This window comes from Atractosteus spatula, chromosome 28 (genome assembly GCF_055471065.1).
Source record: "Atractosteus spatula isolate fAtrSpa1 chromosome 28, fAtrSpa1.hap1, whole genome shotgun sequence".
Taxonomy (NCBI): Eukaryota; Metazoa; Chordata; class Actinopteri; order Semionotiformes; family Lepisosteidae; genus Atractosteus; species Atractosteus spatula.
The window spans coordinates 5,764,571-5,905,858 of NC_142733.1; the positions used below are offsets into that span (position 1 = coordinate 5,764,571).

General features: G+C 45.6%; 5 protein-coding genes across 17 annotated transcripts in view; 4 read left to right on the plus strand and 1 right to left on the minus strand.

Annotated features, from left to right (window-relative positions):
* Window positions 1-536: 536 nt before the first annotated feature.
* use1 (unconventional SNARE in the ER 1 homolog (S. cerevisiae)) lies at window positions 537-7,743 on the minus strand. Its single transcript, XM_088907372.1, has 8 exons — window positions 7,611-7,743; window positions 6,795-6,844; window positions 6,026-6,104; window positions 5,639-5,791; window positions 5,087-5,102; window positions 4,834-4,864; window positions 4,298-4,460; window positions 537-1,930 (listed from the first exon to the last, which is right to left on the minus strand). The coding sequence occupies exons 1-8, from the start codon at window positions 7,710-7,712 to the stop codon at window positions 1,748-1,750; spliced, it is 777 nt and encodes a 258-aa protein (XP_088763498.1). The 5' UTR covers window positions 7,713-7,743; the 3' UTR covers window positions 537-1,747.
* Window positions 7,744-8,791: 1,048 nt separating this feature from the next.
* On the plus strand, window positions 8,792-90,458 carry LOC148813841 (unconventional myosin-IXb-like). Of its 13 annotated transcripts, XM_088907366.1 has the most exons (44): window positions 8,792-9,130; window positions 32,906-33,802; window positions 49,761-49,855; window positions 52,925-52,987; window positions 54,604-54,703; window positions 55,014-55,114; window positions 55,876-56,005; window positions 56,507-56,596; window positions 57,138-57,254; window positions 57,402-57,536; window positions 58,076-58,197; window positions 58,664-58,805; window positions 58,980-59,175; window positions 60,238-60,313; window positions 60,986-61,078; window positions 62,857-62,970; window positions 64,390-64,429; window positions 64,871-64,993; window positions 65,441-65,521; window positions 66,040-66,150; window positions 66,448-66,570; window positions 66,948-67,097; window positions 67,440-67,597; window positions 68,257-69,063; window positions 69,524-69,614; window positions 70,749-70,907; window positions 73,163-73,287; window positions 75,103-75,236; window positions 76,711-76,901; window positions 77,166-77,273; window positions 77,688-77,861; window positions 78,204-78,248; window positions 78,453-78,564; window positions 79,541-79,614; window positions 80,267-80,456; window positions 80,624-80,752; window positions 81,143-81,248; window positions 81,501-81,632; window positions 82,139-82,262; window positions 82,788-82,835; window positions 85,527-85,642; window positions 86,637-86,764; window positions 86,888-87,007; window positions 87,573-90,458. In XM_088907366.1, the coding sequence occupies exons 2-43, from the start codon at window positions 32,966-32,968 to the stop codon at window positions 86,974-86,976; spliced, it is 6,279 nt and encodes a 2,092-aa protein (XP_088763492.1). In that variant the 5' UTR covers window positions 8,792-9,130; window positions 32,906-32,965; the 3' UTR covers window positions 86,977-87,007; window positions 87,573-90,458. The 13 variants fall into 13 exon arrangements, with proteins under 13 accessions (XP_088763492.1, XP_088763495.1, XP_088763484.1 ...); XM_088907369.1 differs by lacking the exon at window positions 86,888-87,007 and having other exon boundaries at window positions 86,637-86,776; XM_088907358.1 differs by lacking the exon at window positions 86,888-87,007.
* A 4,210-nt stretch (window positions 90,459-94,668) lies between these two features.
* Window positions 94,669-113,523, plus strand: LOC148813842 (solute carrier family 71 member 1-like). The gene is made up of 12 exons (XM_088907374.1): window positions 94,669-94,906; window positions 99,405-99,500; window positions 102,227-102,289; window positions 103,034-103,161; window positions 103,696-103,810; window positions 104,353-104,571; window positions 105,404-105,517; window positions 106,662-106,733; window positions 107,222-107,334; window positions 107,710-107,807; window positions 108,837-109,003; window positions 109,444-113,523. Exons 1-12 carry the CDS (start codon window positions 94,823-94,825, stop codon window positions 109,654-109,656), a joined length of 1,482 nt encoding a protein of 493 aa, XP_088763500.1. The 5' UTR covers window positions 94,669-94,822; the 3' UTR covers window positions 109,657-113,523.
* A 5,349-nt stretch (window positions 113,524-118,872) lies between these two features.
* Window positions 118,873-130,614, plus strand: LOC148813843 (vascular cell adhesion protein 1-like). Its single transcript, XM_088907693.1, has 10 exons — window positions 118,873-119,042; window positions 120,113-120,388; window positions 120,719-121,024; window positions 121,953-122,237; window positions 124,791-125,066; window positions 127,317-127,397; window positions 127,568-127,645; window positions 127,763-127,843; window positions 128,593-128,673; window positions 129,963-130,614. The coding sequence occupies exons 1-10, from the start codon at window positions 118,973-118,975 to the stop codon at window positions 130,106-130,108; spliced, it is 1,680 nt and encodes a 559-aa protein (XP_088763819.1). The 5' UTR covers window positions 118,873-118,972; the 3' UTR covers window positions 130,109-130,614.
* An 8,285-nt stretch (window positions 130,615-138,899) lies between these two features.
* s1pr4 (sphingosine-1-phosphate receptor 4) overlaps window positions 138,900-141,288 on the plus strand; it is a 4,621-nt gene continuing 2,232 nt past the window's right edge. Inside the window, exons 1-2 of the mRNA XM_088907375.1 lie at window positions 138,900-138,983; window positions 140,134-141,288. The exon at window positions 140,134-141,288 is cut by the window's right edge and continues 2,232 nt beyond it. Of these exons, the coding sequence (XP_088763501.1) occupies window positions 140,271-141,288 (1,018 nt within the window). The 5' untranslated portion in view covers window positions 138,900-138,983; window positions 140,134-140,270. The remainder of the gene's footprint in view (window positions 138,984-140,133) is intronic.

Genomic DNA, 141,288 nt, shown 5'->3' on the forward strand with positions numbered 1-141,288 from the left:
AACAGATGAAGACATGCTAACAGGGTCATTAACACCTAAATGTATTTCAATTTTTCCCCGTACACATTGCAGAGCAATGTCAACCCATCACATACCATGAGAGCAGCTCAGTGGAAAATCAAGACTGCGATGTCAGCCCTGCCTTGCAGTTAGGAGAGGTCGAAATAGAGAGAAATACCTTTCATATCTTCTTGACAGTGCGATATGAATATAATTGGGTGAATAATGTTAAGAGCTGTCTTATCACCTTGATTTTGACCCAATTTCATGCTTGTCCACATCCTATTACACTGAAATTACTTCAAGTTGTTTGAAATTCACAGTATCTGACAACCAGAAAGATGTTTGACTACTTGAGTAAACAGGATTTTAAAAAGAAGGACACGGTTGCTGAGACATTGACAAAGAAAACTATGCTCTAGCTGTTAATAAAGAGCTGTCCAATTAAAAAAAAAAGATCTTCAAACTTCAAAAATCAAGTGATTACTTTGAAATGTATAAAGTATAGCCAGACAGAGAAAAGAAAACATATGAAAGAATGTTAACCATTTAATATGATGTAACACTTTTTAAATTACAATATGCTTCTTCATACATATAGTCCTATTATTTACAATATATTATGCTGCAATAAACAAAAGACAGCTGTATACTCTGTAAACTGGGGAAGAACAATTTCATAGTGGACAGACCTGTACATCACAGCTAGATCTTTTTTGTTATTAATACAGAAGTTGAGTAATCAAAACAGGAGCGATTCATAACGGTTATGAATACAAAAAAGCAAATGTAAATTCAATCATTTTCAGCTCAAAGTGTCTGAATGCAAAAGGGAATAAGCGCTTTCAATCTCACCCCATATTTAAAAGCTTGGTTTTGATATTCTGTATAATAAAGCAGTTTCTGCTTCATAAACATGATGGTCTGTGCCTTGGTGGGATAGGTAATGATGTGTGACATGTAAATGCACTGAAATCCTGCAAAAGAAGCAAGACATTTCTTTGAAACAAAGAAATTAGCGTCTCAAAAAGCCTCTTCAGTTAGTTGTCATTTTAAACCCTTTTTACCACTGCAACAATCTCACATTTGTTTGGACACATTCAACATAAAACAATAAAAATAAAAACAAGACCAATAAACCAGCTCCTGTAATGATTTAAAACTATTGGGGCTCCTCCATCAGGCATTAGTGTGGAATTAGCCATATAAAATACCTTCAGCAGCAGTAGCAGTTAGACCAGCACAACTGGGCAAGCTTATCCACGAATAAAGTTTGCACGTCCTATACAAGAGATCTGACCAGGTTTTCAGCCTCTGAAAAACTCTATTATATGTCACTTTTTATGCTAGTACCCTCATTCGAAACATTCTGACAATGAGGCCAGGTAGTTTCATTACCGCAAAGTTCCCAGCTCCCAATTCATGCTGATGTCAGGGTCACATGACTGAGGGGTGTCTGCCACCAGCCACGCCCCTGTCCTACCACTTTTCCCAGCCTTTGCTGGAGGTTGACCCCGGGATTTCTGGGTGCTCCTGCTTCTGTATTGTTGGGAAAAAAACAGGATGAAGAAAATTACTGACATTGTTTGCTGTTTACTAACCAGCAATGGATCAAGTTTAAGGCTCTCTGTTGTTTTTGTTCCAGTCGGGCTTAAGGCCATACTGCACCTCATGTTCAGGATCCCTCTCCATACCCAAATACCTCTCTACATAATCCATACTAGAGGATCATTTGATACAGGGGTCATCACCTAAGTTTAGGGAAGATTCTTATGAACAGAATCATGCTGATGAAAGTGAAACAGACGACAATCAGCATCAGCCAGAGGAACCAGTTGACCGATTTCTTGGTGTGTTGCTCTAGCCGCTCAGACTCGGTCTTCAGCTTCTCAAAATTCAGGTCTGCCATTCTCATGGACTGTGTGAGCGTCTGGAGGAGGAGAGAGAAAGGAAAGGAGACCGTCTTGGTCAGCACCGCCCACCTGGCTTCGGGAAAGTCATCGATGAACGAAAACTGTTTTGCAGATTCCTCCATCTTTCACCAGACTGAATTATACAGACAGCATTACTACCTAACGAACAGCATGGCAGTAAAATCAGGTGAGACAACCGCTATCTGCACCTGTTGTCTATCTCCATACCCTGTCCATTTCCAGTTAATTAGATGTCCAGTTATAGAGAGATTTTTCTAACTAACTGCACAGCCATTCTGTATATTAACATCACAACCTTTGTAAGCCAGATCGATGAATGTGAATGCTTTTCTCCTTTTGTTAAAGCATTTTGTAAAATCAATCGCTTAAGAACTGTAATGGAGGTTTCAGTAACTGAATTCTTAAAGACTGCATTTAATTAGGGGAAAAATAAAAGAGTACAAGGAAACAGCTTGTTCATAGGCACAACATTACATCTGGCGTATGGTACTTGATACTAGGAATCAAACTGTATTTACAACCATCTTGTAAGGCAGGGGTATCAAACTCAGTTCCTGCAGGGCCCAGGGTCATCTGGTTTTCTCTCTCACTTACAGGGGAAGTTTAATTAATTAGCTGGATAAGTGTAACACTTCTAAGCTGGTTTAAAAAAAGTTAATTACAGGTGACAGGTAATGAGCATCATGTGTAATGAACTGCAGACCAATTTAAGAAAAATCTTATGGAAATCTAATATATAAAATAACGAGGTTAATAGTTTAATTGACTACTGAGGCTGGACGAAAAGCCAGAAGACACCAGACTTCGCAACTACTCAGTACGAGAGCCCTGTGAGGAGAGAGCTGGGAGGCCCACATTTAAACTAGTGGCAACGCAACACAGCCCAACAATGATCTGGACTCTTTCTGCGCCCCTCTTCCTTTCACTAGACAAAAGACGCAATGAAACCCCGTCACGCAGGCAGGAAGATTCTTTCTGGACGCTGCTAGAATGCCGCCTTTAGCCCTCGGTCCCAGCTTCCCTGTTTTTCTTGTGCTCGGCTGCGTGTTGTGGTGGAGCCCCGCAGGTCGAAATGGGACCAGCCTGACGCAAGCCGCCGGCTCCTCCCGGGCGGTCCGTTTCCACCTGCCGTTCCAGCCGGGCGCGGCCCGGGGCAAGAGGGTACCGGGTCCCCCGCGAGGTCACGCTCCCAGCCCGGGGCGGCACTGGGATGACCAGACCAGCGGCTGCCCCACTCCCGCCCAGCGCTTGCCTTTAACTGCTGCCGGATAACCTCTCGGGGGTTCATGGGGCTCAAACCAGGGTAGCCCAACCGCGGCATGTCCGTGGAATTCGCATCCCAGCTCAGCTCATCAGGAACTGAACTGGACCGACTTACGAACTGCAGCGCTTAGCTCTTTAGGTGCGGCTGCTTTAAAATGACCCTCTGGGCACACAGCCCCTCCCTTCAGGAACAGGGCTGGATCACCCCGTGTCAAACAGTATTGCTTTCTGGCCAGTTTACAGACCCATCTGGAAATTCACTCATACTTGAATTCACCTTGGGTCTACACCAACACTAACAAATACTCAGGACACACCAACACTGTGAACAAAAAAAAAAAAAGCAGGATATTTCCTATTTAGTAATACATCAATGAGGGAGCAATATAGTTATATCATCATAAAATGCTGAAGTTGAAAGTATACAATTAACCTCTTTTTGGACACTCTAGAAGCAAGATTTCCCAAGATGGGCTGTCTGGGGAGCTTTATTTTATTAAGGTGCAGCACAAACCATGCTCCACATGCCCCAATTTTAAGACCTCATCCCCTTTAACTCTTCCGACCTGCTCACTGAACACAGCTTCTCTGTAAAAAGCAGGAACACCAAACATCAACCACAACTTTTCACATTAAAAGATAACACTACAGTGCTACGAAAATCGCCTTGACCTTGCCGGATCATTGATTTTGCTCCTGATTTTATCTGAAAGGATAACAGCCCCTCTGTCCTTATGGCTTCACTTGGCTTCTTCACTACCAAGTTAACAGAAGAACCTTTTCTGACTTGGTTGTGAAACACTGCCACCTTCTGGAGCAATGTGGTAACTGGCCTTTTTCTCCACCAGCTGAAAATTCAGACAAAGAAGACCTGCATGAAAACAGCTGCAGCAGGTCTGTTTAGGTGATGGTCCTTGAATCGAACAACGAGGTCAGATGTCAATCCAAGCCCTAATTGAGGTTTTCCAGTAGATGCCACATCTGTCAGTTTTAAAACTGACAGTCCAGGAGGATGAAGATTTCTGGCATGGTAACAACTGACTGCAAGTGTGAACCATCCAGGTCCCCCCCTGCCCCCCCTCAGAGCAAGCCCGCCGCACCTGGTTGTCCTGCTTGATGATGTTCTGCGTCGCCAGCGTGTTGTTCTTCAGGTTGCGTGCCAGGCTCAGCATCTCCTCGGCCAGCTTCTCCTGGAGGCTGTGATGGTGCTGGAGGACGGCGTCCAGCACGGCGTCCGACTGCTTCTCGTCCAGCGGCAGACCCCTGGGAGAGCGCCGAGGTCACACGGGTCAGCTTCAGCGTGGGCAGGGGTTTGCTCCTGCAATCCACTGCTCATGCCTTCGAACCCTTTCACTCCCTCACTTCATCACCCAAGTGTGAAAAGCATGAGAGACAGCGCACAGACAACCCACCGCATTCCAGTATACCGTTAAAACCTTAAACATTGTTTTGGGGGATTTTTTTAAATTAACTTTCTCCAAAAGGTAAAAAGGCTGAGCACTTGTAGCTTTGAATATTTCCTCAGTTCTAAGTATTGAGTATATATGGAAAACGTCAGGGCACTTCATGGAAAGAGACATTCCCAGAAACATCCATCCTTTCAATTAAATAAAATACAAATACAAATAAAACTGACCTTCTTTGCCTCATTTCTGCTTCTGTCCTTCCTGAAAAAGAAGGACAACAGCTATTTCCTTGTAGTAATGCTGAAACCACAGCAACAAAGCCCACATTCTTGAATATACAATTAAATAAAACATACCAACGCGTCCCTGCTAGACGTGGATGAGAAACGTATTTGCAACCGCGTGGTCAGACTTTCCCCAACCAGAGCTTTTGAATTCTATATAAAAGACAACTTTAGTAGTGAATAAAGAAAGTACATTTACCTGCATTTGGTGATACCTGGGGGAACAAAAGGAACAAGAGTAAAGATTTGGGAACCTCGCTAACAAAACAATCCATCTAATTCCTGTCCTTGATTTTACTGGATTTACCGCTGTGATCAATTTTAAACACTTAAAGCCATGAAGTAATGGTTGAATGCAACTTTCATCTAGTGATGGAACCCAACTGATAAAAGCTGGTAAGAAAATACATTCATAAAACAAAAGAGGAAAATTAATTTATAATTTACCTGAGTAAAGAAAAAAATGCAAAAGTAAAGCTGATCAGATCAGATCAATTACTGGCAGCAGTTAGAATTGGTCATTAAACGTTCAGCTGGAACAGATACCAGCAAATACAAGGGACTCCAGGATGGAGAAACAGATCCAAGCAGTAAGATTTAAGTTAATCCAAGCTGGTTTTCCTGAGGCTTTTCAAATGTCTGCCCAGCAGGTGTCCCTATAGTGCAACCTTGCAGGTCAGCTGTGATCAGTCTCTCCAGCTGACAGTGGCTACACATTAAAAAAAAAACAATACTTTTCATAGTATCTTACAGTTCCAAGCAACTCATTCCTCATTTCTCCAGTGCAACGAGCCTTTGTCTGCAGGTGAACAGTTTTACTGGCTGAGGTCCTCTCATTCGCAGTGGTGGGATTGCGACCAGGCGCCAAGAACTGATTGGCTAAGGCCTTCTCCGTTGGAGAAGTCTGCAGAAACAAAGGTATGCAGACATGTGTAATTCACAAGTCCAGTAGGGTTCCACACAGTGGGTCACATTATTTAGAGCAATTTAATCAAGATCAACATGAGGTATAATTCATCATATATAAAACAATTTCCTATTTTAACATTACCAACCAAATATTTGGTATACGTATCGAAGAAAGCTTTTGTTAGAACTCCAACCATCGGGTTACCATCCTAAGGAGATCGCTTCTTACCAGTTTTTCAGCCTCTAATAATCCTTTGAGAAAATCCACCTTCCGGCTGTAGTCTGTCATTACCTCTGGGACAGGTTTACTGCACAAAGCGAAAAGAACTGTTACAAACTGATCAACACTCTATTATTAGAATATTAACCTAAATCCTCAACAATTATATTCTTGCATAACAATAATGATAAATGTCTTGTTTTCAAATGAACCGGAATATGAGCTTGGTCATCTTTTTAAAAATGTCATATTGTGTGTTCCAGTCTTTTGTGGGTTAAATGCTGTGGTCATCCCGATCCATACAAGCTGACACTCCGTGCGGGATAACAAGAAGCTGCTTCACAACAGATTAGTCGCTTCATACTCAAGACTCTTAAAACGCTTTTCTGAGCACAAGAAAGCTCTTTCCTCTGAACTTCTAAATCATTTCAGTTTCCTAGAATATAGGATCCATAGAAGGGCTGCAACAGACCTGAGACTAAAAATGCAAGACCGCTACCTTTACAGACTTGTAATGAGCAAAGACACCAGAAGAGAAGTAGAAACTACGTGCCAATTCACTGAAACTGACAGCAGAACTAGCTTTATTTTTACACAAAGGGTTGTGGGACCCTAGAACAAGCTACGAAGTCATGCTTTCAAGAACCAGCCTGAAAAGGCCCTCATGTTGCTCAGCTGTTAGTAACCAGATGAGCTAGTGAAGCTGAAGGATCTCGCCTCATCGGCAGCCACTCTGAAGAGTGCAGAATCACAAAAACGATTAAAAAGTCATTTCTACCTTGTGCTCTTCTTCAGCGCAGTCAGCATTTCTTCAAGTGCTCCCACATACTGAAAAAGAAGCAGAACACTGCAGGTCCGAATGTACCTTTGAAATCACGATTCCAGACTCCTTTGTCTATCTATGCCCGCTTTTTTTTTTACTGTAACGAGGGCAGAGAGGACGGCTTAGGCACAGACTGAGAGCGTTCAGGCGATAAGACACATTCTGCATGACCAGAACGGGGAGGCTTAAGAGACACTGAAACATGAGGTTAAAGCCAACGCCATCAATCAGCCTGAATCAACCGGGAAATGACTGACAAAATCTGCACATCACATTTCCCAGTACGTCTCGTCAGTCAGGAGTCTCTGAAACAGGTGAGCAGTCCTGGGACCCAATTTTGACGTCTTATCTACCGTTAGATGAACCCTCTAAAGTTTATAGATACCAGGGCAAGTTAAATTCCCAAATGCATGAGAGAACATGTTAATACTGCGGGTTACAAAAACACTGCCGGAAAAGGGGCTTAAAAGGGAGACATCCCGCAGCTACAGGTTTGAAAGCATGCATTTCATCTTGCTGCCACGTATCAAAGCTATCTCCAGGACACAGGTCATTCAATTCCCAAAACGCGCAGTAATGATCTACAAAATACAGTGTTTACTCAGTCCAGAGTAATTTCCACACAAGTCGCATGTATCTATCCAACCAATGATTTTAATCAGTTCTGACACATTTGGGGGTTTCAGTATTCGAGTTATGACGTGGCTATCGGGTTTACGTCTAAGCACCTTATTTAAAAAAAAAAGCAGGCTTAAAAAAAATTCCCCTCACCTTTTCTAACCTCCACTCCGTATCCCCCCGCTTCTCGGCAGCTATAGACTCACAGCGAGAAAGAAGCCGAATAAAGTTGATTTCTAGGCGAGAAGACGCCATGATTACAGCAGCACCGGAAGTCGCCTGTCTCTGACGCAGCTACTCTGACGCAATAAGTGGGTTCGACACCGGAAAGGATTCCTAAAAGGTGAAGCTGCTTTTCTTCAGTCTGGGTGCGCGAAGTTTAATGCTTCTTGTTATTCTCCTCGGAGATTCGTTCACATTGGCTGTGTGAAACATGTAATTGAAATGTCGCTATAAACGTTGATATTAAAGTGTCAAACAGCGAATAATATGTTAAACATGTTATGGATACAGAAACAAATATCCCAAACGAAGAGGCAAAATATCTAACTAAATATCTAGTTAATGATCTTTAATTTTGCCATGTGTATTTAAACTCAGCAGCCTAACTTCAAAGGTATAAAATGTCATAAACAGCAGTCTTGGGGGTAATTTTTTTCTGTTTTGCACGCGTGCCTACAAACACTTCATGCAAGAAGGAAGAGTTTAATTAAAAGAGCAGATTGTACGCACTCGGAGTCATCATTACAATGCAGTTGACTGCCCTACCTTCATACAAGTGCTGTGTAACGTCTCACCCGACGGACTGCTTGTCCGCCAGCGGCGCTACTGACCAGCCCCGTCCATGCTGAGCTGAGACCTGGAAAGATCAGGGTGGAAGATGTTTTAGAAAATCAGCTGAACGGCACACATTTAGAAGAAACGTATATGACATTCTTATGATACTTAGCAAGCAATAAAATTAATAGGAATAGTAGCAGTAAAAAATGTTATACATTCATGGCATACATACCTATAAAAAAACAGACACAGGTTTGATTTAGACTTGGAATACTGAGTTAAAATGGATTACTAGACTAGTACATTTAAAATAAATACGATTAAAATTACAGCACAGTTAGGTTCAGTAACAACGAAACACGTGGATAGTTCATGAAACTTAACTAAACAAATAAAACAACACGTTCTTGTTAATTGCGTTTAGGAGGCAGGCTAGAGGCTGAAGGCGGCAAAGTTCTCCTCCACCCAGCAGAGGGCGGTAATGAGCGACAATGGGCGGGCAACAAGAATTAAAAAAAAAGTATTTTATAAAATTAGCCAGTGGGTTTTTTTTTCTCACACACTCCCAGTCGGTTGCAAAAGGGAGAGAGAAAGAAGTTTGGAGGAAGTTGTCTTTGTCGCGAAGTCTGGAACGGGATGTATATGTCGATAACTTTATAAAGACGTTTAACGACTAATCCGCCTCCTTTTCCGAGCCACACGGTTGCTTCTGTGGGATGTGCTTTCTATAATGGTTTCAGAGAAGGAGCAGGGAAAACTTTGTTGCTCGCCGCGGTGATGTTGCTGGGCACCTTTTGATGTGCGCTCTGTTGAAACGAGACGGAACTTCTCTGTTAGCTCCTCGCAGCTTTGTAACGAGTGGGACGCCTCCAATACAAGAGTAATGAAACTAGGTAAGTTTGTAAAACGGCGCGTCTGTCTCGCCTTGAACACGCTCAAAGTCGGTTTTTCTCCCCTTCTGTTGGTGTCCGGGTGAATGAAATGGCAGGTGTTCACTGTCGCGTATTTAAGTGTATGTGTTAAAAAAATTTTTTGGGGGAAGGGGAATGCTCTCGTTGTTCTCTGTCCAACTTTCTTTTGACTTTTGTTGTGTGTTAAAAACGGATTTGAAATAAGTTTACATGCCGGAACAAATCCCCCCCCCTTTTTTTTTACAAAACCACACGCTTCTCTTGTGTGCTTTTTGGTTCTTTTCTTTTGTAAAAACCTGCTGATCGCTTTTAAAAGACACGTCTGTTCGTGTGTGTGTGTGTGTGTTTTTCCATGCCCTCCCGAGGCTCTGTTGTTTGGATGGATTTCGTGTGGCGGTCTGGGAAGGAGAAAGGGTTTGATTCAGGGGCCAATCCGTTTGAAAATGGACGAGCGCTGGGGCTCACAGCGACCCAGTAATGTCTTTTCGTTTTTGTTCCAGCTTTCATTGCCGAATTGAATCGGAAAAGCCGTGAACGTTTTCAGTACGTATTTCGGTCACGTCACTAACCCCCCGGGCAGAAGGAAGGCAGCAGGAGCTGCGGAGAAAACTTGCCCGGGTTCGTGTCCGTACAAACCGAACTGACTGGGGGATATTTGCTAATGATACCATATTTGGACTAGAGTTAAAAAGATCATGCTGGGGGTGAAAAAGTCGCGATGAGAGCTGCTACAGTCAGACGGAAAAAAAACCCCGTGTCTAACTCCCAGACGCCCGTAGCCAGTCTGAATCCAGCAGTCAGTCATTATACCCCAAGCACTGACGAGTCCCCCACATTGGGCGGGCAGGAGTCCTGAAAAGATTCAAACTTTTATATACACGTATAATTTTCTTTGCTTTTTTTTCTGGTAGCTACAGACTAACGCTTTGCGGGCTGGGCTATCGATGCGCAGAATGTATAAGAGCACGCCCTGTCCTACTTGAAAGACGGCGCTACACCGGGCGGTAACAAAATAGCTCACAAATTGACTTGCTTTTGATCATATTGCCATTGTAGAGTAGTTTAAACTTAACTATCACGTTACGCTTAAATGGGCGCATAATGGTTACTAATGCAGTCCTAAGATTGTTCTGCCTTCTTAGGATAATGCGTTTTACCGGAGAATCGCTTTTAGTTTGCATTGGGGCTGTACAGTGAGCAAACTTCACCAAAATATCCAAGGGTGAGTCACCTTTTTGGGGGGAAACCCAATCGCCACACATGGTCTCCGTTTTTTTTGAGGTGTCAGAAGTTGAGAGTGTACAGCCTCCACCCCAGCAATTTCTGCTACAAATGAAGACCAGCCCCTGGTGCTCGAAGGGCTACTGAGGGGTTTTTCTTAAATGACTAGTTGGCTTTGAGGTCGCCATGGTTAGTTAGTCTAGTATTATATTGCAGGAAGGGAAGTAGCCATTGTAACTGCAGGCATATTTTTACACAAGATCGATACTGCACATCTAGCTAGTTGCTGTGTCTTGAAGTTTATCTACAGTTTTGGGTGTTTTGAAAGGAAATAATTGCTCCCGTCCAATGTCCTCGCTGCAACGCGTCTTTTGTTTTATACCACGAAAAAGTAACCACCTACAGTCTATCTTTTAGACGCTAATATTATATATGACGTCTTTGATGAAGTCGCTGAGTACATCCTGTTTTTTTTATTCATCTGTCAGTCCTTTTCAGAAAGCCTCTCTACACAAGACTTAACAGAAGGTCTGGTTCATAAGGATTTAGTGCTTTTTGTTTTCTGGGCAGGAAGAGGCCATATGGTCATTAAGTTGAGCTCACGCCCTAATTTTGTAGCTGTCTTAAATGTCTTTTAAACTCTGCAGGGAGTGAGATGAGTGAATACAGTGACGAAGTGGCTGTTTCTTTCATAGGGAAGTACCTGCAAGGGGCTCTGCACATCCAGCCCAGTGGAACTAATTGAGAAAGATACTGTTACACTGAGAAAGACGAAGGCAAGGTTTTGCCCTTATTGGACAGGGATGCAATTCTAAAAGGGAGCCTTATATAAACAGGCTCTTGTTACATGTCCAGTTTTGTGCGAGGTTGGATTGTGATTTGCTAACTGCTGAGACATCCTTCAGGTTTGAGTCCGTGATGAACGCTGGGAACTTCTGAAGTGATTTTTAGAATTAAGGACAGATTCGGGGGAAAAAAGTGGAAAGGCTCATATAGTGACAGTCTCCCTCCCCCACATATATATCCCTGCAGTTTCAGATTTAGCAGTGATCCCTATTCCTGACTGCAGGGCCTTATTTCCAGCCCAGGCAGCAGGGATCACGGGCGAAGTTTCTTTTTCTGAGCAGTTGAAGACGAGCTGTAAGGTGTGTCCCTGGCCCTTACCCATCACGGCCTCCTAATAACCCCCATCTCTGAACTGGTTTCTTCACTCTGCTCTCCTCCCCACTGAGAGCTGGTGTGTGGGGAGTGTACTGGTGCATCTTCCAGGTGGGGGCTGCACACTGGTGGTGGTGAGGGGGGGTCCCCGATAACTGTACAGTAATTTGAGTGGAGTGTCCAGCAGAGCACTATATAAGTGTAAGGATAATTAATATTATATATTGTATAGAACATTATGTATTATATAGTATTATTTTCTAATATGAAGAGCGTGTGAGCTCTTTAGTTTTTGTTCTCTTTGATTTGGATTGGGGTTTTCGACAAGGAAATGCTGAGCTCCTTGAAAAGAGGAACTTGCATGGGTGCCGCAAGTGAGCCAGGGGCTCTGGCCATTCTGCCGTCTCGAAAATGGCCCAACGGGTAAAGACAAATGGGGAAATCCCTTCTTGAGATCGCAGGAAAACCTTAAAAAGCCCGTCCAAGAGGAAGCCCACGTGATCACGGGGAGAACACGCATGCTCCACGTTTTCAGCCCAGGGCCCCGGTGCAGCAGGGAAGCTGTGCTAACCTCTGCTCCAGCCTGCTACCTGTTTTTGTCACCAGTGGATGATTAATTGACATAATGACATAATGGATGATGCACTTCCAGGATCGGTAGTGTTAGTCATGTCGACTAAGAGTACAAAAAGGCTCTGCTCATCTGGAATGTTTTCAGACCTTACTGTCTTGATGGTGGGGGGTGTTTTTATTGGTACTGCTGTGGTAAAGCTGCTTCGCTTCAGATGTCTTTTAAGTTTCACAGCTGCCCAGCTTGCAGCTGGTTTGGGAGTTAGTTCCTGTGCGGCAAATGGCTTCAAAGCTCCGATCTGTTTGTGTCTGGCATTGTGTTGTTCAAAAGCATCGACTTGCAGAAGATTTTGGTTTCTTTTCGACTCATGTTAGGAAGCACAAAGCTTAACGGATCGGGTGGAAGTGGCAGTTGTTTCAAGACACCGGCGCAACTTTAAAAGATTGCAATTGCCAGGGTCCTTTAGCATGTTGGTTTTGTTTTCTGTGTACTCAGTCATGCAGGTTGGATGGGTTCTGTTCTCATGACTTCACAGCACTAAATGAGAAGCTCCAGCACGCAGAGTGTTCGTGGGTTTTTTTTAAAGTGAATCTCAAATATTGCTTAAAACTGCTGTGCTCTTAATGTCTTGTGGCAAGACGTAAAGCTGTGTAGAAGTTTATCAATCCCCCAAGTTATTTCATATTGCAGATATCGGTGTTGTTTTTCCCCAGATCAATAAAGCAGTAACTGTAGGTTGGATATTGGATGTCTTTCCAGAAAATAAAAACTTGGCTGTTTTTTTAGGCCTCTTTGAGGAGAAAGAAGTCTTAAGCTTCTGTTTTTTCCCTGAGGAAGTGAATTGTGAACATGGCAGAGCTGTAAACGCTGTTGCATGCATGTTGGGATGAGATTCTTAGCGCCTGGCCTTTGATTGTGTATTGACAGTCCTGCTAAACTCCTATGCTGCTGTGAGAGGAAGTGGAACAGTGTTGTGAATTTTTAAATCTGAGCTTTTGTCTTCCTGTAACCTGTGGATAACAGCTGTGATCATTTTTGGCTGCGTGTTTGTATACTGCAGTTTTTGCCAAACTAATACTTTTTTTTAACTTTAATGCTCCATCAAATATCAGTTGGAGAGTCTGTAATACCAGTTCTGAATTGGCTTGTGACTTTCTCAGATGTACTCTTTCTGTTTTGGGATGCTTTTGCTTTCAGGTTTGGGGAGTCTTTAAAAGAAATCAATATCCCCCCACCCCCTAGCAATTGGTGGATCTTAGCCTGAAACTGCCTCCTCTGTGAACTAAATCAGTAATTGCCCTTAAAAGAGCGATGACCAAGAATAAGCCGTGGTTTAGGTAATCCAGTGCAGTTATCCCACTCTTAAACCTGCAGTGTTATTGAGTCTATATTAGTTCTTCATTTTTGTTCTACAAAGATGCATTAATGGACCTAATATTATTCAGCAGTGTGACTGGAAAAGGCAATAGGTGATAACCATTGTGAGGACAAGTCAACATGGGAAATGGGTTACATCCCAGAGGAGGGAGTTCAGGGATTCTTACTTATCCTGTTCGTATAAGGTCACTGATATGAGGAGTTCATCCAGCCACATCCTGACTAATCCAAGGGAGTCCATTTCAACCACATGGTGGGGAAGCTGGTTGCTGGCACCCACTATGAACCTGTGGAATGTAGACTTCTCTTTTTTTTTTCCCCCCCAGATTGTGATGTCACAAAAGAGGGTGCTCCTGTACATGGAGGAAATGAGCATGCCTGTTTGGGACTGGCTGTTTCGATCAGTGGGAGATATGGTTTGGTCTGGGACAGATGGATACATATTGGGTTTTCTAGGTCCCTGGAGAGCTTTTCCTTCTCAATTAAGTCATTAAGGACTTGGGAGTGGAACAGGACAGAGGCTCTACAGCTCTGTAGGACTGGGGCTTGTGCACTCCTGGATTACGTCAGTGTGAGTGTGCAGCTGGGGTGCCTGGCCTGCAGAGAGCCTCCCTGTGATTGATTCTCCAATTGTTCTGAAAAGCCATGGGACTGGAGGCTCCTGTGGCGCAGCAATTGAAAGGAATCTGGCAATTATACAGCATTGAACATGCGGGGAGTATTAATTGTGGGTTTCTCAGGGTGTTATTGTGCATTACTTGCAGACTGCTGCAATGAAGTAAGAGTTAAATGTTGCCATTTAGTGGGACGATGCATCTAGACACTGTGTGTTGCAGGTCTGTAAATTGAGGACTTGTTTGAAAAGGTTTAAAGTTAATGTCATTTCTTGGCAAATGTACCGTCATTAATATATGAACTTTCAATTCATTATGTTCGAGTCACAGTGAAAGGTTTTAATGTGCAATCATTTCCTTTGCGGGGTTTGTGTCCCTTTTAAAAAAAAAAACTTTCCATTCTGTAACGCTGCTCCTCCTAATAGCTTGCCTGGCAGGGCACAAGGAAGGCGTCGTATTCATAAAAAATACTGCAAAGGTTTTTAGTTTAGTCCAGTAGTGAAGTAGCAAAGTACAGTCTCTGGCTTTCTCTTTGTCTGGAGACGCAGGGGCTTGAAATGGGCCTCTGTGGGAAAATGCCATCTCTGTAAAATTGGCTTTTGGAAAGGTGTACTCGGTTTGCCCTGTTGGGGGCGCTCTGCAGTGGATAGCTAGCGGAGCAGAGTTACCTGATCCACAAAAACAAATCCATTTAAACCCCCTCTTGATTGGAAGTGGTGCTTGTCTGCTGTATAATGCAAAGTATTTATTCTAATGTGATCTGATCGTAAGTGGTAACAGATCTAATAATAGTTCCCACTATATCATGGTCAATCTCTTGTGTGCTGCGCTGTACGGAAATGTCAATCAGTAACAGGGCTGCGTTTGGATGTTTTTTTCTGCGATGACTGTAGCGGAGGCAGTTAGTACGCGGCAGTCCTGCTGCATTTCTGAAAGCAGCTGGTACCAGTGATGGTGGTCACACGCTTGAAATACACTAGCGTCACTGAAATGGCGTGTGCAGACGGACCTGACATTGGGGGGGGGGGGACGTGTCGAGGTGAAGGCCGCAGACAAGCGAGGGGACTTGGCCTGCCTGCTCTCTCCCAGCCGCAGGTGAAGAATCCGACATGGCTGGCGAGCGCTCTGGGGTTTCCTCATGCTCCGCCCAGAGCAGGAGAGAATCCGGCAGCGCGGCCTCCCAAGTCGGGGCTTGTGTGTTCTGGATAGCTGCCGCTGTCCCTGCCCTCTTCTCTTGCAGCAGTGTCTCCGCTCAGGAGAGAGAGCTTGTGAGATATTTGCTAGCTTTGGCGATGCTGCTCTAGATTCCCTTTCATATACAGTGCTGACCTCGCCTTCATCCTTCTCAAGCTCCTCTGGCCTACCAGCTGGAGCTCAGTTTTTTATTTTAACATTAGGTCTCAAGGTTTATGTGTCAACTTCAAAAGTTCTGTCCTGTTTTCTACTGTTTCAAAAGGGTTAACTTTGCCTAGATGAGTGCAGTAGTCCACAAAGTCATAAAATGAAGTAGCCTTGTTTTTATTTATGAGTTATAACACTTGCTTTTAGCACACTTCTGGCTGCAGAGAGAGGTTTCTATGTGGTAAATTCATGCAGCGCCTGAATAACAGCAAAAAGCATGCGGTATGTTTTTCTTCAAGTAGCAGGGAGGGACTCAAATGTCTGGTGTCCTGGTTCTGTCCTCTAGTGAACGGGTCTCCGGACTGTAATGTGCATCTTATCCAAGGGGACTGTGCAGTGCAGGTTCACAGGAATGTGCCAGGGTGTGTCTTCTGTTGGGATTTGAAATTGTACACCATTAGAGCACGTATAAGACATTTCGAGGTTTTTAAGCCAGACCTAAATGTGGGGGAAAAAAAAACAGGGGAGCTTGGCTGATGTCTCCACCCTTTTGCCTGCACAGCACTGTAAAGCACAGTGAGAACCAGCCAACCCATCTGTTATCAGGAAGTGGATTTTTCAAGGCAACACGGAGCCTTTTCAAAGAAGCACTGAGGGACAGATATCGGACAGGACAGCACTCTGCATAGGATACCAGTCCAGTGTGTGGGCGCATGGGTACAGTGGGACAGTTTAGAAGCAGCCGTTGCCCCGTGCAGTGTGTTGGTCAGGTGGGCAGAAACCGCAAATCCATCCTTTATAAGTTCACCGATGCATATGAACATGCCCTGCAATCAGGAGTTATATTTGTATCCAAAGAGATATTTCCACTTTCTTCTTCGGGCAGTGTTGCCTTCACTGAAACTTCCATATCCTCTTATCTGTTCCTTCAGGAACAAAACAAAAGTGAAGAAATTTACAGTAGACTGGCACCCAGTGTTTAATTGAAGCTTCGGCATTTTTAATTCGCGTTACTGGGTTGTGTGTCATTTCTCTTTTTCAAAAGTGGAATGGTGTGCATTTTAATTTTGTTTTACGAACGTGAAGGGCACTTCCCTGTGGAGTTGCTGAAATCGGATCAATAAAAGCTTGAGCTGGATGTGGCTGTCGCATGGCTGGGTCCACATGACTTGAGTGGGGGCAGGTTTGGGGTGTGGTGGGCCTGATTTCGCAGGAAGTGGCCTGTCTGCCCTCCGTGTGGAGACGGGAGTGAGTCCTTCCAAGCATGTGCTTTTTCTGATGACCCCAGGTCATTGCGAATGACCTCATTCTTACTGCTGCCAATTATTTGTGGTCAACTAAATTCCTGTAGCTTCCCCCCACCCACCACTCCACTCCTCCTCCGTGATCCAGCAAGTTGAGTGCTTTGCTTGGCAGGAAGTTGGTCTGAGGATCGTGGTGCTTGTAGATTATAGCATTATGCGCGTCTGTAGAAAGAACAGCACATGATTCAATTGAGACATTCTGGAAGAGGTGGAATGGCACAGTTTTTCCCAACAGCAACTGGACATTGACTGGGCACTAAAGCTGGGTCAGTCTGTGCTCCTTTGCCCCCCCCCCCCCCCCCTTCTGTGAGAAATCAGCCATATACCACTTCCACTTCAGAATGCTTCCTGTTTATGAGCAAGGGTGAAGGGTGATTGCAGCTTGTGGCGGGTAACCCACTCTCTAAAGTGTATAATGCCCAGTTTAGAGGTGGGGGGGGGGGGGGGAGGGAATCTTAACTGTCAAATCGTCGTGTCCTTCCTTCAGAACAGGACATCGCAGCAAGCAGATTTTTTATAAGGGACTCGTCGTCTCCCGCACAGTTTTGAAGGGATGCGCCGTGGCCGGGAGACGCAGACGATGCCCGAGAGGCGGCGGTCTTTCATGGGAGGGTCCACGAGACCTCATCGGCCGTGGGGCCCTTTTACAAAAAAAACAGGCCTGATCGGTTCGCCTTCAAAAGCAAGAGGTGCCCGCGGCCGTCCCCGCCAGCCCTTCGGGGAGGAAGCTGTAAAAGCGGGCTGTGGGTGTGAACTGTGTGATTCAGGCCGCCGCTCCAGTCCCATCAGACGTACGGCTGTGGCCTTCTGTATTCCAGAGCAGTGGCTCATTCCCCACCGTCTTCCGGTGCTGTTTTTTTTTTTCTTCTCTTTGTTTCAACGCAAGTTCCTTTGACTTATTTTCTGCGACTCTTATTTTAAGCAGTTATGTGATCTTCGCTTTGCTTTTGGCACGGTGGCTCGGCGCTCAGCCTTGCTGCCTTGCGTCAGTTCCGGACTGGTTCCGGGGTGCCTGTCCGTGTGGAGTTTGCATGTTCTCCCCGTTTTTACCTGGGTTTCCTCCAGGTGTTCTGATTTCCTCCCGCAGTCCAAAAATACTGGTAGGTGAATTGGGTTCAGTGAGTGTTGGACTCCAATTCCACCAGTCATTTGGGGTTATTCTTTTAAATTTGGCATCTAGGACAAAGTTCGCCCTAATTTCTTTCCAGACCCATACTACAGTTTGATGGCCGAATCCATTGACAAAACACCGTAGTAGAATGTTCCTTTAGTGCAGTGAAGAGTTTGGCTGGAGTTGCTGCTGTTGGGAAGGGTGCTGGAGGTTAGCCGGGGTGTGGGCGAGACAGCGGTCTGGTACACTCGTTGATTATTCATGGTCTTGCTCACCCTTGGTTGCAAATCATTTCACCTGGTAGGCTGCATGAGAAAGGAGCAGAGGCTGGAAGCAGGCTGTGCGTCTCTCGAGCACACGCGCTCCTCTGCGGTATGACATCGTGGTGAGGGCAGCACACGGTGTGGGCATTTGACGAAGAGCTCTTTCATTATTAGTCAGCTATCAGATGTATCTAAGCAGCCATAACATGTGGTGATGCTCTTAATGATGGAGTTTTAATGTGGCTCAGGGCAGAAACATTATAAATTCTTTATAACCGGAATCCTTTTGCTTATTTTATAGGCATCCTGGAAATAAAATAATCACAACTGAAATAGTCTCAAATTTTTTACCCCTTGCATCAAAATTGTATTTCACAGAATAACAGGAGGATTGCACTACTAGCTAATATTTGTCATCAACCGGAGCCAAGTCTTGGGTTAGTAGCATACACAGATGTCACTGGGCGCTGTGTAAGAAACACATCTGCCACGCGTGCTCTGCCCCAGCTTGCAGATGTGGCCTTGTGGGGTTGGATCTCATTCCTCTCGCAGGGTTTGTACCAGCGTGTGCCCATGCACTGGTCTCCGAGCCCCGCATGCCACATGTCACTGCGCGGGTGGTCAGTGGGGCTGGGGTCTGGTGAGTTGGGCATCTGAGCCACCTCGATGGCGTCTTGTTCCTGCCCTCTGGAGCGTCCCGATGTCAGGGTGGAGCTTGACGATTTCCATCTTGGGGCGGTGCTGTGACTCGTGGTCTCCTAGATCGTGGGTTATATACAAGTCGTTCTAGGCTGCAGTTTGTTGTTGCGTCTTTCCAGGGTAGACGCTGTTGACCAAAAAATGTGATCAAGGTCTGAAATCTGTATTTTTTTTGTCATAACACGGGTGCATTAACGGCGATGTTCGTTGTGCGTTTGACAGTGAAGGCTGAATCCTTGGCGTTGTTCTGTGTAGTATACAGTGCCGTACCGTAGGCCTGACCCCACCCCTAAAGAAGGTGCTCTTCTGTGGAGAGAGCTGAGTGGCTGTGTCCTTCTGTACATAAGTAGAAGAAAGAGAGGCGAGGTAGTGCGTCCTTTGAGTTATTGAAAGACGAGCCCTGCAGCCTGATCTTGTTTCTGTTGTTTCTTGCTGTTCTTACAGTAGGCGCGGTGCTGTGCCTAGTCGCAGCCTTGGGAGTTTGGTGCCTGCAGAGCTCATTCGGACAGTGGCGTTGGCTGACTTTTGCCCGCGTTTTTTTTCCCTTACTTTTCCTGGGTGGGTGGTTTGTGCAAAAAAGTAGAAGAGGAAGCGGACCTTTTAAAAGACGTGCCTGCCCACCCCCACACCCGGTGTGTGACGCGCAGTGCCTTTATGCTTTCGTTAACGAGTCTGTGCTGAAATGAGAGCAATGACTCGCAGAAAACAAATCCTTGTAAAGGAAAACTGGTTTGTTCTCGTGCAATTACTCCATTGCTCAAAACCTCAAAGGGTTTGTGCAGATGCTATTGATATCGGAGGTTTTCAACCACTTTCTGACGACGTCACTCTCAGAAAGGACCTCCAACCTCAGAATAATATTAATTTAAATATTAATTTAAAATGTAATTAGTATAAATCCGCGGCTAAAGACATTTAAAATAGAATTGCACGTTAACTGACCTAACTGACTGTTCACTTTATCCCCTTCTGGGTGCAGCAGAGGAAGGGGTTTTTCCTTTTTTCCCTGTGCAGTCTCGGAGGATCCTCAGGATTTCCAGGCCCCAGGCTAAGAACTGCAGCTCTTGGTCTTTATTGCAACTTTGCGCGTGCTTGAGTACAGCTGTATATTTCATTGAGCGAGCTTCATACGCTGCCCCGGTTTCACCTGCCTTTCTGAATTTGAGCTCAGTGCTTCAGGACCACAGTGGTTCACTCCTGCTTGGACAGGGGATCAAATACAAACATCAGATAAAGCACGATTCATGCAGGTCTCGAAGAATCGAACAACACCGTGTGCAAGACATTGAACGTCTGCTACTTGCATTGGAATTGAGGTTAAGTTTCCTTACAATTTGAACAAAGGGCAGCTATATTTGTTAAATTTGATTAAGTAGTCACATTAATTGAATTGGGGGTTTAAAACCTTCAGAGTGAATCTGAGAAGGAGGTCATCATGCAGGTCTGTATTGAAATATTGCAAATAGAAACAAAAGTGAAAAGGGGAAGAGAAGATGTATGGTGATATGATCAAGAGGCAGAGGTCACCGATGGAGGAAGTGGCAGTCGGCAAGCCTTCTGTCTCTGATTACTGGCTCCTGCTCGGAGTCATATGGGTTCCCTGCTTGTGGGGGGGAAGGCTCAATGAGCACATGGATCTGTCCGGAAGGGCCTGGTCAGATTTGCACTTCAGATTTTGTGTCTTAAGATGGGTGTTGTCTGGCCAGAGCGGGAGGGGGAGGGAGAGGCAGGGATGGAGTGAGAGCTTATCTGTCTGGAGCCGAGGGGCTAGTTTAATGCCACAATGGGATCATGTGTTTGGGAGTGTTTTGAGAGCGGCCCACAGGGGTGCACCAGCACAATGTCCCCTCTGTCTGCCTCCACGCCTCAGCTTCCCCTTTCCTCTTCCCGATTTCTCCGCAGATATGCCGAGCTCTGCGTTTTCCTCCCGTGGCTGCTTGTAAACGCTGAAGCGTCTCGTAGAAGAAAAGACGCGGAAAGGTCAGGGAGAGCATCCCCCTCTCCGCCCGGTGGCCGTGGTGGTGGTCTGAGACCAGGAATTTTGGTTGGGGTAGGGGGGCGTTTCCGTCATCGTTTTCACATCGGAGAAGCTGCGGACGAGGAGCCATGTGGCTCGTTTTAATCGTCTGTTTGCTTGTAGCTCACTGATCTGGGAATCTCGCCTGGCAGCTCTTTGGAGAACCCCAGTTCATTGGTTCAAAAATAAGCCAGGGGAGCCTGGTCCAAGCATGCACAGCCCTCCTGTGTGACAAGGTGTTGCCTGTTCTCAGTCTGGTAATGCATGTCATCTTGGGGCTCTGGTTTTTTCTGCTTGCTCTGAATGAAGTCCTCTGGGTCATTGTTAACCATGTGTAAGACTCTTCACAGTTCCAAACTTAGTATGCATCAAATTTTTAATACATTCCTCTGATTTGTCAGTGTGGTCAACCAACACAAGATACTGAGACCACTGACCAAGTGCACACCTCCAGTCCTGGAGGCCAGAATCTTTCTGCTTTTCTTTCCAGCCGAGTCCTGAATTATCGAATTGAACTCATTTGCTTCCTTGGGAGAAAGTGCCGCCTTTCCTTGTTCTCAAGAAGCAGGAGATTAAAACAGACCTATAAAGACAGGCACGACAGCAGCTCTTGGGGTACAGTAAGGGGTTTTCCAGTTGTGTGCAGCACTGGAAGAAAGCAGCCATGTGTGACACCTGAACAAGGCTCCACAGCCGAAACGTTGTTTTCTTTCTTCTCCTTTCAGCATGGAATAAACCTATTACTTGTTAAGTATAAAGATGACAAGGTGTTCCATGGTGAGGCATCACAAGCTCCAGTTGACATCAGTACAGGTCTATCCCCTTGCCTACACTGTTTGGATGACAATTTTGTTGGGCACTGGGCATGTTCTCCCTTTATCCCGGGGGAACAGAACACTAATTCAGTGCCACTCCATAAAACAGCCTTCTTATTAGCCACACAGCATGCTGGCAACCTGGCCAATATACCAGCAGCAACCTGGCTTCACCCCCCCCCCCCCCCCCCCTTCACACTACTACCACAGGACTCCAGCACATGTGGCAGAGCTCAGTAATCCTGTCCAGATGTCAAATATCCTTTTTCAGATGGTTATAGCTATGAGAGTGCAGCCCTCCTTGACTGAAACGCAAAGGCCAGGCTAGGAAAAGTGCAATATTAACCGAGTGGCTATAAAAGCATGATCTGCTATTCGGCTTTGAGACGCATGACGCCTCAGCACCATCCTGCATAACAGGCCCGCATTTGGCGTTTGTTTCTCGTTAAACTCGTGTTGCACATGTAGGCTGGAACACAGGTTCAAGAGGCTGTGACAGAAACGCACCTCCAAGCACCCTTCCTTCCAGGAAGGTGGGTATAGGACCCAGTTCGCCCAGGGATGAAGGGCTGGGATGCCTTGAGAGACCTAGGCACAGGTATCGCCTACAGACATCACCCACCTCCCTTGTATTACTAAGACACTGGCTGCACATCAGCCTGCGATTGACTCAAGCGTAGCTTGTGAACGGCTTTGAAACCTGCAATCAATCAATAAGCCACGAAGAAACCCCAGAATGTTGCATGTGGAACCATATGGGTTATAACCACAGTTTCCATGGTGCTTGGAAGCAGAGTGCTTTTTCCTGATTTAAATCTGACTTTGGGTCTATTTTGGATTTGATCTAACCACTGATAATTGGCTCTGTCCACATATCATCTGATCCTGAAGCTTCTATGCAAATGTATGAAAACAAGGCAGTTTTCAACGCTCAGCTCACAGCACTCGTATTGAGTGGTATGACTCAAATGTCTTCCTCCATAAACGCTGCCTCTCTGAAGTGCAAATTAATTAACAACTTACAAATCTTGTTTGGGATACAAACAAGTCACACATTGAATAACCTGACTATACACAAAATCAGGGTTAAATGATGAGAAAACGTGATTTTAAATAACTACAACATGTCAGCCCAGGTATAGTTAATTACTTGTTTCTTTGCAGCCTTTTATGCTGTGTATCTGATTGACACTTTTACCTAAAGCAGTTTGTTTGCACACGTTTGTATGGCTGGGTATTTAACAGAAGCCATTTGGGTTCTCTAGGGTACCACAGGAGTGTCCTGCTTGGGATTTGAACCTGCAACCTTTCAGTTCCAGGTCTGCTCCAACCTCGAAGCGGTCACCTTTTGTCCTCTCTGGGCAGTGTTATTAAATGGGGCCATGGGATATGTGGAGGATAATGACTGATTGGGAGTCGACTCCCTTATAAAAAGATTTGCATCCTGCTGGTGCTGACTGGAGTGTTGTTTGAGCCTCTGTGACAACCAGTGTTCTAAAGTGTAGAATAATAATTACTGGAACAAATAAAGAAACAGCTTGGGTCTGTTGGGTTTAGTTGCCATGTTCTGAATAAATGTCCACAAAATTGCAAAAGTTAAAGTGCAAAGAGCAGAGTAGAGTGACTTGTTCATTGAAATATTATGTTTTAAGACTGCACGAATCTAGATCAGTAGATTGTAGTACAAACAGAAGCCATTTAGCTTTATGCGTAGAGTGGAGCACATTAAAGATGCACATGAAAATGAGCTCATTGGATTTGATTGGAAAATGTGCTGGATAAGCTACTGTTGCATTTCATATCAGCTGCTCACTTGCAGTTGACCCTGAGTAACTGGAATTGTTTTGGATGACTGTGCCCAGTGTGGATTAAAGATTGCTAAACAACAAGCTAGGTTTTGTCTTGCCTGAGCCTAGCTGTAAGAATAAAGTTATTATTTATAGTAGAAAACACAAGTTGAGGCTTTGAGAAAAACATTGATGCTCCTTACAACGTAATAAAACCTGATTGTGATCAGAGACATTTGCGCAGCAGTGTAGTTCTCAAGCAGTCCCAGTAAATGTGAAAACGGATACAGATCGAAGAATAAGGTTGTGATAAGATTTCACTATGGAAAAGGCAACTGTGAACCATGAAAAGATATGATCTCCCTGAGCATCTCCAGAGTCCTGCTCGTTCCCTGGACAGTCTGCTTTTATCATAAGATGGGTTACAATAAGCCAAAACGGTGAAGTTAGCAAAGTCCTAGTATTCCCGGTATGTTTGTTTGGCTTCAGTTCGTGGCCGGCCTGCCCTGTGGCTCTCTTACCTTATGGGTTAAGAACAGAAAGGCGTTAGTGATGACTCTCTGAGAACCGGTCGCAGACAGTGAAGGCGTTGGCATCTATTTCAAGAGTCTGCACTCATTTCCAGTCAAAAAAACAAGGGAGAGATGTCTCCTAGTGTAAACCAGAGCATTCCTCCCTGGTCTGCTGGGTGTGTATTGATCTCAGAGGTGCCTAATTAGAAGCACCGTGGTCCCAGGATGGTTATAGCAAGGCCTGGCTCTATACAGCTGTCTGACAAAGGAAGAAGAAAAGCCTTTGCAAGCAGACGGGGGGCGGGGAGAGCTGGACAGTGCTTGGCACGCTCTTTTTTTCCTCTGCATGTCTTGCAAGCAGGGCGTCTAGTTGGCATTCTGTTTTGGTTTCCTTCTTGTGAAAGACCTGCGCTTTGGCTGTTTTAAATGTGGAGTTGTGAAAGGGGAGGTCAGCAAAGGCTGTGTCCTTCCCAGCTGTTTTTTTTTTCTTTGCTGCTGTGAAGAAGGGTAGCCTCAGTGTTGCAGTGGCTGGTTCTCCACCCTGGGCAGTGTCCCCAAGCGAGCAGAGCAGGTTTGGCACAAGGACACCCTATTGGGCAGGTCCAAGGGTGTTCTTTTCTTTGACCCAGCTCGGGAGGATGGAGTCTAGGCTGGGCATCGCTTGCTGGGTGTTCAAGTCAAGTTGAATTGGCGCATTGATCTGCAGAGGTTATTGATGGATCACCATGAGTCAAAACTGAGGTGCACTTTTATTGTAAGGGTTTTGAGAGTCAGGCAGATTGGTCTGAACAAAAGAGCACCCCCCCCACCCCCTTACTTGCCAGTTTGACCGACTCCTCTAGCAGCTGAACATTGGGTTTATCTGCATAGATGTAACTGAAGTGATCCTAGTCCCGTGCTGGGGAGGGTGTTCCACTCCTATCCACAGCTATGCATGTGTGGATGTTTTTTGGGAGGAAGGTATAGATGGCCAGAAGAATCAAACATTAGCTTAGCCTTTTTCTCTGCGGGGGTTAGGATGGTGCTGCAAGCTAAAAGTGTCCTGCAGTCCCTGCGTTTTCACTTGTGCTCTGAGGTGTTGCTCCCTCTTCGGCACCAAATAGTGCCAGGCAGCCCTTCAGCAGCGATTTCCAGATCCCACGGCTGATCGTGGCCGCCGTCTCATTTCCAGGCTCACTGAAGTTGCACGCAGGGGATCTCTTTGAAACAGTGAAGTCACCCAGTGACTGCCGAAATCCTTCCATGGATCTCCGCCGGTCACCTGCCGTGCCATGAGATCGTCTTCCCAGCCGGAATCTGCAGTGGTTTTTCTTGCTGTAAAACAAGGCGCTTGCCTCGGAGCTGGGTAATTGGCTTGCTGTGGTGAAGGCTTTGGGCTTAGTCTTAGTCTTTTAAAAGATTGGATTTTTCACTCTGGGGTGGGACTTGCACAAAGGAAATGATTTGACTGGCTTTTTTTTTTTGTTCTACGGTTTAGTCAGAGAGCCGGTGGTTTGGCATTTCGAGCAAGAGTGGTCAGGTCATGCGTGTCCAGATAACTGTACTTCCTTCTCGTCATTTAATTGCAGGATATTTGGGAGCTGAATGGGCCAAGTGGAGCACAACATCCAGTGTAACGAACCTATTCCAAATCCCTAACTTTAATGTACCGTGAAGTTCTGTGCTGGCACCCTTTCAATTCTGACATCCTGACTACTAACGTGAATAGGCTGGGGTAGTATACTGTCAAATTATATTACTTAACTCATCATTTAATTTTAGATTCTGGAGTGTTTAAACATTGGATTTAAAAGTCATATAATGGGGAATTGCTGCCATACAATTATCCGTCTTTTCAAAACTCTTCCCTGTTTTTATTGGAATTGCAATCAAGCTTAAAGCCAATTTTGAGCAGGAGGTCTGGTGTCCAATCTTGTTTGGTCTTGTGTCGCTGGTGGCTGTTCTGTGCGCGAAGATCCTGGGGTACCAGGCGGACGTCCCTTCCTGGGTATTCCAGCGGTTGTGCCGGGGGACCCCTGGGCGGGCGACCCTTCTGTTCCGATTGCGGAGAGGCTGAAAGGCAGGAACAGCCAGCCAAGCCGAGCACATGGAGGCGTTCCGGCTTGTTTCAGGAAAACCCAGAGGGTCGCAGAGGACTAATATATTCCAGGTTTCCTTAGTGTGCTCTGATGTTTTCTTTGGGGGGCCTGTAGTTACAAACCAGTTATTTTAAGTAAGTTTTTTTTTTGCCTCAGCAAGAATGGCCAAGACCCTCGGAATTCCGAACCCATTATCTTTGTCACTGGAGTGTTGGGTCTTTTGAAGAAATTCCCAGGGCTGAAAATGTCCCAGCCTCCCCCAACTCCTTTTTTTTTGTACATTCAAGAAGTTTAACTTGTTTTGACTTCTCCGGTCCCTCTTCTGGATGTCAGTAGAAAGAGTTAAATGCACAGTGATCTAAACCAGAGCAGCTCACAATTGCATATAATGATTATGGTGATCTCGAGTGGTTTTTTTAGCATTCACTACAAGAAAAATCCTTCTGCTGTATAATATGAACCCAGTGTTTTGCTAGTAACCTGGTTATTTAAGAACTTTGTTTAAGGAATGAGAGTATACATAACGAGGTTAAAAACGAGGAGAGGCCATTTAGCCCTTCGTTTGGCAGTTGGCAGCTAACCGAAAGATCTCATCCAGCCATTTCTTAAAAGGAAGCCAGGTTATCGGTTGAGTTGCCTGTTATAGACCCCTGCAACCCTTCCTGTAAAACAGTTTCTCCACCTCCTCCTGTTTCTCTCCACTGGGAGGATTCATCAAACAATGAATCAAACATCAAACAAATCTTCATCTCATCTCATAGAGCATCAGGCTGTTTATACCAAAGCAGCTGCTTTAAGCAAAGAATGCCGTCTGGCGTTTGCACCAGACTGAGTGCTTCTGCTTGCGTACAGCTTCGCTGATTTTGTCTTCAGTTACAAGTTACTGGATGTTTTGAGAATGAACCTGAATTGTTAGTAACAGTCCCTCTAGGAGAGTGCCCTGGCTTCAGCCTGCCCCTGAGTTTGCAAAGAGGTTGCACGGAGTTGTCAAGCTTTTGGGGGATTCCTAAAATGAGCAGTTATCAGAGAAGGAAGCCATTTTTTTTTCTTGTCTGTGTTTTGAGTTTCTTTTTTGAAGCTGGGAAAGAGCCCAGGCTGTTTCACTGGTTAATGTTGCCCCCACCCCCCTTCCCAAAACACACACAAGCTCGCTGCAAGGATAGCTGGCACTCGAATCACAGCAGCACAGAGTGATGGAACAAGAGTCTTCTTGAACTTGACCTTTTCTGAAGGCAGGTTCCCACGGAACAGTGGCACAACGACATGTTTTTACTTCTTTTTTTGATGCCATGAATCGTTTACTCGGATGAAAGGAAAAGTTGTTTAGGGTGAGACTCATCCTGATCGGTCGACAGAGGAAGATTCCTCACCCGCTGTCTTAATGTGTACAGTCGCGTGCATAATTAATATTGATTTTCACATAAAATTAGGCAGCCTCCAACGCAACAGACCTCATGCTCTAGCTGGAGAAGGTGTGGCGCAGCTGATGAAGGCCAGAGCCGTTTTGGGTTGCGATCTCTTTGCCCGTCAGCAGAGCAGCATGCCTGTTGCATTGTGGGTGTATTGGCCGCCATTACCGCAGCCTTTCCTCCTGTCACTTTGTTGGGGACGGTTGGAGAGCTGCACTGGGAGAAACCAGTGAGCGCCACAGGAGGCAGGTCAGTTACTTTAGCTCCGTTAGCTGCAACGGTGATATGGCACCGTCGGAGGGAATGAGACTCTCCAGAGGTGCGCCTTTGCTTGCGTCAGAAATGCAAGGCTTGGACCATTTACACTGCCGGGGAAAAAGCCGGGGTGGCACTGGCGTCAGGCTGTCGTTTTATCTCCGTGTGAAAGGGTTTGAGACGGCCATGGCTGTTGGGATTACGTGGTGCAACGCCTCCAAGCTCAAGGTCAGTGAAAACCAGCAGCCCGCTGTGCTCGACGAGGGAGTTTCCGTTCCACTGCACCCAGGCCAACTAAGTCCATCCATCTGTTTTCTAACCACTTCATTCAATTCAGGGTTGCAAGGGAGCTGGAGCCTATCCTGGCGAGCAGTGGTCGCAAGGCAGGGTTCACCCTGGACTGGATGCCAGTCCATCACCGGGCAGACACACAGATGCATGCACTCACACCGGGGTCAATTTTCCCAGAAGCCAGTTCACCTAACAGTACATCTTTGCACTGTGGGAGGAAACTGTAGCACCTGCAGGAAGCCCACCCCTGAACCCAGGCAATCTCCACACCAGTGGCCCAGGATCTGAGTCCCAAGGGCCCCACCACTGCGCCACTGTGCTGCCCTCGACCTCGGAGTCTCTGTCTTCAAACCGGCAATGCAGAGTTCTTTCCCTGTCAGGATGTGATTGGCATGTTGGGTTTTCCTCTGCACTGCCCCATTCTAAACGTAATTATCTCCATCTGGCAGAAGCACAGCATGAAGCAGTCAATAAAGCCCCTTCTGTATGAGGAAGGATGGGGTGGGGGTAGAGCTGTTGTTGACTTAGTGCAGGAGCCTCCAGCTCAGTCCCAGGAGATCTAGGCTCTTCTGGTTTTTGTTGCAATCTGAGGAGTCAATTAACATCATTAGGTCATTTACAGTTAATTACTCCACACATTCACCTCGTTAAAGGCGCAGTTGCCTGTAAAACACCTTCAAGCCTGCTTACAAGTATAAACAGCTGCACAGTTAATTAAATAATTAGGCCAACTATGCAACAGAGTTTGGGTGGAAATTTCTCAGCATTTTGGAGTTTTTAAGGGGCTCGTCCAGTCTGAAAAGAAAATCGGTCTTCTCTCTTGGTTCAGGGGGGATTCTCCATTTATTGTTCATCTTTATTTAATTTAACCAGGAAATCTGCCTGAATTTGTGGGGGCAGGGGAGGAAACCAGGCCGAATGAAACGGGGAAGCGAAGGGAGACCTAGTTGTGCGAAAAGAGAAGTGGCTCAGATTCTAGTGGTGGCTTGGAGATGAAAAAGTCCCTTCCTAACGAAACCAAGCAAGACAAGAAAATCCCTGGCAACCCGTCTCTTGACGAAAATTCCTGTGAAAACCAAATGTTTGCTTTATTTATGAAAGGTTTTAGATGTCATCCATCTATACAGTACTCTCGGCTTGTTAGATGAGGTTCCCTTGGGTATAATCTTTGACCACTTGCATTTAAGTCATGAAATAAGATTTACACAACGGAGTTGTCACTTCAGCATCTATGTAAAATTTCCCTGAGTTTCTTTGAAAGCCTATTTTCATATCCCTTTTTGGTGCCTTCTGAGCATTTGCCCTGGCACAGGTTGAGTCCCGTGATCTAAGTTTGAGCCTGGGTCGTGGAAACGTGGCGGTGGGGGGTGTTCATGTGATGCGTTCTGTTCAGTGGTATTGCTGCTCTGAAAGACATCTCTTGATTTTATTAGCCTAATCTAAGGTGGATGCTGCATGTTGGTGGTGGTGGAGGAGGGGTAGCTTGTTCCATACTCCTGCAACTCTTAGTGTAGAGATGGCTTTCCTGCTCTTGGATATAAATGCACTTGCATGTAGCTTCCGCTCGTGGGCTCTTGTTCATGTTATCTGTTGATGCCGGAGGAGCTGACAGTCCGTGCCCTTGAGGAATTTGATTACTTAGGTCTCGAGTCATGCTGTTGTCCATTCGGGATTCCCTTGCAGTCTCCTGCACCCGGGCGGGCATGAGGTGCTGTTGGTGAGGGACCAGCCCCTTTTCCAATGGGCAGTGAACCTCCTGTATGGCCCTGTGTTGCCTGCGATGTATTAAGACTAATGGCTTGCAGGTGAGCAGATCGGAGTCTGCCTACACCTCCTCATTCTCCCCTGTGTGGTCAGAGGTGGTAAAAAAGCATGCAGCTTTTCACCTGGCTTGTATCAAAGTCCTGTAACTTTAATGACAACCAAATCGCATGTCCCTTTTCTGTATGTCACTCCTGAACAAGTGCACAAGTTGCAGAGTGGCACACGAGCTGAGGCTATCGACAGCAGTCAAGGTCACTTACTTCAAGGCACACATCTGCACAGCAATTCATCCTGAGAATTAGTGACACTTTTATTTTAAACACAATTTGCGTCAGCTGCTATTTCTCTTATTACGCCAGTGTTTTTTTTTTTAGGCAAGCACAAAATGTCCTTCAGAGCACTTGGTAATGTTGAAAAACAAGAGGATGTTTTTATAAAACATTTCACATAAGAACTTGCACTAAGACTTTGAATCACAAACTCTTAGGTAACAGATTTTAGAAAATTTAAAAAAAAGCATGTGAATAATCTGCATCAGAAGAAAGTGATAATTATAATTTATAATGGCTTACACTTATATAGCGCTTTTCTGGACACTCCACTAAAAGCGCTTTACAGGTAATGGGGATCCCCTCCACCGCCACCAATGTTCAGCCCCACCTGGATGATGTCATTCAGCTCTACATAGCTTGTTTTTCCATTGTTTGCTGTTATATTCAAAAGCTCAAAGGCCCAGTGCATGAGCAGTTTTGTTCTCTGTGAGAAACTGTCCAAGCAGACTCCTCCCTGTGCTGCTGATGTAATTATGTTGCCAATCTGGGCCAGCTGGTGTGGTCAGTTCGCCAGTAGTAGAAACAGCTCTTGTATTGTCCTGGCTGGCTACAACCTCGCCTAGCTTCAGTGCCGATGGGCTGTTAGATTGCTTTTCTGCAGGCAGCATTGGAACTCCCATCTCTATACCAAGGAAGTAGCTTAAGCTCTTCAGATTCTTGGAGAATCTGTTTTTTGTGGCCAGTTCCCCATTTAGTGTGTGTTCTGAACCATGAAGCTGCAGACGCCAAGCTCCTCGCTGTGCCTGATGAGAGAGAGTTGCTTACTGAGATAGCGAAGAGGGGTGGTGGGGGGGGGAGCAGAGTAAGGCCCAGCCTCTGTTCCTGTACGTGCTGAAACCACGACTTCCTCCTCTCTGTGCTGTGCCTGTTCTGAGCTGCTGGATAAAAACTGCACTGTGCCTGGGTCGGGTCTCGTGGGTGGGTGAAAACAAGGGAGCGTGATAAAAGGCAAGAGCCCACGATAGGGTAGGACCAAAGAGCAAAGAGCTGGAGCGAGAGCATGGAAGAAAAAGCAGCCTTGTACTTTCCGGGAAGTGCTCTCCCTCCTTTTGGGGAACCGGAGCAAAACCAGAGGCGATTTTGACTTGTCTGTTGAACACGTGCAGGGCCAGAAGGTCCCCTACATAACTTATCCTGCTTAATTAGGTTACAAGAAGTTTATTGATCTGAGGATCTTGTCCAGCCCTTCTTGAATGTTTCAATAGCGCGGCTGGGCACTTTGCTCCAGACCTCTTCTGCCCTTTTGCATGAGGAAATGCTCCCTGATTTCCAGTGTGATTCCCATCTGCTAAATTGTTAAACCTTTTTTTCTGGATTGTTTTATTCTCCGGATTGCTCTAAAGGCGAATGTTTTCAAAGTGACCGCTTAAGCTGGAGCCAACCCCACTAATCCGAGCACCTCCGCTACTTTGGAAACTGTGGTGCCGCGATAGAAATCTTGCCTTTTCACTTCTTTAATCTGTTACACTCATCGGAGCCGCAGTGCAGTGAGTTAAGCTCCATATAGAAAGTGGCCCTGTACAACACTGTGTGGATGCGCTTGTGCAGCTGAATCAGTGTCTGTACATGTGATTTCCTGGTTTCTGCTATTTAGGTTAAAGGTTCAACCAGTCTGTAACATGCGATTATTTTATCTGAATTAACCTTGATATTTTCTCAATGTAATCTTTGCCTTCATGCTTCAAAGGAGCCCAATGTCCTGTAGCATGCCTTTCAAGTCAGACAGTTTTCAGGTTTTAAGGACTCTTCTTGTGAGGCAGGGATCTTTTGAGGTCACATTTCCCCTGCATTAAGTGACTCAGAGATTAAACTAAAAATGTCTAGATTCCAGGGCCTAATCTAGTGTTTTTGCTCTGGAACATTTCCGAGCCCCCTCCCACAGGGATACCTGTAATTTAAGTAGATGAATTAACTGACCTGGTTTTCATAAACCAGTGTAAGTGAAGCATATTCCAGAACAGGATTTTAGAGATCTGTAGTGAATCCATTTAGGCAAACTCTGTTGGGTGAACTGTCTAGCATCAGCCTTCCAAGAGCTCTTGGAGTTGTAATGGCAGCATGTGAATTCTCGGAATGTAAACGTAGCGTTCTTCTCGGTGACTGTCAGGAATGACGCAGAAGCTGGGAATATAAAAATAAACTGAGCTGCCTGCCAGAGAGAAGCTGACTGTGGTTTATAAAACTGCCTTGTGCCGTGCCACGTCATTGACTTCAGATTTCATTCAGGCTCTTCTGTCTGCACTTTGGAGAGATGGAACCGTTGGTCAATTCCATGTGCCGTCCTTGTATTATTGATTTGTAAAGGTTGCAGGGAGATGAAGGTGACCTGTAGTCCCAGGTTTCCAGCTGCCCAAAATCAGACCTGTAGGAGGCAGTGCAGTAACTGCATGTGGAGGGGAATTGCAGAACCCTCAGCATGGAGTGCTGGTGTTGGATAGTTTTATCACAACCCAACCCGCTGTAGTAATTGGCATTGCTTCATTGATCCTTAAATTACGTCTTCAAAACGGAAGAGGTCACGAGAACGTGCTTTAGAATTTACAGATTTACAAATCTAAATTTGTAATGCAAAGTTGTCCTTCTACAGCGACGTAAAGGTTAATTCCGCATACAAAAACGGAGCTTCTCCTTTCTGGTTTTTCACGTTTCGGCTGTAGAGCCTCCTCCTTCACCTCATGGTGAAGGCTCTGCAGCCGAAGAGTCTCTCTCCTTTCCGTCCTCTAGTGTGGAATTAATCTCGACTTGTTCCCGCGCTGGCACAGCCCCCCCCCCCACTCGCAGGAAAGGTGCCCGTCTTGCTCACAGCCCCCCTCTCTCTCTCTTTCTCCCCCCCCCCAGCTGCTAGATGGTGAGGCACGCGGCGGTGCGGTATGCTGGAGCGTGCCTGCGTCCCTCAGAATGAGTGTCACAGATGGCGAGGGGGCAGCTAGCCAAGACGGGAAGGCCTACGTGCTGCAGATCTACCCCCGGCTCTCCCTGGCGACGGCGCCATGCTGCACCCTGAGAGTCCCCAAGGACGCCACGGCGGCCTCCGTGATCAAGGACGCGGCGGCCGCCCTGGCCCTCGACGCCTCCCGCTGCTACGTCCTGGCGGAGGTGAAGGAGTGCGGCGGGGAGGAGTGGGTGCTGGAGGCCAGCGACCTCCCCGTGCAGAGGGTGCTGCTCTGGCCCCGGAAGGCGCAGGACCGGCACCCGCAGAGCGAGGGCTACTACTTCCTGCTGCAGGAGCGCAACCGTGATGGCTCCATCCTGTACGTCCACCTGCCGGCCACCCGCCAGGAGGAGGAGGCCCGCCGGCTCCTGGCCCGGGGGTTCCTCCCGCCGCGGCAGGAGGAGTACGCCGACCTCTGCAACCTCCCCCGCCTCACTGAGGCCGCCATCCTGGACAACCTGCGCAACCGCTTCCACAAGGAGAAGATCTACACCTACGCCGGCAGCATCCTGATCGCCATCAACCCCTTCAAGTTCCTGCCCATCTACAACCCCAAGTACGTCAAGATGTACGAGAACCACCAGCTGGGGAAGCTGGAGCCCCACATCTTCGCCATCGCCGACGTGGCCTACTACACCATGCTGCGCAAGCGCGTCAACCAGTGCATCGTCATCTCCGGGGAGAGCGGCTCGGGCAAGACGCAGAGCACCAACTTCCTCATCCACTGCCTGACCGCGCTCAGCCAGAAGGGCTACGCCAGCGGGGTGGAGCGGACCATCCTGGGGGCCGGGCCCGTGCTGGAGGTAGGGGCTTGTCGGCCGTCGCGGTTCTGCCGTCGCTGCTGCGACCTGACGCCTCGGAACGGGCCTGCCTAACGTTTTCGGTGAAGCATGTCGTTTTCCCACCTGCGGCATGAACCCGAGGTGTGCCGAACGCAGCTGCTCCCCGGTCTTTTTCCTTTTGATCCCTTTTCCTCAGCTGATGTCTCGGGAGATAATTTGTTTTGCAACAATGCCGTGAGGTGTGGCAGTGTCCATTTCCCTTATGTAGTGGCATGTCCCCTCCACCGGCTTTTTCCCCAGGGGCTCTGAAATGCTTGAGCAGGCTGATCTCAAAATGGGAAAACGGGAGTGTGGCGATTTTTTAATTTTTAGTGTCTTTGGTAGATCAGTGCTGCGTTCAGATGTGCAGTTTTGGCATCTTAAATGTATATCATACCGGAATATGGCTGCCGACAATACTGGCGCTGCACAAACGTTTCAGTAATGAAGTGATGGGATTATAAAAACGGCTTATCTTCGCATTAACGCCAAGCAAAGGCTCAAGGCCCACCGCACCTAATTTTGTGTGGTTTAAGAAGTATAGCCTGTTTTGACTTATTGGAAAAGTATTTTAAAAAGGATACACAGAGACCGTTTGGCACGCACTTAGTGTAATTTTCAGCCTTCAGCAAGAATGTGTGCATGAGACTCTCCCTGCTGCATGAATCCAAGCCACTTCTGGGTTTGCGCCTGCTCCTTGTTCATCTTGGCAGTCTGTTAATGCCGCGTCGATCATCTGTGTCGAGTTGCTTATTTTTCAGTGTGCTTGGGCTGCGCGGTGTACGTCAGATCTAGGCGGCATTGTTGGTCGTTATGCCACTATGTATCAATGCTTGCGTCTGCTTTATTCCGGCAATTTGTCAGATTATGACCGTAATCACGTCAGGGCACTGCATCAGTTTATGTCAGATTGTGCACCATGAAGATATCCCTCATCTGGCGATATCGTTGATAATCGTTGTTAAAGTGATGCAGTTGCTGACACTCGGTTGAGGTGTAGCGAGATAGGAAAGTGAAAAGGCTCCGCTGTCATACTCAACTGAGGAACAGCGAACGCAAAGCCTAGGTGTCAGCTACTTAAGAAAGAGACCGTTAAGCAGAACGTGAAATTAACTTGTTCACGTTTCATTGACGCCTTTTGTCTCGCTGACACCGTCAGCATGGCTTAATCCAGTTTTCTCTGGAAGGAAGCAACACGGATTGCTTCCTCCTTTCTGCGTGCTGTCCCTGTTTGAGAGAGTTCATGGAGCGTGGGGCTCATCGGTCGTAGGGCGCAAACGAGCCGTCTCGCCGTGATGCATCTGAAGCAGCTGGCAGCAGAAAAATGACTGCTGTCAGTGGGTTTAAAGGTCGCTCCGACGTCAGTCCCGTTCATTGAAAAGAAGAAATGAAAGAAACAATGGGAAGCACTGCAGTATCTGTAACCATAAAAAACATTAACTCCCTAACAGTGTATTTAGAGTGAATCTGCGTGGCAGAGTATGATACTTATACTGGTCAGTTCTGTGGAAGTAGATTTGGCATTGGGAACGGGGCATTCCTGCCTCATTTATTTCCCTGTGAGTTACAACCCCACTGTCTCCAACGTGGTGGTGTAGGAGCAGGCGACATCAGGTAGGCCTGTTTCTGAGAGAGATGAATGTCTTCACCGCTACAATCCTGCAGAATTCTCCTACAGCAGTGGATTCGCTCCTTGTCTGATGTAAAAAAGGCTTTGGATGTCGTCTTGGTTAGATCGGCCTATTTCCAGTCATCACGGAAGTGCACCTCGTGGGGAAGGGGCTACACCTCAGGCTGGTGAAGAGCAGCTCTCCTGTGCCTGATCCTGCTGTGGTCTTCTGTGCACCAGCTGCTCCACAAACGCTGCCTCTCGGTTATCCTCAAGTTCTTCTGTGCGGAACAGGCTTCGCCAGGGTGTGGCCCCTGTTTGGCCCTCTGTTTTCCAGGCAGCCTCTGGGTTTCCACGGCACTCACTGGGAATAGGCAGCAGCTTTCTCTTAATGGATAGACGTAGATTCTTTTCCTTGAGTGCCCTGAATAGGAAGAAAGCTAATGATCATTTCATGATACTTTACCAAATGTCCATGCATCTTTTTTCTCTCAACTAACAATAGTCTAACTGATGATTTGTCAGTGGGAATTGCGGATCTTGCTTTAATTTAAAGCACAGTAACTGGGAAAGTACTCTATAAAGCGCAAGCCCCCTGCAGGCTCGTAAGAGTGATGGTTTTCTTGAATGCTGGATTATCGATAGGATGTATCCTGCTTCAGTAGTGTAGTTTTTGGGGTGATGAACAGTGACTCAGCAGGGTAGATCACAGGTAATGGTTCTCCGGGCCTCCTCATGGGGGTGGGAATGTAAGAAGGATTAGTAGATTGCACAGGTGATTCCCTGTGCGTTGTGTTTGACTGGCAGGCACCTCTCGGGCTGTTTCTGCTGGCTGGCCTGCTCTTGGTGCAGAAGAGCTGCTGGTCTGCCTTGCCTACCTGCACAGGGTGCAGCAGACACCGCGATCAGATAAACTCATGGCTCAGCCACGTCAGCAAAAAAAAACCCCAAGACGGACTGCAGCGCCCTGGTGCATGTCTGCAACTCTGCCTTGGTCTGCAAGACTTTATTCCCCCGCTTTGCACAGAACAGTATGACTTCAGCTCGAAAAAATGTGTTTGTTGATGTCCCCTTGGTTGTATATGTAAGCAGATCCAGTGGGTTCTGTAAAGAAAGACGCAGAGTTTTTTAAACGTGCTGAAAGGAAGCTCTCGCATGGTTGCTGAGCAGCGTTTCTGCTTTGTCGTTTTCTGTTTACCTTTTCAGAGTGGTTTTCATTTTTGTCGGGGCAGCTGTGGATGCAGTGCAGCCTGTGTGGAGCTAGACGAATGTTATCTGATAGTTTTTCTGTCATTGTCTAAAAGTCTTTAGCGATCAATCAGTGTGCTCTGGGTTGGGTGTGGGGGTTATCATTTTGAGTCAAGTCCCCAAATGGTCATACAGCAAACTATCTAATGTCAGAATCCCCATGTCTGGGGAAGATCATGCAAGCCTTCCCGCTTGTGTGACATGAAGTTGTAGTCTGTGTAGCCAGCTAAAGATGAAAGAGCCTTGAGAGGTGCCTTCCTGTCGCTGGTTAAACACAACAGTTCCGGTTCTCAATATTTTCATTTTCAGTCACCCAGCCATGAAACGGCATAGCCGTGGCTAAGATTCTAGGTTGAGACGCAGCTTCTGTCCCCTTGATCAAGGCGCAGTGTACATAGATGACCACTTATACAAGTCCAGTTGTATAAGTATCGCTCTTGCCCCGTACTTAAAGCACATAAGAGCAGGTTCTGTATGCTGGGCAGCCCACGTGCTTACTGTGCTCCTGATGCTTGCTCGTGGATCACATGGGTCCCCGAGATTCTCGTTAGCATGGCCTCTGTGAGCAGTTGCCCTAGAGGGCTGGCGCTCTCTGAAGGTCTTGCGCCCAGTGCCTTTCATGTGACTGTAATGGACGACTTCCTGTGGGCAACCCAGCTGTAGATGCAATCTCGCCTGCCACCCGAGAGCTCTGGAGAGGGACAGGCGCTTTGGCCTCAGGCGGGCAGGACTGCAGTGACTCAGCGGCAGGGCATCCCAGACGCAGGAACTCCTGCCCCGGAGCGCAGCCAGGCCTGTCCCACGCGGGGGCTCCTGGGGAAGGCAGCGGTAAACAAGGGTCAGCACAGTTAGAGCAAATGCTTATCGGCGGCGTTTCAGAGGGCCACCCAGAGCTGTGCTGCACCAGCTAAGAGCTTTGCTGTGTCACTGCAATACCGTGGAAGCTTGACCCCATTTCCTGCATGCACTGAGACTAAAGGTTCTTTGTAAATGCATGCTCCTTCATTCATTCACTCAGTCCTGTGCTGTGTTAGGGAATCACGTTGCAATTTTAACTCCCTAAAATTAACATTAAGCATTGGAACAGGATAAACAACTCCCGTTACACTGCATCTTGACGTCATGTTGAAGCAGAACACCACCCTGCTATTTTAACACTGCATCCGTGTAGGCGAACTTTGAAATACTGAAGAACTGCTGTTGAGTAATATGAAAGACTGTAGTTTTTAAAACCTGAAATGGATCAAATGACCTGACTTGGGTCATCAGTCCTGTTCCTCCCTGTCCCCTCTTTTTGTTGGTCTGATTTTTTTTCTTATGATGTAATGCTGCCACGTCTTTTGCGCTGAATTGTTTTCTTTGCCATGCGTGTGTATTTAGCCTTTCTCACACTGTTTGAACTCCCCTTTTGAGCTCTTGAAGCCATTAGTGTGTGATTGTGAATATGAGGGATATAGTCATGGCTTCCCAGCTGACACACAGGAGGTCTTTGTATCCAGACTTGATATACCGCATAAAAAAAAACCCAACCCTTTAGGGATTCAGCTGTTTCTGACAGTTGGTGGCCAGTGTGCTCTAAAGGATAATCACATTACACAGTCAATGCTAACGGATTATTCAGACAGCTTTGCTCATTAACATGCACCAAAGTTATCGGTTGTTTATCCCTTTACCCTGGCCAGAAAAGGGCATTTTGTTTCTGATCACCTACTGGTATTCAGCAGGATTCAGTCTATTGGGAAAACCTGAGAATTGCTGGCTTGTCTATTGTGGAGTTAAATATAGATCTTTTATTGGTAGTTCCAAAGGCCTAAGGAGCTAAACAGACTTCCTTCCCACAAAGAGTCCTTCCTTCAGACCTAGACCTTCAGCTCTTTGTTCGTGCTCCCTCTCTCTTCGTCAAACAGCTCTAGCTATTTAAAAAAACATGTTTTTGATTTAATGTGGGTTTTCTTAACTTTATCACGGTTTTTGTTTTCCTTCTCTAGAGGGCAGTTTAGGACGGATGGGTCCCGCTTTCAATCCCAGTGCTGGTTTGGCAAGCGCTTCTGGAGAAATGCCTCAGACCCTTTTTTTTGGGGTCAAGATGGGGCGTCAATAAAACAAAAGCAGTTAACGAGGGGATTGTGACAATTGTCTTCTTTTTCTTGGCTTCAGAGCTTTTTGAAATGCAGGGATCTTGTAGAAGTTGAGTTGAGAGGAGTCACGTTCACTCATGTATTAAGCTGTTTAAGGTGAAAACCCAGCAGGGTGTTGTGTAGACCCAGTATGCTGGAGGCCTTTGACCTTGTGGAAAATTCCCATGGAGTCTCTTGTGCATTTTTTAAACTTGTGTTTCATTCGTCCTCTTAAGAAAAAATCGATCTGAGAAATAAGTATATGTGAACTGCAGAAGACTCATGTTTCAGGATGAACAGAGCGACATCTGGTATTTTTTAAAAAGTTTTCGGAGGCCTGCCATTCTGGTCTCGGCATGAGAAGATTAAAAAGCAAGTTTTATGAAGGGCTGGAGGCCTTTGCCAGGCCTGCGCTTTGGGCTTTATTAAAGACTGAGCAGCTTCTCCATGCCTGTGGTCTGTAACGCCAGTCTGCGGGCCTGGCTCCCAAGTTCTGTTTCCCATTCCCAGTGCCCACAGAGGCATTAGATAGGACCGAGCCCGCTTCCTTAACCCATTCCCGTCCAGGAGAGCCACCCTGTGCCTGGCAGCAAAGTCCGGGTGAGGTTCATTAAACCTCCCGGCCGGCCTCCTGTTTGTCTGAACTGCATTGTGGGAGGAGTCGGAAGAGTTCTTGTACAGTACAAAAAAATGGCTCTGCGAGTAATGGGGAGCTTTGTTTGTTCCTTGCAGTTATAATGGTATCAAATCAAATCCAGTGCTTATGTGTGCTGTTTTTTTTTTGTGTTCATTGTATCCAAGTGCATTTTAAAACAAAGATAAGTGTCTCATTTTTAAAATGATAGCTTGACTTGAAAATGGTGTGATTTGGTATTATGCCTTTTTTTTTTCCCCTCAATCTTACTGCATGAGGGAGAGTTTTGTTTGTCCTTTACCCAATTCAGGGCAGCGGTTTCACCTGGCGATCTGGCACTCGGATTTAGCAGTGCGTCTCCTCCCTTGGTGCGCCGCGCAGGGGCTGAGGAGGCAGACGGTGTGTGTGCGCGTGTGTTTGGGGAAGGAGCTCCGAGCTGTGTGGCTGGAGCTGAGTGCGATGGCTCAACGGGAGATTAGCTGCCTTCCTGCCGCTGGCTTTGCTGTGGCTGCTTCAGTCTGGCCCGCCCTTCGCTACCCCTCCCGGTTCCCCTTTCAGCTTTCTAAAAGGATGCAGATGAGAAGCAAAAAAGAAAAAGAGCCAGTGGCAGATTAAGACCAGCCCCAGAAACGACCAGGAAGAAAGCAATAAAGGGACAGGACTCCAGCCATCTCTCGAGCTCTGTCAAAGCGGTAGAAAGAGAAAAGCCTTTAACTGGCTGAGGAGCAGTGGAGGTAGGGAACGCTGTGTGCAAAGTGCCAAACAGCCCTGGCACAGAGGCTCAAGTAACATACAAAGAAAACTAGGGATTGTCTTTAAACTCGGCGAGTATAGCTCAGATTCCAGCAAGTCGGATCAAACTCTCCAGGATTTTTCTGCCAGGTGCTTAGTCACACTTTGTCATTCCCATTGGCTGGTGATGGGACTGGGCTGAGTGGTTTATTTAGGCTGTTGGCTGCTGTCCCTCTGCCAGTGATGGGTTAAATGAAGTAATTTAGAGTTTTTGTTTGGAACATATGACCACCCACCATCCATCAAGAGCTAGTATTGCTTCAGTTAGCCACCATTCTTCATCTAATTCACAGATGGTCTGTCCTGAGGAATAGGTCAGAACAGCCCTTGTGATAGGGTGACCTCCAAGACTTATTGGATTGGTGCTCTGGCCCAGGAGCGGACTCCCCTGATTCTAAGCATCTGATGTTTGTGCGACAGGGAATATGCAGAGAAACGGACGTTGATTGCAAGGGATAGAAATGGAGCCACTGAGTTCTGATGATTTGAGAGGCTTGAGCATGCAGCCACAGGCACTAGCAATGTGGAAGCAGGATAAAGACAAGTGAAACAGTGAAATTATGATGAAGCTCAGAGAGGAACAGTATTGGCAGTAGTGCAGCAGAGCAGTGTAAGTACACCATATAATGTTGGTGAATGCTAAGAGCAAAACTGCAGAAACACTGTGACAAGGCGGCCTTTAATATATGTGGGTTTAATGGGTTTTCTAAGCTCTTTTCACATCCAGTTACATGGAAGTGCTTTTAAAACTGGGAACGGGAGGTACCTCTTTACGCAAATGGTTGTGGGAGGGTGGAACAAGCTATCTCATCATGTCATTGCAGCAGGTACCCTGGCTTCTTTCATGATAAGACTGGAAGTGATCAATAGATTAATGAACTATTAATAACCGACTGAGCAAGATCAGCGGAATGGCCTCGTTTGTTTGGAACCTTTTGTTTTTCTCCACATGCGAACAGTCTGGAGTGTTTGTTGGGTGCTTAGCTACTCGGACAGCTGATGACTCTCGAGCCTACTGTTATCAACATGCATTTTCTGCTGCAGTGTTCTCAGAGCTGTTACACTCTTGAGACTAATTTAATCAGTAAATGTGAGTGTTCAGGGCAGCAGTACCATTGCAGAGAATGCATCACATGCCAGCCCCAACCCCCACCCGTGTGATCAAGGTGGGGTTTAAAGCTGCATGTTAACCAGATTTGTTTTGGTGTATGTTTATTAATAGTGATGAATGGAGATCCTTCAGGTTTTCACTGCCTAAGTGTAAATGAACTGCAATTTGCATTTCTCTCAAGAAAAATCATCTGAAATGTCTGTGGTTATATTAAAAAAAACTGAATTTGAGAGCCTGTTATGATTTGGTCTCTAGTTACCATGGTCTGTAGAATTAAGATTAATTGTGTGCTGGAGAACGCATGATTTAATACTATGCTTTATATGGAAAAAATGCAAAGTTAAATTTAGAGAACATGATTCATTTTACAAACAACCCAGCAATCTTGGAAGGCGCTTGTCTGACGCTGATTTCGGTAGTTTTTGCAGCATACACAATCATAGCAGAAATTTAAGCTTTGATCACAGGAACGGAATTCTACATTCTTAATTTGACTGTGCAGTTTTGAAAACCTCTTATCACGGGACCTGTGTGTGTAGATTCCAGGCAGACAAGCAGCGATTTAAACGTTTCATTTCAGTGTGCAACTTGAGCTAAGTTCAGTAACATTTGTTGCTCAAATGATGGCCTGCTGCAGTTGGCTTGCCTTTACATCCTTTGTTAAATCTAGAATTTTTTTTTTAGAATAAAAAGAGGTTGAGTTGAAGAGATTAGTTTATTTTGAAGTCCCCATGTTGAGAAGCCATGAGGGATCTTTATAGCTACAGCTGCATTCCTTGCTGGTGAGGTCATGTGTACACACCGTGCTGTTCTGTGCAGTGCAGATATGTTGAGACGGACATCGGTTTAAATTAAAGAGCTGCTCCCAGCCATCAAAGAGCCCAAAAACCGAAATGCACACCAGTGTTCCAGCATCAGGATTGGACAGCCCCACTCCAAACTAGAAGACCTTCTTACATCCAATGAGAAATCACACTTGGGAAATAAGAAAAAAAAACAGTTTAACCAGCTTTGATGATGAACAGTCATTTAACACTTTGTCATCCAAAAACTAAGGTAGGACTTGGTTCCAATTCTGTGACCTGTGACTATTGCTGGTTTAGATCAGCCAACTCCAGGCTCTTAATAAAGAAAGTTTAAATTCGTTCAATGAAATAATGGAATGGTTGAGCTCATTAAGAGGTCAGGGAAAGGAAGACCTGCTGACACATGTTCGTGCCCCCTGAAGTGTAGGAGAGCAGCCTGGTACCCCTGTGCCACTTGTTCACCCATCTTGCTTAGACCTGTCTTGTTGCTGTACACAGGCTCCTCCAGTCGATTCGAGAGAGAGAGAGAGAGAGAGAAGCGTAGAAGCTTCTTGCTCAAGCGTTTCCCAAGAGGGCTGCTAGTTATCCTGACCAATTCCAACCATGATTCCTTCTGGCTGAGGCCATATGCTATCAAGTTAGTATGCAGCACGGCTTATAGGTGCTGGAACCCAAAGCTGGTGATGGCATCTAATGATGAAGGTTGTTCACGAGCCATTTTAGCAGCCCTCTCCGGACAAGCGAATGCCGTCTGGGCTGAATGATGCAGACTGTGAACACTGGGTAATGCAGAGAATGACTTCCTGTGTGTGCAAGGTTTTTTTTTCCTCAGCTGCTCATGCTACACTGCCCATGCACAGCCATGAACCCCTTGCTTCAGAAGATGCTATTTCAACCAGAGATTGCTGCTTCTGTTTTCTTGGGCGTGTTTTTTTTTTTTTATACCAGCGTCTTAGCCTGAATTTAAGAAAAGTTAGCTGCGCGGGGGACCTTTTTGCTTTAAGATGACCTTTTTGGGCATGCGTCAGGTGAAGAGAGGGAAATGTGGGGGTGCTGGTAAGGAGCTTCTTGGTTGCGATGGTCCTAACCCTCTTCACATCTGCTTGGATCACGAATGACCCCAGTTTCCTGGTCTCTGTCATCAGGGCAGGGAGAGAGACTGTTACACCCTGTTTGAGAAGGGGAGGATTAAAAAAAAAACAGCCCACTCAACTCGGGTCACATTCTTAACTTCCTTCGCACATGTAAATAGAGGAAAAGGTTTTTCCTTCCTTTAGTGTTCGCTGTTTTGTATTCCCCGACCACCGCCATCACCGCCTTTGAAGGTGTGAGCCAAAAATGTGCTGTTACCACATGCAGATTACATAATGATCAACTGCTCCCTGCATGAGGTTGTGGACTGAATGAATGCAAAGATCCTCAATCAACCTTTGGGGAGAGATCATAGGACAGGACATTGGGAGAACATTCAAGAGGTCTCTTTTTAATGGGCTTATTGGCTGGCCTCATTCCTTTTAATTATAAATTAAAAGGATTAAATCAACTGGGAATTGAGTCATTCCTTTCTGATTAATCCCAGACACCAACCCGTGCACCACTGTGGTATTAACGAGTGTTGCCAGAGCTCCTTCTTGCCCCAGCAGTGGTATGGGACGGAAACGCACCACAGCTACACCTGTCCACCTGAATTCCGAAACAATGCCAGACGGCCCCTTTCTATCCCGAAGACGGTGAAATACAGTGCACACGTTTTTGTAGACGGGGGAAATTCCTATCAGTCTGATCTTTCCTCCAGGAAATAAGATTTCTGCACAGGAAGTTCTTACAGTGCTGACTTCCTTTACTACTGGCCTATCGCATTCCATGGTGTTGACAGACACCGTATTGTTCTGCAGGAAGTCTAGAGGAATTGTGGGTATTGTGCCCATTGTTTATCCGAAGCTGCTGTTTCCAGGTTTGCAGGGCCTGACTGTATTTGCTTTGACTGGATGTCTGACATTATTGGGGAAAAGTGCTGGGCGTTGTTAGCTTAATAGATCTTGATATCGGATCGGAGACGCTATATTTTGATTCAAGCCGCTTAACATCACATCTAAATTTCGGTGGCGCTGGTTATCGAAATGGTCCTCATGGGGATGACATGAAAATTGAGTGGTAGAAGGTCGCAAACGTAGTGCAGAAGCAATGCCGCTTTAGTACGAGGAGTCATTCTTTTTGTTTACGTCTTTGTTTAGCTGTTCAAAATTATTGAATATACTGTATATACTTCTTGAGCGGTATTTCTGAAAGACGGAGTCATACGGAGTTAACTTTATTGGCCATATACAATTTCTTGCATAAGGAATTTGTCTTTTCGCATATCCCAGCTTGCCTCTCCATGAGACGCACAGACAGGGAGTGAAGTTTGCCCCAGGTGTTAGGTGTTCAATTCCAGTCGGATGTGTAAGTCTTAATCTAGGAATTTAAAAACAAACAAACCGACAAGTCTTCCGTTTCTGTGTCTGCAATACAGTGCTGGGTATCGATTAAAAACCCAGGAGCTTTCCAGTGGCTCAGCTGGCATAACTACTCGCCTGTCCGCAAGGCAGGATTGCATGATTCCAAGGGGATTCCAAATCTGTTTGATTTATGAGGAAAGAAATAACTGGCAATTGTAAGTAGGCTTACGTGGGCACTTGTGCTCAAGTATCTATGATAGGAAGGGTATGCTTGTAAGATGATACTGGCATTGTCTGGAAAGTGCTGCCTGCAGATGCATCACTGGTACGTGCAACTCCAGCTCTCAGCATGTTCTCCAGCAAGTGTGTCCTGAAGTAATGATGTCCATTGCAGCATTGTAGTCTGTCGGGTTTTAAGGAGGTAACATTATGCAGTGTTCGAAAGGCATGGGTTCAGTCCTGAACCCTGGGGGTGCAGAGCTGTAGTACTCAAGGAACCTGCAGCTCAGTTGCATCTGTGAATATCAACTAGAACATTCATTTACAGTGATGTGATGTAATACTGCAAGGTACTGGGTGCCCCATTGAAACCTGGAGACCTTTGTAGTTTGATCCCCTGTATTATAAGCAAAAACCTTAAGTGGAAGAGAAAAAACCTTAAGCTTCCACAGAAAGCTTTCTGTTCAGGGCTCAATAATATCAGTATGATGAATTCATGTGATGGTTTAAATATAGCCCGTATAGTTTGTTATTGACTTCACTGTAGGCGTACTTTTGCCAGTAGAGACAACTTGGCACCTGTGTATCGCCATCCTCGTTCTTTTCTGGGAATTTTTTTTTCCTGCAATCGTTATTCAGACCAGTCTTGGGAATTTGAGCTGTAGCTTGAGGTGTCAGGCACTTGCGGGTACAGAGGGGGCGTAACTCCAGACAAAGCGAGTTCAGAGGGCTTTAACAGATGAGCACCTCTCTCAACACATGCGATATGACGTCTGATTTCTCAGAAATTGGTTTCGCTTTCAAGCCGGTAGGTTTTACACACACAGAGGCTTACGATAAAATGTACACACACTGCGAAGAAACATTACATTAAAAATAAATAGAATGTTGCTAATGTTGCTATCAGGGCTTACAAAGTCATTCTGTACCACTCCTACAGGAATTCACACAGGTTACCAGAGCCTGTAAGGTTACTCCTCCCAGAGCCTCTGTAATTTCACAATATCCCTTCGGATCGCACTTGCCCACTAACCAATAGTGCTTTATCTGAACTTTTTGTGAGCAGTTTGTTTGAAAGTTAGAAGAGATCTTTTCTGAACTTAAGTTTTAGGTCTTTGACTCTGGCCATGGCAGGAAAATGAGCTAAAGGAATCTGTCCACATCCCACAGGTCCCAATAACTGTAGTAGCGGTAGGAATAATAACATACCTTTCCTAACCCAGGGATATGGTGATAATAAATGAAAATTGCGTTATCTGTTAATGACCTATTTATATAATTAACAAACAGAAGATTGCATATTGATACCAGGAGATTTTTAGCAAAGAGGGGAAAAATAAACATTAATAAAAGAGTTGCCCTGTTGAAAGTGCAGGGTGGGTTCAACCATAAACTATCTTTGGCCCAAAGCTTCTCAGCTGCTCAGTGATTAATTCCATCGCTGGGGGTATAGCCTGTATATTGTCTTGAGGCTGAATTTGAGTTTCATCTTCATTTGCCTGCTCAGACAGGTTGTTTGTGCTGCGTTGTAGTTCTAGTAACACCGTCGTGCTGCTTTGAATATTCAGCCTTTTGATTTCCACAGGTATTTAACTACTGGTTTACTTTGTCCCACCTGGATGCGGTGTTTCTAGTCGTGTTTTAAGTAGTAGGTCAGTGTTCAGGCTACAAACAGTCAGTTTAAAAGGTCATTTTGGCTTTTATTTGCTGTTTTTTTTCCCCACCAGGAAAGAAGTCTGATCTCCTGCAGAGATCTTAGAATTATTTAACAGTGAAGAACTAGATTTTTCAACAGGTGGTGTGGTCATTGCAATATGATAATTAAGCATTTTTTATGAAAACTCTTTAACTTTTTTCCCCCCAAAGAATTTAGCGAATAATTCATACCCTCCGCATTTAATCTTTTAAAGATGGGATTTCTTGTTTACGTGTAGCTACTGCGTCTCAGGCTGCAGGTGTAGAACAGCCAAAGACAGGTTACACCCTGAGCTTTAGGCGCTACGTCTTTATCCTGGAGAGAGGTGTAAGAGAAAGAGTTGCTCTTATATGCTCCTTTGGGAGTCGGTACTGGGGAAGCTGTGTGTGTGTGTCAAGGGTGTCCAGTAAACAGTGTGCTGCAGCAGTGTGACTCCATAACTGCTCATCTGTAGTCCGGGTGAGGTCAGTGGTTGAGTCACTGACTGCTCGTGCTGTGCTTCAGGGGAAATGCACAGCGAGCAAGACTCTTGGGGAGTGAGGCAGTGGAGGGGCAGGCCTCACGCACGGGCTTTCTAACAGAGAGCTGCGTCCAGCGCATCACAGCGCCCGGGAATGATGCTGGTACGAATCTTTAGGCAAATGAGCCTACTCTAGGGCCGAGAGAGTATGTTTGAAGTAACCGTTTCTGCTCCCTCCTCTCTGCAGGGCTGGTTTTTCTTTTACCTCCAGAGAGGTGGCTGCTTCCTCCTTCAGGTTTTACACAGCCGCGTCTGAGGATGGCGTCTGGGGCGTCTCCGATATTCACGAGAGCGCCCCCAGAGCCGAGAGAGTGAAACCTTTGTGGCCTGTCCCTCTGGGGCTGTCGGATTTAAAGCTTTCGTTGGTGCCGTTGAGAGGGTTGTGTGACGAGAGCGGGCGCGATCGGGGGAAGAGAGTGAGGCTCCTGCCCCAGCTTGTCCCGGCAGGCCGCTTGCATCACATGGGCTGTCTGCCACAGCTTCCAGGTCCCAGATCCCAGCCACGTCACCCCCCTGCTAATACCTTGTGGAATGGGAGTGTCCTGAGTGCATCTTAAGCCTTAGCAGTAGTGTTACAATCTGGGGTTGGGGGGTGGGGTCAGTAGAGGTTTGTTTTCTGCCCTTTCTCAGAGACTTGAATGCTCCTTCCCTGGGAGGTGTCAAGAGGGCAGCTGACCTCTGACCCCTCAGTAAGGGCATTACTAATCGAGAGAGGAATGGTTCAGTATTATCTTCTAATTGCTAGCGCTTGATGGTAAAGAGAGAGCCCCATTTTTGCTGTGGGGAAATTTTCCTTCTAATTAATTTGCTATGCATTTGTGGGGTTCTCCCACAAGTGAAAACAAGGTCCTCTGTTGTTCCCGCAGGGAGATAAGAGGACAGCCACGGATATTCAGCACACCTGTTTTGCCAGTGGGCTGTAGATAGGCCATATCAGTAGTAGTGGTTGTAGATAATAGTAACACTCGTCTCAAAAGCGCTTTGCGGGTACCACCACCAGTGCGCAGCTTCACCTGAATGAAGAGTCTGCAGCCATAGTGCAGCAGTATGCCCCCCACACACCAGCACCCAGTGGGGGGGAGAGCAGTGTTATGAAGCCAGTTCAGAGATGGGGATTATTAGGAGGCCATGATTGGTAAAGGCCAGGGGGAAATTTGTCCAGGACCCTGAGGTAAGACCCCTACTCTTTTCGTGAAACGCCCTGGGATTTTTAATGACCACAGAGAGTCAGGACCTCGATTTTAGTTATCCAAAGGACTATCTTTTGTCCATGGGGAGGTAAAAATTGATATTGCCAGCAGCCATATCACTCTGCAACTCACCACTGGCAGCCCCACTGAAGCTCAGCAGCTGTGACCCTGGTCAGTACCTGGATGGTGGACTCCTGGGAAAAACGAAGGTTGCTGCTGGAAGAGGTGTTAGTGGGGCCAGCAGGGGGCGCTCACCCTGCGGTCCATGTGGGTCCTAATGCCCCAGTATAGTGACAGGGATACTATACTGTAAACAGGCACCGTCCTTCGGATGAGACGTAAAACCAAGGTCCTGACTCTCTGCGGTCAATAAAAAATCCCAGGGTGTTTCTCGAAAAGAGTAGTAGTGTAACCTACTCTGTAGGAGTGTAATTTGTCCTGGCCAAATTTCCCATTGGCCCTAACCAATCATGGCCTCCTAATAATCCCCATCTCTGAACTGGTTTCATTACTCTGCTCTCCTCCCCACTGAGAGCTGGTGTGTGGGGAGTGTACTGGCGCATCATCCAGGTGGGGCTGCACACTGGTGGAGGGGATCCCCATTACCTGTAAAGCCCTTTGAGTGGAGTGTCCAGGAAAGTGCTATGTAAGTATAAGCAATTATTATTATTAAAATTAAATTAAGAACTGGGAATAAAAAAGAACCACTGTGTGCACTGTATACACGGAGAACTTTTTAAATTATACCTTCCTTTCTGGCTTTTACTTAGCTTTTTCCTTTTGACCCTGCTGATGACTTGGTATCTCAACACCTACCCGTCGAGTAACCTGAATGTGCATTGAAGCTCCCTGCACTCATTCCAGAACCCCATCATTGGATCAGCAGAGCATCTGCTGCCTTGGCTTGCCTGCAAGATTGGAGGGGACTGATGAGGGTTTTGGGGGTACTGTAGGTCATCTCCACCCTGAACACTGAGCCTTCATTAGGCGAGCACCCCGTGAGCCCCCCTCCTGTACCAGCACTGTGTCAAATTGATCCTCCCTGTCTCCAGGGAACAATACGGGGCCTGTTTGGGATGCACTGTGGGAGCTTCCTTTCTAGAAGGCTTCTGTTACTAATGTTGTCAGAACAGTGATCCCCATTCAGACCTGCTGGAGCCCCTTTGCCCCGTAGCTCACAGTGGCATTAGCCAGTGGGAGATTGGACTGGGAGTGCTCCTGGGCTTTGGTTTTGGCTATTAATCACACTGGGGTGGTCGTTGCACCACATGTTGTAGAAAGCAGATTGAACTTTGGTCTCTTAAATTTTTAATCTGAATGCTCAGGAAGTTACTTATCTCTCAGACCCTAGAGCAGTATGACCCCAGACATCCCATATGAAAGTGAATTATGGTAGTGAACAAAGTGAATTTTTCTTTCCCAGTTATTCTTATCATTGTTTGTTCTTGGAATGCCTTTAGGCCTGTAGTGTGTTATGTAAGCATTTGCTACATAATATGCATAATTCTTTCCACTGTTTCAGCACATTAGAATATATATTGTGCATTCTTTTTTTATCAGGCATTTGGGAATGCGAAGACAGCCCATAACAACAACTCCAGCCGCTTTGGAAAGTTCATCCAAGTCAACTATTTGGAAAGTGGAGTCGTGAGAGGGTGAGTAATTTCTCCGAAGCATTATGTGCAGAAATGCTGTGTGTGCTCCCCGTCTTCACACCCGCTGCCCTCCCAGCAGAGTGCTTGAAGAGTTGCTGTTTCTTTATCAGCAGTGTGGTTTGAGCCCCACGTTTGTAACAAACTGCTGAGCAGCCAGGCACAACAGTCTTGCTGGTGGAAACACTCCGGGGGGGGGGGGGAAGTTCCCTGGGGTATATTCTGAGATTTTAAGTTTTTTTCCCCTTTCTGCATCGCAACTTTTAGAAAGAAGGAACAGTCTTCATTATATTTTGCTCCCCTCTTCCTCCTCCAGCAGTTTACGTGGCAACAACATGAGACAGGAATCGTTCAAGCATGTTACTTCCTCCTTGTACAGGAAGTGGCAAATTTAAGAGGAAGTTTGTCGTAATGAGAAATAAATAGAAAGTACATGCCTTTGACTGCTGCTTCATAAAGCCTGAGAAACACTCAAGAGCGCTGCTTGCACTCTGTTTCAAGGAACTTTAATTTTCTTGTCATTTGGATTTGTATAATTCGTTAGGAATGCTTTAGAAGCGCTGCAGCTGCATGCACCAAAAGCATTCCTCGTCCTTGTTTGCTGTTTAGTATTAAATTTTATAGTCGGGGATCAACCTTGTAACAAGACCAAACAGTGCTGTTATTAAAGGGGCTTAGACTTGTGCAAAAAACACATGCTAAGTGCAGGATTAACCCAGCATGTTTCACCACTCTTGAGCCACTTTTAAACAGTTAATTACAGCTGATGATGTGTGCCTCTGAGAGGTCACCGGGGCAAAAAACGTGGGCTTGTTCTCCTGGCAGTGCGAGTGAAGCCTAACTGGTTATCTCACAAACCAAACTGCAAGAGGAAGATCCCCAGTCTTCCTGCAAGAGGAGCTGTTGATAGGGTTTATTTTTCCTGGCTGCTTCAGTGTAACCTGCCCCATGGGAAAAGCCCCACTACTGGATCCTCGTTTCTCTTCTGCTCTTCTCAGAGCTTTATCCCTGTAGGGGTTATCGTTGCAGATAGGTTGGTTCGTGTTGCACAACAATGCGAGCTCCTTTCTGTCTAAAGGGTCTGTTTTTCCTGCTGAAACTCGTGAGCTGCAATTCGGCAGATCTGGACTTGTTTTGTTTTTGGTAGCATGGTGGGGGGGGGGTTGGTGTCAAATCTCATAGTTCTTCAAACCACAGCTCTTGCACGCCACGCGGCTGGAAGGTTTTTGACTGTAAGCCTCTTTAGGTAACTTGCAGACTTTAATCTGAGCAGATTTGACTTTTTCCCCTTTACAGCACCTAAAGGATAATTCTTAGATCATTTCTGCTCGCTGTCGGATCACCCGTGCCTGGTGGTTTTTTCCTGCACAGGAATGTCAGGTTATGCATTATGGATTGGACGTGCTGAGAGGAGCGTGTTGCATTCGAGGCGTTACCTTTGTGTCGCTTGCTGTTGTGTTCTTAATACATACATTTGGTAAATGTAACCTTGTGATCAAGAGCAGCAGGCCACACTACTCTTGCACACTATTTTCTGTGTTACAGTGGAGGGTTCTCAAGCAGTATTGTTAATGAGTTATAAACACTCACATGGTCCAGTGTGTATATATATATAATAATGTGCAGACAACCTGTATACCACATTCCTGTTTCTGTATTATTTAATAAAAGTTACATCCTAGAGGAGGCTCTCTGAATGATGATGTTTCTATTCATTCCCCAAGGTGTCTAGAAGATGAAAGACGCTCAAGTCTTTTTTCATAAGCAGTTTCATGCTCAGTGCATCATCCTATACTTTGTTTTTTTACTACCTGCATGTAGCGCTCTGTCACATCTACATCCTTAACATACACAACCTACAACGTTGCATATTGTCGAAGTATAATGCTGTCTTGTCATCTGGGTTGTTTTCTTCTGCTTGTGCTGAACTTAGAACATCTGCTCTGGACTAATTGGATGCACTGGTCCAAGCCCTGTTACTGTTGAACTTCATTCTTGTAAGCAGCAGAGGAAATGCCTCCTTATGGAGGTGGTGATGATCCCATCCATTCATTCTTGATCCTGATGGGTGGGAGGAGTTTTATGTGGGTGTGTACTGCTATTAATGCAGGAACAGCCAAAATAAAGTTACTAATGACGAATGGACAGTGTGAGGACAACTAATTTTACTTTTTTTGAAGAACCAAATGGCTTTTAAGTCTAAAAGTGCTAAAACTTTCACCCTACATGGAGTATCACTTTGATGGAGTGTTAGTGGGAAGCCCCCACGAATGTAGGAATACAAGTATGTGCGTGGGTCAGGGTTGTCTGCTGAGTGATGTCTAGATAAGAATAAGAAGGAGCTGAGCACAAGATAATGCACATTCCTGGAAGTTCCTCTTCATAACAAAGCTAAAAATTGGTGGAAAAAAACCAAGGACATTGTGCTAAGATGGTGTTGACATCTACACAATCAGTACTCAAGCGGTTTGTACTTCTGACATCAGAGGTCTGTTTTTGAGTTTAGCCATTAAATATGCTAGAATTCGGATTCCAAAAGATATTTCTGGGGAGGGGGGAACTTTTGTGTTTTAAAAGCTTTAAAAGAGAACAACAAATAAAACTCTTCAAAAAAACAAAAGCACCTGTGTGTGAGATCTAATTTCAGACTGGAGATTAGTATCAGTAATACCAGCTGCATGTTAAGAAAACTCCTTCCACACATAGGAACATGTTTACATGTATGCTGTACTGTGCACCATTCTGGTCTGAGAAGGCAGACAGATGTGTATATTTAATTGTTGTGCTTAATCTTGGCTGGCATCTGAATTGGGGAGGACATTAAGATGAACCCTATTGGCCGATTCAGATGCTACAATAATAGCCATGCACAGGTGGCATTACTAACATATGCTCTTTTAAATTGGCCGTCTTGTAAGGTTTATGTATATGTTAAATGTAACGTGAGCTCAAATAGTTTTTGTGTGCTTTGGACTTCCCCTGCTGCTGGATGTGCTGCTCTTCAAAATCCAGTTTGTAGAGAGGCAACACTCACAGCTATCTTTTGATTGTTTGTCCCACTTGCTGTTTCAGGGCTGTTGTTGAAAAGTACCTGTTGGAGAAATCTCGGCTGGTTTCTCGGGAAAAAAATGAAAGGTAAGAAATTGTAACCTCTTCTTAAACCTTTTCAAGCCTGTGTGTCATAAGTGGAGGAATTTCAGGTGCCTGTGAATGATGGAGGGTGCTGTATTTTATCACAGTTTTGTGGCATGTTGTAAGCTATCTAGTCCAGGAACTACTACATGGTTTGTATCTTCCTGTTGGAGATAAACTTAACTTTTTAACTTTAAAGTGAACGCATGCCACTAATCAAATTGATTTCAGTGGGGAATGTGTAGGGTGTTTCATACCAGCTTAATCTGAAACTTCGGCATTTTTTCCATGCAAAAGCAAAATGTGTAAATGAGAAGAAATGCACTGTACTACGCAAGACGAAGGAGGAAATGAGGGCTGTCTTCCCTGTCTGAATTAATAAAAATAGTCTGGCATCTTGCTTTTCACTAACTTTTCTGTCAAGTATTTCTTTAGATGTTTTTTGAACGCATTAACGTCTTGGGGGAGAAGTTATATAGAAGATAAAGGGTGAACTGCAACACCCTTTATTTCAGGGTTAGAAGCAATTAGCATTGATGAGTGCATTTCAAACCACAATGAAATAAAATCTATTTATGATACAAAATAGACACTTTACATTAGTCATTACAATAACTAGTGAGCAGGAAGGGCACCTTCACATCACAATTTGTGAGACCAGGGGTTTGCGACAATATGGCAACTACGCGGTACTTTCATAAATTTCACGATTTTGTGCTTAATTTGAAATTGGTCAAATTTTGAGATACCGTCAATTTTGTTACCGGGATTTAATAACCAGTCTGAGAAATTGCACTGCGATTCCCCTTTTAATGGCAAGTAAAATACAAAGCTTCCACCGGCCCGCCGTTTGTAAATCACTCACACAGCACCTAAGGCCATCTTTCTATTGGTCCATAGCAAGAGGTGTCCTTGGCAGCAGCGTTGAGTGCCTCCCATTTATAATTGGTTGCATTTTAATGCAGGCCTTGGGGCAAACGCAGAATTTCAGTTCTTTCATTAACTCCTTTCTATTTTTCTGCATCTTCTATACAACAGAGAGTTTGGAAACCTTCTTGCAGCAGAACAGAAACTCATATGTTGCCTGTTTTATTAGGCTGATTTTGACTTGGTAGAGAGCCAAGAATTTAAAATAAGCTTCAGAAGGTTGCGCAGATCGTGCTACCTTACCTGTGCAGTTTATTGGGAAGAAGGGGGAAGTCAGCCAGCGTGCATTGACAAGACCATTAGTTTCCACCTTCATAACTTGTTACAGTAGCTCCTTACTTTCAACTCTTTATGTATTCACGTAACGTCTAATGTCTATGTAATCTCTATATTAATTGCTTCATAGATCTACTAATTTTTTTTTCCTTTTAGCTTGCATTCAGTTACATTTGGCCCCTGCCTGTGTTGTCCTAGTGCATGCAGAACTGTGAGACTGAAAGGGGAAGAAAAACAACAGTGCCATGTGACCAGCATGTCTGCCACAATCTGTGGCTGAGTAAACATTGGGCTGGACTCGCAGCAGTGCAATATGATTCCCTGTTTTAGTTGTGCTGGGATCTTCTCTTTTCTTTGCAATGAAAACATGGGGCTTGTAACAGAATCCCATGTCCTCAATATTGTGTCATCTGCAGGAACTATCACGTCTTTTACTACCTGCTGTTAGGAGCATCTGAGGAGGAGCGAGAGGAGTTCAAGCTTCTACAGCCCGAAGATTACCTCTACCTCAAGCAGGTACAGGACACGCCTCCCAGGAGCACACCTGACCTCTGGGTGTCCTCTGATTTACAATTCCCATAGACTTAATAAACACACATCGTGCTCGAAATTTTTTAATGATCACAGCAGTGTTTCTGATGGCTATCATGTCAGAAAAACTTTAATAAAGTTCTTGGATTTTAATCATTTTTTCATGAATTACTGTAACCTTTACTTCTCCTAGGAAGGCGAGTACTTCAGCGAGCTTGGCACGTGCTTTTTTGTAAGACACTTGAGATTGTTCTGAGTAACTTTCTCTTCCCCTTCTGTGCATTACCCTCCGCAGCAAAACTTTAAGATAGAAGATGAAGAAGACCTGCAGCATGACTTTGAGAGGCTGCAGCAGGCTATGGAGATGGTGGGCTTCCTGCCTTCCACCAAGAAACAGTAAGTGGGCAGTCTAGGGAGGGACAGAGGTTATGGTGCCCCTTATGCCATAGCACTGCACGTTATCACTGCTGCCATGTCCTGGGTGCAGGCTTGCTGTACTGATGCAACAGAAACCCTACTACTTTAGTTGCACAGCAAATGCATGTCTAAACTACCACTTTAAGTCTGTTTTAATGCTCCTCAAATATGTATTTCTTTAAAGAACAGCATTATGCCACCTGTACTCTCTGATTGTGACAGAATGCCCTGACAGACCACTGTGATGTTTCACACCTGGAGAATCTCCCCACTTTTTTTTTTTACCTTTACACATGTTGCCTTGTTTTAGTTTCAATGTATGCATGTTTTACTTGCCATTTAACTGCATGCTTATTTCTCCTTTTGTTCCCATGAAAGTGTTTTAACTTGCATTGTTTTTCCGTATTGGAATTTAGTAAGTGCAGTGCCACCAGGAGGTGAAAAAATAAAATTCTTGATCGAGAATTCGTCTGTGCGTGGGGCGCATGTTCATGTTGGTAGCTGCTCTCCGTTTAAACGTTGTTTCATACTAGTCTGAACTTGCCAGGCCTTAAAATAAACTGAGCTGGAAGAAGTGACAGGAATTTCAGCAAACCGATTGCTTAAGGCCTTGGAACTGATATGGAAGGTTGTATATTTAATACTTCATTTGCATTGTGACTTCATTATCAACAAGTCATGCTGAAAAATGTGGAACTTGTACTGTGAATTAATTTTTTTGTTTGTTTGATTGCCTTTAGAATTTTCTCGGTGCTGTCTGCTATCCTCTACTTGGGCAACGTGACCTACAAGAGGAAATCCACAGGCAGAGATGAGGGGCTAGATGTTGGGCCACCTGAAGTCCTCAGCACACTGTCTGAATTGCTCAAGGTATCATGGGAACTTCTGGGCCGAGTTTCTAGGAGGGGGTCACGCCGCGCTCTCCGCCGCTGCTAGGTGTGCACCCATCTAGATACCACTGTTCTAAAGACTGAGGTTCTCTGGAGGGCAAAAAAACGTGATCCGAGGAAATTGAGCTGCTGCCCCCGCATCCTCGGTCCTGCAATATTGTGTGACGGCAGACGCCATTCAGAGCGATTTTAAACACAGGTTGACAACAGGGAAATCGGAAGCAGAAACTTGTATGACATTAAAGCCAAAACTCCTGTTGACCGTTGGGTCATGGCACTTCTAGCCAAAAAGCAAGCAAGAGGAGAGCGTTTGGCGAGCCAGTCGGAGTCCAGGGTCCTCACCAGCGGCAGGACTTCTCCAAAACGTCAGGGTAACGACAGCAGCTCCACAACTGTTGTTCACAGAGAAAGGAGTGCAGGGGGGTGATGGGAACGTTGGCATGGTAAGCATGTGCACTCTCATGAGTTCTTGGTCTTGCAGGTTAAAGAAGAGTTGCTGGTGGAGGCCTTGACCAAACGGAAGACAGTGACGGCCAACGACAAACTCATCCTGCCCTATAGCCACTCCGAGGTCAGGATCTGAGATCTTTTTTCCTTTTAGTTTGGAATTGGTTGGGTTCCTGAGAGAACTGGGTTGCCGATCCTGGCCGAACAATACCAAAATGGCTTAGAGATAGAAGAAGGGGGGTGGTCTCTGGTAGTTCTGCTTCTTTTTTTTTTGTCAAACAGCAAGTCTTGACTTAAGTCTTCTCGCTGACTCATGGGTTGCAGCAGAATGCTGAGTCAGTTGACAGGACACTGTCCTTCAGCAAAGTAGAGCGCATTTGAGGTTTTTTTTACTCCTGAACTTGAACTTCACTGCAGGTTGAGTCTCTAACCTTACCTAATAATCTTATGCTTCCCATGGCTACTCATCAGTGCTTCTCTTTGATAGAATTCCACTGCACATTAAAACCAAAAGTTACTTGTAGTTCTTATGTGTGAATGTGTAAGCTTGTGTGCTCTCAGTGTTGAGTTGGTATAGTATTTGTATTTTAACCGTGTTACCTGTAAACTTGCACCTTGATTCCCCCCCCCATGTGAAAGCTGTTTTTCTTGCACTGCTGTCCCAGGCTATCACAGCCCGAGACTCCATGGCAAAGTCGCTGTACAGCGCCCTGTTTGACTGGATCGTCCTGCGGATCAATCACGCTCTGCTGAACAAGAAAGACATGGAGGAATCGGTTACTGTAAGAGCCTGTGTTTATCCTCACTCTTTGGTGTAGTGTCCCTGTCCCTATCTGTGGAGCTCAAAGGCTTCCACCTGACTTCTTTGAATAAAGTACTTAAGAGGTTATGCACACCACGTTAATAACCTTTTAATTCTTTTATCCTAGTGTTTGTCCATAGGTGTCTTGGATATCTTTGGCTTTGAAGATTTTGAAAACAACAGCTTTGAGCAGTTTTGCATTAACTATGCCAACGAGCAGCTTCAGTATTACTTCAACCAGCACATCTTTAAACTGGAGCAGGTGAGGACCATCTGCTACCCAGCCCTCGATCAGCAGTCTGCTTCCATTGAGCCCAGGATCCTGGTGTGGATAATGGCAAAAGACCGCGAGTCCTAAGTGCTCTGTTCGAGTGTGACAGTATCACCTGCTGCACAGGAAGTGAATGAAGGCTGTGACAAGAGGCTCATTGACCAAATGTATCCAATATGGTCTCCAGCCATTGTCTAGCTGTTGCTTCTTTTATCCTTGCGTTTGTCTATAAGATGAACTCTGATTGTCTCTGGTCCAATCGGAGGCTTTAACTTAGTGCTGTCCTCTTCCATTGCTTGAAAGCAAACATGAATGCATTCAGTCCGTCTCAGGAAGATGTCCATCAACCTTTTGCTCTAAGCAGATCTTGTTCACTTCCTTTTTAGGCGTATGAGATGATACAGGTTTATTGGCATCAGATCGGAGCCTAGAAATGTTTTTAAAATTCCCCCTATGGCAATGTAAAAAATAAATAGCCCTCGTCAGAAACTAGTCTATTGCAACTGAGGGTCAGATGGTTCTGCTTGCAGGAGGAGTACAAGGCTGAGGGCATCAGCTGGCACAACATTGAGTACACAGACAATGTGGGCTGCATCCACCTGATCAGCAAGAAGCCCACAGGATTGTTCTACCTGCTGGACGAGGAGAGCAAGTAAGAGCAATATATCCAGCGTCTCAGATGATGTACACCTTAATTTTTTTTCCCCAGTCTGTTAGTTCCAATTTTAATTAGGTGCTTTCCATCTACGCCATCCTTCTTCCTTTGTTTGCTTCAGGCTCGCTAAGGGAAAACGTTAATTGGCCTTAATTAAAAGCCAAGAACTGAGTTAGGAGATCCAGAACAGGCAGGCTGGTGGCAACTCGTGGCTTAAAACAAGTGCAGCGTCAGATCAGACGAGCCGATTGTATTGTGTATAAGATTATTAATCTAGAGAATTATGCCGAGTTTTATTTTAGCGTACGTCTCCTATGGGAGCATCCAAACCTGCGATGAGCAGGTAAATGGTGTTTTCCGTTTGACCACAAGCTGCTCCTACAGAGGTCGGGCACTGGTGTTTCTTTTAAGGATTCTCATTTCGTGAACTGATGTCGCTTTCCTTTCTTCACTTCGCTGGCAGCTTTCCACATGCCACCGACAAAACCCTCCTGGCGAAGTTCAAGCAGCAGCACCAGAGCAACGGTTTCTTTGTGCCGACCCCCGTGATGGAGCCCGCCTTCGTCATCCAGCACTTTGCCGGGACGGTCAAGTACCAGATCAAGGTAGGGCTCGGCTAGCTGCGTTTGACCTAGAAGGACATTCAGGCCCACTGGCCACTCTGATTGTGCAGCTGTAGGTTTGTGCACTCAGAGAGAAGGACCCTGGTGTTCTCAATGAGCATGGAGCCATAGGGAAGGGTCCCCTTTCAGCCTTAAAATCTCAAGTGTGATCCACAGGACTTCCGGGAGAAGAACACGGACTACATGCGGCCGGATATCGTGGCGCTGCTGAGGAGCAGCGACCGGGCGTACGTGCGCGAGCTCATTGGGATGTGCCCGGTGGCCATGTTCCGCTGGGGCATCTTGAGGGCCACCATCCGCAGCATTGCTGCCTTCTGCGAGGCAGGCCGGCGCTGGGCAGCCAAGACAGCAGGTAGGCCCTCCTGCCCTCCTGGAGCTGGGCTAGACTGCAGTCCAGGAGCTGGCTGGACATCGTGCTTTCGTTTGCCTCAAGCAGGCAGAACAATCACTGGCCATTTCAGGCATCCAACCATTCCTTTGTAGCTGTAAAAAAATATCCTTACACTTTTATATAGCGCTTTTCTGGACCCTGAGCTACAGCAGGTCCAGCCCAGTCTCACAGCTGTATCTGCACGTGCTGTGGCAAGTAATAACAATTAATAACAATTGCTTACACTTATATAGCGTTTTTCTGGACACTCCACTCAAAGCACTTTACAGATAATGGGGATCCCCTCCACCACCAGTGTGCAGCCCCACCTGGATGATGCGACAGCAGCCATAGTGCGCCAGTACGCTCACCACACACCAGCTCTCAGTGGGGAGGAGAGCAGAGTGATAATGCCAGTTCAGAGATGGGGATTATTAGGAGGCCATGAGTGGTAAAGGCCAGGGGGAAATTTGGCCTGGACACTGGGGTTACACCCCTACTCTTTTTGAGAAACGACCTGGGATTTTTAATGACCACTGAGAGTCAGGACGTGGGTTTCACGTCTCATCTGAAGCATGGTGCCTTTTTTACAGTATAGTGACCCCGTCACTATACTGGGGCATTAGGACCCACACAGACCGCAGGGTGAGCTCCCCCTGCTGGCGCCACTAACACCTCTTCCAGCAGCGGAGGAGCCTCGGTGGGCTGCCAGTGGTGAGTGATGCATCTGCTGGCTATGTCACCAAATAGCCAGGTACCATAGAAAACAAACAAGACACTAGTAGCTACATCAGACTGACTTCCCCCTAGAATTCAGGCTCATGTTTCGTATTGCGCAGCCCTGTAACCTTGTGATTACGCAAGCTCTGCTTGTGTGGGACTCCTGCAACCGTGAGGAGGATTCACGATCTATAATGAAAACAGAAGCCGGGGCGCAAAGAGGTCATTCAGTCACCTGCTGCGTTTCTTGAGCGCGGCGTTCTGTCCGCCTCGTTGGCTGTCGCTCTGCTTCTGTTTAACCCCCCGTGGCTCTGTGTCCTGCAGGTGTGGTGCGCCGCGGTTCTCGGACGCCGCTCGGGGAGCTGCAGCGGTCGAACACGGCGGTGGAGAAGATGTACCGGTAAGCGTGAGGCGCCTGCCCGAGGGTCCGGACGCAGGCGGGATCTGGGGCTGGGAGGGGCGGGCAGGGTGGGGCCGGTGCGTTAGGTGAAGAGAGAGACGGCAGGAGCTGCTGATGGCACCGGGAGGGCACGTGGAAGTGAGGTTTACTCCCCTGTCCCCCTCCTCTGCTGCTGAACTGCTGTGCCGCTCTGCAAGCTGTCGTCAAGCCAATCGCTATCAGCAAGCAGACCCTGCTTTATGCTTGTATGCCTCCATAAAATACAAGTCCCACTCTAAAGGTGATGTTGCAGCATGTGCACAACGTTGGGCTGTTTTCATCCCTTTCGGCGTTTCTTGTTTCTAATGATAATTCCCTTTTTAGGATCTACAAGATGTGGAATTTAGGTCCAGAGGATGCCCTGTTTTTGTTCAAGCTTTCTTAATAATGCCCGTTTTGTTGGTGAATTTGGGTAACTAGTAACGTAAATTTGTCTAGCCTGTGGTCGGCATCAGAAAGTTTAACAGCCAAGCAGTTCTGTGAAACCAGCTAGAACTGAAGTGGGCTCCCGTTACCTTTACAAATCGGCTTTCGGGATCGTTCGCTGTCGTTGGCTGATGTGCAGTGCGGTGTGCCCACGTGCCGAGCCTCCTGGGCTCTGATGCGGATTGTGACCTTTTTTCCCCTCCACAGCCGTGGCTCTTTGCTTGATTTCTCCTTTGATCATTCTGAGGAGCTCCCTCTAGAGGCTTTTGAAGACATCTTTGCTAGCTATGAGAACAAGAAGTAAGTGGATTGGTGGAGGAACAGGAAGGGACAGAGATTGGGGCAGGGAGGCCATCTCCGTATCTTCTGGGCATGCTCAATTCATCCACCAGGGTCCCACTGCCTGTCTCGGTGCACATCTCGGCTTTGCAGCAGTATGTTTCTTCTTTCGTATTTCATCCCAATGAAGCTCTTACTCTTTAAATATTGCTCAAACAAAACCTCTCCACAGGAGTTACGGTTCGAGGTGCAAATAACAAGGTTTGCACGGTCACTTGCACAAATAGACTGTAGCAGTGCTGCCCAGCTGTTGCTTTGCATTAGATTCATCTTCAAAGCTGAATGGAGTTTCTATGTGCTTTAGGTGTTTTATTCCCCGTCTGAAAAACAAATGCTAATGGCAGTGTGTAGATAAACGATCTATCTCAAGTTAGAAATGAGACCTGGACTTATACTTGCAGAGCATTTGTATGGTGCTTTCTGGAGAAGTTCGAGGTTCGACATTGCCATTGCTTATTTTGGACCAGGCATGCATTTAAACCTCCAGTCAATCAGCAGAGCAATTAGCCGCCAAGAACTACAGAAGCACATGCATGTTGCGTAAAGACTCGACTGTTTCAGTCAACAGGGACTGTGACACCGTGTCTGCTTCGCCTCCACGCTGGGTCTCGGCACATATAGCAGTAATCGTTCATTTCTCCCAGTTTTATTTTTCTTGCTGCACGGGGCAGGAAAATGGCACAGGCTGCTCAGCTCTGATAATCTGGTGATTACCACAGGAAGCTGGAAAAACAGCTTGAGCTCGTAAGAAGGGTAATAAAAATTCGAATGGGAACCTGAGGATGCCGTGGAAAACGAAGCAGGGGTGAGGTGGGGTTGTTCCTGTAGGAATGGGAGGATAGCTTTGAAAGGGCAGTGTTTTTTTTTAAACCTCATTTCCAATTAATGATTTCAACAAGTCAGTCATCTAAAAAAAAAAATTGTTGCTGCAGAAATGACAGGAAAGATTTGTAGGTGTATTAAGCCCCTAGTTTCCGATCTCTCGTGTATGTCTTGAGCATTCCTGAAAGGTATCCGAGTTTCCTTTCATTGTCCTTTATTGCCCATGTGTACCCTGTCCTCCACCCCTGTCCCCCCTGTCTGGCCTCCCCCATTTCTGTTATTCCCCTCTGTGGTAAGTACAGGAGTGCATGCACAGAGGTGGAGTGGTGTGGAATCCCATCACGTGAACACTGAAATCGCAGTGTCATCTAGCATGGGGACGTGGGTTAACTGCCAAAAAATTAATACAGCAGCATGCCAGTTTGGACGGGTGTGGGCACAGGGCGGGTCAATCAGGAGCATGCAGTGAAGTGATTAACATGTGTCCTGGAACTCTCTCACAGGCAAGCTGGTCTGCAGCTACAGACTGCTGGTGTTGCACACAGAATAGATGGATGTACCACCTGCTTTCATGCATGCATGCATGCATGCATGCATGCATGCACTGAGGGGACTGAAGCCCAGTGCTTGGGTTTCAAGGAACCAAGTTTTTTTTCATAATCCACACCAGGTGTGTTTTTTCTGAAAGTGAGCCTCCATCACAAGAGCGTACCAACAAATGGTTTTCCATCTGCTCGTGGCTTCCAACAGCGCCGAGCCTGTTCTGCGTGTGATACCTGTGAAAGGTTTCAGGTGGAGGGGAGTTGTCCTCTCATGGTGTCTAACCCCACTCTGTGTTGTATTGTCCCCCCCCTTCTGCTCTCTACTCACTTCCTTCCACCCCGAAAACCGCCCCCTTCTGATTGTGGTTAAATCAGGGAAATGCATGCCCAAATCATCAACTCCATAAAGGGCTTGCAGTGGGACGGCGAAGACCCTCGCACGCTGCTCCAGTCCTGGGGTCGTCTGCGGTACCCTCGTCACGTCCTTCAGTGAGTCTAAACCCTCACCCCCACCACCCGGGACAGCCCAGCCCAGGCCCACCCAACAGTGGCCAAGCTGCACATTGCAAGAGCTGCCAGCGCTCGCCTGTAGCTAATGGAAGTATTCTTTGCCCGTTATCAAAAGAGCAGTGCTGACATGTTTTCTTCCTGCTTGATCAAACTAATTCAGAGGCGGTGGGGGGTTTCCAAGACAAGACAGCAGTAGGAATACTGGTTGAAAGTCCTATGATCCTGATGGTAACCTACAAATTGTTTTCTGTGAAAGACATTGGTCATTATTTTTCAAATACAGAAATTTGTTTGAAAGCTGCCCAGGTCATGATGAATGGAGACCGGCATCTCCTGGAAAATTCGGGCTCCTACCTTAAAGTTATGTCACTGAGCAGTGGGAACAGTGTGAACGTTTTCCTTCTTTTTCATCTGTCGTTTTTATGATCCAGATTAACTTTTCCATCAAGCCTCTAGAGCAAGGCACAAGAAAAGTGACGAAACCTTTCCCCCCTCACCCCACCCCAAAAAGAATCGATCAGAAAGTATGTCAGCAGTGTTCTTGCTTGGTGCTGAAGACGCTGTAGCGTGTTGATTCAGCCTTTCGAACAGAGATCAAACTCGTGCAATGTGAGCTTTCACTGCCTGCAATCAGATGGCTGTAGTGAGTTATCGTGTCCGCGTGCACGTGTGTCAGAGCTGGCCTGCTATGTGCTCGTGGTGAAAATGCTTAAATATCGCAGCTGCTGCATGGGTTCATGAAAGAAGCATGAGTGCTACTGTTTCTGGAACACTGCTATTAGGGATGTACAGCATCACCTATTGAGTTTCTTTTATTTTTGTGTTCCAAGGCTGTACAAAGTCAAAGCCCTGTTCCCCAAACAGAACAGCCTTGTACCTTATTGCCTGCATTGCTTCGAGGGGTAGAAATACCTTATTTGAGTGTGGCTCCTAAAATATCCGTACCATGAGCAGACTGACCAGATAATTTGCCTGAAACGCACAGTTGTTTTGGAGTCAGTGACATTAAAAAGAAAGATTTCTATCCACCCCTCTCCCCACTACAGTAACAATGGCAAGAATACTTCCTCTCCCTGCCGCTGAATCTGATCTGTACAAAATCAGGACATTATGGAACTCGTTGCCGATGTTTGGGAAAGTGGGGAGGAAAATGAGATCTGGAGGCAGGGATGGTTTTCACACCTGGGTCGCTGGGCTGGGCTGGCTGTCTGGATCGATCTCCCCAACACTCACGTCACCCTCTCCCGGACTGGCCTCGGCTCCCCCACCTCCCTCATCTCGTGTCTGTGCCGGGTGTAACCCCTCACCGCTCACTGCGTTACTGACATCATGTGGCTTTCATCCCAGACACTCCTTTCTTTCCCGACTGCCGCTGCATAACCTCTAACTTTCTTGCAGGAAAAGTAAGAGCACCAGACAGAAGCAGATCATTCCCAAGGTAATCTTGCCCTCCTTATCAGATGTTTTTTTTCTCCTCTCCCCCCTGGAGTGAAAGCCATATGCACCCGTGTTCTTTGTAGTAAGACGAACTGCTTGCCATATGGCCTCATGCACGGCTTCCCTGGGGAGGGTAAATGTGAACACAGCTTGGACATGTCTGAAGCAATAGATGAAACACTAAGCGCCCTTCAAAGCAATGCTTAATACATTTTGATGTTCTTAAAAAAGATTAGATTATACTCAATTAAACTTAAGTAAAATGGTTATTCAGGGTTGGCCTTACTGATTCCTTTAAGAACTTATCATCAGTGGAGTCACATTGAACATAATGTATTTTGAGATGTGCTGAAGTTTAGCATATCACAGACGTATTCATAGCTTTTCTTTAAAGGGATAAAAGCATAGTGACATATCATGTGCCTCCTGTCCTCTCTCGCAGAGCCTGATTGACTCCAGGTCCCTCAAGTTCATAGTGAGCCTGACGCTGCATGACCGCACCACCAAGTCTCTGCTGCACCTGCACAAGAAGAAGAAGCCCCCCAGCATCAGTGCGCAGTTCCAGGTAAGCCTTCCTCTGTCTGCCCGCCTCTCTGGAGCAGCTCCGCTTTTTTCGCCTTCCATCTTTTCTGAAGATTAAAGACCCCATAGATAACACAGATTGAGGGGTCTGGGGAACCCTGGCTGGTCCCCGGAGCTTTCTAGGGAGTCCCCAGAAGTAAGGAAGTTCTCATCCCCCATGTAGCAGCACATAAAGTCACCCATTTACAGCGAGTCTGGTCCAGAAGCAGTTATAGTCAATAATATGATTACGTTGTTTGACATTAATGGTGCATTCAAAGTCATTTTATTTATCTGGCTTGGGAAGTTGCTTGCAAAGAAGACCTTGAGCCAGAAAAGTGTGAAACTCCTTAGCTTCAGTGCTTCTGAAATAAAGGTCCAGGCCCTTACACGCTTGACAATAGCCTCTCAGCAAGCCGTTTCTTTGAAGTGTCTTCCGTGTGCTCCTCAGACGTCCCTGAGCAAGCTGATGGAGACGCTGGGCAGAGCCGAGCCATTCTTCATCCGCTGCATTCGTTCCAACGCTGAAAAGGTACGGCCTTGCATATTCCATTGATATGGAAACCCAAATCCTTTTATTTCACATACACGTTTGGCAAATTGATAAAGACTGAGGAAAGTATGACCATGTGAAATGTCAGAAGACACTTGCATGTACATATAGTGTCCTTCTCCTTATTGCCCACTGAGCCTCGTTAGTGGGTGTTTCTGAGCTGTTGAAGGAAGCGGAATGGAGTTTTGCCCATGTGGTCCTGCTACTGTCACCGGACTGTCAAAACGAGTCGTGGGTGAGCACACCTCCTGGCTGTGAACTGCAGTATTGAGACCAGTTACTCTTGAGTGGAGGCCATTCTGCCTGTGTCTTTTGACTGGTCCCTGTGTGATTCGAGAACCGCAGGAGTGCTTGAGCAACGCCTGCGACTCCACGTCCATAATGCACGCAGGCCTCGTGCCCTGCGCGCACGCCGAGGCGCACGTGGGCCGGGCGACCCCGCTGTTCACCGGGGCTGGCGTGACGGTGTGTGCTTGCTCGCTCCGCTGTGCCTGCAGATGGAGATGCAGTTTGACGAGGCCCTGGTCCTGCAGCAGTTGCGGTACACAGGCATGCTGGAGACGGTCCGCATCAGGCGGTCGGGATACAGTGCCAAGTACACCTTCCAGGTAGGCAGGGGTGCTCCGCGAGAATCAAATGACATCCAAAAACTGATCTTTGCTCTTGATTAAAAGGGTGGTGTTGATGCCAAAGGAGGTATTTATGTAACATTGGCTGCAATTGCTATAGTTGAGGAAAACAAGGTATAATTACCCTAGTGAAATAAATTCTGTAAGAAATAAAACACACCTCTTGTTATTTTCTACGAAATTTCAAAGGGGAAGGTTACTCAAGGGATGGAAAATCCATAAGGCAACTGTTCTATAGTACCACCATTGATCTTCTCTTTTGGTTTGATTTTCAAGGAGTTTATCGAGCAGTTTCGGGTTCTGCTGCCGAAGAGCGCCAGCCCGGCTCAGGAGGACCTCGGCGCTCTCTTTAAGAAGATGGGGTGGGCCGACACCCACTACCAGATCGGCAAGACGAAGGTAGCTCCTGGAGGCCTCTCGGGTCTCGCAGAAGGGGAAACATTCTCCCCAAACGTTACGATTATTAATCCAGCGACAGCTAGAGAAGGCTCCACAGCCGAAAACGTTCGTTTTCTTTACCTTTCAGCACGGAATGAACCTTCATCTGTTCTTTTGCAGCCTACGCATGCTGATGCAGCTCCCTGCTCAAACACCTGAGGATATTAATGCTTGTTGGTCTGTGCTGTCGGTTGGCCTTTCACCCCTTTTTTTTGTTGTTGTTGAGACCCACTCAACGAAACACTTCTTTTCTGCTTCGCACTCTCGGTCTCTTGGCCATCTTCTTCGGCTGCAGCATCCATCCGTTCACCCACTCTCCCCTCCTCTTCTGCGCCCAGGTGTTCATGCAGGAGGCGGAGAGGCAGGAGCTGCAGGACACCCTCCACAAGGAAGTGATGCGCAAGATCGTCTTCCTGCAGCGCTGGTTCCACGCCCGGCTGGAGAGGATGCAGTTCCTGCGCATGAGGCAGGCAGCGGTCACCATCCAGGTACTCCCCCTGCTGGAGAGATGGGGGCGCTGCGGGCTGTTTGCACACACACTGGGGGGGGGGAAATGGTGTTTTTGTTCTTGAAGGGGACTTTCATCTTGGAACTTATTTTATCAGGAGGGAAGGTAACCTGTTTACGAAAGAGACAGCCTGTTCAAGTAAAGGGATTGGCAAATTCTCTAGAATTCCCCCATTCCCCCCCCCCCTCACCCAATACCATACTTTTGGCAGTGGTGGAGGCGACCTGAAAACTTCTTGAGTGCTGGAACAATTCTCTTTCTGTACCGGATTATCTAGCCGTTTCATTTTTTCTGTTTTCCTATGTTTTTTTTTTGCTTTCAGCGAGCCTGGCGGGCCTATCAGCTGCAAGTGAGGTGCAGGGCTGCCACCATCATCCAGGCCGTGTGGCGCGGGTCACGTCAGAGACAGGCCTACTGGAGGCAGCGGCAGGGCATCCGGAGGCTGCAGGCGGTGGTGAGGGGGCACTCGGCACGCCGCAGGTGCGTTTCATGTTCCCTTCCTTTACATCTGCTAATAATTCCTTACGCTTATGTAGCGCTTTCCTGGACGCTCCAATTAAAGTGCTTTACAGGTAATGGGGACTCCCCTCCACCACCAATGTGTAGATCCCACCTGGCAGCCAGAGTGCATAGTCTGCTCCCCACACACCAGCTCCCAGTGGGGAGGAGAGCAGAGAGATGAAGCCAGTTCAGAGATGATTATTAGCAGGCCATGATTCGTAAAGGCTGGGGGAACATTTGGCCAGGACCTTGGGGTAACACCCCTACTCTTTTCGAGAAAGACCCTGGGATCTTTATTGACCACGGAATCAGAACCTCCAGTTTTACTTCTCATCCGAAGGACGGTGCCTTTTTACAGTACAGTGTGTTAGGACCCCCACAGACTGCAGGTTGAGCGCCCCCTACTGGTCCCACTAACACCTCTTCCAGCAGCAGCCTCAGCTTTCCCAGGAGGTCTCCCATCCAGGTACTGTAGAGTAATTTTTGAGAAATGCCCTGGGATATCGGGGATATACCCGTCTGTTTGCACCTGGGTTTGAAATCAAGTGGATGAAAGTTCCTTCACATGTATGTCTAGAAGTGCATCATCCCAGTACTGGACACAGTAGTGCTGAACTGTTTCTTTCTAACAAATCTAGGTGCCAGTCCCTTCGGGAGGAGAAGAGTAAGAGGGAGGAAGAGGCCAGGGCGAAGGCGGAGGAAGAGGCCAGGGCGAAGGCGGAGGCCGAGGCTGCAGAGGAAGCCAGGAGGCAAGCGAGGAAGGCCCAGCAAGAGGCAGAGGAGCAGCAGCGTCTGGAGGAGAGGGAGAGGCAGAGGCGGGGAGAGAGAGACGGGCTGGAAGAGAAGCCGAACTCGGAGATGGAGGGCGGAGAGCCCGGAGAGGGGCACATCCCCAGTGCAGGCTCGGCAGAGGCGGCGAAGCCGCCGGAGCCGGCCGCAAAACACGAAGAGGAGAAGAGGCCGCCCCACAGGACGAGCAGCAGCCAGGAGAAGAGGGAGCTGAGGCGGCAGCGCGCCATGGAGCACAGCCAGCGAGAGCTGAAGCGGGCAGCCTCGGGGAGCTCCGGGGCCGACGAGCGGCCGGCCCCCGAGCCCCCCAAGGCCAGAGGCCCGGAGGGGCCGGCGGGGGCGGAGGGGAAGGAGCGGGCGGACAGCAGGGAGCTGGACCAGTACACCTTTGTGGAGTGGAAGGTGAAGGAGCAGCCGGCGAGGAAGGAGGGCAGGGGCTCGCCGGGCCCAGCCAGGCCCAGCTCCCTGCCCCTCGACAGCCCCCAGCCCGAGCGGAACGGCCACAGGGAGCCCGGCAGCCCCACCAGCACCCTGCAGCGCTACAGCAAGCAGGCGGAGCTGCGCGACAAGGGCGAGAAGTGGAGGGAGAAGATGAGGGGCGAGGGTGGACACCAGGACACCTCCAGTCCCGAGGACAAGAGGAAGAATTCCTTGCAGTAAGGGCCAAAGCTCTCTTGCCTTTCTCCGTTTAACCACATTTTTTTGTGACCTGTTATTCTTATGCTCGCCTTTTTTGGGTTTTCTGCCTTTCTTTCAATTCCATTTTCCGTTTTAGTCCCATTTTAGTCTTATAATTTCAGCCTTAAAATGCAGGTTGTGTACTGGCATTTCCCAGGGTGGGTGCCGCTGGTGTGATTTATCCCAGCAATACTGGCTGAGTACAAATACACTACTTAACCTGCCACAACTCAAACGTTTAAATACATAAAGGTTTTTTCCACTTGCTAGCTAGCAATTGTCATAGCTTGTTTTAATGTGTTATTTAGCATTTTTCATGAGGCATGTCAAGGCACTCTACAATAAAGCAAAGGCAATCTTGGTTGGATCCTAGGCGCAGTTTTTGTATCGGAGAGCCAGGGCAACCTGTGGTTCTAATTCTTGTTTTATTTACTGCAGAAGCAGAGGGATGTCCATCTCGCTGGATAATGTGTCCAAGTGCGGCTCTTCTGGATCGGACAGCCCTAGTGGAGCGTCTTCCAAAACAGAGGTACCTGCAGAACAGAGCAATGAGTTCTGAAAGGTCAAAGACACCTTTTATTACAAAACCTCTCAGCGCTGCAGACGCCCTTATGCAGCTTCATGCATGCTTGAAATCAGCCCTGGTATTAGATGTTTTTTAACCAGGGTTTTGATTTAATGCACAAGTCTATTCGTTTTTATAGTACATCTGGCCCGCCCTCTGCAATGGCGTTGCACCTGAGTAAACTTCAGTCTTGGGCACGTCTCAGTTCACCCCATTTCTCAACTCGCAGAAGACTCTGCTGAACTGCAGGGTTGTCACGAAATATAGTTTAGTGCCCAAGGCAAGACATTTCCTGATGTTTACCAAAAAGGTCTGCTAATGTTTACCGTTCTTCCCTATTTGCATTTGCAGCCCTGGTTGTATTCTGCACAGCACAAATAATTCTGGGGAATGAGCAAGGCCATATTTTCATTGCTTCTGTGCTTGCTACATTTAAAATGCATTTATTTTTCCCCCCATTGGTTGTAAGATTTCTTGGAGTGTAAGGGAGGGCAGGAGATCATCTCATTTCAATCATTTTTGTCTTTCTGAAGTCTGTTTGTAATTATGATTAAGTAATGGTGAGACAATCTGAGAGTGAATCAGTGTTAGTTTTTGAGGTGTTGTGACGTTTCCTGTAAGAGCTTGGCACAGCAAACATTTAACTGGCTCTAGGCAAAGCTGTCTCTTTTTCTAACAAAACTTGCTGGGTGGGCGAAGACAATTTCATTGCTTCAGCAGAATGCCCAGCTGTAGAAATGGGTGCAAACATTAAGTTGCTTTGGATTAAAGCATCGGACAAACTAATATTTTTTAACTTAAGTTTAAAATTAAACTAAAAACACTTTTAAATTGCTAACATGCATTTAGGTTCTTTTTTTACTGTTCAGGCTAGCCGGTCTCTGAACATCCGCTCGGATACCAAAAAAAAGCAGAGAGAATTGGGAGGATCTCGGAAAAGGATCTGCAGACGGATCTTTGTTGAGACCCTGTAGTTAGGAACAGTGCACAGGGCCAGTCATCCTGGCAGGATGATGCTGGTGTGCAGGAGTAGGTGGAGCTGGGATATGGGGGCGGAGCTCTGTGTGTCTTCATGTGTTGACTTCTCTGGCCCTGTAGGTCAGGGTGCGCTATCACAAGCGAAGGCTAGCCTTTGTGCGCAGTCAGCTGATGTTTAAAAGCGCGGAGGTGGAGGACATCGAATACTGGACCTTCCCCCTGCCCCCCATTAGTCCTGGTGTACCCCTTACACCCATGCGCCCCAAGCCACCGGTACAGGTACAGCCCACACCAAGGGAAAGTGGCAGACACTGCATGCCGGTTATGATCCAGTCTGTGGCCTGGGTTCGAGGTGCTGCACTGCATACAGCTTGTGGAGGAACTGCCCCAGCCAGCATCGGGTGCCTCCTGCGTGTCCACAGTCCTTAGTCAGCTCTGATTAGAGGGTGATGGTTCAATTCTCTGGGCATTTTCTGATCTGTTTTGTGTTCTGGTGGCTGACTGATATATCTCTCTCTCTCACTGTAGTCTACTGTGTGGCGATTCTCCAAATATAACTTGTTAAGATCCTTGCGAGTTTAAAATCAGTTGCCTTGGGCACATCCACCTAGTCCAGCCAATGTGAAGAAAAGGGTTCTGGGTACACTCCAAGCCTTCTGCGAAAGCCTCATTGCTTGGATAGCTTCCCCATGGCCCTCCTCGGCTCTTGCAGGCTTGCGGCGCTGTTGGTGAGGGATGTGTGTATGACCTGCTGCACAGGGCCGTGTCATCTGTAGTGTTTTAGGAAATGAGGGACTCAAAAGAACACCTGCCTGAGTGCAGGATGAGTTTACAGGTTTAATCCTGGATCATGTTAATGGTGACCAGGATCCCCCCCAACTGGTGAAGCACAATTAGCCGAGCACCATCGAGTTACAGGGTGGGATTAGTTGCCAGTGGCTGTCCTGGTTTCCATCAGTGCAGTGATTCCTGAGCTCACCTTGGGTAACCTGAAGGCGGGAGGTCCAGGGGCAGTCGACCTGCACCTCCTCGTTCTCCCCCATGTGCGGTGGCAGTGTTGGTAGCTCTTAGCCGAGATGTGAAAAACACCCACAACTGTTTTTTCTAAATCCAGTGGGTTTATTCCGAAATGGAGGATGCTTTTAAAAAAAATCATCTTCCCTTTGATCTGTCTTCCTGAGCATTTTGGCTGTTGTGTGTGGATATAGCCCAACCACTGTGGTCCATTCCCTCACATACTGACACTAACTTTCCCAAGTCTGGCTCCCCTTTCACTTCAGTCTGAACTTACTTACCCTGAACATTCTCTTGTGTTGATCTTAAAGAGACATGTCTCCTCTACAACCTGAGGATTCAGTGGGAGCCGGTTCTAGTATTGGTTTACTTTTATGACTTATTGTAAAATTAACCGAAATAGCCAAACATCAACAATTCCTTTAGGTGCACTGCAGTTCCCATCTCCTTGCCCTTGATGGGAAAACATAAAAATCGAACCCTAAACTGGTTGAATTGTTTACAGCTGTGGCGATCAGTAGGACAGGCTATATTTTGGAGACCCCACCTTGGTTAGGCTGGTAGGAGCTCTGACTTGTGACCAGCCATTTTAAGAAAAACAATATCCTGCATCTCTGCAGCCTTTCAGCGGAATTTGAGTTTCTCTTGTTTTGTGTTTGTGGGGTTGCATACCTATTTTTGCTGGATTGTGTCTCTCGAACGTTTCTGAACAGCGCCTAACGTATAAGCTCCTTTTTGAATTTGACATTGAGTTGCGTTAAAAAAGAAAATGCATGTATCAAACTGAGTCTTCTGTCAGGCTCATCATCTTTGCTATTATATGACCACAATTGCATAACCTCCACTTTTAAAAGATACATCTAAGAAAAGCTCCCAAACTAAGCTTTTACAATTTAGTCTGCCGGAAACAAATCGGTTTCAATTTACATTAAAACCACAACTAGTAAGTGTCCGTCTGACCATTTTGTTGTGAAATAAAGCAACAGCACCGCTGTGCACAACTGCAACTGCAAAAAATCGCACAGTAAGGGCTGAGAGTTTCTGGTGGTGTTGGGGTTCCTTGGAGGGGCAGACAAAATCGTGCTGCATGGCTTGGGGCAGATGTCCGCTCAGGGAGCAGCCTGGCGTTGTCAGTCTGAATTTAAAAAAAAATAGAGAGGAGCACTCCAGCAGTCGTCGAGGGAGGTGGCTGTTTGATCCTGGGCAGTGCGAGTTCAGGCTTGTAACGGTGGTTGAGTGTGGGGCTGGTGCAGCTCGTGCTGGGCTCTGGCTGCGTGTGGACCTCCTGCTGGGGCCGAGTCCGGCCCCTGCCTGCTGGGAGTGGGGTCTGATCTTTCCTGCAAGGAAAGACTTTGTGCTACCGTCTGACTTGGGAAGCTCCCTGTCCTGAGGACCCCCGCCCCCCCCCTTCTTTTTCATCTTTGATGGTTTGTTTTGTAATGCTTTTGAGAGGGTGCATGCATCTCTCTCTTGAGGATGCAGACGTTGTCTGACACTGGCCTGATCTCCCCATGTTTCAGTCCGCAGTCGAGACCACCCCTGACGGTATCCAGGCGAGCACGCTGAAGAGAAGACGTGTCGACAGCCCTGGACTCCAGGAAGCAGCCCACGCACTCCAGCCCCAGCCGGTCACACCAGAGCCAAAGTATGGCCACAGCACCTACCCTTCCCCTTCCCCTTCCCCTTCACTACCCCAATATCATCAGCTCTTCCGGGCAACACCCAGGGGGTTAAAGGGTTTGGACTGGTCCTGGAGAGCCCAATTCAAGTAAATCTTGTAACTTGGAAATCCATCAATTTCTGCTGGCCTGGATCAATTGAATAATTATCGGTTTAGAACATGGTGTTCTATTAAGTCATTTAGAGATCATTTGGAACAAAATCAGAATACCCTTCAGCCCTAAAGGACCAGTGTTCAGTAAACATGACTTGCTTAATTGATCAATAACCCAAACAAATGTTTAATCATCTTTAAGGTGATTTGGTGTGACTTATTAGAGGAAGTTAATGGGGGCCCTCTGGTACCAAGGTTGGAAATCCTTCGATTTAATTATGAACAAAGATCCTACAACAGGCAGTCTCTTCGTAGGATGCAATTCTCAGTTTCAGAGTTCCTGTCTGCACTAATTCACGGCGTAGTAGAATAGCGAGACTTGTACGGCAGTGAGTATAAGAAAACAGCAGTAGAAGTGCGTCTTCTTGCTCTACTGAAATCACAGCGCAGGGTTCGGTCCCTGGAGCTGCTTGTCAGGGAAAGTCATCAGCTCTGTTCTTGGAGATCCCTCAAGTGCTTTCCTAAAAAAATCAACCGTGGTTCTTAAGAGTGGGATGACCTCATCCCCCTGCACAGGGGGAGAAGAGGAGAGCTGGCTCGTGGGAAACGGCTCCTCTTGTTTTAATCAGACCTGTCACAGAGAGGTTCTCCTGCTTTCGGGATATCATACAGGCTGTTTATTTCCATATATAGAAACACAGGACTGTAGAGGTTTTTTTAAGAGATTCCTGAAATTCCACCCTGTAATTTTGCCTGGATCGAGGAACCTAAGTACACAGCTGGAAAGAGACAGCTCTTTGGCACTCAAGAGTTCACTAGTGAAAGATCTATAAATATTGCTTCATAAAAGCAGCCTCTAGACTGAAGCTGTACCTGTATGCTCCCTCATGGAATACGCAGACATGGTGGCTCTGTTAAATACATCATATACAAACTGTCTGCTTACATGCAGGAGCTTAAATACAAATGTTTTTTTTTACTCTTTGTGAGGTGAGTAGCTGGAGCCAGCCATTTACTCCTGGGATTGGTACACTTTCTTCTTAGGTGTTAGTGTTTGAACATCTTCTCCTTGCTATATAGGAGAAGTTCAGTTCCAGTGTTAGTTCGTTCCTTACTATGTGATGTCATCTTTGGCAAGCAGGGCCAAGGAAGCAATGAAGTGTAAATTAACAAAAGTATCGATATGGTGGAAGTCTTGCTATAGGCTAGAGCAGAAGAGCCAGGGTTGCTTATCCTTGCTTCGTAGGCTCTTGTTGGCTGGTAATGTATGCAAGGCACCGTTCTAACTTGGCATCCATCCACCCACCCACCCACCCACATATCCATCCATTTTCTGACTGCTTCATCGAATTCGAGGTTGCACCCTATCCTGGCAAACAATGGGCACAAGGCGGGGTACACCCTGGACTGGACGCCAGCTCATCTCGGGGCACACGCAGACAGGCACAAACGCGTCGTGGCCAATTTTCTCAGAAGCCCATTAGCATGCCAGTCTTTGGACTGTGGGAGAAAACCAGAGCACCTGGAGGAAACCCACACCACGTGGGTGGGTGGGGAGGGGGGGGAACATGCAAACTCCACACGGATAGCACCCCAGGTCCTCAAGCTCAACAGTCTTTGGGGGGGGGGGAATGCCCCTGAAGCAGTGGTCTAGACTATCATTGTGTTCCAATGCTGCCGTTCCAGGTCGGGGTTCTTGAGTAAGATCCTGCGGAAGCATGGTGACCGGCGACCTCAGAGGGACCCCCAGACTCCCGACGAGGGGGAGTCGACCACGCCCCAGTCATTGGAGGCACATGTGACATTTAAGATACCAGAAGGTAAAGACCGAAAAAAAAGAGCTACATTCGTCAAGTGCTCTAGAAGATGAGAAGGGTTACGGATGATGGAGAGCTTTTTCATTCTCATAAGTTAGGAGCTTTGTAGCTGAAGAATACAAATATTTTCTTTTGGTCCACAATGTGGCACAGAAAAAATGTTCCCCCGTGCTTTATGTTGGGGGGGTGGGAGATTTGACCTTCAGAAGTCCGTGTTTTCTTGGACTTAAGTTTAGAATTATTCAAAAATGATTCTAGGGCACTGGCTCTGTATTGTCATATCTGGAAACTGCTTAGCCTCACCAGTGGAGGAATTCCCCCTGTCCTTCCTCAAGGACACACGGAGTTCATTTTGTACCACAAAAACAAGACGCATCTGTAGCTTTCCTGGTTATTTCCTGCAGCTATAAGCATCCCTATTCTGTCCTTCCCCTGATCGATCCCTCAGGAAGCAGTTTTGTGACATGTCATGTGATCCCCAAACCCCTGTGTGTTACTGCTAGGCAGTAAGAAAGATTAAAGCATTGAAATGGTCCTTTCTTTGCAGCTGCAAGATGTAATGAAAGATGCATCATCACAGAATGTCCACGTCATTCACAAAATTCATTTCTCCCACATGAAAGAGGAAATTCTTACAGCATGCTTTGTGCCATATAATTAAAAAGATGCATGTGTGGATTCTGCTATTTTTTTCCCCTTTAGTAGTTTTTTGAAAGCTAGTCCCTAGCATAGCCGTGCAGTCATTAAAGTGATCTTCTACTGCCCTCTAGTGGTTTTCAGTTTTTTTCCCCTGAAGGTACAAACCAGGCTCTCCTATTCCCATCATCTTACTTGGTAGGGGGTTGCAGAAAGAACAGAAGAGTTAATAATAAACATTTTTCAGCATATGAAACTGAGGCCCCCCAATAAGTGAAATTTCCTTATTTATATAAGTGAAGTATATTTCCAGTTTTTTAAAATGTTTTACATAAATCCATCCGTTTCTTCGGCACTCTGAGCATTTTCGTTCCCTGCTTAAACCTCTTTTCCAAAAGAGGATTTAAGCAGCTTTAGGCTTTAAATCCTAATGGCAATTGCAGTCAAGAAGCTTCAGCTGGTATCTGCTGGTGACCAGGACCTTCCAGTTAAAAACGTTTCAAAGCGGAGACCAGTTTATTACAGCATCGCTTTTAAAGTGAGCGTTTGCATTCCCCTGGTCCCCAAGTTGCCAGTACAGCAGCTCGTACCGATTTTAAATACCAGTTCCGGGCATTGCAAAACCAGTCACTCATTTCTACTGGGGCCAACTGGAATTTCCCATCAGGATGGCAACAAGTATGGAAGCGAGCAGAGAATTCCGCCTTTGTTCTCTCCCTGTTCCATGAAAGAGTGGGTAACGGAGGAGCGGAAGGGGTCAGTGACTCTGTCTTCTTTTTCTCTCCTGTTCTCCGCTGTCCCCTGTTCGCTTCGCCCCCCCCCCCCCCCACCCCTGTCGCAGCCACAGCCCACATCCCGCCACCGCCGTCCGGTTCCCAGCACCCCAACCCCGCGGGGACCCAGGCCAAGCGCAAGGGCACCATCAAGATCAGCCGCGCCACGCGGGTCTCGGAGCAGTGGAACGCCTCGCTGGACCGCCAGATCAGCAACGCCAACGAGCTGCGCCACCTGGACGAGTTCCTAGGCAACCAGGTGAGGTCCCGAGCGCCCAAAGGCCCCACCGTCTTTGTATTTACACGCCAAAATGCAGAGATCAAAGTGCTCGTGGGGCAAAGCTTGCGGGCCCCGTCCGCGGGTCACTGTGTTGAAACGGGTGCGTTTTTAGGACCTGGTGGTTCCCGCTGCTCTGGGTACGGCGCTCAGCGGTGTGCTTGCAGTGTGGCGTGCCAACGGGCCGGACTGCGGGGCTGGGGTGTGACCTGGAGGTTTTTCGCTCTCTCTCTCCCCCTCTGCCAGGTGAACGAACTGCGGTCGAAAGGGAAACAGCTGTCGGGCACCGAGCTCATTTTCATCACCGCCACCACCGAGTTCAGGAAATTCATCAAGAGCATGTACTCTCTGCAGGTGGGTCCTTTCTCTTGTTGATGACACGATTCCTTCCCACTGTCCGAAGTCATGCTGGGAGGTTAATTGTCTCCTGGGTGAAGTGGCCCTGGTGTGAGTGTGCTTCTGTTGGCGTCTGCCCTGTGATGGACTGGCGTACTCGTCCAGGATGTACCCTGCCTCTCACCTGTTGCTTGCTGGGTTAGACTCCAGCTCCCCTGCGACACCTGAACTGGAAGAAGTGGTTAGAAAATGAATGGAACTGCTCATTCCATTGCTGCTTGAGTTATCCCGGGGTGCTTTATGACAGTAACCCCAGACAAGCCAGCAGTTTTCCACAGAGACTGAACAGTTCACTTGAGTATCTGCTAAGATTTTGGTGAGAACAGTCTAGGTCTTAACCTGCAGAATGTGTTCCTTCTGTTGGGATGACAGAAGCTGCAAATGGGTTACAAGGGGCTGATGAACCACTACAAGATGGTGGTGCACACTCAGGCTACGGAGAAGCAGAAGGAGTCAGAAGTCCATCTGGTGGTCAATCTATTCCAGTCGGTCCTGGATGGGTTCATCCGTGGAGAGATGAAGAGGGAAGAGGGGGAGCAAGCTAAGGTAATGGGGATACCGCAGTGGAGGAAACTCTGAAATGCGTTTTACCGTGAGGGAGTGTGAGCTTAAACATCCAGGTGTCCTGTAAACGTTTGTAAAAGTAATAGCATAACTTGGGTGGTGTGTTTTGTATAAACTTCTAGCTTAAAGCTACATGTTTAAGACTTCAATGTGGACGAGAGCATCTTCCTACGGAAGTAATTAAAGGAGGATAATTCATTGGGTTTTTTAGGTACTTTGTTTTTAAATGTAAACCTACAAGCCCAGTTTCAGTTGGGCAGCAATTTGGTAAGTAATGAACATGTAGTGATGCTCATACTTATTTCTGATTTTTTTTCATTTCAGCCTGCAAAAGCTCAGAAGAAGAAGAGGAGGAAAAAGGACAAATTTGTAAGTGTGCCAGCACCTCATTTTAATCAATAAATGATTTTAAAAAATACCCTTTAAAAATGTTTATAACTTTTTTTTGCTAAAATAAATGCTCATAAATGATGTTGGTAAACAGTAGCAAAAAGTCTTGTTAGAATATCTGCTTCTGCTCTTTTCTGGGTAGTAGCTTTCCAGGATTTTCACTTTGTGTCAAATCTGTTTCAGAAGGAAAACTACATGGACCACATATTCAACACGTACCAGGTGAACATCATGCAGTCCTGTGATCAGTGCAACTCATTCATCTGGGGCATGGAGAAGGCCTATATGTGCACAAGTGAGTATCAGGAGCTAGATTCATCCAGTGTAATACCCGCGTATTATAAATGTCCTGAGATTCTTCAGCCTACACTTTAAATTGTAATTATGTAAGCTTATGATTTTTATATTTCTGGTTAGAAGCAGTGGTTGATTTGTACGGGTGTATGCATTGTACAGTGGAGTAATCGGAATTTTAAGCTTAAAAGGGATGCAGTGTTCCAAGCTTAAGAACCCTGTTTCAGATTGTAAGGAAAACCATGCCTGAACTGGTCTGAAACTGAGCCCTGCCTGGGTGCATGGACAGATGGGGGAAAGTGTGGCTTGGTCTTGTCTTCCAAGTTGGCGCGAAGCAGCTCAGGAATCGATGGCGACAGAATTATTAAATTATTAGCGGTGCTGTTTTTGTTTGGGGTTAGAATGAATCCGTGTTGATGAGTGCATTTCAAACCACAATGGAAGTAAAACAGTAACGTAAAAATTCCAATTCACATCATAAGATTTCCAGGTATGAGAAGCGCCTTGTTGTGCAAGGAACGAGGCAACAAAATTTCTGGTGAGGTGAAGCAGCCCTATTACATTGGAAAGAAGCAGGCTTGTGAACACATGTCTTTTAATCCAGTAAAAATATGGCTCTCAACTCCGAGATTGTTTTGCCAACAAATACTACTTGTTAGCTCTGCATGAAGATTACACTGGAACATTTCTGTGGTGAAATGTCTGCTGCACAACCTGTACTGTATTCGCTCGTGCATCACATTACATGAGTCCCATCACAGGGACTAGTGAGCATGAAGGGACGCATCACGTCACAATTTGCACAAACTCTCAACATGGTGAATATCCAGTCTTTTTGCAAAGTTCACTATTTTGTGATTGATTCAGAATGCAAAGATTTAATCACTGGATGGAGAACTTGTGACTGTTGTTCCCCTTTAAAGTACTAGAATATCTTTCACACACTGATTTTTTTGTTTTGCGCTTTTTTTCTTCAGTGTGCAAAATGGTGTGTCACAAGAAATGCGTCAGTAAACTCCAGACAAGCTGCTCTTTCTATTGTGCAAAAAAGGTAAGAAGCATTGCAGGAAAAAGCCTAGCAAAGATTTGATTATTTCTTTTATTAAGATTGTTTTTATAAAGCAGACAGTATGACGTCACACATGCTACTTTCAGTTGATGTTTAAGGATAAAGGCGTGTCTTATTTAAGCGTTTCAAAAGTAACAGGAAAAAATAGTAAAAGTAATTAAAAAGCAGAAAAACTGCAGAATTAAACGAAAGTTGAGTGATGACGTTCGTTACACTAAAGTGTTTGAGGAAAGCCATGCTCCGTCAGGAAGCTCAGCATTTTTCTAGCTTGATAATACATGTCCTCACTCGAGTGGAATAACTTCACCAGCAGTGTTAAAAGTAAAAATTGCATATAAACTGTGCACTGCCTTACCCGAGACTGCACAAACCTCATGTCTGTCAGTCTTCTCAAGAGGTTTAAAACCACACATCGTCCGGCTCAAGTTCTTTTTCTTAGGTAGGTGCTTTAAGGGTAACATTATTAACTGAACACTTCATGGCTAAATTTTAAGATGTAATCTTCCCTTAACATTGTGTTTTCAAAGGACAGGCTCAACGTCGTTGGTTGTGTATGTTTGTGTTTTTTTGCGTCGGTGTTCCTTTGCGTCTCTCGTTCCAACGTTGCTGTGCGTTCCGTGTGTGTTTGCGGCAGAGCGAGGAGGAGTCGGGATCGCACTTCGGCGTCCGGGTCTGCGCCCTGACCAGCAGCAAGAATCCCGTGCCGGCGGTCCTGTCCATCCTGCTGGAGCACGTGGAGATGAACGGCCTGTACACGGAGGGCATCTACCGCAAGTCCGGCTCGGCCAACCGCATGAAAGAGCTACACCAGCTCCTGGAGTCTGGTGAGTCGCAGGCTTTCTCCTTGTAATCCTGCGGGGCCGGAGACGAGACGCCAGCAGCTTACTATCCTGAGGCCACAATGGGTTCCGCATACCGGAGGAGGAAAGAGGTCAAATCAATCTTTTTTTTTTTCCATCCATATAATTATTCAGGGGTTTATTTTTTGCAGACCCTAACACAGTGGTCCTGGACAATTACCCCATCCACGCAGTCACGGGGATTGTGAAACAGTGGCTGAGGGAGCTGCCCGACCCGCTCATGACCTTCGAGCATTACAGCGACTTCCTGCGGGCTGTGGGTAGGTCCAAGGTCATAGGTCGCGGAGCTGGATAGGAAGGACAGGTTTGGGGAAGGAGCAGTCAGATGCGTTTAGTTGTTGCTTCAAAGAGGATTTATGTGGAGGTCTTTGTGGTCTAACGGGGTTGTCGATATACTCAGGAAGTCTTATGATGCCGCCATAATTTAGAGTATATAGAATTCCTGAGAGGTTGTGTTAAAAACCAAAATCAGATTCTTGATTGTGAATCAGCAAAGCAGGAAAGCTGTAAATGTGTTATTGGAAACGTGTTTTGAGTAGAAATGCCTGTGCTTAAATTTATTAACTAAATGGGTAGAAAAAAAATTAGTGGGGGAAAAAAATGGCACCGTTTTCCATGGCAAGTCCTCACCTGTCTGTCTATCCCTGCAGAGCTGCCCGAGAAGCAGGAGCAGATTCAAGCTATCTACAAAGTCCTGGATCAGCTTCCTCCGGCCAACTACAACACCCTGGAGAGACTGATCTTCCATCTGGTCGCGTACGTCTCCCCTGCCGCTTCTATGGGGTGCACTGGTAAAACTGAGGCCCAGTTACAGTATTTCGGTTCACACCAAAGTGCGGGTGTTATTAAAAGGTCCCAAAACTCAACTCAACTGTACACCTGCATATTCAGCGTTTTCCCCAAAGCATTAAAATTACTGGAATACCTGGACACGGGTATTTTGATTTAGAGACCGAGCCTAAAAGATTCATTGATTAACACATAAGGAATCCAACCTCTTTCTTGTAGGGTGGCCAAGCATGAGCAGAGCAACCGCATGTCTCCCAACGCCCTGGCCATTGTCTTTGCTCCTTGTATCCTGCGATGCCCGGACAGTGCTGACCCCTTTACCAGCATGAAGGATGTGGCCAAGACAACCATGTGAGTTTCTGGGGCTCTTCCCAGCTGCAAGGCTCAGGAACATCCCAGCTGTCAAAATGCAGAATTCCTTCCAAGTGGCTCAGATTCCAGTTCCATATTCGAAACAATATTATGGATTTGTAAACAGTCTTCTTGGAGAATCCGATTGTATTTTGCATGTCTTTTAGGTAAACAAAAGCTAGACAGAAGTCAGTGTTTATTGATCAAGGATATGTTAAAGCATAACGCACCCCTTTGTTAATTGAATTCTGGAGATGCCGTGTTCACTATTTATGTGTGGTTCAAACTGCTGGAAAGCCCTAAATCCTTAAAGCACAGAATGTCGTGTTTGGCTATTTCTATGGATTTAAATTGAGTTATTATTCAAAGCTATAGGACAATTACCTTAGGTAATCATAAGTCCTGCAGCAACTCTTTTTTACCTTTCAAACAGCGACTTTGAGAACAGTGAGATTTTTATTTGCTACGTGAACGATCAATCGCCTGCTGTCCGTTCCCTCTTGCAGCTGTGTGGAGCTCATCCTAAACGAGCAGATCAGGAAGTACAACGAGAAGATGGAGGAGATTGAGCAACTTGAGGAGGCTGAGGCCCTGGCACAGAGACAGCTCAAGCTGAAGAGGCAGAACACGGTAATTCTGGATAAACGGCCAAGTCAGAACGACCGGATAGCTGCGGGATGAGACAAGTGCCACCTCTGTTGCAAGCAGCAGCACGAGCACCTAAACTCAGGATCTGCCAGAAGTTGCAGACTTTGGGAAAAACAGGAGAATACTAACACAGAGTATAGAGCCCAAGCTGAACAATAGTTTAAAACCGGTATTGCCTTTTGACATCAGTAGCAGGAAATTTCAGTGTTTTTATCTTTCACTGAAGAAGCTGAAGAATTTCTTTATGCTTTTGTAGTTCCTGGAATGTAATGTGACAGGTCTGCTGAGCGCCGATAGTGTCCAGCTTTGCTATTTAGCTGAACTGTCAGCCAGGCTTTTTCGTCTTCTGGACTGTAAAACCAATTTGAAAAACAAAAGTCACACAAAAGCCAGGGCCTCTCCTTTTCCAAGCGTGATTGAGTACCTATTGCTGTGAAAGTGTCGGCCGCCGCTGCACGCAAGTGTAACCTGGTTCGTTTTTCTCTGATTCTCCTCCTCTTCCTGTAGCGCTGGCTTGTGCCGCTCAGGTTCTCCTCTCCTTACAGAGGAGCGGTGGTATGTATCGGACCCGGCTCGGTTTTCTCCTGGCAGAAAAAAACCCGACACAGGGCTGTTCTCCACCCTTCACTCTGCATGATGTGGAACGGTTCACTCCTCGTACTAACGTCATCAAGCTGCATGGTTTTTTCTGATGGTTGTCAGTGGTAGAGATAGGTGGGGGGGGGGGGGTTAAAAGAGGAGGTTCTCTGGGTGTCGTCTGAGTTGGAGCACCCTTTCAGTGGATTCAGGCATTTTGGTAAGGATGTGGCCTATTTCCATCTGCTCATCACTCTTGTGACAGCAGTGGAGGAGGCAGTCTAGTCAAAGCCCCCCCCCCCCAACTCGTGTTTACCATTGACGGATCGCACACCCCCTGGGTCCAAGGCATTGGCACCTGAGATCATGCGATTGTCATTTTCACTGGGTCTCGTCCGTGACCGAAAACCAAGCTGAACAAAGCTCAAAATTTAGCCAATAAAAGAAAACGTGCCATTTTCTACATGGGATTCAGAACAATTTCTGCAGATTGCTGATGACTGGGGGCGTGCTGATTTTAGAACCTCTTCTCCAATACCACATGGCAAGCGTTTCTAAACAAGATGGCTCTGCCGGAGTCTGACCAGGAGTACCTTCTCTAAAGCTTCTGGGTTTTCAATCGAAGTTTGCTGATTTTAATTTTGCCTGGGAAATACAAGATTCCCTCCCCTGTGTGAAAGGAAGTGGGGGGAAGGGGTCTTATCTAATCCGTGTGTGTTTATTTAGTTTAAGTATTAGCTGTGGCTCCTTTCCTATTTTTTCTGTTTTGTTTTCTCAGGTACCTTTGTTAAAAGGCTTTAATGAAATGACCATTTGCAAGGATTTTTGCAGTGGAAGGATAGTGGTCATGCAGACTTTTGCAGATGTGTTGGCTGGAGTGGGGCTGGTTGTCCCCGATTCAGTCAATTTTAGTAATGCTTCAGTTCTTCAAATTTCCTAGGTTTGGTTACTTTGAAAAAGCCTTCTTTAACAAACATACCACTCTCCCGAAACGAGTTGGTGGTGATCTGCATAGAATCTTCCATTTCTTTCAGGCCATTCACTGCTTCGAAATCCTTTGGTGTCACAGTCTACAATTTGACTTAATGAAACAATTTTGAGATCTTTATTTTGGAATTTAAAGCCTGTAAATAAATAAGCAGTGAAGTTTGTGTGGCAGTCAGCCTGATTTCTGTTCGGAATAACAAACCTGCCAAATATATATTTTGCCACGTGAACGGCATATTTGAATGATAAAAGGTATTTTCCTTTCCTGAATCCCCCGAATTATCAGTGGTGGTATTCCTCTAGCTTTCAGAGCACTCAAGGAATTCTGAGACTTGTAAATCGCATATTCAAAAATGAGGCCGAATACTCGGTATCGGTATCCACGAGCAACTAGCAGGACTTGGGATGTGAAAATGGGATGAATGATTCCAGGAGGCACAGCTGCTTTTAATACGAAACTACAAAACCGCAGTTTGGTTAAGGAATGTGAAAGAAATGGGTGTTATAAAACATAGATGGGAAAAAAACCTTGCTCCACTGCAGTTTAAAAATACATGATTCTGGGATTTGGGAAAACTATAGACCATGTTTAGTCTACTTGCTGAGACAAAGTTTTTACTGATATCTTGATTTTGACATTTAATGTGTATGTAAGGCATAGGAGAAATCCTAATGCATATAAAGAGCATTCAGAATTTGCGTTCTAACTCCTGATATTAATTTAATGAATATTACTTTATAATACATAAAATTCTGAATACTGTGGCACTGTAAATGTCCTGAACTCGAAATACCTCCCTTTTTCATGCTAAAACTGTACGTGCAGCATACAAACAGGTTACTATGCTGCACGTACAGTTACTGCCATATTACTGTAGGAGAGTCCACAAGCTGGTGCTCAACACCGGTTTAAGTGTTTAACGGTCATTTCTCCATTTTTAATGACTCCTCCCGGGACTTCATCAATATTGTGAAGGCAGATTTTGATTTTTTTAAACCCATTAATGCACAATTTGCCGGTGCTTTTGTTTTACCAAACATAGCAGTGTTCTGAAATGCATGCCATTGAAAATGGTTGGACTGAAGTATGCCTCATGTCATGTGCTAACCAAACGTAGGACTGTACTCAGCAATTGCACGTTCGCACTTAAAACAGAATCCAACCTTAACACTGATTCTCCAGCATTTGTTTGAGCCTCATGCACTTTGAATGTCTCCATCTCTTCCTGCATGTAACCCATAAAGACCCTGATTTGAGTCACCACTCTGGAGCTGTTAGTCATTCACTAATGCTGGATAAAGCAAAGGCAACATCAAAACATCGATTAATTGCAGTTTTGCCACTACTTCACAAACTAACATAGGAACCTCCAACAATGGTTTTGCACAGTCCCAATCTTGTGTGTTTTCTAGGCTACCCGTTTTTCAGAATTTGAAAGACGCATTCATTTAAGGCTGAAGTGTGTTTGGATTCGTGTTTTAGAGAATCCCCTAAATTTCTCCATTGAATGAGTCACACGCTTAGCTGCTCACACACTGTCCCTGGTGTTGAGCGATTTAATGGTTACCTGTAAAACCACAGGTTGGCGACCTCGTGTACTAACACAGAAAGGGGGGGGACCCGCCCAGGGAAACTCAGAAGTGTTTCGTAAAGACTGTTTGTTTGCATCCATCTGCTCCAAGGTAAATGAAAAACGGTCTTCGGATCTGGGGGTGGTACCGGAGAACCAACCTACGGACTCGGACGTGGAGGCAGAGATGACGCTCATGGAGCGAATCAGGTCTATCAAGCAGGAGAAGTAAGTGACTGGGGAACCAACATTGTTAAACGCCGGGCCAGACGCTTCTTACTAACAATTTTTGTAATCCTGCTCCTAGACATCTCCCCTCCCGAAGGTTTTTTTTTTGGGTTTGTTTCCTCATCAGACCTGTTGGCTTTGTTCCATCGTGTTTGTACAGCTTGCCAGAGGGGGCAAGAACGATCAGGCAGATATTTACGCAATAAACACACTGCGCTTTGGCTGTTGGAAACCTTGGTGATTTTTCACAAGACTTTCTCCACGCCCAAACAAAAACCCCTTTGTATTGGATCACGTGTGCATAGATGGGAGCTGTACCTTTTGTGCGCAGATAGATGCGCTGCTTCAGCATACTGCTGCTCTGTCAGCTGTTTCACCCTGCAACTCACAACTGGCAGCCCACTGAAGCTCAGCAAATGTGATGGGAGTTATTCCCTCCTGGGAAAGCAAAGGCTGCTGCAGCCTTGGTAGTCAGTGGATCCAGTGGGGGGCGCTCACCCTGTGGTCTGTGTGGGTCCTAAAGCTGAAGTAGAGTGAGGGGAACACTATACTGTAAAAAAAACACAACTTCCTATGGATGAGACCTAAAACTCTAATAAATAACATGAATATAAGCATTAATGATCTTGACTCTCTGATCATTAAAAATCCCAGGGCACTTCTTGAAAAGAGTAGGGTAATTACCCTCAGTGTCCTTACCAATTTCCTCCAGCCTTTACCAGTCATGGCCTCCTGATAAACCCCATGTATGAACTGGCTTTGTCACTCTTAGAGCTGGTGTGTGGGGAGCGTACTGGTGCATTTTGGCTGCTATCACCTCGTTCCAGGTGGGGCTGCCCACTGGTGGTGGTGAAGGGGGATCCCCCTTACCTGTAAAGCGCTTTGAGTGGAGAGTCCAGAAAAGCGCTACGTAAGTGTGAGGATTATTATGACGATACAGATGAGCATTGGTATTGGGATCATCCTCTGTGTGTTTTCTCCCCTCCTTTCCTAGGGAGGAGATCACGTACCGGCTGCCCGACCTGGAGCAGCCCGGTTCGGACCAAGAGAACATGGACTCGGAGGCGTCGGTGAGCTCGGAGAGCCTGCTGGACGACAGGCCGGTGAACTCGGACACCGAAGGTCAGTATTAAGGTACAGTCGCCAGTTTTTTTTCTATTCATTTTTTTTTCTAACCGTGTCGATCCGTGTTTTTTATTTGTCCGCCCCCCCCCCCCCCGTGTCTGTGACTGTCGTTTGGTCCAGGTCAGAGGAAGACGGTGGCGGGCGCCGATCTCCGCGTTCCCACGGGCGACCTCGCCGTCCCTTCCGTTTCAGGTCGCGCCGTTCCCTGAACCTGCAGCGCGGGACCCTTCAAGTGCCCAAGTAGATGCAAATGCTGTTGCTTTTCTGCAGTTGATCCTTTTTGCCTATAGGTTGCTCAGAACCTTTTGTTCAGTACGCATAGCAGTGACATCCTTCGGATTACCCACTGTCTCCAAGTCCTTTCTCAAAACCAAGCAGGACCCAGCCCTTCCCTAATACAAGAACATCATCAACGTGTTTTTCTGCGATTCTGACCTCCTTTTCTCAAAATTTCACGAACCTATTCTTTTTGTAAGTGTAGACGGAAACAATTTTCCCCGTTCTGAACACGAATGGTATTGATACCGTTTTCAAAAACTAAAGCATGTCTGTTGGGTACAATACCTTTTAATATGTGTAACTTTATAAACTGCAAATGCGGGCGGTGTGTTATTGGTGGGGTTCTCAGCACCTTGATGTTCATAGCGGATCATTTTTCACTGTTTTGGCCTGAACAATAACGAGGTGGGATAAATGGATGGGGTTGGTGGTGTCTTTCGTGTTGTGCACTGTTGCAAGGCTTTTTGGCGGGGCCCGATTCTGCGGAGCCTGATTTTTAGATGTCCCTCCTCTTTTTCCGATCTAGGGACGGCAAAGAGACTGAAAAATCTGCGAGCGTCCTGTCCGCCCCCGCCCCCCGTCCAGCCCCCAGCGAAAGCCGACCGGCCGCCGCCGCTGCGCGTGTGCTCGGACTCCAGCCTGCTCCGCGCGGCCGCTCACTGCCCGCCCCCGGCTGCGCACACCTTCCGGCTGCACAGGCGCACTCCCGTCCTCCCCACCGGCAGCGTCCGGCTGCCCCCCGGCGTGCTCAGCCATCCCGCCGCCGCCGCCCAGGGGCCCGCGCCGCCGCTGCGGAACGTCAGGACGCTGCAGCTGGTGAAGCGCCGGGAGCAGCCGGCGCGCCGCAAGGACAGCATCCAGTCCCTGTACGTGCTCCCCGGCGCCGAGCCCTTCCCCTCGGGCCCCGCCCCCTGCGGCCGTGACTCCGCCCCCAGCGGCCGCGACTCCGCCTCCACTGCCCACAGGCGCTTCTCCGACCCCGACCCCGACATCCCTTACATCGACGGCGAGGCTTGAGGGCGGATTTCTGCGCATTCGCCTTGTTTTTTTTACTGCTATCGGGAGGAAAGGTTGCAGATTATCACGCAGGATTTTGCATCACCAAGCACTTTTGTACCTTATTCAGTTTTTCAGAAAAAAACATGAAAATGCTGCATTTGGATGTTGGGGGGGCCCCAGAAAAACACTTTAACAACCGAGGGACAGGACCTGCCCTTTTCTCTCCTTTCTTCCTCGAAAGGAACTACCTTAAATATATTGATCTGCTCATCTGCACCTCCCCTTGCCTGTTTTAAAAAAACTCTTTTTAAGGACTGTTGGAGAGGACCAAAAGAGTGCTCGAACTCGCTTCCAAATTGTGCCTTATTTTTTTTTATTCTGAATTGTAAAGAAGCATGTTTATTTTAACCGAGGAGATGGGGAATCTTTCCTTGCAGTGGGTATCTGGTTATTTTTGTGGCTTTGTTTTTTTTCCTGTTCTAGGACAAGATCTTTGACGAGTCAATTGCATTTATTGCTTCAGCTGCGCCTTGTCTGCTGTGGGCTTGGACCCTTCCAGCACCATCCCCACTCCTTTTGGTTACATAGCTGGTGTAAAACTGAGAGACGTTACACAACAGAAGGGGAATGCTGTTTCTTCAAAGGGAGATGTAATTTAGCAACGGAATGTCAGGTGTAACACTAGCTGGAGTTCACTTTCAGAAACGGCCGAGTTTCTGCACAAAGCCACTTCATCGTTGCCCTTTTGGTTTTCTAAGTCTGTGGAATGTTGGAAGCCTTTTAAATTTGAGGCTTTGTTGTTTATTAATATATTATTTCCTTTAAACCATGCTGTTTTATTCTGTCAGTGCTGTAGCAGACATGATGGTTCCTTCACCTTCTCACTTCCTCCACCATCGCTGGGGTTAGGGGAAATCCATTCAGAAGCCTTTTGTAAGGGTAGAGGGTTCGGATATGTGCGATGAGAATGCTCTTGTGCAAGACCCATAAAGCCAACAATGGTGGGGAATGATACCTGGAATATGCCCCCATTTTTATCCTTGTATAGACTGGGAATAAATCTGTATATTCATTTTCCATAACCCACTGTCTTTCACTCCTGGGTTCGTAAAAATCTGATGTGAATGCCGGTGTTGAGCAGTGGCATTTTCTTCGGGAACAGGGGAACTTTGTACAGATTGGTGGTGGTCGTGCTGAATCCAGCTCTCGGATTTCTGAATCTGCATGGCCTCAATCCTGTCTGTCACGCTGTGCCGATTTCTGCAGCTATGCCCTCAGAGTGCTTTGACAAGCAACTCGATTTAGTTAGCCCTAAATTCACTTGTCCCTGTTGCATGTCAGACCTGACTGTTTCCAGATGTGCTTGCGTTTTCACTCTCTGGAAACCGGAGTAAAACTGTGGACAGCTTTCTCTTTCATCTCAGGGCTAATGTAATTGTCTTAAAGTGGTGGTGCTTTTAACACCTATACAGTTCTGGACTCTTTTGTGGAAGTTTCCATCGCCCAATCATGAATTTGACTAATTTTAATTAACCTTTTTCTCATACAGTGAACACGGGTATTTGTTAACACCAGTCCAGGACTCTACAGTTGGGCATAAGAAAGAACAGGTATCGGTTTGTTTACAGGTTACAAAACAGTTACCGTGTATTAAAGTTATCTGCTGCATTGTCCCAGATGTACTTGTGCAGTAATTACAGTGATGTTCGTCTCTGTTCCACCTGGGATACACCCTGTCACAAATGGCCCGCATCTCCGATCCAGCAGGAGAGCCCCATTAAAAAGATATTAAATGTCCCCTGCAGTCCTGTGCCCTTTAACAAAACTGCTCTGCCTGCTGTCCCCGATCCAAACCGTTGCAGCAACAGAGATTAATGAGCAACCTTTTTGTATCCCATTAACGCTTAATATCATCCCCCGGAACGATGGCACATACAGAAAAAGAGCACATTTTCAGTGCAGGTGCTTTCTGATGAATGTCTCTTGGTTTGTATTAAGCTCAGAATAACAACCGACATTAGCCTGTCGGTATACACAGCTGCTTTAGTGCTGTGCACATCTGTCACAGTCCACTTCCTTCCTGCTGGGTGGGTCACCAGCTGTCAAGACGCCAATGACGAACCTTCTGGGTAACACTTTATTTAGGTGTACATTGTAAGTTATCGCAGAAAAAGTATGAATGTTAGCATGTATAAAGGCATGAAAACGTGTTAGGCATTTCTTACTAGGAAAAAAAAGGTTGTATGTACTGATACTGTGCAATGGTTAATTAACCAAGATGCTACGCGAGAGGATGTTAGTGAAATAACTAAATTATAATGTACTCCTAAAACGTGGTGTTACCTCTTTTGTCAGAGTTTAATAAAGTTTTTAAGAATTCATATACCTGAATTCACAACCTCCCCCCACCAAATGGTTTTCCTGACGGGTGCTTTTTTTAGGAGGGTGTGCATTGTTGGAATTGCTGCAATACCTCTTCCACTTTTTATAAGACCAAATCCATTTCCACGATGGATTGGAAATAAAACAAGTTTATATTGGGACCTTATCGGTTCTGGGTTGATTCAAAGTGAATGACAATCTCCTGTTGTGAAATAAAGCGCTTAACGCCCAAGTATAGTTTTATAAACTTTAGTGTCAATGCCTTTCCCGTGCTTATTAATAGTCTTTTTTTCCTCATTTCCAAGTCAACACTACCATACCTGCATACTCGTCTGCAGTGTTGAGAAAAATGGAGCCATCATGCAATACTGAGGCACCTTTCACCAGTGGAGAATAATGGTTGCACAGGCTCATAGAGCAGAGTACCGCAGTCATGATACATTTGGTGGTTTCGCGCCTTCAAGACCGTTTTCCAGTGGCGCACATCGATGACCTTTCTGACGCTCAGCTTCCTTGCCATTTGCCTTTTGCCAGCAGCAGTCTGCGCAGAATGTACACGTCCTTATTTCCTCATTTTTTCTGTTTAACGTGGTTTTTCTTTTCTCGGTGTATGAGAGTATAAAACTTGTTTCTTGATGCTAAATGTACAGAAAAGGGCTCTGGGAACGTTTCACCAAGGTAGAAGACAGCCCAGGCATAAAACTTTTAACGAATCTTAAGTGTCGGTCAGAGGCTGCAGCTTGCAGGTGTTCTTCTATGGCTGAGTATCCAGAAGATGTATAAAAGAGATGCGATGCTGAACTGTAAAATCCACTTGACTTTATTGCACATCTATAAATGTTATTTTTGCTCTGCGAACCAGGATATCCTTCATGGAGCAAAGCATAGAAATATTGTTAAAAAAAATTGAAAAAGCAACATGACTGCCCGAATGTTCAGTTTTATTTTTTTTAACAGTTTTCAGTCCCCAAGTAGGTATTTGACAATAAAGTAGATGAGTGACTGTAAGTATTCGGATGTCTGTGCCTCAACCCCCGACCCCCCTCCCTACCACATGTAAAGACCAACCACTTGAAATTCCACAAGTATGTTTTGCTGGATTATCCTTGTTCAGGGCCGTGAGCCTAGTTATTCAATTCAACCCCCATCTGGTCTAGGCTGTTTTGAAAATAAATCCTTAAAAGTAAACGGTGCTCACATCTGTCTGGATTTGCTTTTGAAACTCAACCTGCATCTTGTTAGCAAAGTCTGTGAGTGTGGGAGATACTTTGACGAACCATTATGTAGATGATAAAACAAGACACTGATGTTTAGAAAATGACAGTTCCCTGGCTGCAGATGTAAAAATGCCAGCACGGGCGAGATATGCTAGAGACAGTAATTTTAATTCAATTCCAAAAGCTTTATTGGCATGACCAATGAGTTTCAGTGTTGCCAAAGCATTATACAATTAACACAACATTTACAATACAGACCTCATAAGACATTTACATACGAACATATGGAGCATTATTGAGAGACAGGCTCACTGTTCCTCAGGCTGTGACAGGAGATCACATACTGGGCTGCCAATTCAACTGAGCTCCCCCCTTCTCCTAGTAGGACTGGGAGCTGTTCCGATTCTGGCAGGTGTGTGAATCCTGGGATTAGATTTGTTAAATTGGGGACAAATGTTTGTCTAATCCCAAAATATTTGTCACAGTGCAGTAGAAAAGTGCAGTATCCATTTTTTCATGAATGCCTCTTTTACTTAGAGCAGTGGTTCCACTCTTGGCCCTGGTGACAAATGCACCTTCTGATTTTCATGATCAGCCTGCCTTCATTAGGTCATTGAAACCTTAATTGATCTGTGCTGTAGCTGCAATTGAATATTTGCATTTTGTTTCTAGTCACAAATTGGGGGTTTTAGTTCACTTACAAAATGCAATGGTTAAAGCTCCAGCATGTTGAAGAGCTGGGGACAAACCTTTCAAATTGTAATGATGAAGTCAACAAAGAGTTCGATTGTGTAGCCGAGGGCTCGGCTGGAACCAAAATTCCAACAGGTGTGTGGGTCACCAGGACAGGGACTGGGAACCACTGACTTGGAGGATGTGTGATTGGGTGTTTTCTTTGGTTTCTGAGGTTCATAGAAGGGCTTCATACTTTGGAAAGTCTATTTTCTGTGTCTACTGTGTGTAAACCCTTGTGCTGTCATGTGAGCATGAATAACCGGAAAAACAGTTTTCATCAAGGTGCAAAGGAGCAAGTAAAGGTTTATTCCCAGCTGAAAAGAGAAGAAAGGAAACGCAACGTTTCGGCTGTGGAGCCTTCTTCGGTTGACACCTGAAGAAGGCTCCACAGCCAAAACTTTTTCCTTTCTTCTCTGTTTAGCAGGGAATAAACCTTTACTTGCTCCTTTACAGCCTACGCATGCTGACGCAGCTCCCCTACTTGAACTGTTTCATCAAGGTGTTCTTTTTCTTTAATTTGCACTTGACACATTCCGATCATACTTGGTCTGATGTCTGATCCTTCTTCATGAGTCGCAGAACAAGCTTTCAGTGCTCGTGTTATGGTGCAGCAGCTCTGAAACGTTCTGGATTTGAAAGGTGTAGGGGGTCAAGTTATTTGACAATCTCCAATTGAGTCTTATTAGAAGCACCTGGAATTGAAGTGCAAACCCCTGTATTTGGCACAGGAGTTCTCGTGTTTTAGCGTTTTTATAGATCAGAGGATAAATAAGAATCCCAAGATTCCCAACTGTGATGGGAGTGCTGTAGTTTGTGCAAATTAATTAAACTGGACAAGTATAATGCTTTTTAAATATATTTTACCAGATTTCTGAGGACCTGCAAAATTCTGATAGATTATGGCTCGAGTGTGAAGAGTATTCTCTGTATATTCGTTTTGAACGGAGTTACCTGAGGGAGTTCCACAGATGCTGTTATTTTAACATGTTGAAAACAGAAGAGTTCTATGCCTTTTTTTTCTTGGGTTTCAAATTCTTGTATTTCAGTGCTCGATTATCTTCTAATCGAGATGTTAACCTTATCTGATGGTGAAATCCAGGTGGAGAGAAAAGGTATGAAGGCAGTAAAATTGTTTGCTCTTGGATTTACATATTCTCTGTACTCTGGGCTGATAGAACAGTGGAAAAACAAATGGATGTCTATACAAACTTCAATGAGCTCTTTGTGCACTAGGTTAGATGTAAATAGGACCATATATGGTATTAAATGGTAGAATCTTTTTATGGTGCAATTGCAGTCTCATCTGTGGAAGTTCTAAAGCAATAGGTTGAAGAAGTGTTTTGTTACAGTCCTCTTAACAACAGTTCTTACTTTTTAAAAATGATTAAGCATTTCATTAGTCTGGAAAAGTCCTTTTAAGTTTATCCAGAAATCTAAAAAAATAGTATCTTGCCAAGACCTGACCCTAACCCCCCCCCCCCCACTCCCCACTGAAAGCAGCAGTGCATTAAAATGCTTTCACCTGAGAGGCAATGTATTAACTATAAGACGTTCTCATGTTTTCGGCGGTACTGCACGAACTTTTTCTTACTTCATTTGAATAATTCCACACATGCCCAGTCACCTGTGTGTTTAAAGGTTTTAAAAATTAGTTCAATGTCGTCTGTATCTGTCACAGGTAGATTAATACTTAACGGGAGGGGAAAAGGTGATTGTGCCGCACGTTTACTTTCCTTATCAGTCTCTGCTTGATGAAATGATGCCTGCACCCATCTGAGCATGACCGTCCGAGCCCCGGAGGTGGGAAACATGACGTCACCGAAGCGGAAGTAGGTCCCAGCCTACTAAATGAAACACGATGTGATTTCTTTTTGAAAACTATTATAAAGCCGCTTAGCAACGCACTTCTATTAGGAGACTGCAAACCACTTTCAAAAATTACAATTGATCCCATATCTGTTTCTATTTACTATCCGTGTTTGGCACACCATGATAATTATAACTAGAAATTAAATTGAACTACATGTGCACCAGACTTCTACCCTTATCTCCTCTAATACCCTTTACTTTTTTCCGCCGCTCTTACCTGGATGGCAGGTGCCCAATGCGATGGGGGGGGCGGGGTTACCATTACTAAGATGGCGGACACAAACTTCATTACCATGGAATGATCTGATGATTTCGACCAATGAGCGTGAGAACTACAACTTGACGAACACGTCTCTTCGCAAATCGAGGGCGGAGCGTGCTCCCCTTGCCCGCCGCCTCAGCCAATCGGGCTCTCGCGTCGTGCGGGAGGAGGCGGGATTAAACGTTGTTCAGGAAGATGGGGCTAAGTGAGGTGGAGGGTTAGGGATTCATTTAAATTATTTTACGTTTTGTGGGGGGACTCTTAAAATATATATGATCCTTTTCTGCGCCCAAGAATGGATGCGAGTTAACCATGACGGGGGAGAAAAAGAAGAAAAAGCGACTGAACCGCAGTATTCTGCTGGCTAAGAAAATTATTATAAAAGATGGAGGCAGTGTGAGTTAAATATTTATTTCGTTATGGGTTTAGCTATAAAACTGCAATTCTGGTCTGTGCTATCTGTTCAAAAGTACACCCTCTGTAACGTCGCGCAGGGCTTACAATTTTTTTTCAACCCTGCAGCACTGTTGTGAAGGATCCAAGTCTACATAGAAACGTTTCCTTGCCAATAGACAGCCATTGGTAACGTACTCTTGGCTTCGTAAAATGGATAAAGTGGGTGATGTGGGTCTTTGACGTTTTCAAGTTTGATGGCAAGAGTTTAAAACATCGGTTTGCAAGGACTGGTGGCCCACATTAAATTGTTGACATGGTACATTTGGGCAATTTGCACGCTGTCATTTGCTCACGACGTGTCTGCCCTGCTCCAGTATTTCGTTTATAAAAGGGTTGTTTTGCTCCTGTTAACATCTGTAGCTCGTTAAAACATAAACCACACGAATTTACTTTCCAGGCTTCGGACGCTCGCTGACATAGGATCCCGAAACGAGAGTTTTGCACGCTGCGTGTTTTCCTTCACTACCTGTTTCTCTTTTCAAATGTCATTTAAGAAAAAAAAAAAAAGAAATCTGAAAATAAAGGACTTTTACCCCGCTCTTGTTCCATATCAGCAGGGCCCGCCGGCTTATGCACGGAGCTACGCTTGGTGAGGATACGTCACGGGCTGACTTGATCATTTATGTTTGCATTTTTGCACAACTGTAATTAATAATGATTTTATATGCCAGGAAGACGGCCCGTCTCCCTGGCTTGTATGTGTGTAGGAGGGCGGGGGGGCTTGTTTACTTTCAGTAAAGTCCATAGGCGTGTTCTCCAGCGGATTGGGCAGTGTTGTCTCCTGAATTCTTCATTTCGTTTCACCAACCAGTTTCAGTTTAAACCCGAGGATGGTCACTCATCATTTAGGTGTTTTTTTTTTTTTCCTGCAACGACTCAAACAGATCTATAAAGTTGCTTGATACAGTGACATCGCGTTGGTGAAAAATAAACCGTCACTATACGATTTAATTAAGATGGTTGCTTTTAAAATAGCATTTCTATGTTTTGATGCTTCGCGTCAGATACGAAGTAGTACTTTTTTACCGTCTTATCTTAAAGCATTAAGGGTAACTTTGTGGGTCAACTGTTAATTCCCTGTTTTCACTAGACTTGTCTTGCAAAACGAATATCTTGCTCCAAAGAAGAGAACAGGTCAAATGAAATCGCTGAAAAACCAATTCAAAATATTTTTGAGATTCAAGTTTCATCGTAAGTTTGTGCAAGGTTAGAAAAAGAAGGAGAAATACATTTATAATCATTTTCCATACGGAAGAACTGGGGGAATCCAAAGGTCTCTCTTTTTTTAAACCCGAAGCAGAAATGCGTGCTATATAACGCTAATTCAAGAGAATAACACACATTTACAGGAAACGTGAGCTGGTATCAAACAGATAGAACAGACCGAGTCCTAATAAGGATAGCATCCCATTGATCTTCCTCTTTTTACTATTCAGGAAATTCTTTGTTGATCATGTTTTATGTCTTTTATTGAATATGCTTCATCCTTTACACCGATTTGGGCATCTGAACCTGAGGAGAAAGACCAAGCTGGAGAGTGTTGTCGGATTGTGTCAGGAAGTCACTGGTGCAGGCTGATATTTTGGCCTTATCCCACATCTACTGTACCAATCATGGGTTTTGCATAAAGTGTATTCCATGTAGAGGATCCTTCAATCCCTTTGTTTAGTGAATTTCCAATCACTCCCCTCAGAACGCGGATCCAGATTTCCCAATCTAAAAACAAACAGCCTTAAGTTCTCGTTTATCCCTGAGGCCATCACCCTGCTCAAGCAGATGATTCCCTGTATGTGTATTGTTTATTTGTTGTGTGTTTTTCTTTATACTGTCTGCTGCTGTGAAAACAAATTCCCTCCCTGGAGATGATAAAGACTCTTCTCTGCCGGTCTGCCTTCTTACATAAAAGATTCCTTAATTGGCAGCGTTGCAGAAGAAATGCAGTTCTCCGAGCCAACCTGTTTGTGGAAGTACTCTACTGATTTGTGAAACAGGAAGTGCTCATGGGAAGCACTGTGCAGAATACGTGGAAGTAAGAGATTGTTCCTGTATTGAAACGCAGAGCTGCACCAAGGCGAAGCACAGAGCTGGAAAGCCAGTTGTTTTTGACCCAGCTCTCGTATAGATAGATGTTCTAGGAGGGGACAGTCTAATTCGGTACGTTTTATAACTTTCTTTTAAAATACCCTCACTTTAAGAACTCCCCCCAAAATGGTGAAGCGGTTTTAGTGCTTTGTAATTTTATTTACAGTAGCATCTTTCGGGGAGGGGGGGATCCCTGGTTATTCATGCAGGTTATTCCTGCTTTTTTCTGCTAAACAACAAAAGCAATAAATGAACACCAGTGAGTGAGGACCCTCTCTGAGTAACGTTGCCTGACTTCACAGTAACATCTTGCAATGTGCTTCTTAAGCTCTCGTAGATGCCCTTCACTTTGTTTTACCTGAAAGCTTCCCTGTACTTTAATCGGTTAAACCCTAGTGTGCTTCTGTCAGTTGAATCATTCTTACTTGTCTGCAATGTGTTAAGATAGTCTCCTGTTTGTTTATTGAGTTAAGAAAGATAAGGGTTAGATCTGTCGTATCCTGTCATAATCTTAATTAGTGCTTTCACTGGTTGCTTCCCACTGAAAATATTCCAGCAGACTAGTCAAATAAGTAAAATAAAAACACTGGATAGACTCTCACTGAAGAGCCTTCATTTGCTTTTGTAGACTAAGGTTAATAACTGGAATGTTTGCTCATCACAAGCCTATGTATTGACTTTGGGGATGCCAGAGTCCTTTTTTGAATGCAGTCCTCTGACCTGATCTTTGGCAATAAATGGATGGAGAATGGCAGACCAACTGGCATGTAAATGGAAGGACTTAAAAACCAATTACCAGCAGGACGTCTCTGTGCATGGCTTGCAGGGAAGTGGTTATCTAGCTTTGCTCTTTGGAATCAATTTAATTGAGCTGATGTGCACTTATTCAGTCGCCTCCCCATTATCAGCAGTTTAAAGTTTTGCCACTCTGGCACAGCACACGGATGTATCATCTTGGCCTAATTGTTGAATGCACATTGCCATTCATTTCTATTACCTCTGAAGCAAGCCAAGGTTGTCTTTTCACAAAAGTGCATTTTCCGGCCTTTTAAGCCCTTTTATTGTGGCACATGGTAGTTTTACTTTTTTCTTTGAATCAGTATGGTCAGCTATTTATCTCCCCTTTTGTTTCCATATTTCAAATTCCGTTTTCATCACCAGCCAGACTTACTGTGTCTAAGAAATATTTCCTACACTTTTTTTTTAAACTGAAGTGTTAAAAGAGTTGTTTGCATTCCATGATGCCTCCAATCAAGTAATCGCTGTTTTGAGACAAGATCCTGGAAGAATAATTGAGGCGTTTTAAATTGTTCAGCTGATCGGTAGTAATTCTCTGAGCAAAAGCAGGTGTTGGTGATAGATTTGCGAAAAAAAGCCATTTTCGCCCAGCAGTTAAGCGCACAGTTCCTGTAACTAACCTGTAATCACGCCACTGTACAAATAAACCGTTCAAATCACACACTGTTCTCGGACAGAGCAGAGTGTATAGTTGCTTAGCTTGTGTGGCCTTTTACAAAACAGCCCTTCTATTGTCATGAAAGAGTCCAGAGAAGAAGCTTGTCCTATTTCCAGCCGCTGTGTAGTGTGAAGAATCAATATCATTGGCATCCTTTGTAATTCCGCATTTGGTGGTGGATATTTTTTCCACCCTGCTCCAGTGGGATGTTGCTTTTCAAATGGAGCACAGAAGCTGCAGATTCAGTCTTAGGGTGGATAACCCGCAGACAATGTGTCACATTTGTCCCGAAACATCCTGGCTGGAATGCTTTTGATTTGATTTTGATTAGCTGGCACTGTAGCTGCAGTTGCGGACAGTGGCTTGATTTACTCAGTGGACCCACATAGCTGGTTGTCCATGCTTAGCAAAGGTGTTATTGTGAAACATTTCTGCGTCAGTTTTCGTCATTATTCCCAGAAATGATCCATGTGCATGGCAAGCCCCACAGATGATTAACAGTGATTCAGAATGTTGTTTTTTTTCTTGCCAGTGCAGTTTGTACCAAACACTAAAATGCCTTGTGAAAGATCCTTCATTAATCGATCTAAAAAATGTCCAACTAACCAAACACAAGACAAGTAAGCAGTTTGACTGGGAAAAGGAGGGCAACTGGTGTGTTAAAGGAAAAATAAGTAAAATGGAAATCACTCTTAATGTTGAATATTGAAAAATATTAAGTAGTAATTTGTTTCAAGAGCTGTCGCTCAACAAACCTTCATATCTGTACCATGGCTGTGTTGTAAATGCATGCCAGAGCAACATCCTAGTGGATGTACCAGTACACAACTATTGTCGCATTGTGTTTTGTCTTGCCCTTACCTTTGTAAAGTAATGCTGTTTCTTTTCTTTTTTTTACAGCCCCAAGGGATAGGGGAGCCCAGCGTCTACCATGCAGTGGTGGTCATTTTCCTTGAGTTTTTCGCCTGGGGTTTGCTTACTACCCCAATGCTCACTGTAAGTGATCCTATCTCTCATGCTGATTTTGTGTGTTACTCCTCCATCCAACGCCCACCCTGCTTCAACAAGAACATGGCTTGACAGAAATGATGCCCTAACATACTTGATTGGTATATGAACAGAAATAGGAAGATGACACGTCCGGTAATTGCACTCATAGGGTTTGTGGGTGAGTTTGTTGTACGGATTTGGCCATCTCAGTGTTGCACTGGTCCTCTTAACCTTAGAGTGCAGTGACACACTTGTTAAAACATAGCTGTGTGTTACCAAAGCGTTAAGCATAAAAGCCTCCGTTTTTAATCTGCCTACTGTCTTTTCTTATTAAAGCCAGTGCAGGAGAGCACTCCTACCTGTTGCTTTCGTTTTCCAGTAGAGTGCAGCTCTAGATGATGTGAATCAGGCTTGATGTTGTTGCTGAGCAAATTCTCAGCTTCAATCAGCACAGATTGCTTGGAGATTCTAATTAAACACAACTTCGTGCGCTTGGTTTCTCTAAACACTTTAGATCTAAGAAGAATCCAGTAGTCTTTTGAATTGCAAAAGAGGCCATTATGTTACGCTTCTCTATATCTTTCCTTGAGGGTGCGCTACAGGCTGCCATAGGTCATATTATACAGGAAGTGCAGTGAAGAATAAAGCAATACATTTTGTTGTTGCATTATTTATTGATAATTAATGCTTCTGCATGGTCTGAATGTTAATGCAGTTACCATTGCAAGGCTGTCTAGATGCTGAATGTGCCTTGGCTGTTGCTCATTATTTCCTGTGATGAGGGAGAAATGATTGCATGCAGTTCTGTCAAAACAATCTTGAGTTATGATCGGCTGCTTGTGTTACTCCCTACTTCATTAGCGGGCAACGCATAAAAGCTTTGATGACTGTACAATTAAAAAAAGAATAAAGGCAACCTTGCTGGCAATTTGTCAGCGCACAGATTTACAAAACGTTCTCTTGTCCTGAATATCAAGCAGTTGGGCATATACCCTCTCCGACTGGGGCGGGCATTGTTGGCTCTTCCAATACTTGAATTACAGAATCGATTTTTAATTGCTTAATTGAAAATCACTTATGTAATTGAGGATCTGAGGGAACAATGGTTTGGATTCAGTTAGAGGTGTTGCTGAAAACGTTTACTGTATATATTTTGGTATTCAAAATGGTGAGCCCTGAATCCTTATGGTTAGTGATTCAAATCACTTATCAACCATAGCATTAAGCACCTGCTGCTTTCATTCTGTTAATTTAACATGAAAAAAATAATTTGATGGATTTGTTGCTTGTTGTTTTATTTCGGATTTAAATGTACTTTTTTTAAAAAGTCAAAGCAACCAAAATGTTTCCTTTTTTATAAACTATCCAGGTTTAATTGCAGGCCTTGGTACAATTTTTCAGCTGGCTTCTCTTTCATCTGTTGGTGTGTAGGTTTTGTGTTAATGGTTTATGCAGAGTTTAAGCACCCTGTGTTTTTTGATGGGTCTGTTAGTCATCTGTACCTGTAGCCAAAGATCTCCATAACAACATGCTCTGTATTAAGGTTATCTGGTTTTGTACTTGTAGCTTCAGCAGTAACAACAAGAAAGCCAGTATTTGTTAGCTGCATCTAAAATAAATTTAAAATCCTGCAACTGAGGCTCAGAAATATCCACGGCCAAGCAGTGGAGACTGGAGATGACGGCACGTTCATTGATCTAAGTTTTTTTACAAGCCACTGTGAGCCTTGTAGCAGTTCTTTTACTACATAAAATGGGCGTTTTCATCTGAGTGTTATTCATACTGCTATGGGCAATATTTCACCCTTTTAGACAAGCAATTTCAATGTTTTTAAACATCCATAATTGCAGTTTCTTCCCTTCTGAATCAGTCTTAAGGTGAATCTGTTTGTTCACATTTAGCTTTGAGCAGCTTCTTTTGATGCTGAGGCTCTGATTCCCCAACCAGAGGCTGCTGGTGTGCAAGTAAACAGTTGTGCTGTAGGTATCTTAAGGCACTGACAAAAGCCGCAGTGTGTTCCCGTGGCTGGTAGCTGTTCTGGAGTGCTGCAGGCTGTCAGTAGTATCCCAGAGAACTCAGGTGGCTGTCTTCCTCATCTTTCACTCTGGAAGCTTTCGAGCGAGTTGGACCAGAAAGCGTTGAGATCTGTATCGTTTGGTCTCCGAGGAGTCTTCACACCACCGTCACTCTGCAGTCCTTTCTGACCTGATTAGAAAAGGCAGCCTCCTCGAAAGATCACTCTAATTTTTCAGCCTCATTTTGAATTAATCCGTGCTGGCTAAAAATAACCCGGGGCTCCAAGTGCCCATCTCCGAAACAGGTTTAATTTCCTGGCTGCAGTCGTGCGTCTTTTCTGTATTGTTTTTGTGAATTGCTCGATCCCAGGTTAATAGCGCTCCTTGTCAGAGGTTCATTGTGTGTGAACTGTTCCATAACACTTGCGCATTCACTCAGCCCTAAAACAATGATTCTTTCAGAGCAGATCTGTGTTTTGTTCTCCTCAGAGCAGTTGCAAACAACAGGCACATGAATCACTTACCCTTGGGGAAAAAAAACCCAGCTGAAACACAAAGTTTGTATTCCAGAGTCAATGCAATTCTAAAGTAAATTAGACTGTTTACCTAGTTCATGGCAACTAACACTAATAACTCACATTTTTATTTGTCAGTGAGCTGCTACACTGCAGTGGGTTCTGAAAGCTAACTGCTGTTTGCTTGTGTCAATTTGCACAGGTTTTACATCAGACCTTCCCACAGCACACCTTCCTGATGAACGGCCTTATTCATGGTGTCAAGGTGAGATAAGACTATTCCGATAAGGCACACAGAAACTGTTTGCATGATCAGCAGTGCAAGTGCATTTGCGAATAAAATCATCAGGCATGCCTTTTAGTGACATTGCCAGTGGTAGGCTCTGTCAGGTATTTGTCAATAGGTTTGTATTTGGCTTTGACAACCATGTTTTGTTAGGTCTGTGAAAGAAGTCAAAACCCTTTGATTTATTTATAAATCCAATAATGACCTCATGATTTTGAAATTCCCCACACATTTTTACCTTTTGAACAGCAGTTAAAGGGTTTTATATTTTATATCATTCAAGTGAAGCATTAGTTTGAGGTGTGTTTTTCTGTGAAACGTCTAATACCTGTGCAAATGCTAAAGTGTGGCACGCATCGGTCACAAGGGAATAGTCTACAACCTTGCTTTTTCCTGTTACATTTGTACATTAATGTGTAAAGTGTCTTAAATTAATAAGCCGCTGGGGCAGTTGGTTAAAGAATAAGATAGCGTTTGGTGTGGGTTTGCAAAGTTAATTGTTTGGGCTGCACAGTGGAAGGGAAGAACTTTTTCCAGTTTGGACGTTTGAATGTCAACCTGGTGAGTTGCGATTCCAGTTCTGACACCATTATTGACAGAATTCGCTCCTTTTAAATCCCTGCAGCAGCCAGGATTATCTGGGGGTGGCTGGTGGGAGGGGACACACCTTGCTAGGCCCCGTTGACCCCCCCTCCTCCCCCCGTTGCCTGTGCTGTCTTCTAGGGCCTCCTGTCCTTCTTGAGCGCCCCTCTGATAGGCGCCCTGTCGGACGTCTGGGGCCGGAAGTCTTTCCTGCTGCTGACGGTCTTCTTCACCTGCGCCCCCATCCCCCTGATGAGGATCAGCCCCTGGTGAGGCTCGTGCTTCCCCCCCGGCTGCTGCGTTTCGGAAGCCTGCGGATCTGTTAGCTTGCGTCGTTTAGGAAATAAGACTAATGAGCTTTAGATGATTCAATGTCGGAGACGAATGCAAACCAGCATGCAGTTACGTTAAATCTGGTAATAGTATTACAACAAAACAAACTGCTGGTTTCTTAGTTTCACCTCAGTTAACATTTTGTTACTAGTCTTTTCAGGTCTGACTTTCCAATAAGCTTCTTGTCAAGCACTAACCATTGTGCAAACGTCATTTGCATGCACAGTTTAGATACTGGTTGATCACATCACACATTCAAAGAGGTTAAATTGTCACGGTTTGTTTTTATTTTCGTCTGTCTTCAATAAGAAGCACTACTGTATGTCTCAGTTTTAACTTGCCCCAGGAGATACCTTTTACACTCTAACTCATGCCTGGGAGTTGAGATGGCTGTACGCGTTCATTACCGTGTTGCCTTTGCTCGGATACACATGCCTCCCGTAAGCTCCTCCCTGTCTTCCCCGCTGCAGGTGGTATTTTGCAGTCATTTCCATGTCTGGCGTTTTTGCCGTCACGTTCTCCGTGATTTTCGCCTACGTCGCAGACATCACTCAGGAGCACGAGAGAAGCACCGCTTACGGCCTGGTGAGCAATGCTGGGGGATTTCTCGGATTACAGCTGCACTGCTGCAAAAACCAGCCACGGCCCACAGCACAATCTGTACATCACCGCCCTGTGGAATGACGCAATCTGGACAAGGCGACCCATGCAAACTGAGTTCTGATAAAAGGAGACTTGAATTTAATCTTTTTATGCATCTCTACATAGATATAGATGCTTATAGGAAGAAGCGTGGTTGAGTCTAATAAATTGAATATATGATATTTCAAGTAACCATCTACAGCAAGAAGTGCCGTATTTTGTGGTTTAGAAAACAGTTAATGCATGCCACTGACCTCACTCAGCTCTGATCCAATTCTGTTCTCTAAAGGAGGAGTCAGACAGGGGGAGAATCAGAGGCCTGAGTCAGGGAGGCTAGTGTGGTTATTATTAGGAACCAGGCATGAAGTGCGCTGTGCGTAACGTCTGAGATGTGTTTTCTAAGAGATCCTGGGTGAGGCGATGAGGGCTGAGGTGTCCCGCGGGCGCTGAGTGACTCTGGTTTTGCTTTTGCGGGCTGCGGTCAGGTGTCCGCCACCTTCGCCGCCAGCCTGGTGACGAGCCCGGCGATCGGGGCCTACCTGTCGCAGGCCTACGGGGACACGCTGGTGGTCATCCTGGCCACGGCCATCGCCCTGCTGGACATCTGCTTCATCCTGGTGGCGGTGCCGGAGTCGCTGCCGGAGAAGATGCGCCCCGCCTCCTGGGGTGCCCCCATCTCCTGGGAGCAGGCAGACCCCTTTGCTGTGAGTGTCAATGGTCCTGATTTTCTTCGGTCCTTGAGCTTGTAGTAACATCTGAGCTTTGCAACCTGTGATTGTAAATCACTGCCAACGTCCTGCAGTCCAGAGTGCTGTCAATTAATTTTCCTGCATTTTAATAGACTGAGACACTTTAGGCTCTCAAACAGACTGAAGAGAAAAGTGTAAAATCTCATCAGTTTCTGCTGATTTCACTATTTGGCTTGTATAATCTTTTAGGATCCAAAGCAGAGAGAGTGTGCAGTTCAGGTGGCAATTGTGCAGACCGTATATCATTTTCAGCAAATGCTTAAGGTTTAGCACCGTGGAAATGTTTGGAACGGTAATTTTACTGTATGTAAGAGGCACTACAGTGAGAGTGAAACAAATCTTGTTTATAGCTATATTGAACAAGTGCTTCACATTAATAATTGATGTTAGGCCTTGTTTACTCTCCCCTCAATACTTTTTATCATGCTAACAAAATTTGAAGCCCCTCCTTTCTTTTTAAGTCAGTTAGATCAGCAGTGTAATATTGCCTGTTTGCACTGTAAAGCAAATTGTTTTCCAAAAACAGTTTAGTATATTGTACACCTTTACCATCTGTTCCAATGACTTTGCATTTGCAGTTGAAAATGACATTAAGAACTGCCAGTAAGACCCAAGAAAATGAAAGAACCCTGGTTTTCTGTAGAAAACCTACCTAGTTTAGTTGTAAGCAGTCAAAAACATAAAGATGTTACAAATGAGAGAAGGTTCGCCTGGCCCTTTATTTGTAGTTAGTAGCTAACAGATCCAAGAATCTCATTTTTTCCCTACCCCCTTTTTTTTCTCTCAGTCTCTTCGCAAGGTTGGTCAGGACTCGACAGTCCTTCTCATCTGCATCACTGTTTTTCTCTCCTACCTCCCAGAGGCAGGGCAATATTCCAGCTTCTTCCTATACCTGAGACAGGTAAAGTTCATGTTTCGCAGGCTGCATTTTACCTGTGCATCTTCCTTCCTAGTGGATGTTTGCAGAGGTCAAAGCATTTTGTTTGGCCTAGTCTAGTAAAACTAGAGTTTAGATACTAATGCTCAGATTATGAGCCTTTACAGGCATTCCTCTGGGCCACAAGTGAGATATTCCAGGGCTCTATGGCAGGAATTAAAAAAAAATTGAGTGCAAAGCTTTTTTTAGAGGTGTGTTTAAGGACTCATCATCAACTGGATTGTGTAATTAAAGCCAGAATCATTCTTCACTATAATCCTGTGGATGTCTAGGTTGTAATCAACAGCACAGGGTATATCAAAGTCTTTTTCTTTGTAATAAGTCAATTCTTAGGTATGTGAGGTTCTGGCATGTCTTTCTGAATAGCTAGTCCGGCGCTGTCAGCCCTTCCAGATGACAAAGCAGTGATCACAGTAGGCCAGCTGTAATTGAGGTTTTCATTGTGGCTTCACAGTGTTGCCCTTGAGGCAGGATTAGATATTGGGCATCGGTTTTGTTAACTGTAGTGAACAGACTGCACAAGAAAACCAGGTGTCGCCCGGGGCATGTTAATAACCACTTTGCAATAATGGCTATCTGCAGATTTTAATTTCATTCCGGTGCATTCAAAAAGCTTCGCATATTCCACTATAGCCCTGCCAAGGAGTGGAAGACTTGCATCTTCATGTTACGTTAATAGCACTCTCCTCCAGATCGTAGTGACAACTTTTAGTGAAGCCTACACTTCTTTCAGTTATACAAAGCTGCCACGCTACCGAGCTGGCATTGTCTCCGTCTCGTCTAGCTAAAATCTCATTAACAGAACAAAAACCTCTCGAATGGCAGCAGACATGCATGGCGTAGGAGACCGTAAATTTGTTCCAGATATATTTTAATGTTAAACTGAAAGTGCTGTCTTTCTCATTCCAATCTTTCACATTGTCCTGTTCAAGTAATAGGCCAAGAAATGCTAAATTGTTTGCAAATATCTTTTTTTCTGGTAGCTATATATGATTATTTTTTTAATTTTTAAAAGGACTGTTTTGAGTTTGGTTCTGTGCTGACATGGATTTGTAGTGCAGGGCTTCTTCAGAAAAACGTTGGTTGATCTGTGAACTTTCACTTCCAGGTCATCGGGTTCACGTCTGAGACTGTGGCGGCGTTCATAGCTGTGGTTGGGATTCTCTCCATTTTAGCCCAGGTATTTGACCCTCAGATGTGACTGTTTCATGGGTCTCAAAGTCCATCCTGGTTTTCAAGAGCTTAGATTGGAAATACAGTTTCATTGGAGCTGATGAGGAGTGGAAATATTCTAAAACCTCTGTTTTAAAATGTTTTGTTTTCTAATGTATAGAAGCAGAGCCACGGTATATGGGCACTGGCTATGTCACACTCAAATAGTGTCAATCCCTTCCTAACAAAAAGCTGAAAAAAATGTTTTTTCTAATGCAGATTAAAGTGCATTCTCACATAAGCTATGCAGTATTGTCTCATAATTACTCGAAAACGTGACTTTTCCTTTTCTTGCTGGCAACAATGCACTTCCATAGCACTACCACAGCTAAATAAAATTAATTTTATGATTAGTGCATGTCTGGCTTTATAGGCACTACAATATGGAGCCAGTACACTATAGGTTTACCTTAGAAGCTGTGACATGTGTTTACCCACTGCTTTTTTTTCCCCAAGACGGTAGTTTTGGGAATCCTGATGAGATCCATAGGAAACAAGAACACCATCCTGCTCGGACTGGGGTTCCAGATCCTCCAGTTAGCCTGGTATGGGTTTGGATCACAGCCTTGGTAAGTGTCGTATCTCCAGATGTTCAACCTCTGTGTCAAAAAAGTCACTTCAGGATCCTGGTGAAGCTTGCTCCGAGCTCTGACACAGGGTTTCACGAATGTTCTGTTACATTAGGTGTTTTAATCGTCACGTGTGGCAAAAAAAAGTGAAACTGCTTATTGCTATCCCAAAGTCTTCTGAGCCTAATGGGCAAGCTCTCATTGTAGATATTTAACGTGCTCTTACAAAATGCAGAAAGAATGAATTCTGTTTAAAGAGAAGGCTGTGCAAGTAATATTCAGAAATGCAAAGTTAAAAGCAATAGCTCACTAGACTGTAGAGGGGAGACCATCATGCCGTGATGAGCAAGCGTTTGTGTTTCCGTCTCGGCGCAGGATGATGTGGGCAGCTGGGGCAGTAGCGGCCATGTCCAGCATTACTTTCCCTGCCATCAGCGCCATCGTTTCCAGGAACGCTGACCCGGACCAGCAAGGTAAGAGCCAGTCTCGGCCACGCGGCACTGCGTGACCCCCTGGGATCCCAGACGTGGCAAAATTCCAGTATTATCCGTCTTATAAGGATTGCGATCTTGAGATCTCTGACGCTATCGCGTCTTTGCAGCCTCATGTATTTGAACAGACTCGGGATAAGCCCAGGTGCTGTTGCTGGAGGACGTAAAGGATTTGCAAAAGAAAATCGTCCCTGTACTCATTATTACAGAGCACCTGCGAAATGAAAGCAACACATTGATCTCCTAAAGTGCATGTTCAGATGAAAAACCAGACACAAAAGTTTTAGGTTTTTCTTAAACTTCGTACTGGAAGAAAAATAAGAAATTTTAAGTTTGGATTTTTAGACATTTAATGCCTTTGACACGGATACTAATTGAATCAGAAAAATCACTTTGAAATGAGTATCCTATAATACTTATTTGAAGCACATTTAAAAGAGGTATGGTTCTCTTGATCTTAACATATTAAAAATAGTTTAGTACAAGCCTATGACTTTCCACAGAGAGAACGAAGGGGTGTCTTGAGACCCAGAGCAACAGCAAAGACAGGCCTTCCTGGGTGTCACAACTGTGGCCAGAGGAGATCAGAGGTCAGGTCAGAGAAGCTGGAAGATGACCACAAATGGGCCTCATTCCCTTACCCAGCTTACAGCTTTAGCAAGAATTCAGATAAACAAGAAATGTCTACAGGCTGCAGAAATCGTGTACTCAGCAGCTGTCTTGCTGCAGTAGCTCCAGCTTATTGTAAAACGTTCAGGTTTCGAGGCAGTTTGCTGGGCAGTAATCTCTTCAGTTGAAGTGAGTGAAAGATGGATAAGATGCCTGTAAAACAGCGACAGTGAATAAAGGAAGGAGTTATCTTCCCTGCAGCAGAGGGGCAAGGCTTCCTGTAGTCAATCTGATATGTGGCCCAGTTCTGAGGATTTCTTGCAGCGGAGCGCATGCCTGCTGAGAGTTTCCTGCTGATGTGGAGTATTCAGCCCGTCTGTCTGTCCTTCTGTCCGTGTGCAGGTGTGGTCCAGGGCATGATCACTGGCATCAGAGGGCTGTGTAACGGGCTGGGTCCCGCGCTCTATGGGTTCGTCTTCTACCTGTTCCATGTCGAACTTAATGAAATGGACGCTGTGGAGAGTCCAGGCAAAGATGCCAAACCCAACATGGCCAATCCCACGGATGAGGTAAGGACCGCTTTCCGACCGCGCGGGAGGGAGCAGGCGTTCAGTCCGAGGGAAGCTTGGTGTTGTCACCACGTTCGGAATCCAGTGACTTAGCTTTCTGAGCTATTGCACGACTATAAAGACGGGGCCTAACGCTAATCTTAAATCGCAAGAGCTAGAATGGGTGGCAAGATCAGCACGATCTGTAGTTCTGAAAGGCAGGAGTGCACAGAGTTCGTTTGAACACGGGTTCGACTGCAGTCCGGTTACAAGTGCGTTGTAGTTTGTCAGCTTTCTCGGCAGCCAGACTGGGGCTTCTCAGAGTGCAGCGCGGAATTAAAGACACAAGATCTGCCAGGGTGGGAGCTTCTCAGCTCCTCATTCACAACCGGCTTTGCCTTCACACACCCAATCGTGTTTCTTTTCCTCCCCCTCCCCCTCCCCGGACCCCTCTCTACCAGAGTGCCATCATCCCGGGCCCGCCCTTCCTCTTCGGAGCGTGCTCCGTCCTGCTGTCCCTGCTGGTGGCCTTGTTCATTCCGGAGCACAGCGGCCTGAACTTGCGAGCCGGCAGCTACAAGAAGCACAGCAACGGCGCCCAGAGCCACTCGCACAGCCCCCAGGCCGGGGGCACAGAGGGCAAGGAGCCGCTCCTGGAGGACAGCAGCGTATAGCCCCGGAGGGACTGCGCTGCCTACCCCCCTGCCCTCGCCCCGAGCTCCCGGAAGCCTGGCTTTCACAGCTCGGAGGAGGCTGCCAGACACCCTTTTTAAAGCTGGAGACGGAAGGCCGCTCTGAGGACTGGTCGGATCCGGGAAGCTGCTGGATGCAGCCCGGCGCTAGGTGGGCACCGGAGGAAGCTGGCAGAGAGTCCATGCCCAAGGGGCGCTCTGCCCTGCGCTGAAGACGCAGTGTGTGGGGGTGAGGTCTGTGGCCGTGCCCCGCGGGACATGAGGGCTGATCGAGGAGCGTCTTTTATTTTGACTGGATCATACTTTTAATGAGCTTGTAGATATTTTTTTGGTTGTCCTTGTTGTTTTTAGAGCTTCATTTCTCCAAACAGCCAAAACGTCCCCCTATCCAAAGAATCCTAGGGAAGTAACTGACCTTGCACAGTCTAACCTCATCCGTAGCTGAGACTGGGTGGAAACCAACTTGAGACGCTACTCTGGTGTTTCGTTTAAGACTGGATTGTCCCCAGATGCCACTGCTTATTTTTTAGATTTTAAGGAGGAAATATGTTAGGCTCAACCACTTCACTTAGATGCATAGGCGCAAATGGAACTTCACCACTGTAATGACGATCAGTCCAAGAAATGACCTCATATTCCTATTGATGAAGAGAGGATCCTAATGCACTTTTTCTTCATGTAGACATCAGTTAATTTCATTAGAGAGTCATTCAAGTATTCCGACCGTATGTGATTTTAAAAACGAGCTATATAGTTAAGGGTTTTTTATGGGGAAAAAAAAACTCATTGCCACTTTAATGCAGATCCTGTACGCTGGACCAGCTATGAATTTTGCAAAGCTCGCCCTTGCCTATATCCCCATGTCCTGCTTTTTTTCCAAATTCTTCCTCTAGGGGGGGTAGTTGTGCTAAAATTGTCATAGGGAAAAAATGCCTTTAAAATACTAATATTACATTACCTGAATGAAGAATATGCATTCTGAAATGGGTTAGTAATTTCTAATATTGCTCCCATAGGAGCACATATACATTTCTAGATCCATGATGTTTTGTCCTTCTACATTTGACACCTCTTACAACTTTGTACAGGTCGACGCTACTTTAAACCAAGTCGACCACGTTTTCGTAGTCTGAGCTGCTGAAAGTCTTCGCTCTTAAATGTGGTACAAGTACGTGAGCACAGGCTTTATTTTAAAAATATATTGTTCGTTAGCATTCTGACTTAAGTAGAGACACTGCGTGTTTGGTATGTATGTACTGATGCATTAGAGCGACATTAAGCGACGCAGATGTTACATTTTTAATGTGATATATAAATGTTGTAATTGGTATATGATTTAAATTATTAACAGTTTAAAAGTATTTAAAGATGACTATTTTTCCCCAGAAAAGGGTGCTCTGTTTTTCAGGAATATGTCTCGTCTTTGATTTAAAAAAAAAAAGATCTAATATACTGTGCACAACAAGTGGAGTGATTTACTATTGTACATCAGAAAAATAGTTTTTTTGTCTTAGAATTCTATAATATTATTCACAAGTGCATTGGAGCAAACAAATCACAAAACGTAAGAGATAATAGTAAATTAAAATAAAGCTATCAGACCTTTTTTTTTTCCATGTTGCATTGTGTGAAGAGTTTTAAGTGTGTGCCATATTTGTTTCACTCATCTGGTTGCGAAAAGCTACCTTTTCTGTGTCGGTTTTGAAGTTTTCATCTTTCTCCTTAGGGCTGCATTGACCTAGAATGTATTGTTCAGTACAGCCGTTTTGGACTTTGAGGACCGTGATCATTGCTAATTATCAGAATCTGTCTGTGAGCTACTTTTTTTTGGGCTATGGTAGTGGTGTGGCTAGTCTGAGGGGCACCGTTTCTCCAGCAGCTTCTCTGTATAGAGCTCAAGTACAGTCTTTACACAGCTGTTAATGTACGACCAACACCAGCTGATTCTGCGCAGTTTACTATTCCCGATTCTATTAACCGAAGCAGTCCTAGCGCCACTTTCCCTGTTTGTTTGAGGTGAGAACCTGGCGGTAATATCTCCTTTCAAGCTCTAGTTCTGCTCTCTGCTCCCCGCAGGATGGATCTCAAGGAATACAAATGGGATTGAATCCCTGGTTGAGTTGTAGTGTGGCTCCTTGTTTACGGAGATAATCTGAGGCAGGATTTTAAAACTACCTTTAAACGGTTACAACTGTTTAAACATTACGCTTTGGCTAAAAATAGTCATTTGTCTTTATGACCTCACAGAAAAGCAATGAAAATGAATACTCATGGTTATTATGTTTGCAGATACTCATGAAATAGTGACAAGTTTCTGTTTAGATATCATCTACAAGACTTCATTCGCAAAGCTGCTCTCCTAAACAAACAGGAGACTGACCAGCTGTTTATCCAGTCTGCTCTGTCAGGAATAACAAAGCTGCTTATTATGACTGCTTTACTGCATGGCTGTTAAGCACAAATACTCATCTCCACAAAAGTGTAAGGTTTAATATATGCGATTTGCTTTCAGTCTTAGGGTGATTTTTAAGATCCCAGCCTATCTCGGTAGCCCAGTGACCATGGAGTGAGGAACACTGCCATATTTCAGGACTTATTTCACTGCTGTTCGCCATCCAGTCTGTTGTGGGCATGTGAGCAGCTGGCTCTTCCTGTATCTTGATGGGTGGATGAACTGACTGCACAATCCTTTCACCCTTTCAATTGGAATATAGGTGGCATATTGTGGATCCCTCATGAAATTAATTCACACACGGTGTTGGGTATTTTATTTAAAAAAGTCCTCTGGAGTTTCATCTAAAGTGCTGCACTTCTGATAACCAGTAGGATAAGGTTATACTGTTGGGATCATGAAGTCGTTCCTATTCAAAGTCCCTTAAAAGCTTTGGTTTTGATTTTTGCTATCATTTTGGATTATTAATTTGACCAAATTTTGGATATAGGGCAAGCAACCCCTTTCTCTCCTAGTTTTCGTGCCCCTAACCTTAATTGTAATCTTAGTTGAACTACTAAAACGCAGAGACATTTTTGTTTCTAAGCTCTGCTTAAAGTGGGATACGGCTTAGAATTGTTATAGTTAACTGAAAGATATCAAGGGCCCTTTCAAGTCATTTAGAGACTTCAATTCCCCTAGGAAGCAGTGGAGATTTAGGGACCTAAGGGCTTTGAGTACATGGCCCTAGGTGATGGAGCACTGAAAATAATTTCAGAGTATTTGATTGACAGCTCTCATCTGGCCCGATGAGTAACAGCGGACACCCAGAGCAGTGGGTCATGTCTATAATCAGTCTCCACTTGGCAGAGCACAACTGTCCAGTGCAGGATGAGCTCAGCTAAGGCTCCTGTATGGACCCGCGGAGCCTGCAGGGGGCGTAACTGCTCAGATAAGCAGTTTCCTCATTTCAAAGTGGCCGAGTGAGTTACAGTATAAACTGATTATTGAAGTTTCCAAATTTTAAAGAAGGGAAAACTTTAAGCAGGTTATTAGTGTAACCGGGTCTTCAGTTAAGCTCTATTGCAATGATAACTAGAAGATAAAGATCAGGAGGGAGTCAGGGGGCACAAGACTAAAGGAGGTTTTGTTTTCGGGCTGATAGGCGGGGATAGAGAGTGTATCATAAGAGAGAAGACACTGAGGTGTGCACACTTAAGATGAACAGACCATGGGGCCAGGTGTGCCACCACCTGGACCGACTCCTCACACTGACCACCCCTGGTGGAATCCACTCCATGGCCCGAGAAAAGACAGAGCCTCTTAATGTGCCTAAAACATATGCGAATACATGTGTACAAATTGTAGATATGAAAAACTAATGTCAAAATTATTTATTAAAGGTGTATTGTACATGATCGATGATTGTTTTTTTTTTCCCCAAAATACATTAGTAGAATAATCCATTTATACAGTCTAAGATTCTTTTAAGTTTTTATTCACGAGCAACAACAGGAATGGATAACATTCATCTTGTTAAGCTGTAATACAACATCACACGGTCTATGGTTGAATATTTTTGGAAATGCTTTTGCTTCTTAGGTATTTAATTGAATTCGCTGGCCCTCATTACTGTCGTCACCAAGTGTGCAGCAGGTGAGGGATTAAAGACACCTCTACAACCTGCGTGGTCCAGAGATGTCCTGATTGTCTTGAGCAGTAAAGGCCCCTGACTTCAGTGTTCTGAGCCTAGCTCTTCGCTCTTCCCCCCCCCCCCAGATCCTCCCTTCCCACACAACAATCTTGTATGACTTACCAGGCACCTGCAGGCGTTCTGTGAAGTCCAGCTCCTCTCTTCTCGATGGCACTGCAGAGCTCCAGGTATGTCCAGTACCAGATGGGGCATGTCGGAAACATTCCCACAAATCTTCAGGAGATTGTTACGGGAGCTGTATCTAAATCTCGTTTCCAAACATCTCGTGACAGTAAGTTGGGTAGACATAAAAGAGAAAGCAATCGGCAATTCCAGATTCTAAATTAGCCCCCCCCCACCTTGTCAACCTCCAAGTCTGATCTATTGGTAATTTACACGCAAACATTAAGAGGTTATATCCTTTTATCCCCACCTTTACTGTAAAACCTCAGGTCAGCATCTCGTATTGAAGAAAAAGTCCGATCTCTTGTCTATTTACAGTTAACATTTCCTGTGCATGGTGCAAAAGGGAAACAGAGTTGTCTTAAAATTTAAGACAATTAACTAAATAAAATCCCCTGGCAGTGAAATCCTACTCTTTCCCCAGAATAGGATCCTTTGTCCACACAGTTAGTTTTGGGGAACTCCAACCATACATTTCTGTTCCTTGACCAGTGCAAGACAAATTTATTTGAAGGTTCTGAGGGGGCATACTGGGTGGAGCAACATTTTCCTTCTGGCCTCAGATAAGCAGTAAATTTGCACTATTTCTTATGGCTTAGACTGCACTGTACAAGATAAATGCAAGAACTGTGTCCGTGGCCTGTCATTCTTTAATGAACACTGAAGAACAACATCAGGAGAGTGATTTATTTTAAATATACTTTGATTTGAATATATTGGAGAACAAAAATGCAATTGAAGGCGCAAGATCACCATATTCTTCGCATTTTAAAGCACCTTGGTGAAACATCCTAGGTGGAACGGCAGCACAGTTGTTAGCATTGCTGTGTTCGATTCCTGGGGTGCTGTCTGTGTGGAGTTTGCATGTTCTCCCCAAGTTTCTAAGGGGGTCCTCCAGGTGTTCCACAGTCCAAAGACATACTGGTAGGTTAATTGGCTGCTAGGAAAACTGGCCCTGATGCACTGGCACACTGGCGTCCTGGCCAGGGTGCACCCTGCTTGCGGCCAGTGCTTGCTGTAATAGGCTCCGGCTCCCCCACCACTACCTGGATAAAACAGCTGGAAAATGGATGGATGGGTTTACGTGACCTGCAGCTGGTCTTCCAGTTGTACAGAAGAAACCGATTTCCATAGTAGTTCCGGACAAGTGGGATTTTCCACTGGCTGGAAAATGGCAGATGTGCCCTTGGGACTTGTGTCCCACACTGCTTGGGAACTGGAAGGGGTTTGAAGTCTTATTGGAGGAGTGACCCCATACTGTTCCGAACGGAACTTCTGCTCCCAGAAGGCCGGACTTCCACACTTGGCACATTGACCAAACGGGAAGGGTGGACAGAGTTGGAAAGTCCATCATCCACGTACGCCGCTCCCCCTACTCGGCCTGTTTTGGCACTTTGCAAATCCTTCCAGTTGAGTCACTGACACCAATTACTCACTCTTTGGACACAGCCTCCCCCTTCCCTCTCTTCTTGTGCTAGGAAGCTGCTCTCACCCCGAGCCTGATCCCACCAGCAAAACCTCTGTCGATATAATCCATCACTCGGCTGAGGCCAACACTGAGTTACTCTCCAGAACACTGCGTTAGAAGGGCTGCAAATTTTACAGGTATTACAGCTTTACAGGTATTGGGGACTCCCCTCCACCACCACCAGCGTGCAGCCCCACCTGGATGATGTGACGGCAGTCATAGTGCACCAGTGCACTCACCACACATCACCTATCAGTGGGGAGGAGAGCAGAGTGATGAAGCCAGTTCAGAGATGGGGATTATTAGGAGGCCATGATTGGTAAAGGCTTGGGGGAAATTTGGCCAGGACAGCGGGATAACACCCTGCAGAAAGTTAGGACTTCAGTTGTAGGTCTCATCCAAAGGACAGCACCTTTTTTTTTTTTTTTTACAGTATAGTGTTCCCATCACTATCCTGGGGAATTAGGACCCACACAGACCGCACTAACACCTCTTCCAGCAGCAACCTTAGCTTTTCCCAGGAGGTATCCCATCCAGGTACTGGCCAGGCTCACACCTGCTGAGCTTCAGTGAGCTGCAGGATGAAATGCAAATGTGTGGATAAACCCCTTAGAACTGGTAATACAGGAAGAGAAATAAATACAGTGTCAGTGTCCTGGCCATAAGTGAGTCAGCATGGAATAAACCTTTACTGGTTTCTGTGCTGCCGCAGCTACCCACTTGAACTTTTTAAGTCCTAAATATACCAGATACAGACAACCCAAGATCTGACTTAAAGCAGTAGAAAGCCCATTTATTCAGTTTCTAGCCATTGTATCCAGTGCAGCATCACTGGGGAACCAGGGTCTAACCCAACAAGCAGCGGCTGGAACGCAGGACACACACAGACACACACAGACACACACTCACCCCAGGAGCCAGTCAGCCTACCAGCATGTCTTTGGAATGTGGGAGGAAACACACAAGAGCAAGGGGAGGAATATACATCCAAACTCCACACAGACAGCACCCCAGGTCTGGACCTGAACCCGGAGCCCCGTGCTGCCCTTCCTGCTTCTTAACTCTGCGTCGTTTTCTCTGTCCGGCCCTCGCCTTAGTTCAGTGTTCTGTATCTGATGTGTGCTCTCCCCTCGTTCCATCTCCTAACACACGAGCTCCGATCCTTCCTGCTCCTTCAGCACAATGTTTATGACTTCCTTTCACGCTTCACAGATGCATCTTTCCTGAAAAGTAGTCTACCCAGTGTTCTAAATTGTTCCATACAACAATATTATTATTAAACTGTATGTTCTAATATTTTTTACCTTTTATTATTTCCCATCTTCATAGTTTATGCTTTTACTATTTGTAAGTAACCCTCTGAAGGTCCGCATTAAACATTATTTGCCCAGTCTTTAAAATTGTATCTTAAGTCTTAAAAAATCCTACGCTGCCATTGAACTGTTTCTTAATGCTCCTATTTTAGTATCATCGACAAAGATAAATGATAGAAGCCGGGCGTTGACCTCCCTGTCCTATTGTTCCTAGCTTGTTCAATACATCATGCCTGGAAACAAATAATAAATCACATTTTAATTACTTCCCCACATTGTCTAGAAGATGTAAATTATGCATCAGCATAAAAGGCCTCTCTTTTTCATAATTTGTCTTTTCTATCTCAGTGTTTCCCATTTTGTACGCGGAGTTTGGAATTTTACCCCTTGCCTGCAAAATCCTGCACTTGTGTCTGCAGTACACATCATCTGTGTATCTACATCTTTTTTAATGTATTTGCTGCTTCTAAAGTTTCTTAATCTTCCTAATTTGGTATGATCTGCAAACCTTATTGGTTTACTAACTACACCAGATTTAGATAACTGCTTGGAATAAAGAGCACTGGTCCTAGTACAGATGCCTGCGGCCTTCAACTATTATATCACCTGGAAAAGGGCTCCGTCACCTCTGGGCGATCCTGAGGGACCATCTGTTGGAAATGTTTGTAGGTGATGCAGTAGCCTCTGCTGTTGTAAAAAGCGCTTGTCTTGAAAGGCTTCTGAGTGGTTAAGACAGCAGTGGGGAGGAAAGCAGTACGTCTGAGGCAGTCAAACAGTATGAGCTGAATGCTGGGATTGAAAGAAAACGGTTCCATTTGAATGGTCATCCTACAGTATACAATGGCGAAGGGGGATGAACAGGGTTTTGGGGCAGGAGAGAAGAACAAAAGGGATTGTACCTCTGAAATTATTCATGTGACTGATCCGAGGGTTATTTTTGGTTCCGGTGCGGACATTTTGAGCGTTATTCTGTCAGTGAAATAAAAACCTTCGTTTGAGGTCTGCGTTTCAGCGCGTCTCGTTGCTACCTAAGCATCGAGGTCTGAGGAACTGCAAGAACGTGGGAGAGGTTCCAGTATATCTGGGATGAAGGGAGCTGTGTATCAGGGGCTGAAAAACAAACAAACAGATGCATTCCCCACCTCGCAAACTGGAGTCATCTGATTCTGGTCTCCTGTTTGTCACCCAAGCCGGTGTGCCTTCGAATGGGGACAGGGTCTTCTCTTGCTACGTCCCTAAGCTCTGGACTTCTATCCCCAGGGATATCAGACAGTCAACTTCCCCAAGTGCTTTCAAATCCAGCCTCAAAACCTTCTTTAGAAAAGCTTTTTTTAAATTGGTATCTGCATTTCTAACCTCTTCTGCTTCTTTGTGCTAATTTTACATCCTATCTAACCGTTTTGTTTCGTTTTAACTGTTTCACTTTTCCTGTAAAGCTCTTCCAAAGTTCCCTGTAAGGGGGCTAATAAATGTGAAGTTCCTTATATTTTTTGTTGAAGTTGTTGTTTATTATTTCAGTAAACAGGAAAGGCAGAGTGGTGGAAGATGCTTCAGTGGTGAAAAGTGAAAGCTGAATAAAAGGGCAGAAATTTAAGGACATGTGAAGGGGGGGGAGAGAGAAAGACACCACTGGACACCATGGACTGAGAGTTCAATGTTTTGTGACCCCTGGACATAGATGAAAGTTATTTTGAGAAACATTCAACAAAAGGGATTGTACAAAGGCTCTGGAACAACCTCCCTAACAACAGTGTGGAAACTAAATCTACCTGAGACGCTTCAATAAATGTCCTGATGCTATTTAATTCATATTGAGTAACGTTGAAGAGCCTGCTGTCACTTGTAACCCTTATTCTGTGTTATCTTCCTTGCAGACACCCATAGTAGCAAAGTCTTTATGCCCTCCTGCAGTCTCAGCACTATTTAAAGGTCATGTCCTCTCAAAGGTTTATGCTTGTAGTGGGGGGTCTACAGTAAAGTCCCGCTATGTTTCCAGAAGCTAGATGAGTGTGTCTGGGTCTACGGGAAGGGGTGGAGTTGAGGGGGGGTATGAAGCAAAGCTAAGAGCCAGGGGAAGGCAGGATGCCAGTGTAGTATCCAGTGTCCAGTTCTCATAAGGCAGGTCACCTGCAGGGGTGTGGATACAGTCAGAGGGTGAAACGAAGACTTCAGATCACCTCCGGAGTTTTTGCTCCAGTCTCTGTGTGCTAATGGAAACCACGATGAGGCGCTGGCAAGCCATCTCCTTCGCGTGCTTGTTTCTGAAGCTGGCTACTCAGGGTAAGGACACGGGTTCCAGGCTTTCTCAAGCCTGGCCCTCACAACGCCACTGTCTGCTGGTTTTTGACCTTTGCTGGCTGAACTATTAATGGGACTGACTGTTTTTTTTCTACAGATATGCAGTTTTCACATGACTGATATTTATACGTAAAGTTGAAATGTCTTACAATCACAGGGATTAACACAATTGTCTAGATAATTGTGAGATAAACGTGGGGCTAAATAATGAAGATTTCAATTGGAGCAAACATTTGCAGACACTGGGTGTCCACGGCACCTGGATTATGAAGCTATGGTCTATACGTGTTAATGCTTTTCTTTAAAATGTGATGATTTGTTCAGTGAAGATGATCTCTAATTGGCAGCTAGTTGCAAATTCTACTTATAACAACATAGATTTGACTTTATGCTGTTCTGTCTAATCTATTCCCATCAGTAATTTATGTTAATAAATTAAGGAGTAGGGTGACTCTGTGGCTGCATGCTCACTGAGATGCGAGGAGATTTGAAGGGATTTTTTAACATCCTTTAAACTGAAAGATATTAATGATTAAAAATTCAGTGTGACACAACTTCTCTGAGATGCAAACTGGCGCTTACTGCCCATTCAAATGCAACATGTATAACACTGATCGCTGTCCGCTTTTTCTAACAAAGATCAGCCCGTGTGACTGGCAAAAAAATGATACTGATTACAAAAGAGCATCAGTTCAGATCTGATTCAATACCTCGCATCTGACAGGTATTACAGCCCCCGGGCGTTAAAACACCAGTTATCATGCCAGGAAAGGTATAATTCTGGATTTACATCATCCAGGTGGTGGTGGAGGGGAGTCCCTATTACTTGTAAAGAACTTTGAGTCGAGTGTCCAGAAAAGTGCGATATAGGAGTATGGAATTATACTGTACTGATATACGGAATTAAACAGCTATATATAATAAATTATTATATATTAGTTCAGTTTATTTGTCATTTGCACAAGTGCAATGAAACGCTTATAAAAAAACGGAAACGCTAACCGCTCCCCCACTCGGTAATTCCAAAGTTGTTGGGTTTCTTTCCCCACCAGCGGCTCCGGCGCTCCCCGGCGAGGTGGTGATCAAGCCGGAGAACCCCGCCGTGCAGGTGGGCCAGCCGGTCTTCGTCACCTGTACGACCACCTGCCCCGCGGGGAAACCCACGTGGAGGAAGGGGATCGACGCCAGTCGCTTCCTGGTGAGGAGCGCCGCTCAGGAGAGCACGATGGAAATCGGGTTCGCCGAGTTAGAAGACGAGGGAGACTACATCTGCCTGTCGCGCTGCGGGGAAGAAACTAAGAGGAAGAAAACACGTGTGCATGTTTTTGGTAAGTAAAGGAGCGGCTCGTTAGTAAGAAGACACCGCGAGGGATACGGCAGGAGAAATCCTGAAATATCAGTCAACAGAGTATTAAAACAGTGCTCCGAGGAGCCAGGCTGGGCAGAAATCTTGGGATCAGTTCCAAATTACTGTACGTCCTCAGTTGCTTATCTATTTTATTCATTGAGAAATGACTCCGATTTTGTCTTAAGAGGCTCAATGAATGCGTCAAAGTTAAAAAAACAAACAAACAAAATAACGCTACGAATATCGGAGGTTACAGTCTGAGTGAAATTGAGAAGGTATAAAAACCCATCTGGCTTTTCTCTTGGTCCAGCGTTCCCAGACCCGGTTGTGCGCACCGTCCCGGAGAGCCCCATTTCTGGCGGGCTCTTTGATGTCTTCTGCTCCTGGAGGGGCGTCTATCCTCCCGAAAAGTCCAGTCTGCGTCTGTTTCACGGGGGAAAGGCTTTCGGCTCGGAGCCCGAGGAAAGCGAACAGGAGGACTCCAGGCTTTCAAACTATGAGCTGAGAGTAACAAACCAGACTGGGGCCGGTTCCACGGAATACAGATGTGAAGCAGATCTGACAGTAAATGGGCACGTCTTACTCAAAAACACGACTCTGCCAATCCAGTTTAAAGGTACGCAATATGCATTTTTTCATTCTGCCACTACCTGTGAAAGAAACCGATTTAATCTCGCTTTTTTAATGTGATTTAAAATAATCTTTAGACAGACTTGGATGAACTGCCAGAAGTATTGTGGAAAATGGCTTAAATGGCTCATTACACACAAAAAACATATTTGCTCTCACAAATAAGTGACACCTGTTATTTCAGAGCTGAACTCTGGGCAAAGGTATTTGTCCTGGTCCTTGACACAGTGGCTGCATTTCATTCCAGCTGCTGCTGCTCATGACTTTAAGAGAAATCATCATTACAACAAAGAGCCCTCACCTGCACCAAGGCCCGGTCCACCTCCCACCTGTTTTAAAAAACAGCATTTAAATCCCTCCCAAACCGCCCTGAAATAACGCTTATGTGGCCTCACTCTGAGACACTTCTCACGTTCGCGTACCTCTTCAGAGCAGACAGACCCCAGCAAATGCATCACCACTCCAATGCTGTGAACTGTGTCTAAGACCCCTCAGACTGACACAGCTAGAGCTGGTTATAACAGACAAGCACAACGTACATATACTGCAGCGTTCCGGACACAGGAAGCCTGGGAGCCTGAACACATTTTCGCAGACTCATTTCCTCTCCTCTATAAATAGGGGTCCTCTTTCCCTTTTCCCTTTTCCCACATTCTCTCGCCAAACCCCAAGCTGAGCTGTTGGCTCTGTTCCCCTCTCTACCTTCATTCCCTTGTCCCTGAGCGACGGGCTCGCCCCTGTATTCCACAAAGGGCCACGAATGAGCGAGCTGCCGTTCCAGTCTCCCACCTCTCTTGTTACACGGCCGCCTGGGCAGAGGGAAGTTAAGGGGTGGGAGACCAATACAATCCATACATACACTGCGTTTTGCAGAAATCGTACCTCTGGTGACCCATGCTCTCTTCTGTGTTCAGATGTCCCACAGATCACGTCGGTGTCCCCAGATTCCATAGCTGGAGAGTTGGGGCGCTCGGCCTCCTTTTCCTGCCGCGCCCAGCCCGAGCCCTCGCTGCTCATCTCCTGGGAGAAGGAAGGCACCGAAGGGTGGCAGCTCCCACAGCGCTGGAGACAGACCCGGAGCCCAGGACGGCTGCAGGTTGACATCCAACAGCTGCGGGTGGAGGACAGTGGAAACTACAGCTGTGTCCTCCGGAATGAGGCGGGACAGGTCAGGCGGGGGCTCAGCATAGACGTGCTGTGTGAGTACACCGGGCAGTGAGGGCTGCTTAGTGATGACTGCAGGGGAGACCAGGGTGCAACCCTGTACTCGGCTTTACAAGGGAGCCGTTTAGGTCTCTACAGCATTCAAGGGAACTGCAGTCTGAATTTCTGAGCAGTCTGAGCGGTTATTAAATCTCGGTAACGCAATAAATTTATTGACAGTATGTCAAAATTAGCAGAAAATGTTATTGCAAGCTCCTGGTCTCGCCAGGAGCGAGCGCGACAGTGCACGAGAATTGGGACGTGAAGCGGCCCTTCCTGCTCACTAGTCCCTGGAATGACTAATGTGATGTGACGTCCGAGGGAATGAATGAATACAGGTTGCACAGCAGACGTTTGACCACAGAAGTGTTTGTTGGCAAAACGGTCTCGAGGTCGAGAGCAATATTTGGGAGGGATTGAAAGAGACGTATTCACAAACCTGCTGGCTTTCGATGTCACAGGGCTGCTTCACCTCACTGGATGTATTGTTGCCTCGTTCTGAATCGCAGAATATGGTGCTGCGCATGCCTGGAAATTTGGTCTATTTTGTGATGTAAATTGGAGGTGTTGCACTTTCCTGTGTACATTTTGCTTTCATTGTGATTTGAAATGCCCTCATCAATGCTGATTCTTTTTTTAACCCCCAAAATATAAAAATAACGTTGCAGTTCCCCTTTAAGAAGGAGTGGGAGATGGCCCCCTGATTGGGAAGGTGGTCCACATCGCAGCAGGACTGGTACTCATTCATACAGCTGGGTGGTCAGGGGCGAGAGCCGTTCCCAGGAATAGTGGGCACAGTACAGACCCTCCGGTTAAGAGTTAAATGTTTTCCCTCAATGTAGTAGAAGCATAAATGTCCTAATGTGCTGAGAGAAGTGTCCTGTTTACCAAAGTCATTCTGCGATCAGAGCACAGAGTTCAAGCCACACCAGAGTTCAGGGGGGGGTTGTGGCCAGTTCACTCCTGAACAAGACTCTCAATCTACAGTAGGACTAACTACAGCTGCACACACACACTGGCCAAAATATTAGGAACCTCCATTAAATAACATGTTGATACTTAAACAATTGCCTCTGCGAGAGCAGCTTGAACATAACAGGCTGTGTTTTCTACAAGATGCTAAAATATCTTCATCCTGTTTACCATCCAGATCTTCTAGCAAATTCCAGCCTTCACTGAGGCTGTGCTGAGGTGTAGTGGCCATGACCTGCCTGTTCCGCTGCTGTAAGGTTGGTCGATTGCTCTGGCCAGGGAGGATGTGATGGAAGTCGTACTCCACCTCCTCAAGGGCAAGATGATGCCTTCAGCTGGGAGGTTCCTGATATTTGGACTCTTTATGGGCAAGGGAAGAGCGAGAAAGAGCAGAGGAAAGAAGAATGAACAGTTAAACTTGTTCCATAGAAAGTTCTCCCCAGCAAGCTGGACACACTGGCCAGACACCCCTGTGGACAGGGGTCTGTGTTAGCTGCTGTAGCTTTTATATGTGAAGGGCTGAGGTGCAGGCCAGAGCAAGCCACAGTAACACAGAGCATGTGATTCCAAGGCAGAGACGCTGTCCTCTGAGAGGAGAGGTGAAAGAGGTTAGCCCTTATTAGGCTCCACAGTGTTCTGAATTAAATAGTACACTCTGTACAGTGTCCTTATCTCTTCCCTAATACACAAGTGCTATTGTTAGCCATCATTCCTGACAACCTTTCAGTAGGCAGGAGGAAAAAAGAAAAAAACTTCCCCTGGCTCTTTTTCCTGTAATAAATCATGTTTTAAAATGAGACTTTTTACAAGAAGGTGGTAATCGTTTTATTTTTAAATCACTGTTTGAAAGGCCTGGTGTTACTTTTCAGCGCACCACTGTGTTTTCTCAGATCACACGCAAGACTGGCCAGGGGTGGTAGTTATACGGGCCTGCAGCCTGGTGTCACTCTTAGATCCCAAAATAGTTCAGGCCAGCTCAAAACCCAAAACCCAGGCGGGACAGCCACCTCCTTCTGTTGCAGATCCCAACATGAGTGAGAGAGATGATAATTACATTTGAGTACTAACCGTTGCATCCTTAGATGTCCCCAAAAAGCTTCTGGTGTTCCTCTGCTATAAGGATCCTAGCAAACTCTCTGTTGAAACCTGCATTGGCAGAGTTATTAATATAGACTGTGATATTAGAATGGGGAGTGACATGGAGAACAGAGACGAGTCCTAATGAAATGACTGTACAGGAGATGGCACTTGCTTTCCTCTTGTACAGCCTCCCTGTATTAAGTTTTATAAGGAAACAGTTTATGCCTGTGTAGGTCTCTGCAGCAGCATGGGCAGACAGAATACGAGATGGCCCCCTGTTTGGGAAGCTGGTCCACATCCCAGCAGGACTGGCACTGTTTATATTGGATCGGTGGTCAGGATCAAGAGCCGTTCCCAGGGATGGCTGGCACAGTAATGACTTGAGCCCCAGACCCTTAGAGTCCTAAGCTCTAGTTTAAGCTGCTCTCTAAAAACAGATTGCACAGTAAAAATTAAAAAGATTTTAAAGGGGAGGGGGTTCTGTGATTTTCTTACAGATAGCCCTAGGAATGCTGAAAGCAGCCCCTCCAGCCTCTCAGTCAGGGTGGGCGAGCCTCTCACGCTGAGCTGCAGGTGGGACGCCCACCCCCCGGCAATCATCACCTGGACCAAAGACAGCGCTGTGCCCCCCCCCAGCTGGACAGCCCGCACCCAGCAGGGCAGGTCCACCCTGAGCACTCTCGCGGCCCGGCCCGATGACAGCGGCACCTACCTGTGCTCCATGGAGAACACTCTGGGCACCCTGAGCCGGCCCATCTCCCTCACCGTACAGGGTGAGTGACCCCCACTGTGCCAGCCCCTCCCCAGATCTCACTGCTGCCCCACTGCTCCCCAAATCTCACTGCTGCCCTGCTGCTCCCCAAATCTCACTGCTGCCCCACTGCTCCCCAAATCTCACTGCTGCCCTGCTCCCCAAATCTCACTGCTGCCCTGCTGCTCCCCAAATCTCACTGCCGCCCCACTGCACCCCAAATCTCACTGCTGCCCTGCTCCCCAAATCTCACTGCCGCCCCACTGCACCCCAAATCTCACTGCTGCCCTGCTCCCCAAATCTCACTGCCGCCCTACTGTTCCCCAAATCTCACTGCTGCCCTGCTCCCCAAATCTCACTGCCACCCCACTGCACCCCAAATCTCACTGCTGCCCTGCTCCCCAAATCTCACTGCCGCCCTACTGCTCCCCAAATCTCACTGCTGTCACGCTGCTCCCCAAATCTCACTGCTGCCCCACTGCTCCCCAAATCTCACTGCTGCCCTGCTCCCCAAATTTCACTGCCGCCCTACTGCTCCCCAAATCTCACTGCTTCCCTGCTCCCCAAATCTCACTGCCGCCCCACTGATCCCCAAATCTCACTGCTGCCCTGCTCCCCAAATCTCACTGCTGCCCCACTGCACCCCAAATCTCACTGCACCCTGCTGCTCCCCAAATCTCACTGCCGCCCCACTGCACCCCAAATCTCACTGCTGCCCTGCTGCTCCACAAATCTCACTGCTGCCCTGCTCCCCAAATCTCACTGCTGCCCTGTTCCAGACTCTTTCAAGACCTCAGTTCCACCAGTTAAAAATGCTTTAAGGTCTTTCCCACATTTCTTTACCAAAGTCTGCCTTTCTGTATGAAATGACATGATTGTTCACAAATCATGGAGAGGTGCGATACAAATTCAGAGGACAAAGTCCGAGAGATCTGACAGGGGCTAAAACAGAATGCAGGATCTGCAGATTTTCTCTTTCTTTCAACCTGATTTAAAGTCTCATCCACTGCCTGCTGGAGTGCTCTTCGCCTTTCAGACCTCTGGCTTCCTGTTCAGCAGTTACTCTGCAGTGCTAAATGACAGGCTGCTTTCAGCAGCTTTCTAAAATACTGCTAGCAGAACAGCTGGGGTGAAGGGGATATCTGTGTTCAATTTATGCGCAAAGGGTAGTTTTCAGAACCCATAAGATCAATTGGAAATGTTTGATTGCTGTGTCTTTAGGAATGTCGAATGCAATGGAACCACTGTATCCTTGTAAAACTAGGGAAGTCAACAACAACATGTGAGAATTTCACACAACTCCAGGCCAGGGGCAGTGTCTGAAAGCACACTGGTCTTTACTGTCATTTCCCCAGGGCTGTCTATATTCAACTCAACTGGTAATAAACAGGAAACTATAGAAATGATGAAGATTGCTCTCTTTAGATTTCAACATATCTCCTGTCACTGTGACACAATATTCCTAAGCTGCCAGTGTATCACTGAGCAAAGCTATTATTATTGGAACCATTACTACTAATAATAATAATAGTAATGATAATACAAATTATAGGAGTTTTACAATTACAATGTTGAGTATGGCTGATGGCTCACAGCACTGCAAACCATGAATAGTTTACAAGCAGTTAATTTCACTTGGCTGGCTATAGTGTAATGAATGTCTTGACACCAGCTGCAAACAACAATCAGTTTGAGAAATACTCATTTTCTAAGACAGAAATGACTGTTTCTTCTGAGCCACAGGTACGAAACTGAGAGATCCACATCAAGGTTAAACACCTCTGTCATCCTTCTGCACCACAGTTCCGCACGGTGGAGGTGTTGACCATAAAAAGAGGTTGCTTTTTTGCAAGGGTATTATGAGTATCATGTAATATTGTGCAATGATGTTGAAATAATAAAAACCTAATAGGCAAATTGTTTATATCAAATAGTGTCGTGAGTTTTTACTGTACAGAGCCTTGTACTGTAGCAGTGTTTGTTGTTACAGGCACTTTATTTTATAATCATTAATATTTTTGTTATTTCTGATAGATTAGGTGTCTGAGTACATACAGTAGATAACATTCAAATACACAGACATTGCTCAAACACGTATTCCTCAAGATGTCTGAAATAGATTATCACTGTAGTACTTGGCCTAGTAAGAGATACTTAAAAGGAAGAGATAATGACAACAGATCCCGAGTTTTGCAACAATTTTCAATCACACTACACAGTTTTTGAAACGTGGAAATAATTATGAATCTCTAAAATTGCTTTTGATGCCTAGATGCCCCAGAGAGGACAAGTGCAGTCCCCCAGACCACTGCCCGTGACGATCAGGCTGAGCACAGCACAGTGGTGTCATTGAGTGAGTACCTTCTTTCAAAAACATTAGAGCAGCCATTATCATGAGCAGTTCAAAACGAAGAGACTACTGGTGTGTCCTTGTATTCTAAAAGGGCATGGAAAATTAAATCCAGACTTTGATACCCACAGAGTAGAAGCATTGACCACTTTTATTTTTTTATCCCCCTACAGATTCGTCCACGACGGTAAAGGACAGTGTGACATCCAATGACGTTTACTACCCTGACCTCAGCACTGCCCCAGAGCCATGTGAGTTCCTGTTGTGTGCACTGCAGCGGAATCCACATGGATGACAATTTCGGATTTAACAGTGAGGTTAAATTCCAAGCAAAACCCTGATTTGGTCTGTCCGTTCTTGTTTTTCAGCTGAGCCAAAGGGTACAACTACTTCCTTTCCTTGGAACAACGTAGACATCACCCTGAGCCAAAGCACGCAGAAAGTGACCTGTAAGTGCTACAGTTAAATAACAACCGCTATCTCACCCCTCACCAGCAATGGGGCTATTAATACTATGAAAACACACCCTGATCATGAAGCATGAAGATCTAGCCATCACACTTGCATTTGAGCTGTATAAATTAGGTCTAAAAGATTCTGTTCATGATAATATAATGATAAATAATAAACTTGATTTTATGTTGCGCTTTTAAAGGTGGCTTTCAAAGCGCTTTACAGAATGACAACAACAAAAATAAACAAAATACACAAGATATGCATGATGGCGATACACAGTGAGAGGAGACAGTAGATGGTGGTACCAAATACAGTACGAGCAGGGGGGTAAAGAATAGAACCAGTTAAGTGAATGCTCTTCTAAAGAAGGTTTTGAGTCTGGATTTAATGAACGTTTTACTGTGGGCTTCTACAGTATAATAATACAGCATCCATACATACACAGTAGTGTTTATACTAACCCTGCCCTTCACCCGACCTCATCACTACCGCACGCCTGTGGAGGACTTATTGACATTCTGTAGAATTTCGGTGGATAACAAGACGATGAAGGGGAATATCCTTAAAATCTTTATTTAGTGCATAAACCTAATCACTCACGTTATGCTGAGAAGGATCTGGGAGACAATCCAGCAGGCCATAGCATTACTGTAGTTTGAGTCATATTTCATGTGTTCCATTCCCACACTCTTACCCAGAGTGAAATGGCCACTTTGATTTTAAGGTTTGGTTTTTATTCCAGCTGAAGTTGAAGCGACGTACTCAGCCTTCGTCAAACCTGATGTTTATAAAGACCCTGAAAGCAGCACTGTACCAACTCTCGGTGAGTCCCTGTGGACATCCTGCAGGAAGGTCTCCTGAAGCTGTAGGCAGATACATCATCATTGTTTTGTAGTGCATTAAAAATGGTGATAACAAAATCGTTTTGAGATTACAATTTTGAAATATTGGATATGTTCTCTTGGTTGTGTTTTTTGGAAGAGAGCAAGCTGGGGTATGTGTAAAGATAATTCCTAATGCAAGAAATTGTAAAGGGTTAATAAAGTGATTTTAAAAGGCTCACTGAGAGTAAAAGGACCAAACTTAACTAAGATTAGGTGAGTTTGTGACTCATCATGAACAGTGATGTTTTTTCCCTTTAAATTTTACATGCAATTAATAAACATTTAGTTAAAAAAGCATTTTAGTCCATTATATAAACATGCATCCCTCTCTATTTAAATGCATTCCTATAGGAAATCAGTTTTTAGTTTTTATAGTCCCAGAATTATCCTTTTTAAAACACACGTTAGAGAAATGATTTCACCTACCTCTCTCTAAAGCTAGTGGCATTATTTGTGAGCATTGCAGTGAACCAGCAGTGACAACAAGTAATAATAATAACAACAATAATAATAATAATAAAAAAGAATTATTGCTTACACTTATATAGTGCTTTTCTCGGCACTCCACCCAAAGCGCTTTACAGGTAATGGGGATCCCCTCCACCACCACCAATATGTAGCCCCCACCACAGTGCCAATAAATTCCATAGCAGCCACAGTGCATCAGTCCGCTCCCCACACTCCAGCTCTCAGTGGGGAGGAGAGCAGAGTGATGAAGCCAGTTCAGAGAGGGGGATTATTAGGAGGCCATGATGGGTAAGGGTCAGGGGGAAATTTGGCCAGGACCCTGGGGGTAACACCCCTACTCTTTTAGAGAAATACCCTGGGATTTTTAATGACCACTGAGAGTCAGGACCTCGGTTTTATGTCTCATCGGAAGAACGGCGCCTTTTTTACAATATTGTGTCCCTGTCACTATACTGAGGCATCAGGACCCAAACAGACCACAGGATGAGCGCCCCCTGCTGGCCCCACTAACACCTCTTCCAGCAGCAACCTTAGTTTTTCCCAGGAGGTCTCCCACCCAGGTACTGACCAGGCCCACACCTGCTGAGTTTCAGTGGCCTGCTAGCTGTGAGCTGCAGGGTGATATGGTTGCTGGCTTAAGCAATTCCTAAATCTAAAGTTCAGCTAAAATTCTAGGGAATTTATTGAGGCTACCTTCACTTTACCCACACAAACAACCTGCACCTTTGCGGATTGATCACTGGCTTTCCTTGTTTTCCAGTTACCAAAGAAGATTCCAATATCACTGTGTCTGTGAGCTCCGCTGTGGGCTCAGTGGCCGGGCTGTTATCACTGGCTTTCCTGGTACATTGGATCCAAACCCGAGTCCGGAGAAACTTGCAGAGGGGAACTGAGCTCTCCCAGTGACCCGGAGAAAGATGAGCAGTTTTGTTTTTTAATTGCTGAACACTGCCTTGATATAATACCCTCTCAGCAGTCCATGGATTTCACAGTGTTGTAGCAGAACTAGCAGAGTCCAGCCTACACCTTTTAACTGCAGAACTACTTGGCCTTAAACACCATGTTCCAGAGAAACAAGGACTGATAGGGTCTTCAATGCCTTTATTACAAACTCCCAACGAAAGAACCTACAGTACAATTCTTTGATCTTCCTGCTGGAGGAAAAATTTGAAAGACTTAAAGGTGCTAAAGAAGGCACTTCTCAGGATGAAAGGATCCCTCTCATCTTTGTAATGTTTTTTTAAACAAATTGTTTTCTAGTGGATTTACTTAATTAATGCTTGAATCACACTGGGTGAATATGTCATGTACTGTAGCATTGTTGGCTCCACATTCTGTTATCATAAGGTTGGATGATCCCATAATATACTTTTTTATTGTATGGGTGTTTTGTATATATAGATTTTTATTAATAAAATATTTTGTTGTGCAGATTAGTTGGGCTGTTCCCATCATAGGAGTGAGAATCCCACCCTCGTTTTAGGAACCTGGATTTAGAAACTGTTTTTAGTAATCTGTCATAATCTCCAGGCTGGATAACTTAAATCATTTAATTATTTGGTGATTAAGTGTATTTGTAACATATAAATCAAGCCCTTGCTTTTTGCTCCAGATGGTGATGTTATGCTGTCGAGTGAAGATGTTCCCTGTCCCGACACATGGCTTCACAGAGGGGGCGTCAAACTCAGTTGTCAGTTTCGCTATTAATGTAATTATATTCTCACTTGCACATATACAGAATGATTCTTAAGATCTTGTACAGTTTAGAAAGGAATCTTTCTCTTCATTAAAACTACAGTTACAGGTATCTATAAAAAAAGGAATTACAATGATGCAGTCGATTGATTGGTTAATTGTATAATTAACTGAGAACAGTAAGACAAAATCTAGAAGAGACTAGGCATTGCATGTCAGAGTCATAGCTATATCCATGATATTAGAAAACAAGGCTCATATACAGTAATCCCGCATTTCACACCCCTTTGAACCAGTTGCAGTGTGTCCACAGCCTAGTTGGTCGTCACAGTCTTTGCCTTCGCACTGTCTACGTTAACAAAACAGGAAATTCTAGGCTTGACGAAATCCCTCTCGTCGTATTTCGACAGATCTGCAGCATCAGTGTGAGAGAGCTTTCCTCTCGCAGACAGAGAGCATTTAAAGCCCTCAGACACATGGCTCCTCAGCAACAGCAGTGGCAGCACATCTAAGCCCAACCAACAGGTCCTGCTGCAGCAATATCTTTACCGTTTTAAAATGATCTGATTCGCTCCTGGTCTCCAGGTTCAGGAAAATACATTTTCATTGTAATAAGAAGCTACATTTTCTTTTAACCAAAAACCACTAAACCGTTGATGCCTTTGCTGTTTCTTAATATTTAACCCTTGTGACAAAATGTTCATCAGTGTCACCTTTGTCAAATCTCAGAAACTATCATCTCCGCTCTTCATCTTGTCTTGTAAATTTGGCTAAGCTTGAGAAGTTTCAAGAAAACTCCAAATACCAGGATGCATTTGACGCGACGGGCTTGAGCACAGCCCAGACACACTGTCCGGGAGGGTGGGCGAGGGTGGCTACCAGTGTGAAGCGATACACACATGGATGTGCTTTCAAATCCCAGGTGAGCAAGACTCTTCACTCAAACTCCTAGAGTGAAATATCCAGCAGTATGAACAGGCACAAATGTCAGTCACTCTTCACAGTCTTGCTCAAGGGGACAACAGCATCCATATGAAAGCCCGTCCACTGTGCTTATACTGTATATCTATCGTGCCTGTGAGGGAGATATAGATTACAATATCTCACGCTAACTGCGATTTGAAAACATTAGGAGGTTGAAAATAGACCAAATTTTCTGTTCCTAGGACACTACCTCTGAGCCCTTAGGGCTGTTGCTTTCCATTTCTGCTTTAGTGACAGACTCTCTACTGGCAAGCAGCTGCAGAGAGCCCACTGCACAACTCCTGACAAGAAACGGGGATCTCAAACCTGTATTAATCAGAACACAAGAACAACAGCACATGAGAGGAGGCCACTGGGCCCTACTGGCCCGGTTGGTAATGAGCGATTCATTCCTCCAGGAATCTCACCCATCCGCTTCTTGAGAGAAACCAGGGTACCGGTTTCAACAGCAAGGATGGGTAGTCACAATATTTGACATTTGTTTAGCTCAAAACGGGCTTTTAAAGGAAAAAAGGTGTTTGCATTGAGCAGTTTTATAACTGACAGGGTTTGCGCTCGATATTTTTTTTTAATTGAACGGTGGGGCACCTTCACACTCGTGCCACACTTACCATGTGTGAGTAGTGTCGCATTTTTTCCTCCACTTCCTGTTATGATAAATTTTGAAGGTTGTGAAACATAATTTGTGTACAGATCATGTGTGCGCGTAGGGGAGAGCTGAAACTCCAGAATTTTTTTTATTTTTAATTGCTGACTGGCATTTTTTCACAATATGCGTGTTGTTTTTTTCAGTTGGCGATCATGTCGCCCATTAGCTAGCGTGATGCCATTGCGTTTTCTATCCACACACACACACATTCTTCTATTCTAAAATCGACACAACGCAGCGGGTCTCGCCTTTTAGACGTAAAACCGAGACGCGGTCAAACGCGGTGATGAAATAATCGCGATCAAAAACAAAATCGCGATCTTCAACGTTAAATTCGCTTCCGAGAGTCATTGGTTTACCGCTTTTCCGATTTAAAACTGCGTTTTCATTCAGCCTACGTTTTCTTGGGTACGACACAGTGTATTCTTCTTTGGGTAGATTTTCTTACAAAAAATGCATGTAGCCCGTTAAAAGTGTTAAAAACAAAATCAGCTGTATTACGAGCTGCGTCAGTCCTCATCAGGCTGACGATGCCCGTGACTAAGGATTTGTTCTGCCTGTGTACCTTGAACTCATTCCCAGTGAATCAAACTGGCATTTCAGGGAGTAGTGCTGACCTGGTATTTAAATTTTAAAACCAGAAAAAAAACCTTAAGAGTTGCAACCCCCCAAAAAAAACAACTCACAATCACCTTGAGGTTTAACGGGCTGGTTCCATGCTATCAACTCAAAACGGGTGTGGTACCTTTGCTGTCGTGTTTATTTGACACCTCAGGATGTGGTGAGAAAGAATCGAGTCTTATTCTCGCCATGTGACGCACTGTTTTTTCCTCCTCAATTCAGTAGAAATGGGAACTCTGCAAGGTGAAAGTGCTCAAAAAATATTTTATTCCCCTCCACTCACAAAAAAAGTGTTGCTTAATTTTAAAACCCACTGGAGCAAAGCTTTCCTTAGCATTTCATGCCCTGTTGGAAGTCCTGGGCTGCAGTGTGCACTGGAGCACATGCCAGTACATGCAGGTGATGGGGACACAGTACTGTAGCTATGATAATAATTATAATAATTGCTTACACTTACATAGCACTTTCTGGACACTCCACTCAAAGCACTTTACAGGTAATGGGGACTCCCCTCCACCCCCACCAGTGTGCAGCCATAGTGCGCCAGAACTCTCCCCACACACCAGCTCTCAGTGGGGAGGAGAGCAAAGTGATGAAGCCAGTTTAGAGATGGGGGTTATTAGGAGGCCATGATTGGTAAAGGCCAGGGGGGGAAATTTGGCCAGGACCCTGAGGTAACACCCCTACTCTTTTTGAGAAACGCCCTGACTCTCTTATGACCACAGATACTCAGGACCTCGGTTTTACATCTTATCTGAAAGATGGCACCTTTGTACAGTAGAGTGTCCCTGTCACTATACTGGGGCAGTAGGACCCATACAGACCGCAGGGTGAGCGCCCCCTGCTGGCCCCACTAACACCTCTTCCAGCAGCAGCCTTAGTTTTTCCCAGGAGGTCTCCCATCCAGGTACTGAGCAGGCTCACAGCTGCTGAACTCCAGTGGGCTGCCAGCTGTGAGCTGCTGGTGCGGTATGAACCAACAGCTTCTAAAAATGAGCTGTGGTAAAACGTGTTGTGGTAAAACCTGCTGTTGTTGCAGTTCTGGGAAGCCCGTTTGGTAAGAATACACCGTAAACGTGATCTCGCAAACCACACAGCCAAGGAAGGGAAGGGCTGCAGAAGGAGAAAATAAAGGAAACAAATTGATCAAGAAAAAAATAAGATGTGCATGTTCCACTTGGCTGGAATCTAGAAATAAAATGCAATTATATTGCTTGGTTTGTAGGTTTAAAGCATTATTTCATTGCAAATTGAAACAATGATGCAATGAACACATTTGCATAGGGCATATTCAGTCCTTTTTCTTACAATTGAATTGTCTTGCTCTAGAATTGTTGCGTAACAAACCGCAGTTCAGACCTTAAACTTTATGTTTTGATGTGAACATAGATCAAAATATCTTACACTGTTACACACTTTTTCTTTTGTATGCATGAGGTATGGTTGAGTATTCAATGTGTAATGGCCAAGTTACATGATTTCATTGCTCATTGTCATACAATGCTTGTGTGCAATAAAATGCTTCTGCTTCTGGAGCTCAATATATGCACACGATACCCCATTTATACATCCTGTGCCTATAACAGAGCTCAACAGAAGACAGCCCCCTTTTGCAAAATCTAATTGGAGGTCCACTGGAGCGTTTCTAATAGGGGAGGCACCGTGGGTCAGAATGAAGAGACAATGAAAGTCACGTGTTTGTGTTGATGGTGTGCAGATCTTTCAGATCCCCAGTGCTTAACACCCTGTTTTTGCACACACAGTGTAGACAGGAAACAATAACACGTTCCTGCAGGGTTCAAATTCAGACCTGCGTAGAAATGGGTCCATTTCTAGTTTGAAGGGGAAAAAAATGAAGCGAAATTCTTACCAAAAGAGCTGAAAACAAATGAAAAGGCTGAGTTGCCCGTCCTCCAATTGCTGCAATTATCTGCAGTAGAAAAACATCTATAAAATGGTGGAGACAATTATTTTCCAATGAAAAGACTATCTGAAACCCACTGGCCCTTTTCCTTAGTCTTTAGTCAATGCATGGAGATTCAGGCCTCTGTAGATTGTGTACAATACCTTTTAAACCCAAACAGGCCTACGGGCCACCTTCAGTTGAGCCTGCACGCAAAGTCAATCAGGTGTCTGCTAAGACTGAATTATTAACTCTTACAGTTCTGAAGCTTGTACACTGTTTTTACAACAGGCCTGCCCAACTGGCTGCCTTTCCCCCTCTGCATCCGCTGTAGCACTTAGATTCAACCAGCTCCGCGATTGCTGTGCTGATCCTGCTAATAATCAAAGAATTAAGGGGATTGCAGAAAAACAGCACAATGGAGAGGATTGGAGGAGCCAAACCTTAATCTAAACGAACCTGTTCCAACACCAGTCATATTGTACAGAGTCTAGCATTGGCAGTCCTGGGCTGCCTTGTGAATCCTGGCCTCTGGCATTTTTATTCATCTGATCCTCGTTAGAATTTTAGAATGCCTTCAGCTAAAAGAAAAAAGACACGATCATCAATAGGGCATCAAGCTTTTAAGCTGATTTCGCTCCTTAACGACGGCCACCTTCCTGAAGATATATGTTTGTTTTTGTGTAATGTGTAATATAGCAATACATTCTGGTGTTTCACTGATTGAGATCCTGTTGCAGTTTGTTTGTCTGTGCCTGCAGCCCACCCATCCCACATCGAAACTCCTTTGCTAGTGTCTTGAGAAAAAGAATTTGGTGCAAGTCCCCTCCTCCCAGTTTGACAGTTGGAAATCTAGTGTGTGCTTAGGGTTGACACATTAAATGCTCTTCAGTACTGGCTCAATCTAAGGCAGAGCTGTAGAGGAGCAAGCTATTTTGGTCTGAGTTGCAGCTGGGTGTGTTGATGTGTGAAACCTCTTGTCTTTGTATCAGTAAGGTAGGAAGGGAGGGGCAGTTGTTTCTTAATCTGATGAAGAGGATTTCATTAGTTCCTGTTTTGTCTCAAGCAAAAAAAATCATTTCTGAGAAGACACTTCTTTGTCAGATTACCACTCTTTTGTAAGGTGCCCATCAGAGTGAATACAAAGGCCCTGCTTACTTTGGTGGTCCCTGCTGAAATTACACAACACTGTGCAGCACAGGGATTGGAAAAAATGCGCAGAGCAACAGGGTTTTGACATAGTGCCACCGTCACACGAGTAGAACAGGAGTAATCTGCACGTTACACCATGAGAACACAATGCTTTATCTTGGCTATTGCATTTTTAAAATGTAGAAATCTACAGCATTTGACTGGAAAAAAAGAAATTGCTACAGATGTACACTAGAATTGCATTAACAGAGCAACATGGGTGGAGAGAGAAATATCATACATGACATATACTGTACATTACGAGACAGCAACAAATACTACTGAATTCTAGAGTGCACACAGTTGTGCCAAAGTCACCCTTATTTCCAAATGACCTCTCCTTTAAAGCACTTACCAAGAAACAAAATAAACATCTAAAGATGAAACTTGCAAGCATCACAAGTTATACCAAGCAGTTCAGTTCTTTTAATCTGCCCAAATATTCAAGTGTCAGATCAGTGCTTAAATAAGGATACCCACAGATACCCAACGGTTCCTGTTATTTTGAGGAAAAATTGCAAGTCCATCTCTTTTAAGAAAGCTGTGCACATTGAGTACATTGAGTTATAGTGGTCTTTAATTATTGGCACGCATGATGAACATGAAGAAAAAAGCCATATAAAATGATCATCACAGATAATGAGTTGTATTTTATGCCCTCCATAAATGGAAAGACTGCAGGCTTTTATCCTAATGCAACTATTTCACAACAAAAGTTTTTTAAATTAGTAATTATATTTTTTCCCAAAAGCATGTGTCAAAATGATCAGATCTTCTGTTTTTCAGTCTTCAGTCTTCAGTCTCCTCTGAGACAGACAACAGCACAAGTCCTTTTCCCAAAATGTGTCCCATAATAATAAGGTTGAAGAACACCATTGGGAGGGATCATTCCTCTATGCAGAACTCTTTCAGACTCTTGATGTCCTTTTACACTACCCTCTTATTCAGACTGCAGGTTTAGCAGGTTTAATCAGGTTTAAGGCAATTAAGGCCATCCAGAGGCTGAGATGACCGTTGCAAAATGTTGATTTTGTTTTCTGTCAACCGTTTCTTTGTTGATTTTGAGGTGTGTTTGCAGTCTGTCATTGGAAGGTGGATGGTCCCTCTGCAACCAAGTTGCAGCTCTCTGGCAGACTTGACCAGGGTTCTGGCTGGAATATCCTGACACAGCTAGTAGAGTTCATGATGCCATTGATCTTAACAAGGGCCCCAGGGCCAGGGGCAGCAGAACACCCCCGCAACATCAACAATCCACTGCCATGTTTCACAGTGGGCACGAGGCTTTTTTCCTGGTGTGCTTCCCTCTGCTGACGCTGATCATACTGGTGGTGTGCGTGGCCATCTCATCTGCCCATAGCACCCAGTTCCAATCAAAGTGACCCTTCCAAACAGCCGGTTGGCATGGTTGTACCAACTAATTGTTGACCTGGCGACCCCAAAATCCAGTCAGCAGTGACCCTTGAATGCTTTTTTGCCTCCCTCACCGTCTTCCTCACTGTGCATGAGAACAAAATGCACTTGCATCCTTTTTCTGGTGAGTCAACTGCTGTTTTAGTGGTTTGGAACTTCTTGATTATTACCCTAATAGTGGTAAGTGGGATATTTCACTTGTTATGTTTTTTTTCTATCCAGTAGCTCATTTGTGAAGATCAAAAACCTTGACCTTCACTGATTTAGATAAATTAATTTAAGATGCCTTTGAACAGCAGAAGGTGATCAGAGTGAAGACGACAGCAGCACATCTCTCAAGATTTAAACCAACAGCCTCACAGTAATGGGGTCAGAGCCCTGATCACTGCTGCGCACATGCAAACACTGATGAATGTGTAGCTGTTGGACCTTCAACTCTGCAGAACCTCAGAATCCAGCCAAGCACAGCTGGGTCAGGCATCACTGCTTTCAGGGGTTAAACCTAGCATCAGTGTTTGAAACTGGGTCTCCATATATGTTACAGCCAATGTACCTTGAACAAAGAATGCTTTTTTTGTGCAGGTTTCCATAGTGTAGCAGTTATCAAATGTGCCTTTTAATACTGTAAAGAACTTCAGAAAAATGCTCTGGCCATCCTAATAACCTGGCTTTAGTAAGTGGCTTGAGACCTGATCCTGGGTTTATTATTGATTTGGCATTCATTTCAGCACTCCAAGGGGTCAGGGGCCTTAAGCTGGCGTTCAACAGAATTGCTCAACGTAATTGATCGAACCAATCACAGCTGAATGGTGGAGTGTTGGAATAGTCACTCCTGGCTCAAGTGAATCATGAAAAGTTGTTCTGTTTTCTTATTTCCTCAAAAAGGGGGAAATCTGTCAAATATATGCTCTGTATTAAGTATTACACAATGTCCATTAACCCTAATGAGTGCTATAATTAGGAAGCACTAGCTTGCAATAAATTAATAATGCATCATGGATTCACAGCTACAGAATATCTAATGGTGTAGCTTAAGGCAAGATTTACTTTTTCAAAAAATAACAGAAGTGTAGAAATTTATGACCAAGTTTTCTACTAGAGAGTTTTTGTGCACCTAAACAGTGCTTTCTCTCCACCTCTGTGTCTCTTAGCTCTGTGGCGTTGGTCTGTAATGGGTGGGTCTAACCTGAGATGTTGAGGAAAGAACTGTGCAACTTCCCTTGAGCATATAACCAGAGAAACATCTGCAGAGTGTGCAGAAAGAGGGGATGGAAGACAGAAGGACAGACTGCCACTGACAAGCGTCTTGCGACACAGGGCAGGAGAAAGTGAGTGATTTCTCAGCGTCTACTGAACTTACTCCAAGTTACATGAGTAACATAAATAACATGATTTTAATGGGGGAAGAGAGAACATATTTTTTTTTGGGCGACCATACCAAAAAAAACAAGAAGTGGTCACTTATTTTAATGATGTAGGTTTCAGTCGTGGGGTATACTTAACTGCTTTTGTCAGTGCAAATTTGGACTTTTCTGTTTCCAGTCTCAGTGCAGGATACTAAAGAGTAAACTCAATTGTATCCAAACAAACAGTCTGACTATATTTGCACAATGAATGCAATCAATGTACTCAGACTTGGGGGATAACTGAAGCCCAACACTGGAAAATGAAGGTAAAGAAATGGTTTATGTAATGATGCTCTTTTGTGACAGATTGTGCACTAATTTTGCAATGTTTTTTTTAGTTGTTGTTTATTGGAGCAATTGCTTAATGTCGCATTTACCAATAAAAGTGCTAATAAGAAAAATCATTTTCATGCATTGCTAATTATTACAGATGCATGGAATTTTCCAAAGCTGTACTGTATGTAAGAGGCATTGGAATTAGTGTCATTAATAACACACTCTGTTCTTTATCAAGGAAAAAAGCCTTAAGAGATAGCCACAATACCAAACAGTTCAATGCCGTGGGCTGGAGTTTAAACCACCAGTTTAAATAGAGCAGTACCTCTACAGCTTGGTCACGTTCAGGCAACCACTGCCTGCCATTCACACGCACCTGATGCCTAGAGGGACGTCATGCGTTTCCCAAGGCTCAGTGGAGTCTTTATCATAAAATCACCACCAGAGGCACAGGGACCCTCCAGGCAAGACGCAGTGTAGCGATGCAATAAAGAGATTCTCCCTCCAGCTGCACTGTGCAAAACAGGATCAAAGAGGAGACCTGAGAGTTACGGTCATAACGAAAGTGTTACACACCCCAGCAAACCAAGGGGTGTGGAGCATTGTCTTCTTCTCATGACCACATCATTTGCAGAGTTCAAATAATACGCTCAGGGTATGAGATTGCCGGTTCTTACAGATACATTAATGACGACTCAAGTGAAGAAAAATCATGCATTGCATCACAGTTGATTAAACATTGTTTTCGAGATGCATGCACAGCTGTGTTAACCATGATTTGTCTGTTGCCGGGCAGATAAAGTGCACTGCATTGGATTCCTGCTGCACCTCCTAAGTTGGCCTGTCCTGCAGGGCAACTACAGAGAAGACGAGAAGAGCAGGGTGTGTTAGCCTGAGCCGGAAACTAACCAGGAGTTGCACACCTGACTGGCCATGGCGGTCTTCCGCTCCCTGAGCTCTGCCAGCTCCTGCCAGGACACGTACTCCTGGACTAACGGCAACGTCATCCTGCAGCACTACAACTACACGGGCCGGCTGGCGCGGAGGCGGAGCGAGGACGGGGGCATCAGCGGGGTGAAGATCGGCTTCACCTTCATCAGCACCTGCATCATCCTGGAGAACCTGGTGGTGCTCCTGGCCATCCTGTTCCACATCCGCTTCCGCAGCTGGGTGTACATCTGCATCGTGAACATCACCCTGAGCGACCTGTTGGCGGGCGTCGCCTACGTGGTCAACCTGTGCCTCTCCGGGAACATGACCTTCCAGCTGACCCCCAGCCTGTGGCTCTTCCGGGAAGGTGTGCTGTTCGTGGCCCTGGCGGCCTCCATCTTCAGCCTGCTGCTGACCGCCGTGGAGCGCTATGCCACCATGATGAAGCCCCTGACTTACAAGACCAAACGGAAGACCTACCGCATCTATGCCTTCGTGGTGCTCTGCTGGGTGGCCGCCTTCGTCATCGGCTTCCTGCCCCTCCTGGGCTGGAACTGCCTGTGCCAGCTGGACAACTGCTCCACCCTCCTCCCCCTCTCCTCCAAGAGCTACATCCTGTTCTCCGTGGTCATGTTCAGCCTCATCCTCATCGGCATCTGCTTCCTCTACATCTCCATCTACTGGCGCGTGAAGACCAGCACTGAGAAGACCTCCACGCGCAGCCGGCTGAAATCCATGCGGCTCCTCAAGACCGTCATCCTGATCATGGGGGCCTTCATCGTCTGCTGGAGCCCCCTCTTCATCCTCCTGCTCATGGATTTCTTCTGCGAGTCCCACCAGTGCGACGCCCTCTACAGCATGGACTGGCCCATCGCCATGGCCGTCCTCAACTCGGCCATCAACCCCATCATCTACTCCTTCGGCAGCACGGAGGTGCGCAGGGCCATCGTGAGCCTCCTGTGCTGCTGCTGCTTCAGGACCGGCCTGCTGGACCCCAGCTCCATCCTCTCCAAAGACACGG

Bases quoted from the DNA above. Each gene is read 5' to 3' on its own strand.
- use1 (XM_088907372.1), bottom strand. From the start codon at position 7,712: ATGGCGTCTTCTCGCCTAGAAATCAACTTTATTCGGCTTCTTTCTCGC. The intron at 6,105-6,794 runs GTAGAAATGACT...CGCTTTGTGCAG, and splicing joins GCGCTGAAGAAGAGCACAAG to TAAACCTGTCCCAGAGGTAA. The intron at 1,931-4,297 runs GTGCGGCGGGCT...CTCCTCCTCCAG, and splicing joins TCATCAAGCAGGACAACCAG to ACGCTCACACAGTCCATGAG.
- LOC148813841 (XM_088907358.1), top strand. From the start codon at position 32,966: ATGAGTGTCACAGATGGCGAGGGGGCAGCTAGCCAAGACGGGAAGGCC. The intron at 65,522-66,039 runs GTACGGCCTTGC...CTGTGCCTGCAG, and splicing joins TTCGTTCCAACGCTGAAAAG to ATGGAGATGCAGTTTGACGA. The intron at 67,598-68,256 runs GTGCGTTTCATG...TAACAAATCTAG, and splicing joins GGGCACTCGGCACGCCGCAG to GTGCCAGTCCCTTCGGGAGG.
- LOC148813842 (XM_088907374.1), top strand. From the start codon at position 94,823: ATGACGGGGGAGAAAAAGAAGAAAAAGCGACTGAACCGCAGTATTCTG. The intron at 103,162-103,695 runs GTGAGGCTCGTG...TCCCCGCTGCAG, and splicing joins CTGATGAGGATCAGCCCCTG to GTGGTATTTTGCAGTCATTT. The intron at 104,572-105,403 runs GTGAGTGTCAAT...TTTTTCTCTCAG, and splicing joins AGCAGGCAGACCCCTTTGCT to TCTCTTCGCAAGGTTGGTCA.
- LOC148813843 (XM_088907693.1), top strand. From the start codon at position 118,973: ATGGAAACCACGATGAGGCGCTGGCAAGCCATCTCCTTCGCGTGCTTG. The intron at 122,238-124,790 runs GTGAGTACACCG...ATTTTCTTACAG, and splicing joins GCTCAGCATAGACGTGCTGT to ATAGCCCTAGGAATGCTGAA. The intron at 127,398-127,567 runs GTGAGTACCTTC...ATCCCCCTACAG, and splicing joins CAGCACAGTGGTGTCATTGA to ATTCGTCCACGACGGTAAAG.